Genomic DNA, 116,611 nt, shown 5'->3' on the forward strand with positions numbered 1-116,611 from the left:
TCCATCCTACTTTGTAGGGTTCCTTGGTTTATTGCAACATGTACAGTCAAGACTAACTAAAAGCACGGTGGGACATTTATATGCTGGAAACATTCTTTCATGCAAAACTAGTTTTTCCTTTTTTTCAGTTTACCAACTCCAGTCCTACAGCCAAGACACTCCCACTGCACAGTGACCGTCCGCTGATTTCTAGCACCCTCATCCAACCAAGCCATCCTCTATGGCAAACTTGTCCAACCCATGGCCCACACCTGCAGGCTGCATGCAGCCAGGACAGTTTAGAATGCAGCCCAACACAAATTCGTAAACTTTCTTAAAACATTATGAGGGTTTTTTTTTTTTTTTGCAATTTTTTTTTTAGCTCATCAGCAATTGCTGGTGTTAGTGTATTTTATGTGTGGCCCAAGACAATTCTTCTTCCAATGTGGCCCAGGGAACCCAAAAGATTGGACACACCTGCTCTAGGGTATCTCATGGTTCATTCATTCAAGGACCATCTACCCCGTCCAATAATTTGTTCTTGAAAATGTCATGTAAAGGTTTAGGACTATTGTCATATTTGGGGAAATCACTATTAAATTTCTTTCACGTAAGAATTTTAAGATCTGGCCATGCACAGTGGCTCACACCTGTAATCCCAGCACTTTGGGATGCTGGGGTGGGCAGATCACTTGAGGTCAGGAGTTCGAGACTGGCCAACGTGGTGAAACCCCGGTTCTACTAAAAATACAAAAATTAGCCAGCCATGGTGTTGCACACCTGTAATCCCAGCTACTCAGGAGGCTGAGGCACAAGAATCCTTGAACCCCAAAAGGCGGAAGTCACAATGAGCCGAGATCTCACCACTGCCCTCCAACCTGGGTAACAGAACAAGACTCCATCTCAAAAAAAAAAAAAAAAGTTTTAAGATCTCAGGGCATTTCACATTTTATTGTGCTATGACTAATCAGCAATATTACTTGTTAAATTGATGACATTTATTAATCAGTTCGTTATTGATGTCCTCCTTGTGGTCATGTATTGAGTTTGTAATATCTCCACTGATGCCTATAAATTATGCCAAATTAGCAAGGAAATTAAAGCTTTTCCCAATGTATTTGTAAGATTTACTCTTCATTAGTTGACTCATCCAACAATCTGAGAGCCTCTCCTTTTACTTCTATTCAAATTTATCTCTTCCTCTTCATAAATTACTGCTTTTGATTGATATGAAAAAATTTAGGGATGGTGAAGACAGCTTTTTCTCTGATGGGATTAAAGAAGTGAACTGCACGCTGCACATATTCTATGATTCCTTCATGTTACTACACCTGGGCACTTTGACACAGTGGCTGTTGGGAGCTGATATGGTTTGGCTGTGTCCCTGCCCAAAATCTCATCTTGAATTATAATAATACCCATAGGTCAAGGGCAGGACCAGGTGGAGATAATTGAATCATGGAGGCAGTTTCCCCTATGCTATTCTTATGAGAGCGAGTGAGTTCTCATGAGATCTGATGGTTTTATAAGGGGCTTCTCCTTTTGCTCAGCACTCATTCTGTCTCCTACCAGCCTGTCAAGAAATGCCTTCTGCCATGATTGTAAGTTTCCTAAGGCTGCCCCAGCCATGCAGAACTGTGATTCAACTGTGAGTCAATTACATCTCTTATAAATTACTCAGTCTTAGGTATTTCTTCATAGCAGTGTGAGAATGGACTAATACAGGAGCGTGCATAGAAGCCATTGCTACACTCCAGCAATAACTTAATGCTGCATGGAAGTGACCATGAATCACATGAACATGTCCCATTAAATGCAAACCCAAGTACCCCCAACTGCATTTCTGCTTAACTGGATCCCAAAAATGCCTCTAGTCACTCCGATGTTAGCCAGTAGAAGAATACTCAGGAAGTCTGAGTGGAAAGAGAAATCTTAATCAATTGTAGGTAAAGTATTTTAATTTTGCAAGCTTTACAAAAACATATAACCATGTCAATACATTTCCAGACTGCTTCCCAGGGTCTTGGAAGGGGCCTGAACAAGGGAGGGCTGTATATTGGCTTCCTATTGTCACTGTAACAAATTATCCTAAATTTAATAATTTAAAACAAGAATTATCTTACAGCTCAAGAGGTCAGAAGTCCAAAATCAGTTTCACTGAGCTAAAATCAAAGTGCGGGAAGTGCTTTCCTTCTGCAGATTCTCTGGAGAGTTGGTTGCCATGCCTTCTCCAGCTCCTAGAAGCCACCTACATCCCCTGGCTCATGGCTCCTTTTTCCATCCTTGAAGCTAGCAGTGTAGCATCTTTTCTCCCCTCTGACTTCTGCTTCTGTCCTTGCATTTCCTCTATGATTCTCCTGCCTCCTTATAAGGACCCTTGTGATTATACTGGGCACACTTGGATAATCCAGAATAATCTCCCCATCTCAAGATCTTTCACTTAATCACATTTGCAAAGCCCTTTTTACCATGCAAAGCAACATATTCATAGATTCTGGGGATTAGGATTAGCATGTGGACATCTCTGAGCAACTGTTATCCAGCCTACCACAAGAGCCCTGAAGCTTAAACTTCATTCTCTTCAGGTAAGTCTGCCTCTTCTTACCAAATCTGCGTGGAAGTGACCACGAACCACATGAACATGTCCCATTAAATGCAAACCGAAGTACCCCCAACTGCATTTCTGCTTAGCTGGATCCCCAAAATGCCTCTAGTCACTCCAATGTTAGCCAGAATTACCAAAATCTATTTGGTCCTGAGTTTTGATTGTGAGAGTTCCAATGGCGGGGGAATGCCTAGAATTACAACGGGGATAAATGTCATGAAGGGAAAGAGAAAAGATTCCTTGAGGGCAAACAATATGGGAGTTAATTTAGATAGAAGGGCAACAATGTCTTTAAATAAGTGATATTTAATCTAAGGTGCAAAGCATGAGGAATTAATTATATAATGAACAAGGGAGGTATTCTAGACAGAGGAGATGATATGTGTGGCCTGTGAATGGTGATAGCAGAAAGCTGTCACCTTCTGCGGCAGTATCTCTACCACTGAATCCTTAGCACCACCACAGTGACTGGCACATCAGACGTGTTCAGGAATATTAGCTTAGTAGTTTTCAACCTGGCAGCACGTTACAATCATGCAGCAGCCTAAAAAATACCAGTGCCAGCCGGGCGAGGCATCTCATGCCTGTAATCCCAGCACTTTGTGAGGCCGAGGCGGGCGGATCATGAGATCAGGAGTTCAAGAGCAGCCTGGCCAAGATGGTGAAACCCCATCTCTACTAAAGATACAAACATTAGCTTGGCTAATGTTTTTTTGTTGGTGGGCTCCTGTAATCCCAGCTACTCGGGAGGCTGAGGCAGAGACTTGCTTGAACCTGGGAGCCACAGGTTGCCGTGAGCCAAGATCGCACCATTGCACTCCAGCCTAGGCAACAGGGCGAGACTCTGTCTCAAAAACAAAAACAAACAAACAAAAAAAACAGTGCCTGGACCCTAGCCAAGATCAAGTTAGAATTGTTTGGAAGTACAGCCCAGATATCTACATTTTTAAAAGCTGTTCAGGGGACTCTAATGTGCAGCTAGGATTGAGTTAAGAATCGCTGTATTAGATACAATTGAGTGAATTAATGAATAAGTGAAAGGAAATATTTGCTTTGGGTAGGGTTTTCATTTAGAAAATTTTCTTATTAGGAATAAGAAAGGTTTTGGCTATATTTGTGATATAAGTTCCTATCCAGTCTTAAAAAATGCAGACAGACTTTCAAAAATATTATACTTGAATGCTCATCAAGAGACTGAAAGTGATCTAGCAACTATCCCAATGTAACTAGTTGTCTCTGTAGAAAGGAGAAGTGGTCAGAATGGGGAGGGGTTTGAAAAAAATACACCGCACCTACGAAGTAAGGGGTTTTGAGCTCTACTTTCCTATTCCAGGGTGCATTTGGTTTCTGTAGTACTGATGAATGACCGTGAGAGGGAGACATGCTCCTGACAGGTGTTGCTTCCATGGGTTCCCCCATCTCTTAAGCCCGGCTAGCACGAATCAGGTGTTTTCCACAACACTGTGAGTTCTCAGGCATAACAATGGAATGAGTAAGCTACAGGAGAGGGGACAAGTAGCACATATTTATCTACACCAAAGTTAGGGTCATTTCAGTTCCCCAACAATTTTAAACATTTAAACAACCAGAAAAAAAAAAAAAAAAAGCGAAGTGTTTTGTGTGCCGGACGTATTTGCGAAACTGTTAGGGAAAACATTTGAAGCCTAGGAGAATAATATTTTCCTAGAGCAACTGGTACAACTAAAAAATATTCAAGCAAAACTTTCAGAAAGGGATCTCTTTTGTTAATTGCAGCGTAAACATCTTAGATGTCCTTGAGTTTCTGAAGTTACTAAGATAACAGTTGGACCCTTGGAAAGAAAAAAAAAAAAAAAGATCTCAGCTCCTGGTCATAACATCCACCTGTCATTTCTCTTTCCACTTACCTACACATGCCAGAACCACACAGATTGTCTCACACACACACACACACACGCAGCGAGATAATGTGATGGGATGTACATTTAGGCAAGTTACCTAACATATGGTACTCAGTTTTCTCATCCACAAAATTAGTTGCAAGAGCCTATGTGTATGCTGGATTATTTTTGTTTTATGTCAGTTTGACTAAGTTGGAAACTACATTCCCCAGAATCCTCTCTCCCTGATTAATATTCCCTTCTAAAAATTAAGGAATTGATTGTAAGGAAATACCTTTTGCAAACGTTTAAGCAAATGCTGTGTAAGGCTTGTAAAGGTGGTCAGTGAAATGCTGGTATCAGTCAGGGAAGCAGAACTACTGTGTTATGGGATAACAGATTTAATCCAGGAATTCCACCTTACATGGCAGCAGCAAGGGTGCAGAAAGTGAAGGTTTGGGAGGGATTTTTCAAGGATCAGATAAAAAATCACAAACTAGTCTGATGATTCTGGGAAGCCAAGCATGGCTTGGGTCCCTACTGATGTGGAGCCACTAAGAGGAAGCTGGTGGAATGGTCTGTGGATGCTGTTGCCTCTGTGTAGCTACTGCTTCTGAGAGGCCTCCACCAAGCATCTGGTGGTGGGCCTGGGGTTCTGGTGGTCTGAAGGGCCAGCAGTCAGGAAGAGCTGAATATGGACTGGAGGGTGTCAAAAGCAAGCTGGAGACTGCCAGGCACCTCTGCCTCTGCATGTCACCCTATGTGATTGTAAAAAGACCTTCAGAGGGTATCAGCCATTCCCTTATTGTCTCCCAACTTTCATGCAAAGTCCTCTTTGGGCTAAATCTAAACTGGAACCATATAGGAGAGGGGATTCTGGAAAAATGTAGTTCCCAACTTAGCCAAACTGACAAAACACAAAAATAATCTAACACACATGTAGACTCTTACAACTAATTCTGCAGATGAGAGAACTGAGTACCATGTAAGTTAGGTAACTTGCCTAAATGTACATTGGTAACTAGAGGCAGAAGCAAGCGTAGAGTTCAGATCAGAGGGATCATCTTCCACTGCACTGTCATGCCTCCCATCTTTTGTGGAACTTAAACACTTAAGTGTTTCAAGCAGATAATCATAGAAATATTTTATGCGTCACTTCTGAGTTTCCTCCCTAGGCTAGGAGTCCATGAGTAGTTTCCGTACCATCATTATGCCTAAGTTGGACTATCTTGATTCTGTCATCTCTGGGCACCTGGGTTACAGGGGATTTCTGGTACAAAGTTATGCTTGTGGCCACCAGATCTCAAACTGAGTTGTGAGATACGAATATCAGGCATTTTAAAGTAGTACAGTAGTCCCCTCTTACCTATGGAGGATAAGTTCCAAGACCCCCAGTGGATACCTGAAGCCATAGGTAGTATCAAATACTACATGTACCATGTTTTTTCTTGTACATACATACCTATGATAAAATTTAATTTATAAATTAGGCACAGTAAAAAATTAATGAACAATTATAACAATATACTGTAATAAAAGTTATATGAGTATAATCTCTCTCTCTCTCAGAAGATCTTATTGTAGTGTATTTACCTGTTTTCAGACCACAGTTGACCATTGGTAACTAAAACCATGGAAAGTGAAACTGAAGATGACAGCAGAACACTGTATCTTACTTGGGATTTAGAATATGAGAACTTGGATTCCAAAGTTCCTAAAAATGATACCAAAGAGCACTGCTGAATATCATTGAAAAAGTCAATGAAAACTCCAAAGTGTGTAAGAAGTGATGATGCCCACGTATTTGGTCGTTTATTTTATACTTCAGAACAAGCACCAGAAATTCTGGAAGTCAATAGGCGTCTTAGTCCATTTTGTGTTTCCATAACAGAATACTCAAGACCGGGTAATTTATGAAGAAAAGATACTCTTTTTTTTTTTTTAATACAATTGTGGAGGCTGGGAAGTCCAATATCAAGATGCTGGCCAGCATCTGGGGAGGACCTTCTTTCTGTGTCATCCCATGATGGAAGGCCAGAGGGTGAAAGAGAGACCAAGAGATGAACCTTGAAGACTCAAGCCCTTTTATAAGCAGCATTAATCCATCCATGAGGTGAGGGTGGAGCTCTCATGTCCTATACACCCCCTAGCCCTGCTGCTTTGAGAATTAAGTTTCCAACACATGCTTTTTGAGGAACATATTCAAATCATAGCAAATGGTTTGATAAATTTGCTTAGAAGCAGGCAAGGAAAAGTAACAGAACACTAGAAAAGCTCATGGTCCAGGCTCATCTTACCTTTCCTCCAGTTCCTTTCTGACCCCAGTTTCCTTTCTAATCTTGTAATATTTCAACTCCTTTGAGACCAGGATAGTTCATGGCTTCTTAAGTCTGGGCAAAGGTAAAGTTAAGGGATCATATGGGTCCCATAAGTCTCTGGGATACCCATTCAGTTCAGATAATGAGGAGATTTGAGGATTCCAGCAATCTGTGTTGTTAAAAGATTCACTTCAACCCTAAAATGGAACTTAGCTTACCCCAGAGACTTATACTGAACTGAAATCTTAGGCTTAGAGGGATCTTAACTCTCACATTAGCTCAAAACAAACTCCTGGCAATCATTGAAACAGAAGCAAAGCACATCTCCTTCTCAATCTTGAAACATATGCCAGGAGCTGTATTAGACTTTGCCTCAGATCTGCTCTCCTCGTCTCAAAACACTGACCCTGTGGTTTCATTTCCACCTTTACAAAATTGTGATGCCAATGTCAGGGTAAAGCCTGAGGCTATCCTACTCTGACTTTTGAGGATATAGTCATACTCTGACAACTATTTTCTGCAAATACAACTGAGCAAACATATCTTTTGAACATACACTCCTGCCTGATTCCATTTAGGCTGCCATAATAAAATACCACAGACTAGATAACTTAAAAAGAATAGAAATTGATTTCTCACAGCTCTGGAGGCTGGGAAGTCCAAGATCAAGGCACCAGCAGATTCTGTGTCTGGTGAAGGCTTCTCTCTGCTTCCAAGGTGGTGCCTTCTTGCTGTGTCCTCATGTGGCAGAAGTTGAAAGGGCAAAATGCACTAGGGTGTTCCCATCAACCTCCTTTATAAGAGCACTAATCCATTCATGAGGGAGGGCCCTCTTAACTTAGTCATTTTCCCAAAGGCCCTACCTTTTAGAACCATCACTTTGGAGTTTAAGCTCCAACATATGAAATTTGTAGGGACACATACATTGAAACTATAGCAACTTGTGACCAGCAAGAAAGGAAACTTTTGACATTTTTATAAGAAAAACAAATAGGTAGATAAGTAATACAAATTGCTGTTAGCCTATGCATTTATTTTAAGGCAAACAGAATGAGAAAAGACTCTTAACAATGACTTCAAATTATTTTATTTTATTTTATTACTATTTTTTGAGATGGAGTCTTGCTCTGTTGCCCAGGCTGGAGTGCAGTGGTGCGATCTTGGCTCACTGCAAGCTCTACCTCCCGAGTTCAAGCCATTCTCCTGCCTCAGCCTCCCGAGTAGCTGGGACTACAGGTGCCTGCCACCACGCCCAGCTAATTTTTTCTATTTTTAGTAGAGAAGGGGTTTCACCGTGTTGGTCTCAATCTCCTGACCTCGTGATCCTCCCGCCTCAGCCTCCCAAAGTGCTGGGATTACAGGCGTGAGCCACCATGCCTGGCCTGATTTTTATTTTTCAAAGACCTGAAAACTGAATTTTATATGTTTATCTGGCAGGTCACAAGAGACATTAACAAAATAAATGGAGTTAGTTGCTTTTTGTGTTTTTGTTTTGTTAGTCACCCAACAGGATTTTTTAAGTCCCAGGTAAGAGTTTGCAGTAGGGCAGTAAGGTTTTAGGATTTTTCTACAGTAAATTCACTGGCTAAGATTTCCTCATCCTATCTTCATTGTGAACCCCCAGACTGCATGCCTGTCACCTGTTTTAATTTTGACAAAGAAAAAGGGAAAACAGAGGAAGTTAAAAAAAAGAAGGGGGATTAAAAAAAAATCTATGAATCTATGACACAAACAACCCAGAGTTAATTGCAAAAGAGTAACTAATACTTATATTACATGATTAGTAAAAATCCAGTTACCTGTAAAAATGTTAGGTTTAACCACTATGACTTGTATCCAGTCAATAATTAAAAATAAGCCCTAATTTATAATCTTACTACTTTCTTCCTTAATTTGGTGCTATGCAAGTCATGGTAGTGGAATCGCTTTCTCTTTGTGCATAAGTGGGATACTTTTTGGCAATGTGCCTCTGGAGAGCATGATGTTCCACCAGCTATTGTGAGGCAACACCCAGGTATCAATTCAATAGCTGATTTTGGAACGGAATTTGCCTTCAGGTAGCTGACTTTTACAATATACCTAAGAAGTTTAATAACTGCCATTTCACTTGTTTTACTCAGCATTTTTGTTTTCTGGAAAATCAAATTCTGAACTTCCCCTGATCAGGACCCAAATACAGTAGTAGATTTCCATCTTCTCTTCCTCTGCACACTAGACACCATGACAAAGGGGATCTCCCCAGAAATTCTGCCAGGACCAGTTTCCAGTGAGGATAAGAGCATGCATGCCCACAGCAAAGCCAACTCAGGACCAGTTTCAGCCTGCTGCTCTGAGTGCCTCCGCCCAGACAACTGCTGCAACTCGGAACCCATCAAATATATATGAGCTCATGTGGACAGATGGAAAACCCATTAGGAAGGACAGCGAACTGTGTGTTCCCACATTTCTGGGAAAGAAACCACATTTGGTGCAGGAGCAGTGCAAAATCACTAAGGTCAGCACCTTTAAATCAACAGAACGTCTAACCTCTTTCAAGCTATCACACAAGTAAAGCTATCTGGTTAGCTAAAGACTTAGCCTTACAGAAAAATACATGGGCTAGGGCTAGACCAAAGACCCAAGCCCACCAAGGACATCATGTACTTTTCAGTAGCTGTCTAATTTTTCTTAAAATTGTGATACAAACAACTTACTTCATAAGAATACAACTGTTAGCTATTATAAAGTAACTTATGAGCAAAATATAATTATACCTCAATAAAGTGGGGAGAAAGTACAATTACAAAGCTTAAAAGCCACCTTGTAAGAAATCATTGGTTAGCCATACTTTTTTAAAGTTAACTCAGCATGTCTTTTTTTGTGTAACAGAAAATCGTACTTACTTTTTTGACATTTTTCTTGGACTGTGGGTGACAGGAAGGAGACCACCCTGTGAAGGAGAGAACTCCCGTCTTCCACAGTCCTGTGTCCACACAAGCCACTCCCCTCAGCCTGCCTGATGGGCCACTGAATGCGCACTGCAGGACAAGGGACAGCTAAAACAGCAGCTGAGAAGGTAGACTTGCCTCTATTGCTCAGTTTTCTTTTGTAGTTTTCCTTTGTTTGGTATTTTAGAAACATTTTGCCACTGTTTTACCATCAAAGGTTGGCACCTACTTGTTTTTTCCACAATTAGGATCACCAAGCTCGTCTCAAATTTACTTTGAGGGTAAGCTTAAGATAATTTCTAACTGAAATATTTAATGCAAAATTTGCTTAAATGTCCATATAGGGATGTGTGCAAGCTGTATGCTGACCATATGCTGATGTAGACTGAGACCTAGCTCTGGGGAGGATGTTAGCATATATATATATATATATATATATATATATATATATATATATGTCCCAGGGATTTTAGGAGTTAGAAGCCAGGAACCATGGATGAAAACACATATATATCATAACACCACCGGCCACTGATGGGGACAGTCCTTTAGTCCCTTCATGTTGAGTGTGAACACATATTTGTGAAGGCATGTAAGCCAGCCCTCCATACTTTTATCTCCCGATTCTAGACAACCAATGCTCTAATTAGTTGTTCTACTTCTTTATTACTAAATGATTACTCTAAACTATCAGGCCACCCCCTGGTTTTCAAACACAGATCCCTTACATCAAAAGAATATAGAGGCCAGGCATGGGGGCTCACGCCTGTCATTCCAGCACTTTGGGAGGCAGAGGTAGAAGGATCACTTCAGCCCAGGAGTTTGAGACCAGCCTAGGTAACATAGCAAGACCTTGTCTCTACAGAAAAATAATTTTTAAAAAAGGATATATAATTTAAAAGATACTGCCTTATTACTAGAATCCCATGTAGTAATTAATAATTAGTCCAGTCCATCATAGTGTATGAATGTCTCCCAGAGTAAAGTCACTCAGGTTTGCAGGTTTCCTCTCAATATTGTCAGGTGCCAAAAACAGGAGTGGTCTTGGCAACTGTATAGCCTCACCCTTTCAGGCATCTAGAATAACCGAGCTGAGACATCATGTCATCTTTTGCTCTGAGACTCTTTTGAGGTGTTAATGTAATATTGAATTTCTTTCTATTAATCACCATTTTTTTCTTTACTCTCAGCTACTATTTCTCCTTCTCTCCATTAATACTCAAACTTTTTCACCTTTGGAAGGGACATTAGAATTGCCACTGTGCTGGTTTAGATGGTGGGCAGAAATATTAGTCTAGCAAGTAGCTCCTCCTCAGTCCGCTGCCATTCAGATAGAGTAAGGTTACACAGGTGCAGAACTAGTGAGCTAGTTTTGCCACCAGAGAACATAGCGGCATTCACTCTTGATCCCAATTTCTTAGATGCGGTGAAGGCACAATCCGCCCCCCATTATCCCGTTAGGAATTCAGATACAAACTTTAAAACTGTAGTTACAGCTTCTTGCTTAGAAATCATCCTTGCTTCCAGCACTTGTAGTTGTAGCCCTGGTTCTAGGATCATTGCATCAGATAGAGGAGAGAAAAAAAATTGAGGTTATTTGGGGAAGAAAGAGAAAATTATAGTCATTATACCAGTGTACTCCTCTCTTGGCAAGAATTGCATAGTGCTATCAGCATCCTCCCCAACCCCTCTCCCCCAGATCAACCAAAAAAAATTAAAAACCAGAAAAATCTAGCGGGGACACTCCTTTAGTCCCACCCATGTTGAGTGTGAGCACCTACCTGTGAAGGCGTGTAAGCCAGCCCTGCATACTTTATCTCCCTGTTCTAGACAACCAACATTTTATACTTGTTCTACTTCTCTATTACTAAACTATTACTCTAAGGAGGTATCTCTCTGCTCATCGTTGGATATTATGGCTTATACATTGTTCCTTGGTCTGAAGAAATGACAGTTGTCTGTACAAATCCATGCATGTCTTCAGTTCTTGTTTTTTTTTTTTTTTTTTATGGTGCTCTGAGCATTTTCATCTTCCACTAAGGAAGCAAAGCCCAGTCCAGAGTCAGCATCTAATTCCTGTCAAGACCCATTTGTAGCCCCCCTAGGGCTACCAGCATCAGTCTCACTTGCCAGCTCTGGTCAGGGCCTTCCCACCAGGCAATCTGCCCCACAGCCATCGGCAGTTTCTGTCTCTCTTGCTGACAAACAGGACAGTTCTTCTGTGCCTGCAAGGATGCAAAATGAACATGTTTAGATTCAGCCCATCTCTGTACTCTGCAGTACAGATAATACTCTGCAGTATTCCTATATCCACTCCCTTCAGGGACCCAGGTGGCCACCACAAGGGCAAACACAGAAATAGCTGCTTGTCTATTCCAGTCACCTTCCCAGCCTGGGGAGGAAGTTCTTCTGATGGGCATTGACTTATTCTCCTTTAGCGCACCCCTCAAATATCTATAGGGCTATATCCCATATGGACATTCCTTTAATAGACCAGATTTCCATTGTCCTCTTGCCTGAGTGTATGGCCAGGTCATTGGTCACTGCCCATGAATCAGTAAAAACCCAAACATGGGGGCTTCTACTACTGTTCAGTTCTTCCATTACTGTAAGAAAAACAGCATGGAGTTCAGCCCACTGAGCTGATCTGTTTTTACCTTCTTTGATCAAAGCAGCAGCCTTCCAAACAGGAGGATGTTGTCCATTCACTTTGGAAATGCTTTCTGTAAACAGAGCAGCTCCTTGTTGGTCAATCAAGAGCTGTTCACAGGGCACTGTCCAAATGTCTATAGAAACCAGCAGCACCTCACAGTTTGCGTCAGTCCTGGGGGTAAAGAGGCTCCCTGCTCATAAGTATCTCCTTCTTGCATTCCCCAGGTGGCATGATCCCCTAGAAACCATTTCCATGTTATTGTGGAACTCTTCTGGGCACTGCCACTCCCTGTAGCATGTTTCTCTGCTGTCAGCTCTTCAATCAAACCTGCACATGCTTCCCTCCATAGGTCCAAGGGGGCTCGGTGGGGCCTGACCACAATTTAATCACCTCTGTCCAATAGTTATTCTCATTATGGTTTGTGTGAAATTTCCAAACTCAGTTGTGTTTGCCTATGGGCGAATTGCTTATGCTAGTTATTTTAGGAGTATAAACAGCCGTAAAATCTTATATGACTGTCTAGAAGTGGAAAGAAGTGATGGTGGACATAGACATGGCAGGAGAAAATGTGACTGCCTGGGGACCATTTTTGCAGGGATATGAGGAGTGAATCTGTGGACAAAGGCTGGTAATTGGCAAAGCCATGTCACACCCCTTAGGATTAGCAGTTACTGAAGGATATCAACAGTCACCTACCTGATAAAGCCATGCACCAGCTGACAGCTTCTCCAGTGCTGGGGCAGCTGTGCCGGTGGCAGGGACTGCCGCAGGGTGAGGTCCTCACCTCCCAGAGTGATGAGGGGGTCTCACTCGCCATCTTCTCCCACTCCCTGCAGCTGGGGAGCTCACTCTGGCAGCTGAAGTTCTGACTTTTTACGCAATGATCAAGTGTTTTGATCCAGAAGTGATTTAAACTCCTAAATTCCTAGATAAAACTAGGCCCAGTAATCCCAGAAAAAGGCTAATAGCTCCTTCTTCTCTCACTTAACTAATAAGAAATGTATCATTTTACAAAATAAGTTTAGAATTTTGTTTGAATTTTTGTTTTGTTTATCAGGTGCTACCCTAGTTCCTTTATTCTTCATGTTATAATTATATGCTGTAGAATGCATGTCATCAGTTGTATTTTTCTTCTCATATTCTGACACTGATGATAATCTCAATGTTTGGAAAAAAAACTATTAAATAAAATGCTTCTGTTTTTGTCATCCTCAAAGGATAAACTGCTTTACATATATTGTGGAGATGCTGCATTAGGATATGCATATATTTCTGATCCATCCCACTTCTTAGCTTTATCTCCTAACTACTCCCTTAACCTAAAACTGCGCTAGCACAGAGTAGGTTTACTCATTTTTTCTGCAATGTCACAAGTATTCTCCCATCTGTAACTATCCTTCCCTTTCTGTAGGGTGCCCCCACCTTTGCTCACATGGATCTACTCATTCTTCAAAGTCCCTCTTCCCCTTGGGGCTTTCCTGATGGCCTCGACTTCCTTTGACATGCAGGTCCACACTATGTTGTTGTTGTTGTTGTTGTTTTTTAATAGATATTGGGTCTCATGTTACCCAGGCTGGTCTTGAACTACTGGGCTCAAGTGATCCTCCTGCCTTGGCCTCCCAAAGTGCTGAGATTACAGGAGTGAGCCACTGTGCCCGGCCCACATACCACACTTTTAATACCAACCACATGTTGTCTGGGATTACTCACTCTCTTATATATCAAGTTGAAACATGAAATTGTCAACATAAAACTATTTTTGGCCTACAAGGACAGCAGTTATATACGGTTCAATTTATGTGTCTTCTTATCCCAAATACAATTCTTTGCATTCTTGTTTTCTCTTATAGCCTCTTCCATTGTGTAGGTGTTTGCTATTAAAAAGAGAGAGAGCTTGACTACTCTTAAATTGGCAAAATAGTAGATAAACTTCCATTTTAATCTGAAGAGGATCCTAGTCCATTAATACATTCACTTAGGATGATTTGACATGTTTGTGAGTCTCTGCAAAAACATCCTACTACAGCCTAAGATTTAAAAATAAAAACTTCCAGTACTAGGAGTTACTGCTATAGGCATATGTTTATAAATATTATAGAATTTTTAATATATTCTATATTTCAAAAAGATTATTCATGGAATTTTAATCAACAAATTTTATATTCACTAGAATTATTTTGTATTTATTATATAATTAGGTGTACACCCCAGTTAGAACACTAGAATATTGCACTTTTTCTAATTACACTATACAGATTCCTCTGATCATCTCCTTTATTGTGGTCTTAATTCTATACATAATTACATTAATTACCATGAGAGAAATGAAGCTAGATAAGGAAAAACCTTGTGAGAAAGTATACATAGTTTTAAAGCTAAGAGACTTATAAGGTATCTGATATCAGGTGCAGGGCCTTACTGCTTTCCAAATTAAAACATTCCAAATAGCATGTTGATTATCGAACTGCTTTCAGTACTCTAAGGACAGAATACAATCATAACAATGGTCAAGCAGAGAACGGGGCAGCCTTTTACTTTGACTACATCCATATTGGTAGGCTCAGACTGCTGTGAGGAAACAAATCAGTATTTCATCACCTCCTTGCTCTAAATCTGTGTGGATAGATCAGAGAAACCCAGGTTTCTTTTTCAGTGATTCCACTTCTTAGAGCCATATTTTCCTCCATTGAAGAGTCACATCTTTAGAAATTGACCCAAAATACATTTATGATATTTTATGAGACTTTCATTTATGTAAATCCAGAACACCTAAAAGACTTCATGAAGCCACATAAACATGTATTTTAGAGAAAAAATAGAATGAGCTTCATATGAGTTGATTTGAATTTGCCACTTGTCATTTATGAGACATTAAAAACAAACTCTATACGGTCATGACGAAGTGCAAAAATAAAATAAAAACTAACTCTATAACATGGTTCCTTTTTTTCTAATCTTGAGATTTCCATAGAGTGCTGTGGTATAATATCTTGATGAATACAGTCTATCTTAATGCCAAAACAATGGGAAGAGGTCAAATTTCCTCCATTGATGGTAGGTAGCCCACCTGAATCCCCAAGTTCTTTCACTGTCTTAAGATAGCCTCCAAGGATTTTTAAAATATGAGAGTTTTCTTCAGAGGTCTTCTTCCTTTATGTTCCCAAAAACGCAGTCATCTTTAGCTATCTTAATCTTGCTTTTTCTTGATAGAAAACTAGAATAGTCTTTCTGCTGTGAAGTAAACAGAGAGGTCAGAAATGTAAATGAAAGGAAATCATTTCCATAACAATAACAAAATCACAGAGGTTAAAATAGTACTGAAAGGGCAACAGAAAGATTATATTTGTATAAGCAATGGTTATTTTAAACAGTTTTATTCTGTAGAAGCTTTATTTTGGGGTGACTGTAAAAACATTCGTTAGGGCTGAGAAGAGCGCCGCCTACTGGTTTGATGTGTCCTGAGCATCTTTTGGGGCCCTGTGATGTCACCCAGGTAACATTTAACTCTACCTGTCTTGCCTCTTTCCCCCTTAAAGCCATGCAACTTTCCATTTTTAACTTTGCCCAAAATCTTTAGTGCACATTCCACACAAACACAAACTTTAAAAAAGAGGCTGGGCGGCCGAGCACAGTGGTTCACGCCTGTAATCCCAGCACTTTGGGAGGCCAAGGCAGGCGGCAGGTGGATCACGAGGTCAGGAGATCAAGACCATCTTGGCCAACATGGTGAAATCCCGTCTCTACTAAAATACAAAAAAATTAGCTAGGCGTGGTGGCTGGCGCCTGTGGTCCCAGCTACTCAGAAGGCTGAGGCAGGGGAATTGCTTGAACCCTGGAGGCAGAGGTTTCAGTGAGCCGAGATTGTGCCACTGCACTCCAGCCTGGTGACAGAGTGACACTCCGTCTCAAGAAAAAAAAAAAAAAAAGAGTCCTGGCACAGTGGCTCACTCCTGTAATCCCAGCACTTTGGGAGGCTGAGGCGGTGGATCACTTGAGGCCAGGAGTTCAAGGCTAGCCTGGCCAACATGGTGAAACCCTGTCTCTACCAAAACTACAAAAACTAGCCGGACATGGTGGTGTGCGCCTCTAATCCCACCTACTCAAGAGGCTGAGCTTGAACCTGGGAGGCAGAGGTTGCAGTGAGCCGAGATCACACCACCACACTCCAGCCTGGGCGAGAGAGTGAGACTCTGTCTCACTTAAAAATATATATATATATATTACACTTAACACGTTTTAGAGGTTAGGGTTACCGCAAATCTTTAATGAGTAATTTGCCTTCGGTACTTAAGAAATCTCAAAGACAGGGTTATGGAAAGCGGAAAGTGAAAAAAAGCTGCAGAGCCCCTCAATGGGCAGGTGGGCTACAATTTTTTTTTCTACGAGGGATTTGTTTTGATAGAGGGCCCTCACTCCCGAGTGGTTAAAGCAACAAACTAATTTTATTTGTTAAACAATGAATAAAGACTGCGTGGGTTCAAATACTGGCTCTGATGTTAACTGACTGTGTGACCTTGAGCAAGTGACTTAACCTTTCTGTGTTTCAGTTCTCTATGTGGATAACAACAGTGCTTTGGTTGTTTACTGGGATTAAAAGAGTTATACATAAAAAGTAATTATAGCAGTTCATGGCTCAGGATAAGGTCTATATAAGGGTTTGCAAAATAAATTAAAACTCAGTATAGTTGGACATTAGGTCTCTTTCTGACCTGCTGGTCCTAGTCACAGCATGAGGTAGTTGGCCTGTATTAGAGTTACCACTCATCTGAGAGGACAGCTGAACTGATCACAGTTGTGCTAAGTGTTATCTGTTGTTCTAGGACAGTGGCTCTCAAACTTGAACATGCATCAGGTTTGTCTGGTGGGCGTGTTAAAGAGATTGCTGCGGTCTTCCCCCAGAGCTGCTGATCCAGTAGGTTTGGGGCCTGAGAATTTGAATTTCTAATAAGATCCACGTGATACAGATGCTGTTGGTCCAGGGACCACACACTGAGAACTGGTGTTCTAGGATAATGGTTCCAAGTCTGGTTGTATAATAGGACCACTTGGGGAGCTTTTAAAAATTCCATTGCCCAGGCCCCTCAGACCAATTAATTCCCGATTTCTGAGGGTGGGACTCAAGTATTGGTTTTTTAGAGGTCCCCAGGTGATTCCAATGTGCAGCCAAAGTTGAGAACCACAGCTCCATGCTGTCGGCATGCTGCTAAAATGGGTGCATTAAAATGATGAAGTGATTACCATCTGCATCTTACAGATAAAGAAATGGAAGTGCGGTGCAGTTAGGTTTTGGATCTGCCTAACGACACATAGCCGGTAAGCAGTAGAGTTCCTATCTCCTCTCTCTATCCAACCAGCCAGAAATGCTGTGATTATGAAGGAGAATGCTTTGCATTTATGCTAGTTTATTTTTCCCTGACTGTATTCATTCAAGAAAGGACTTTATATACTTACATATTTATAAATACTGTACATATACACTAAGGATGCTTACATACACACCAGTCTCTGTGAAGGTGCTGGAGCAATAAGAAATCCCATTCAAATGCTACTTAGAAGTCACTTTTCTTTCATTCATCTACACTAGGATTTGGACTTAGAAAGGAAGAGTTAGTAAGAGCACAGTTAGTTAAGGGCACAGTTCCAGGGTCAGACTGCCTGCTTCCTTCCATCATTGATGGCTGTGCAACCTTGGCAAGTCACATAACCTCTCTGTGCCCTAATTTCCTCAACTTATTTACAGGGCTGTGAGGAATGTGTTAATTCACATAAAAGTGCTTAGAATACTGCCTGGCAATAATGAGTGCTCAAAAATGCCATTGATTGTGATTTTTTTCTTTTATTATCTGCACAGCAGACCTAAATGCTCAAAAAAGTATTTTATAAACTTAAAAGTTACTTTATACAGAGTATACTGCAGAAAACCTATGAGGCCAAAATATACTAGATATGTAACATATACAAACTAGAAAGAGAGTTGCCTCCAAAAAAATGCATGGGGTGTACAAAAAAAATCACCAAGGAAATTCTGTGTTTCTCTTGGAAATTTTCTATGTAAAAATTCTTGGTAGTGCTATGGGGTGCTACAATAAAAATACTATATTTTTGTGATGGCCTTCCAATTGGCCCAATCTACATAGAGGAGCTTCTGAGAAACAGAATTCTGACTTATTATTGAAAGTGGGATGACTTTGGTTAAAGAGGAAGAAAGATCAGATTTATCAAAATTATAATATATCAATTACATAATTTTACTCACAGACCTGGCTTTGTTGAATGTGGTATTTTTTACTTTTGCTTTGTTCCGGAACTTCAATCTGCTAAATAGATTAGTGAAATGTCAGTCAGCTCCGCCCAGAGAAGCAAGCACACAAACAATCTATTTAACTAGCACACTTTCCCTTCCACGATAATCCTCTTAACATTCCCAAAGGCTGCCAGTCAACAGGTACACCTGCTTGTCATCTGTGCATTCCTCTTTCGTTTGTCAGGGTCTAAATGTTATAGAAATAAGAGTCCCAAAAAGTTAAGTAAAACTTAATGTTTCACATTAGTGGTTGCCTATGGATTTTGTGATTGAAGAAAGCTTTTAAAAGAACATCACACAAAATGAAACGTCCTTCTAAATCCTGAAATAATTCTTGGGGTTGCAATCCATATGCTGACTCAAAGCCCAGCAGGGCTTTGGTTAATCAAAAGGCACCATTAATCAAACGAAGAATCAAAGCGAAGTTCAAGACACTTGAATATACCTCATGTACATAAGGTAAACTCAATATACCAGCAGGAAACAGATGGTGCAATCTTGGGGTAATTGAGGAGTATGTTAGGAAGGAACCGTTTAACTAGTTAATGGAGGTGTGGGCAGGATTACATTGAATCCATGAAGGGATATTGGGGCCCCCAGGGGCTAGCAATGAGGGGGATTTCCAGAAGATTCCCACCACCTCTAGGCCTGAAGGGGCGAGGGAGCACAGTGGCTGGAACCAGAGAGTAGCTGTAGCTATAAAGAGGAGAGATTGCCTGACGGGAGCTGTAGCCCTCAGTAGAGGGACATTCCAACCACAGAGACCCAGCAGGTTCCAACGTGGAGAAATAAACACCCACTGTCACTTTTCTCCCAGCCTCCAATCTCCTGCTGGGTTTCCCAATGAGTTATCCAGGGATGTCCAATCTTTTGGCTTTCCTGGACCACACTGGAAGAAGAGAATTGTCTTGGTCCCCACGTAACATAGCTAATGAGCTTTTTAAAAATCACAAAAAAACCTCAGTGTTTTAAGAAAGTTTATGAATTTGCATTAGGTCACATTCAGACCTGTCCTGGGCTGCATGCAGCCCACAGGCTGTGAGTTGGACAAGCTTGAGTTATCCCACTGAGGGTAAGGTTGCAGTACACAGTCTCTCAGGGCACAGAGCAGAGTGGGAGTGAATCTGGAAAGGCAGAGAGCCTGGCACACCTAGTAAACACCACCTAGCCAGGTTTTTTGGGGAAAGAGTACTTAGATTCTTCTTAATGGGAAAGAAAAGAACTGCTATTAAACAACTGTGCATTAGGTATGTAACTCAAACAGGGCACAGTATTTATTCACTCTACAATTGTCAACATCTCTGTACTAATTGCCTTTCTCCTCCAACATAGTAGCTCTTTGACCCTGGATTCTCAGGTTTAGCCATCATATGGTACACACAGGCATTCATAAATGACAGAATGAAAGAGTGAATTAATTGTTTATTATTGCTTACTTCTCATGAGAATGTAGACTGAGACATTTCAAAATAAGTAGGCTAAATAACATGTCACTGCAAAAAAGCATTCTTTTACCTATGGTTAACTTTGTTGTAAAATCAATTGCTTTAAGGAGGTATGCATAAGACTTCCTTTAGGTTAGTATTCTTAACGGAAATGTTCACATATTCAAGCCTATTTCAATTATTTTATTTTATTTTGAGACAGAGTCTTGCCGTGTTGCCCATGCTAGAATACAGTGGCACAATCTTGGCTCACTGCAACCTCCACCTCCTGGATTCAAACGATTCTCTTGCCTCAGCTTCCCAAGTAGCTGGGACTACAGGTACGCACCACCATGCCCATCTAATTTTTGTATTTTTGGTAGAGATGGGGTTTCACCATGTTGGCCAGGCTGGTCTCAAACTCCTGACCTCAAGTTATCCACCTGCCTCAGCCTCCCAAAGTGCTGGGATTACAGGTGCAAGTCACTGTGCCCAGCCTCAATATTTTTTTAAAAACTAGTTATTAAGTCTTGGTAAATGAGAAATTAACACTCTGATGTTTTATGTGTTTTGCTACTATTATTATTATTTTACAATGTTACCTTAGAGTTTGTAAAGAGTCTTGCAGCCATGAAATACAGAACTTGGAGGAAAATTCTCAGAATTTTCTCTCTCCTAGTTTCCTTCCCCTCCTGACCCCTATGTCAAAGTAAATAAAATAGAACCACTACAAATGTTAAGCAATTCCTGATATAATCAGCTTCCTTGACTTGTTGCAGTAAGACCTTCAATACTTTATATACTAGGGGGAACTAAAGCTGGGGAAACAAGCAAATCTTTTCTCATAATGCAGTATTCCCACACTTTCTTTTTAACCAATAGAATAGTTTCTGTTAATAACACAATCACTCATTTCTGCACAGTAATTTCCCCCTGATTCTCTAAAACTGTGTCCTCCTGCTATGCTCATACCATTATCCTGACTGCCATGCACAGTTTTTCCATTTTCTATATTGGACTAGCTCTTCAAAAGGCTAACATTCCTCAGATATCAGAGGCCACTGCCCTTGGTGTTTCCCCTCCTCACCATATAATAGAAACATTTTTTAAATTGCCAGTTGCCTTTTAAATAGTTTCACCTTGCCTAAAAGGAAAGAAGAATGGAGGGAAAAATACATCTGGTGATGGTAGTTGAGGATGGAGTGAGAGGTGAAAGGTAATCAGAAATCAGAAAGCCGTCTTGTTCTTTGCCATTTTTGAGGGAAACTAATTTTGAGATCAGATCTACTTTTAAGAAAATCAAAGGGAAAAATATACAAACTAGGTATATATTATTAGAAATATAAATTGTTTCTTGCCAGGCATGGTAGCTCATACCTGTAATCCCAGCACTTCAGGAGGCCAAGACAGGCTGAGCTCAAGCTCAGGAGTTTGACGCTAGCTTGGGCAACATAGTGAGACCCCTGTCTCTACCAAAAATACAAAATTAGCCAGGCATGGTGGTGTGTGACTATAGTACCAGCTACTTAGGAGACTGAGGTGGGGAGGATGGCTTTAACTTGGGAGGCGGAGGTTGCAGTGAGCTGAGATTGCACCCCTGCACTCGAGCCTGGAGACAGAGCCTGTCAGAAAAAAAAAAAAAAAATGTCTTTTTAAGTCAGAAAATTATTCACCAGCATACTCCTGATGTGCATCTCATATATCCAGATTATGGTTCAATATGTAAAATAATAATAATGCACTTTCAGAAATTCCTTAGGAACACATCTATTGCATAAAATACATCAACTTTCATTTCTTGGTGTCTTTTGGAATTCTCTAAACGGCAGAGATTGTTGGTAGTTTACTCCATTATCCATTCTGCCCTTCTTCCTTAGTAATTACACCCAGTTTTATTTGAACAGACAACACACCCTGCTAAAAGACTACATTTACCAGACTCCCTTGCAGCTAGGCGTGGGCCTGTGATGTGACTATCTTCTGGCCAATGGTTGTAGGGGACATTCTGTGTGAGACTTCTGGAACTCCTCCTTGAAGAGAAGAAGTAAGCCCTGCTTCATATTTTCCTCATACTTGCTGCCTAGAATGTGGATGTAATGATGAGTGTTCTGGCAGCCATTTTGAGCATGAGGTGAAGGCCACACACAGAAGATGGCACAACAGAAAGGTTTGTGTTGATATTATGGAGCCACCATCCAGCCCTAGACTGCCTACCTCTGAACTTCTTTTAGATGAGAGAGAAACAAACTTTTATTGTGTCTAAGACACTTGTTTTGTCTTTTATTTTCTATTATATGCAGCAAAACCTAACTCTAACTAATATACTTTATTTTTAAATAAAGCACTCCTTTATAATTCTGCTCTAATTAAGAGCAGCAAATATTAAGGAAATTGATTCAAGCTTTTGTACAGGAGCATAGCTTTAAGAAGAATGTTACACTTTTTTTTTTCCTCTGGTTTATGGTTAATATTGCCTTTAAGGGCCAGGTACAGTGGCTCTTGTCTGTAATCTCAGCACTTTGGGAAGCCGAGGTGGGATGAGCTCAGGAGCTCAAGACCAGCCTGGGAAACATAGAGAGACCTTATCTCTACAAAAAAATAAATAAATAAAAATAAAAAATTAGCTGGGTGTGGTGGCATATGCCAGTGGTCCCAGCTACTTGGGAGGCCGAAGTAAGAGAATCACCTCAGTCTGGGAAGTTGAGGCTGCAGTGAGCCATGATTGCACCACTGCACTCCAGCCCGGGTGACAGAGCGAGGCCCTGTCTTTAAAAAAATTGTATATATATGTGTGTGTGTATATATATACATACATATATATATATATATACACACACATACATATATATATATATATACACACACACATATATATATACACACACATATATAATTTAAGAACTTAATATATTTTTGTTGTGGCTGTATGTTTATATTATTCTTCAGTGCATTTGCTGGACCAAAATTTTAATGATGTCTTCATAAACAGAGCACAAGTTTTATCTTTGAAACATTACCTAAAGCTAACTAAGCTAAGTTAACAATACATTTCTTTTTTCCCTCATTTCTTCTTACTAGGATAAAACTAGCACTATTTAATCTGCTTCTGGGGACCATCTGCCTTGTTTATGGGGCTCATTTGATTACAGTTCTCTTCCCTGCTTCAGATTCTTTAAGATGATCAAAATCTTGAACTCAGAACCTGCCCTGAAAAATACAGACTCTGTGTCCTAGTCCATACAAGCCTTCTACAAGTGCTATGTGTCAGTTTTGACTTGGTGTGTTTCCCTGGAAAACAAGGGAATGTCACCATGGTACATTTATATGGTTTCCTTGAGCCACAGAATGACTTCAATCGACTGTACTTGTGAGGGCGCCCAGAACTCAGGAAGAGTTCAAACACCGAACTGTCTGTTCTCTCTACCTTCCAGGTTCCATTCTACCCAGAGCTTCGTAAATAAAATTCAAGATTAAAATGCAAACTATCCTTACAAAATCCTCTTGGAAACCCAATTTTCAAAATGAAAGGTCTGAACTTTTCATTCCAAGAGCCAAAATAAGTAAAAAAATAAAGAGTTTCCAGAAATAAAACGTGTTAAATATTTAGATAAAGCAATACAAGGGTACTGACTAATGTGCTGATTTTGCTAACCTCAGAGATAAATTAGGGATTTCAACTCATGTGCAAACTTAAGGAACATAGTGTGGTTGTTTTTCTTGAAAACTTTAAATGGATTACTACTTTCTCCATTGTACTGAGTTAACTCTAGCTACTCATTGTACAAGTATTTCCTGAATCAAGTAGCTTACATTTTATTCATCCACATTTGAGAGCACTTCTCCCTTTTAATGAGGCTACTTCAGTTAATTACTTTTTTCTTTCTTCTTTTTTATACCTACAATAATCTCAGCCTAAGAGGGTCCATCCTGCCTGAGAGGTTGGATTTTATTATACGACTGTTTTAAAAAGAGTTTCCTTGATTCTTTTATTGCTTTCATTTACTACTCTCTAGTACATTTTGAATTGTTCGATCAACAAGAGGCAGTGAATTTATTTTCCTTGGAAAAGGTACGTTCAGTTCTAAAAGAAAGAGAAATAATTACAAAACACAACTATTTTCTTAGAAGAAAGCTGGAAAGTAAAGATCAATGTTAACTAAAGATGTTATCCACCCTCTTAGACTAAATTTAAATGAAAACATTAGAAAAGTTTCCCAGCCAGACGCGGTGACTCATGCCTGTAGTCTCAGCACTTTGGGAGGCTGAGATGGGTGAATCACGAGGTCAGGAGATCGAGACCATCCTGGCTAACAAGGTGAAGCCCCGTCTCTACTAAAAAAAAAAATACAAAAAATCAGCCAGGAGTGGTGGAGGGCGCCTGTAGCCCCAGCTACTCAGGAGGCTGAGGCAGGAGAATGGCGTGACCCCTGGAGGCAGAGCTTGCAGTGACCGGAGATTGTGCCACTGCACTCACTCCAGCCTGGGCGACAGAGACTCTGTCTCAAAAAAAAAAAAAGAAAGAAAAAGAGAAAAAGAAAAATTTCCCAATATTTTCTATTATATTTTAAAAAATTAATGTAATATTCTACAAAAGAATTAAGTTTATGAATGTCAACCAGGCATTGGTATTTCTTTCTTTCTTTCTTTTTTATTTTTTTAAGATGGAGTCTCACTCTGTCGCCCAGGCTGGAATGTAATGGTGTCACCTTGGCTCACTGCAACCCCTGCCTTCTGGGATCAAGCAATTCTCCTGCCTCAGCCTCCCCAGTAGCTGGGACTACAGGTGCACACCACCAAGCCCAACTAATTTTGTATATTTAGTGGAGACAGGGGTTCACCATGTTGGCCAGGCTGGTCTCGAACTCCTGACCTCAAGTGATCCCCCCCACTTCGGCCTCCTGAAGTGCTGGGATTACAGGCATGAGCCAGCATGCCTGGCCCCAGGCATTGGTATTTCTAATCATTTAAAAAAAAAAATTGTACTGTCTTGTTTGGGACATACTTGTATCATGATGATGACTAGGCAATTAAAACAGTTTAAAATCTAATATTTACACAGCCTTCTCACCAACCTTTTTGATGAGTTACTAAGCCTTTAATAAATAAATGTACACTAGAACAATAAAGTTTAATTTTATATTGAGAAAAAAAAAGTAGCCTTGAGAGTTTATTTTACTCCTCCCAACTGTTAAAGGCATTTTCATTTGGCACAATGGAATTATCAAGAAGCTATGGATTCTTTCTAGAGACAAACTTACAATAAGATCATCCCCATTGTGTTAAGGACCCCCTCAAGACCCCGACTTGAAGATGTAGCTTCTATAATAAATCTGAAAGCCTCCATGTCAGAGAAGGCTGAAATAAAACAATACAAAGTCGAGGGTTAGAATTCTCAGTAACCCAAAGATGACTTCTCATTGGAAAAATGACTTTAATTCTAAAGACAGGCTTCCTTCTGCCCTGCCATTCTGAGCACTGAGCTACCAGTGGGAAGAGGAGCTCACTTCTGTGGTTTGGAGTCCTCCCTTTAGGACCAGACCTGCTGGCCCAGAGAGCTCATAAGTGTAGACTGGTCTCCAACTGTTGGCTGATGATGGGAACGTAAAGTGAAAAATATACACAGATGAGAGCACTCACCATTTCTGGATTCTTAGCAGCTAGCTTTACCATCTTTTCTGAGATCATCTTTTTCAAGCAGCTACTCAGCAAAAAAGCCTAAGAAATGCAGGAATAAAGAACTCTTGTAACTGAAGAAATCTTCACTCTCTTCCTTCCCTCCTCACACCACAAGGCAGATTTTGAGCTCTGCCCTCCAATAACACACATTCAAGAATTTAGATTTCTTCGTTAACTTCCAGAAGTTTTCTTAAGATCCAGTTAGGAAGTAACTATAAATTTTCTCAATTATGTGGATATATTTACAGCAAATATTTTAAAGAAATGAAAAATGTCCAGGATCTCACTATTAATATTTTTCCTCTTAAAACTCACCCCCTTGCATCCCATGTTTTCTATTATTTTGTAAGTAGATCATGTTTTTTGAGCAACAAACAATAAAAATGAATTATTATTGTTATAATGAGATGAACTGATGATGGTCAATCCTATATTTAATTCTAGACATTGTATACATAATTATTGAGAGACCTCTACTGAGCATAAATAGTAACTGGTTTGTTTGAAAGAACATATTAGCAACTTATTGCTTTTACTAAACTGAAAAAAAAGGTTAGCTGTTTTTCTTCACTTCACTTTCTTCTTTTTCTTTTTCTTTCTTTCTTTTTTTTTTTTTTTTTTTTCTGAGACAGAGTCTTGCTCTGTCACCCAGGCTGGAGTGCTGTGGCTGCGATCTCGGCTCACTGCAGCCCCCGACTCCTGGGTTCAAGCGATTCTCCCACCTCAGCCTGCCACCATGCCCAGCTAATTTTTTTGTATTTTTAGTAGAGACAGGGTTTCACCATGTTGGCCAGGCTGGTCTCGAACTCCTGACCTCAAGTGATCCACCCGCCTCGGCCTCCCAAAGTGCTGGGATTACAGGGGTGAGCCACTGTGTCCGGCCTACTTTCTTATTTTTCTAGTATCTTTAATCACTCATGTTCTAGACTGATGGTCACCTCCACTATCCTTCATGGCTTAATCATCATTGGTGCCAAGACACTCACAGTTGTACATCTTGCTACACAAAAGCTGGGCTTCCTTATTCCAGGCTTTGCACTACTATGAGCAAAATTGAAGGTTCCCTATGATTTTCCCATTTGCTCCTTTCCCACTAATCCTTTTTCTCTCTTGTCCTGCTCTTGATTCTTGGCTTGCTGTTTTCTCCATTGGCCCTACTAAGGTTTGGGAAAACTGTCAATGAATGTTGAGGCTATAAGACCTTAGCACAGTGTTGTGTTCAGGGATGGTCACTGTGTTGGAGGGGAGGATGGAAAGGAGAAGGGAGGAGACAGTGAGAGAAAGCACAGTCTGGGGTGGTAGCCAAGTAGAAAGTTCTTAGAGGGGACAACACGGAAAGCAGAATTAGAGGGAAAATGGGCTACATACAGCTCTCAGTGTCTTGCAAGAGTGTAGAGCATGATAGGAATTAATTTTATTTAAAAGGGGAAAAGAGGGAAGAAGAAGAAAGGACTGACATCAATTTTTAAAAGAATTAACAGATGTGGCATTTGTGCAAACATTTTGACTTCCTAGTTTTGCTAATAACTAGCCCTGTTTATATGTTCATATATGTAACCTATGCAAAACCAGATAATAAAATAAACAACAAAACCCTGAGCAAATGCACCTAGGTAGGATGTTTAATAGTGTCAGACCAATTCCATATTCCTATACAATGTACACAAGTACGTAGGCCAGGACTCTGCTATAAACCGTCAGGTTTGTTAAATATGAAAAGATTGAAAATGAATAAAAAATTTTAAAAAGACAAAGTAATAGGATTGAGTTGTTGTGGTTTTTGGTTTTTTTTTTTTTTTTTGAGACTCAGTCTTGCTCTGTCACCCAGGCTGGACAGGCTGGTGCACAGTGGTGTAATCTTGGCTCACTGCAAACTTCGCCTCCCAGGTTCATGGGATTCTCCTGCCTTAACCTCCCGAGTAGCTGGGATTACAGGTGCCTGCCACCATGCCCGGATAATTTTTGTTCTTTTAGTAGAGATGGTGTTTCACCATATTGACCAGGCTGGTCTCGAGCTCCTGACCTCAAGCAATCTGCCCGCCTTGGCCTCCCAAAGTGCTGGGATTACAGGATGAACCACCGCTTCTGGCCAAGGATTCAGATTTCATTTAAAAGGTCTCAAAAAGATTTGGGCCCAAGCCCTCATTTGTATTTGCAAAGCACACAAGTCACATTTCCAATTTTGCAAAACTAGCCCTTGAGTATGTACAACTATTATATATCCATAAAAATTATAACTTCTTAAAAAGTAGCCCTTGGGTGTACATCAATAAAACTCACACTCCAGGGGAAATAAGACCTTACTAGGAATCCTTTGAAAGAATGTTTATTGCACCTCTTTATGGTGGTTTAAACTCATTTGCTACTGACTAGATTTAAAAATCATAGTAAAATTTAACCATACTTAGCATTCTGAGGTTGGGAGGTAGTTTTACTACCCAAATCTCTCTGTGTCTCTCCAAGTGACTGACAATCTTGCCTCAGCAAACCAGTCTACCATTTCCCTAAAGATGTTTCATATTTAAGGTGAACCTAAGGACCCACTGCTTTAACCTAGAATTTCGGTTTAGTACTTCATGTTTTCAGAGGACTTTGATATAATGACTCAACTATACTAGAAGTAAAGAGTCGAAAGGGGCCTTGGTTTCTGAACCAGAATGTTCCATGGAACTTAGCCTGATCACCAGAGACTCAGGTTGAATATGACATTGATGCAAAGAGTACTTTACTATTTTGATTCCATTTCAGAACATCTACAATTTTGGTTCCGATTTGAAATGACTTAATTTAGTAAAAAGGACTTTTTAATTGGATTTGGTGTTTAGATGTTCTCTTTTTTAGCATTTCTACTCCAATTTTAGTTAAAAACCTATGGTAGACGTGGATAGTTGGCTACCCAACAGCCATTGCCCCTTCTTTCCTAAGAGATCCTGATTTTGTTTGGGACAATAACATGCTCAGCCCCTGGCAATGGTTCATGCTTACTCTAAGCCAATCATAAAGCCTGTTTCTCTTTGCTAGATGCTTGGTTCCCAGACTCCCTTGCAGCTAGGAGTGGTCATAGGATCCAGTTCTGGCCATTGAAACACAACAGGAAGTCTACTGGAGGTTTCTGGGGTAAAACTTTTGCTTTCCAGATAAGAGAGATATGGGTTGAGCATCCCTAATCCAAAAGTCCAAAATGTGAAACTTTTTATGCCACTTACATGATGCCACAAGTGGGAAATTCCATACCTGACCTCCTGTGACTAGTAACAGTCAAAATCCAGGTGTACAGCACAGATTCTGTTACTGTTGTTTCACAGGTTTCACAGCTGATACAGGTATTCTGGTGGTGCTATTGTGCTGATTAGCTACCCTGAACACATAATTCTTCACTGTATTAATGTATGTCATATTTTCTACTGTCGATTATTCACATGGGAATAAGTATAAGAAATGGATTGCTTATCAGTAGCATATAAATTCAGAGTCGGGAATGATGGTGATGCCCAACAACAACCACAGATGGTCCACATGGGTGGCTGAGGTAGTGACGCCTTTGCTTTCTGATGGTTCAATGTCCACAAACTTTGTTCCATGCACAAATTTATTTAAAATATCATATAAAATTACCTTCAGGCTGTGTGTTTAAGGTGTATATGAAATATAATTGAACCATGTTTAAACTTGGGTCCCATCCTCAAGATATCTCATTATATACAGTTATACATCACTTAATGATGATGGGGGTAAGTTCTGAGAAATGCATCATTAGGCAAGTTTGTCATTGTGCAAACAACATAGAGTGTAGTTACATAAACCTAGATCGTAGAGCCTGCTATTATATACCTAAGCTAGATGATAGAGCCTCCCTAGGCTATAAACCTGTGCAGCGTGCTACTGTACTGAATAAATACTGAGGCAATTGTACACAGTGATAAGTATGTGTATCACTTAAACATTGAAAAGGTACTGCAGGAAAAAGGTGAAACATTAAAAAAAAAACATAAAAAAGGTACAGTAAAAATACTATATTATAATCTTATGGGACCACTGCCATATATACACACTGTCATTGACCAAAATGTTATGTACTACATGAATGTATATGCAAATATTTCAAGATAAAAAAAAAATCTGCAGTTGGAAACAATTCTGGTCCTAAGCATTTGGGATAAGGGCTACTCAACCGGTGGCTTTTTATCTGCTTGGAAAAGCTCAAAAGAATAATATCATCTACCTTCAGTATTCTTATTAACTGAGATCATAAAAATCTATATTGCCTAAGTCAGGAGTTGGCAAACAAGGCCAGATCACTATCCGTTTCTATAAATAAAGTTTTATTGGAACATAACCAGACCCACTTGTTTATCTACTGTCTATGGCTGCTTTTAACAGAGTTGAGCAGTTGCAACAGAGACTGTATGGATCTCAAATCCTAAAATATTTACTATCTGGTCCTTTAAGAAAAAGTCTATGGACTCCTGCTCTAAGCCACTGTTGGTTGAATCTTCTATTACTTGGTAACTAAATTCATTTCTAACTGACACAAAGGCCATGGTGACTAGTAAAATAAAACAAAACCTAAAACAAAATAAAAGGTATTACAGTCCAAATGAGAGTACATAGAATACTCTAGTGTCCTGCTCTAGTTGGGTTAGGGTCATGTGCTTCGTCCACCCCAGCAAGCAAGACAGCATTTCAGCACAGAGGGTGTTCAAGGTCTGCCCTGAGAACTCACCTGTTTGGTGTAAATAACAAACCACTGCCAGCAACTATCCTCACTGTATTGAAATCTGAGCTCTAAGTTCTGGTTGAAAGTTCTCTGGGGCCCATCCATATCCAGCAGAGTTCCCTACAAAGGAAAATATTTTATATTCAATGTAAATTTAAATACCCATTAATTGGTCAGATGTAGTGGCTAACACCTGTAATCCCAGCTGAGGCAGGCAGATTGCCTGAGGTCAGGAGTTCGAGACCAGCCTGGCCAACATGGCGAAACCCCATCTCTACTAAAAATACAAAAATTGGCCAGGCATGGTGGCAGGTGCCTGTAATCCCAGCTACTCGGGAGGCTGAGGCAGGAGAATCACTTGAACTAGGGAGGCGGAGTTTGCAGTGAGCGAAGATCACGCCATTGCATTCCAGCCTGGGTGAAAAAAAAAAAAAAAGCTCATTAATGTGTTGGGCAAAATATCAAAATGAGGGAGACTGTCCCTATTTCCAAGAAGGTATCAGTCTATGGAGGAGCCATGAAAGTAAATCACCACAGTTTGATATGTTAATAGTTAAGTGTTAGGAAGGAAACACAGGTCTATGGAAGTAAATAGGAGGGGCACCTAACCCAGGCTAGGAGGGCAAAGGAAGGCTCCCTGGAAGGGCCATCTGAGCAGAGGTAGAAACTACCCAAGTTTGTTGTGGTGGTTTTATTTTGGTGGTGTGTAGGGGAGGTGAGAAGTGATTTTTGAAAGAGGAAATACTATAGTGAGTGCAAATGTCCTGAGGCATATTGGAGACACTGAAAGGGACCATGCGTGTCGCTGCAGCACAGGCTCCAAAGCATGGAGGGTGATATGAGAAGAGGCTTAGGACTAGATCCTGAAAGCCTGGTAGGCAACATCTGTGATTTTTGCTTTGCAACATCCATCATTCTTTTTCCTAGTAATGGAGTCTCAAATACCCTTGGGAAAACCATCCCTCTTCCACTGTTGGCTATCTATGTAGGACTGTCAGGGAATGAAAAGTCAGAGGGCAGCATATGACCCAATTTCAGGCCAACTGGACAAGTAATTCTCTCTGCTTCTCATGTTATTTCAGTCAGAGAGACCCAAATCGTAGGTGCTGATAGAGTTCCTATTTCTTAGAAAGCTTGAGCTCCTTTGGTTCTTAACTTTCTAAAACCTCTGCATCAGTTTTTCCTTTGAATCTGTAGGTTACTCCATATCCTTCCAACACATCCCGTTTTCCACTAGAGTCCAATGTGTTGGTTTCTATTGCTTGCCACCAAAGAGCCTTAACTCTTACAGGTTTTATAAGCTAAGAATCCCTTCCTGCAGATCATATGCAGTACAGAAAAAAGAAATAGGGAAAGAAAAAAGATATTTTTCCCCCAGGGGGCAACAGACATTATCCCAAGGGCGACAGCTTTTCCTTAAGAGGTTTTAGCCAGGTATGGTAGCTCATGCCTGTAATCCCAGCACTTTGGGAGGCTGAGGCAAGAGAATCTCTTGAGCCAGGAGTTCAAAACCAGCCTGGGCACCATAGCAAGACCTTGTCTCCAAAAACAGGAATTATATTTATATTTTAGAAATATTGGTCTGGCAGCATCAGTTAAAACATGAATTGGAGGCTGGGTGCAGCGGTTCATGCCTGTAATTCCAACAATTTCGCAGGCTGAGGCAGGCAGATCACTTGAGGTCAGGAGTTTGAGACCAGCCTGGCCAACATGGTGACACCCCATCTCTACTAAAAACACACCAAAAATTAGCTGGGTGTGGTGGCTGGTGCCTGTAATCCCAGCTACTCAGGAGGCTGAGGCAGGATAATCGCTTGATCCTGGGAGGTGAAGGTTGCAGTGAGCTGAGATAGTACCACTGCACTCCAGCCTGGGCAACAGAGTAAGACTCCATCTCCAAAACAACAACAACAACAACAACAAAAACATGAATTGGAAAACAGCTGTTTTCAGACACTGAACAACAGATAATGCAGCACTGTTAACCCAGAGAGAAGGAAATCCAAATGAAGTGAGCCCGTAAGTATCCCAGCTTACTACCTGAAGGGGTTTCCAGGATATAACACAAAGACAGGGAACCCAAACAGAGCCCAGGGGTCTCAGTGGGTGGAGGAGAAAGGGTAAAAGTTTCAAGAAGTTGAGATTGGAATTTGTGGTGCAGAATACCAAAGACTAGGGCTTTAAACACAGCGAGAGCTCTAGAGAGGTTTTGACAGATCTTTGGCTGAATAATGATCTGTGTGTGTATAGAGTAAACCTACACGAGGCTGGGGAAAGAACATCTGGAAAGCAGTAGGTTGGAAATTGCAGGAGCTCACAAACAAGGATGGAAAGAGTTCATGTTCCCATCAGCCAGAGCAGAGAGACAATAGACAAGATGTCAGGTAGAGTCTTAAGAATGGTAGCTAAGGCATAAAGGGCTAAATTAGCCCTAAAGACTGCTCTGCAACTTCATTAAGGCAGGTGGGCATCTGTAGTCCCAGCTACTCGGGAGGCTGAGGCAGGACAATGGCCTGAATCCGGGAGGCAGAGCTTGCAGTGAGCAGAGATCGCACCACTGCACTCCAGCCTGAGCGACAAGAGCGAGACTCCATCTCAAAAAAATAAATAAATAAAAAATAAAAAAAGAAAAGAAAGTTTAAAAGCAAGCATCAAAAAAGTAAAACTGGCCAGGCATGGGGGCTCATGCCTGTAATCCCAGCACTTTGGGCAGGTGAAGTAGATGACTGCTTGAGGCCAGGAGTTCAAGATCAGCGTGGGAAACATAGCAAGACCCTGTTTCTGCAAAAAATGAAAATTAGCGGGGCATAGGCACATGCTTGTAGTCCCAGCTACTTGGGAGGCTGAGGCAGGAGGATCTCTTGAGCCCACGGGGTTAAGGCTGCAGTAAGCCATAATTGTGCCACTGCACTCCAGCCTGGGTAAGAGAGTGAGACCCTATCTCTTTAAAAAAAAAAAAAAAAAAGTAAAACCAATCCTAAGTAATTTAACTGCACGCCAGAATAACATCTAATATTCTTTAAAGGAATTCAGTAAAATGCGACATTCAACAATGTAAAATTCACAATGTTTAGCATACCACAAAAAATTACCTGGCATGCATAGGAGGAGGAAGATATGATCTGCAAACAGTAGAAAAATCAATCAATGGTGCATACTCAGTGTCAGGTGATAAAAACAAACAAAAAGAAAAAAGTATCGATCAGTAGAAGTAGATCCGGAAATGACAGAGATGATGGAAATAGTAGCAAAAATATTGAAACTGCTATTTAAAGTATGTTCTATACACTCAGGAATTTGGAGAAAAATAGAAGTATGATAAGGAGAGAAATGAAAGATGTAAAAAAGACCTAAACAGAACTTCTAGAGATGAAAAATACAACACTAGAAGTATAAATGCACTGGATGGGATAAATAGCAATGTTAGACATTACAGCAGAAAATAGCAATAATCTTAAAGCTATAGCAATAGAAACAACCCCAAATAAAGCAGAGAGAGAAAAAATACTAAGATAAATAAAATCACAATGGGATACCATGTCACATCTATCTACTAGGTTGGCTATAATAAAAAATTGATAACAAGTACTGGCAAGGAAGGGGAGAAATCAAAACCCTTTACTGCTAGTGGGGATATAAAATGGTGCAGCCACTTTGGAAAGTAGGCTGGCAGTTCCTCAAAAAGTTAAACACAGAATATCATTTGACCCAATGATAATTCTACTCCTAGGTATATACCCAAGAGACATAAAAACATACATCTACACAAAAGCTTGTGCACAAATGTTCATAGCAGCATAAACCATAACAGCCAAAATATAGAAGCAACCCAAAAGTCTATCAATGGACGAATGGGTAGAATATGCTATAACCATAAAGTGGACTATTATTTGGCCATAAAAAATAATAAAGTACTGATGATACATGCTACAAGAATGAACCAGGAAACATGCTAAGTAAAAAGCTAGTCACAAGCATCACATGTCATATGATTCCATTAATATAAAATATCCAGAATAGGCAAATCTGTTCTATAGAGACAGAAAGTAGATTAGTGGTTTTTTAGGGCTGGGGGGACAGGAAGGTGACAACTAAAGGGTATGGGGCTTCTTTTTCAGGTGATAAAGTGTTCTAAAATTGATTGTGGTGATGGCTGCACAACTCTGTGAATATACTAAATACCATACCATTGAATCGTATACTTTATATGGGTGAATTGTATGGTATGTGAATTATATCTCAATAAAGCTGTTACAAAGAAAGACATGTGTGATATTGGTGGGGGAATACACACATAGATCAGCCAAACAGAACAGAGAACCTAGAAACAGACCTATACAAACATGCCCGACTGATTTTTGACAAAGGTGTGAAAATAACTCAATTGAGGACAGACACTCATTTCAACAAATGGTACTGGAGCAACTGGATCTCCAGAAGCAAACAAACAAAGAAACAAAAGGTTGGGGATGGGGGAATAACCATCTTATTTTTATTTTATTTTATTTTACTTTGAGACAGGGTCTTGCTCTGTCTCCCAGATTGGAGTGCAGTGGCGTAATCTCAGCTCACTGCAACCTCCCCCTCCCGGACTCAAGGGATTCTCCTACCTCAGCCTCCCAAGTAGCTGGGATTACAGGTGTACACCACCACAGCCACTCATTTTTGTAGTTTTAGTAGAGACAGGGTTTCTCCATATTGGCCAGGCTGCTCTCAGACTCCTGACCTCAAGCAATCTGCCCGCCTTGGCCCTCCAAAGCACTGGAATTATAGGCATGAGCCACTGCGCCTGGTCTGATAACCTTATCCTAAGTCTCATCCTCCATACAAAAATTAACTGAAAATAGATCATGAACTTACATGTAAAACCCCTAACTGTAAAACTTTAAGGAAAAAAATAGAAAAACTTCAGCATCTATAACAGGATTTATCAAAGAGTTCTTGGACTTGACAGTAAAAGCACAATCCAAAGAAGGAAAACTGATGAATCAGATTTAATCAAAATTAAAAATTTTTGCTCTGCAAAAGACCTTGTTTAAGAGGATGAAAAACTATAGAGTGGGCCAGGTGTGGTGGCTCACACCTGTAATCCCAGAACTTTGGGAGGCCGAGATGAGCAGATTGTTTGAGGTCAGGAGTTTGAGACCAGCCAAGACAACATGGTGAAACCCCAGCTCTACTAAAAATACAAAATATTAGCCAGGCCTGGTGGCGCATGCCTGTATTCCCAGCTACTCGGGAGGCTGAGGCAGGAGAATCCCTTGAACCTGGGAGGCAGAGGCTGCAGTGAGCTGAGATTGCACCACTGCACTCCAGCCTGGGTGACAGAGTGAGACTCTGTCTCAAAACAAAAACAAACAAACAAACAAACAAACAAAAAAACCCGAAACTATAGAGTAAGAGAAAATATTTGGAAACCAGATGGCCAACAAAGAACACGTATCTAGAATCCATAAATAACTCTCAAAACTCAACAGGAAAAGCCAAACAATCCAATTCAAAAATGGGTAAAATATATGAGAAGACATTTTACCAAAGAAGATATACAGATGGCAGATAAACACATGAAGATATTCAGCATCATAACCCATTGGGAAATGCAAACTTAAGTCACAATGAAATACCTTTACACATATATTAGAATGACTACAATAAAAAAAAATAGTGACAACACCAAATGCTGGTGAGAATGCAGAAAACTGGCTCACTTGCACATTCCTGGTGGGAATGTAAAATGATATAGCCACTCTCAAAAACAGTTTGGCAGTTTCTTTAAAAAGTAAACATGCAATTACTATATGACTCAGCAATTGTACTCCTGGGCATTTATTCCAGGAAAATGAAGACTCATGGTCAAACACACACCTGTATGTGAAGGTTTATAGCAGCTCTATTCATAATAGCTAAAAACTAGAAACAACCAGAGGTTCTTCAATGAGTAAATGGTGAAGCAAACTTTGGAACAACCAGACCATGGACTGCAGCTCAACAAGAAAAAGAGACAAACTACTGATACAGTCAGCAACTGGATGGACTTCCAACAAGTTATGCAGAGCAAAAACGAGCCAATCTCTAAGGCAATTGATATTTATAGAATGTTCTACCCAAAATGGAAGGCACATTCTTTTAAGATACATGTGAAACATTTACCAAGATAGATCAGAGCTGGGGCCACAACACATGTTTCTATATGTTTCAAAGGGCTAAGATCATACAAAATATTTTCTCTGACCTCCAGGAGGAAAGAGTGGTATAGGGAGAAGGGTTAGGAAACTGTTCAATCCATCCACACAGGGCATGTTGAGACCAAGCTGTGAGTGCGGAGATAGAGGGAAATTTTTTTTTGTCTTTTTATTTTTTTATTTTTATTTTTTTGAGACAGGGTTTTACTGTTGCCCAGGTTGGAGTGCAGTGGCATAATCTCAGCTCACTGCAGCCTCTACCTCCCGTGCTCAATGGATTCTCCCACCTCAGCCTCCCCAGTAGCTGGGACCACAGGTGCACACCACCATGCCTGGCTTATTTTTGTATTAGTTTGTAGAGATGGGATTTTGCCATGTTGCCCAGGCTGGTAAGGGAGACTTTTGAGGGACAGCAAAGTATAGAATGGATAGGCCTCCATTAGCACTTAAATGTGTAGGGTCAGAGAGAGAGAAAAGTCAGAGATAATTTCAAGATTTCTGGTTTGGCAGTTAGGGTGTGGTAGTGGAAATTCCCTTGACCAAGATAGGGAACACAGGCAGAAGAACCCCATGAAAGGCATAAGGAGGAAAGGACACGTCTGCTTTGGGTAAAGGCTGAGTTTGAGATGTCTGTGAGACATCTGGTTGAAGGCATCCGGAGGTAGGAAAAACTGGGCCTTTGAGAAGGATCTGGGCGATTGGTTTCATAGAATATGTAGAGGAATTATGCTAGAATGCAATGCCAGAAACACCAGCATTTCAGGAATGCTCAGAGGGAGAAGTGGCCCACAAAAGTAGGGGAGAAAGGAGATTTTTGAGAAGGAAGAAATGGTTGACAGTATCGAATGCCACAGAGAGGTCAAGTATGAGCCCAGCTGAAAAATTCCCAGGGATTCCATGGATTTAACAAGTTGGTGTCATGCTCTGATAACTTTTGTCCTCTATTAGTTAACCTCAGCTTCCTGTGTAAAGAGGATAACACCACTTAGCTCACTGGGGTCTTACGGGCTGAATTACATAATAGATGAGACAGTGCAGCACAGTCCCTGGTAAAAAGTGGGCACTCAATAAATCTGATAAGGGTTTCTCTTGCAAGGAGCTGGCAATGCAAGCATGATGCCAAGGTGTTGTAAGAAAAACTCTGCCAGTCGGTGCCAGTCTTGAAGGGTAGAGACCTTGTCAGCACCGAGCCCGTAGTAAGTGCTCAATAAATGATAGCTGTTATTGCCATCTGCTGTTATTACTACAGCCACCCTTCAAGCAGTAGGGAGGCCTGCTGTTGGAAGGTGGAAAGATCGATGTTTCTGATTCCCTGGGTGGGGAACCTGCATCAGACTACAGATAGGTTTTACCACTAGGTGATATTTAATGTGGCTTAGATGTCACTCCGCTCAAGGTACAGATTCAAATGGTAAACCTGTCTCCCTAGTGTCAACGTTGTCATCAAGTGTACTAGGATTTTTAAGTCATGGGCAAAGCAAGGTGCCAAGATACTCACAAGGAAAGTGACCTGCCAGCACTTCACCCTGCTCATCTGGAAAATGACATCCTGGGTCTGGCTGTCAGGCAGGGTGATGCAGCAGCTGATCTCGTTATTGCCGACAGAAAGAACAGCTCCAGAGCCTGGTTCTGGGTAGTCACAGGTACAAGGATCCAGCTGCAGGTATCCATAGTGCTGTACCTCCCGGGCCAGCTCCAAAAACTGCTCCAAAGAGGGTGATGGGCAGGAGGAGAAGCAAGAAGAAGCAAAAGACCACTTGAAACAGATGAAAACCTCATGTCAGAAGCTACTGCCATTCTAGGAGAATACACGGAACTAAGTCACAGTGAAAGCACCTTTTCTTCTTGGTCATACAAATGGAGATAATGCCCTGGTGCTCACCAGAAGCCTGGGGGAAATTCCTGGAGTGTCCTTCCAGGGAAGGGACCATTCCTGCCTCTTTCACCATTGTGTCCCTGCCCCTGTTATGGTGCTTGGTACACAGTGGAAATGAAAATATTCCATGAGTAAATGAAGAATGAAGAAAAGAGTCCATAAAATGGATGAACAGATATGATTCTGTCTCAGCAGATTATAATAGCAAGTAAACAAAAAAGTGTACGTTGGCTTTAAAAAAAAAAAAAAAAAAAAAAAAAAAAAACGAAGTCTCACTCTATCACCCAGGCTGGAGTGCTGCGGTGCGATCTCAGCTCACTGCGACCTCCGACTCCCTGGTTCACACATTTCTCCTGCCTCAGCCTCCCAAGTAGCTGGGATTACAGGCAAGTGCCACTGTGCCCGGCTAATTTTTGTATTTTTAGCGGAGACAGGGTTTCACCATGTTGACCAGGATGGTCTCGACCTCCTGATCTCGGCGTGATCCGCCTGCTTCGGATCCCAAAGTGCTGGGATTACAGACGTGAGCCACTGTGCCTGGCCTAAAATACTGGCTTTTAAAAAGTTAAGCTGAGATCTATGTAGGAAGAAAAGTAGTTCATTTCTACAGGCTGCTTTATATGATGATGTTATTAATTGCCAGAGAAAGAGATTTTAGAAATGGCAATGAGGGCACGAGCTGGTCTGCTTTCTAAATAGAATTCCAGAGAGTCCCCAGTTGCCAAAGGAACACTTTTATGTGACTTTTAAAATTTAACTTTTCCCTCTGTTTCTGAAGTGACATAAGAACTGAGGACAGTTGCAGTCACACCACTGATCAAGGCATCCTGTCTCATTAACATCTGTCCAGGGCTTTTCATTTTATTAATGATTGCATTTAAATAAGCTGGTATGGGTTTGGTGACTTCCACTCTGTTCTTCCAGCTTCCGCCATGGGCCTGGCCTAGTGGTATGTGAGATGTGCATGCAGAGAACAGTTCCCACTTTAGCACATGGCTAAATCAGAAAGAACACTACCCAGTGACAACTTGTGATCCTTTCCTGAAGCAAGGTAACTCACACTTCCTTTACAAAGACTCCAGTGGCATTCTCTGATACAGTGAAACAGGCCGAGACAGAAGCAGTAAGGGACAGCTGACTCCTGATCTCATGCCGGCAGGAGTATTCAAAGCCACTGTCCCATCCAGCCACATGTGCCAGCTCATTGTGCCACTGTCCAGGCTTCAGCTAGGGAGATGCAGTAAGGTGCTGGCCTTTGGTTGGGTCAGTGAGAAACTTCAGAAAGGACAGGCTGTGAGTACATGGTACTTGTGCAGTGACTGGGGACAGGAGCTGAGTCATCTTGCCACAGAGCAGACAGAGAGTAGTGTCATGCTTTTGCTACGACACTTTCTAACTGATATGGTATAAATCTATAATTGTTTATCTTATTGTTTGATAACACTTCTTTAAAATTGTAATAATCTCTTGGCTGCAATGAACTAAAAGAAATGAAAGTGTTTGAAAAGTGAAGCTCTATTTTGCAAAAAAGTTGGTGATCAGTAAGTAACTTATATAAAATACCTGTTGGCATTTGACATTCGATAAACAGGTGTTGTGATATTACTAACTATATGAACACCAGAAGACAGAAAGCTACAAGGATTATCTACTTGAAAATTAGTTAAGATTGTATCTAAAAAAGACAATTTGACATACACAGCTGCAGAAAATATGTTTATATTAATTTATTTTCATTTTGATCAGGTATTGGTAAACTTTTATGTAAAGAACCATCTAGTAAATATTTTCAGCTATACAGACATATGGTCCCTGTTGCAACTACTTACCTCTGCCACTGCAACACAAAAGCAACCTTAGACAATACATGAATGAATGATTGTAACTGTGTGCCAATAAAACTTTATTTACAAAAAACATGGCCCATGGACCACAGCCTTTCTCTGATTTAGATCAAATGAGTCTTCTTTAAGTTAATTTCACTCATTTTCAATTCCAAGTTTTCTTGTACATAAAATATAGTTGTTAATGTGTTTGCTCCATTAGCCGAAGAACTTCACAAACAAATAATGTTGGTTGCATATGAGTACATGCAGATGCTTTGAGAGAAAGTAAATTTCAATAATAATTAAATTTTTTTCATTCAATTTATGTAGTCAAAGCAAAGCTTTTTAAAAATAGCATTATTACAAAAAGTATGGTAAATTCAGATCAAATGTTTATCATAGAAGATAAAATTTATTTTGTGGAAAAACTACAAATACACATTTTGGCAGAGCATGGTAAGAACAACATTCTTACCAAATTAAGAGGTTTATAGGGCAGATACGTACAAAGACTTGCTTGTGGCGTACACAGTTTGTAATTGCATCTAAAGTAACAGCAATATTCTATCTATCAAAACAGAAGCTGCACTTGTCAAAATTTCCAAACTCAGAGAAAAACTGAGCTCCTTTTTTTGTGACAAAGCTGAGGTAGAACACCGGGCTGGCGGGTGGCAGGGGATACTAAATTGTGGCAATATGTGCCTTTCCTTTTTCTTTTTTGCAGTTCATCAATAAAAATCTCAGTGAGCCTTTGAAGAATTATTTTCTGTTACGTATAAACGAGTCCTCTAAATTTTGGTTGTATTTCATTCAAAAATCAGTGTTGCAGTTGTGAACACTGGCAAAGCCAAAAGAATTTTTAAAAAGACAACACAAGGAAACAGAGGCCGTTTCTTCTCTTAAAATGCATCTTGTCTGTCAGACTCACATTCGCTGCTTAGGGGCAGGAGGTATGTGAGTTGGTAACATCTTTACGGAAACTTTAAAAATGAATGTTTAGAAATATATCCTAAGCAATAATAGAACACATACGCATAGAAAGAGGATGTTGGCTGCAGTATTCAGGGACTTCAGCCAGGAACTGTACCAGGTGCTGTGAATACGCAGAGTATGTATAAATTAGACATAGCCCTGGGCCTCATGGCTCTTGCTGCCAAAGTGATTTATAGCAGCAAGAGCTGGAAACAACCCGACTTCCAATAACAGAAAAGTGGTTAGCCAAACGATAATATAACCATAAAATGGAATACTCTGTAGTCACTAAAAATAATGCGGAGGATCTATATTAATTAACTTAGCAGAGGACTCACAATATACCATCTGTATTTTTTTAGAATCTTTAAACAATAAGCTTTTACTAATTCCGTACTCAGAACAATCAATGAAGGTATTCTCATTTTTTTAAAAAGAGCCCCACTTTTAGTGCTTGGTAGGTTTATAAATTACAGAAACAGTTCAATTCTAATATGTTTCTTTAACTCCCTTCCAAGGGATTTCTCTTGGAGCAATATTTGATTCACCTTTGTTTGATTGTCTTCTTTCTGGAAAGCTTCTAATTTCTGCCTCTGCGCCTGTGTGGGTTTGGCCCACTCTTTTTCAATGTCCTGTATTGCCTTAAAATAACAGAAGTTGTAAAATTAGCAGTCTTAACAGAAATTAATCAATCTGACAAAAACATACTCTTTTGTATGAAGGGATATAAAAACAAACCCAAGTGGATATATATTTAGGGATTTAGCATGTTATAAGCCTTATTTTTTAAATTAGTAAGAAAGGATTGTTCAATAGCTTGGGGACAATTGGCAACACTTGGCAAAAAAGAAAATAAAATCAGCTCTTTCCCCACACCACCCAATCAAATAAATTCCAGACAAAGATTTAAATGTATAAGACCATAAAACAATTAGGAAAAAAAAAAAAAGGTAAATATTTTTATCTGACCTTGAGGTAGGTAATGTCTTTTTTAAGATATAAAAACAAAATGTCATAATGAAGAAATAGTCATATATAATTATGTGAAAACATAAAACTTCTGTACATGAAAACCACCAAAAACAAAACTAAGAATCAAATGGAAAACCAAGGAGAACGATTGCATCATATATACCAAACAGTTAATATTTATATAAAGCAATAGGAAAAATGTAAGCATCACCAGCAGGAAAATGGACAACAGCTATGTATTGGCAATTGACAAAAAGGAATTCCAAATAATAAGTATATTTGAATCATAAACATAGATATTGGAAAAAAATATATCGATAAGTCAATTACTGCTATTGTTTATAACAATGAAACATTTTCAACTTGATAGTGGCAAACACATGTATAGTGCTTACAGTGTGTCAGACAATGTTCTAATTGCTTCAGAACAAAAGTCAATCCTTACCGCCATCCTATGACGTAAGTACTGTTATGAAATGCCCCAAAAGAGGTAATTGAGTTTGGGTATAACTAAATAATAGGCTATGCTATCATTAAAAATTACACAGAATATTTAACAACATAGGAAATGTGTGTAATGTACATGAAAAATATCATATTACCAAGTAAGAGTCTAGTAGTAGACCCTAATTTTTATAAAACAACAAAAAATAAATGTAAAACAACAAGAATTCCTCATATGGATACTTACGAGTCAAGGAAATGGATGTGCAAATACATGAAATGTATATGAAATAAATATGCCCAAAGAGTTAATTAATAGTTTATATGTCTGGTTGATTTAAGATTTGGGGTGACATCTACTTTCATTTTTGAACTCTTCCACACTTGCAAACTTTTTATAAGATAAAAACTAATTTTACATTAAAAAAATTAAAGTTGAATATATTATTGGGTCCTGTCTGGTCAGCCTAGGGTAACCACCACCAGCAAGTGTTCCCAAACTCTAAATCCCTAATGGGGTTCTTGGTTGCTTCCTAATCCACTGTAGACTTCAGCAGAACGACACTGGGCTCAAAGGCAGAAATCTCCTGGAAGGCAACAGCCCCCTGTGGAAGCCCGTCAGGATTGTGGTGAAGCAACATGAAACGTGGAAGTAACAAAGCCTATTGTCTCAGCCTACCCTCCCTGAGCTAGGCACCTTTTCCTGTGCTCCTTCCCTCTCCTCTCGGCACCCAGCTCCCTTCCCCTTTTAGCCAGTCTGGCCCCGGGGAAGCCATGGAATCAGCTGTCCACCTCCTCAGCTGCACACACTCGGCCTGTGCTGCTCTGACTTGTCATGACAGAGCAGAACTGGCCATTGTCCCTCAGTTAGGCTGTCAACCCCTAAGGGAAGACACTGCGCCCGTCATCTCAGCGTGCCTTGCCCAGTGTCCTACATACGGCAATGCCCAGCAATTCTTTGCCAATTATCAGGCACTTATTTTCACCTTAGTCTGAACATAAGCCTATCTGTTACATCCCTCAGTGATATTGGCAGGTTATGCTTTATCTCTCAGAGAATAATGAAAAGCTGAATATGCCTTAAATATTGCTTTAGGCTGGGAAAAGGACATGGGTTTAGAGAGGAGAAGAAAAATAACTAATATTTGTTGAAAACTTGCTTTAGATCGATTTTGTTATTGACTTTTTCCCAACTACAGTGGTCCCCCTTATCCTTGGGGGATACTATCCAAGACTCCCAGACAGGATGGACTGGTACTATCATGGATAATATCAAACTCTGTATATACTATGTTTTCTCCTGCATATACACACCTATGATAAAGTTTAATTTATAAATTAGGCACAGTAAGAGATGAACAACAATAACTAATAAGAAAATAGAACAAGTATAACAATATGCCAGCATCACTACTCTTGCACTTTAGGGCCATTATTAAGTAAAACTGGGGCCTTGAACACAAGTGTTGGGATACCAGGATGGTGATAACTGAGATCACTACTGAGTGACTGATGGGTGGATGATGCAGACAAGATGAATAAACTGGACAAAGAGATGATTCATGTTCCGGGCCAGGAAGACATTTCATCACACTACTTAGAATGGCGTGCAATTTAAAACTTATGAATTGTTTATTTCTGAAATTTTTCCACTTAATATTTTCAGACCATGCTTGACCGCAGGTAACTGAAACCACAGAAAGCCAGACCAAGGATAAGGTGGGCCTACTCTATTCTGTGGGGAGGAACAATACCACCATTTTACAGATGAGTAAATTGAGGTTCAGAGAGGTTATGATGTTCAAGATGACCCAGCGAGTAAGTGGCAGGAGTTAGAGCAAACCCAGGTCTGGGCACTACAGCAGGCCCTTCTACCCTTGCCCAAGCCACTGAATTCTTAGCAGGTAGGTAGCTACCTACCCCAAGGCTTTCTCCTTGTCACCAGTTCTTCTTCAAACCAAATCTACAGACCATACGAGAAAGCATGGGTGTAAAGAACTAAACACTGCCTTCTTTCCTGAATTGTACTTGATGGTAGAATCCCGTAAGGTCTGTTAGCACAGGGGAACAGTATCGAAAAGAAGGGATGGCTGTGTAAAGATAAACAGGAGTCACGGCAGTAAGTACTAACCCAAGACATGTCATTCACCATCAGAGTAACTGGATCCTCAGACACAGAGATGCAGATGTCCTATAGCAAAGGTAACGTAACTGTTTTGTTTCATTCCTTTTGAGACAGTTTCACTCCTGTTGCCCAGGCTGGAGTACAATGGTGTAATCTCGGCTCACTGCAACCTCTGCCTCCTGAGTTCAAGTGATTCTCCTGTTTCAGCCTCCCAAGTAGCTGGGATTACAGGCGTGTGCCACCATGCTCAGTTAATTTTTTGTCTTTTTAGTACAGATGGAGTTTCACCATGTTGGTCAGGCTGGTCTGGAACTCCTGACCTCAGATACCTCAGATGATTGGCCTGCCTTGGCCTCCCAAAGTTCTGGGATTACACGCATGAACCACCACACCTGGCCCTTTTTTTTTTTTTTTTTTTAAGACAGTCTTACTCTGTTGCCCAGGCTGGAGTGCAGTGATGTGATCTCAGCTCACTGCAATCTCTGCCTCCTGGGCTCAAGCCATACTCTCGCCCCAGCCTCCCGAGTAGCTGGGAGCTGGGACTACAGGCGTGTGCCACCACACCTGGCTAATTTTTGTATTTTTAGTAGAGACAGGGTTTCACCACATTGGCCAGGCTTGTCTCAAACTCCTTATCTCAGGTGATCTGCCCACCTCTGCCTCCCAAAGTGCTGGGATTACAGGCGTGAGCCACTGTGCCCAGCCTTATATCATTACCTTTGAAAAGAGTTGACCCTGATTATGGGTTCACAAGTCATCACTCAAATGCGATATTATCCGGTGCCTCACTCTGAGTAGATCCAGACAATGAAAGTCGAGTCTAGGCAAGTCTACTCAGTTACATGGTTCCCTGAACACTGGCTGAGAGGGGTTTATGCAGAACTGAACTTAAAAAAATCAAGCATCCTAAAGGTGCTGCAGATAGAAAAAAAGAAAAAATAATAAAATTAAAAAATTAAAAACTCAAGCAAAATCACATAAGCCATGGTCTTCCTGAGCTTCGATCACACATGCTCTAGCATCCTCTGCAGAGGGCACAGTAGCGAGAAATGGAGGTCACATGCCTCTCAAAGGCAGGCACTTGCCACTTGGTTCTGGCTAATGCGTGGTAAAGAAGGGCGAGGGACACATTTGCCTGGACAAGGTCACCAGGGCATGGGGGAGTCAGGAAGCCAAAGGTCAGCCCTCCTCCACTCACCAAGCCATGGGCCCCGACGCAGGGCTAGCCCCACCTGGAGGATGGGGTACTTTTTCTAATTTGTATTACTGTCCAGGCCAGCAATGGCCCTGCTGAAATGCAGGCCCAGAATTGACTGAGCCTTCAAAATTTATACTTACTTACAGTTTTAAATGTAATCTCTCATTTTTAAACTCAGGTTAAAAGAGGAGGAGAAGAAAGGAAACAGGCTGTGGGAATTCAGTTGACTCATTGGCTATCAATGGGCACATCTGCTTTAGAAAATCAAAGCTGTGCCTCTTAATAGTTAATTATGATGGCTCCATTATTTATCAGAACTCAAGAGCTTTTCATGTTAACTTTTTTAAAGGATAACTGCTTCTTAGTCTTTTTTTTTCTTTTTTGACAGAGTCTCATGCTGTCGCCCAAGCAGGAGTACAGTGACGTATTCTTGGCTCACTGCAACCTCTGCCTCCTGGGTTCAAGTGATTCTCCTGCCTCAGCCTCCCGAGTAACTGAGACTACAGGCGTGCACCACCATGCCCAGCTAATTTTTGTATTTTCAGTAGAGACGGGGTTTCACCATGTTGACCAGGCCATTCTTGAACTCCTGACCTCAAAATACCTGCCTTGGCCTCTCAAAGTGCTGGGATTACAAGTGTGAGCCACCACGCCTGGCCACTTCTTAGTCTTTCACATATTCCAGGCACCCAGGACACAGAAGGAATGAGACAGTCTCTGCCCTTGGCCATTCAGAGTCTGGTTGGGAGAAGTTGGAGGAAGGCAGGCATTTTCTTCTGGGGAGAGCCAAGGCAGGCCTCCCAAATGAGGTAGTGATTATGGTCCTGACTCTCCTACTGAACTTGGACCCACCTTTGACTTCTTAGCTCCTCTACCCAGATTCAGGGAACAATGATGATGATGATGACGATGATGATGATAACAGTGATGATAAAGATTATTATGACATCAACGACAATTTTTTGGAGACTTTGCCAGGCAATAAGCTAAGGTTAGAATGACAGTCTATTAAAGTTTGCAGAAAACTTAGAGATGATGTTAGTTCCACCTCCTCTCAACAGGGAGATGTCATGGTTCAGAAGGATGCAGTGGCTGGCCCAGAGTCACTCAGAGAGAGGACCAGTGGCAGAACAAGGGACAGAATTCATTTCTTAAATTGCAATTCAGTGTGCCTCCCATGAAGCCCCCTTCTTTTTTAGCTTTGAGCAGAGGAAGTACCATCATCTGTTTCCCTCTGGTTATAACTCTTTAATGAAGACAAATTTAAAAAGTCACATTATGATGCTCAAAGCTCTGACCTCTCATCATAATGAGAAGCAAAAGACATGCCATAAAGATGACATTTCCCACAGGAACAATATTAGAATTATGTGATGCAATCTCAACCAAGGACGTGGTATCAAACCAGACACAGCTAATAATGTATCATAATAGCAAGGATACAGTAGCAAGGATGGGCCTCAATAAACATTTAGAGTGGAAAATTATGCTCTAACTCATATAACACAAGTACACTGAACGTGATTTTTTTTTTTTTTTTTTTTTGAGACAGGTTCTTTGTATGTTGCCCAGACTGGAGTGTAATGGTGTGATCACATCTCAAGTGACCTCCGCCTTCTGGGCTCAAGCCATCCTCCTACCTCAGCCTCCTGAGTAGCTGGAACCACAGGCACACACCATCACACCTGGCTGACTTTTATATTTTTAGTAGAGATGGGATTTTGCCATAGTGCCCAGGCTGGTCTTGAACTTCTGAGCTCAAGTAATCCACCTGCTTCAGCCTCTCAAAGTGCTGGGATTACAGGTGTGTGCCCCCGTGCCCAGGCTGAACCAGAACATAATTATACATTGATTAATGTATAATATGGAATAAACTCAAAGCTATATTCTAGCCATAAAAATACAATAGTGAACATTAAACATCTAATAAGTGATATTTTGATTTACCCTCTTAGAATTTAGAAGAGCTTTTGGGATCTTGATCTCTAAAAGTCACTTAAGGAGGCATGGGTTAAGTTTCTTTCCCTCTTCTACGCCCTCTGGTAAGCCAGGGTATCAAAATCCACCATTGACCTTTTTCTATACACAAAGTACTACAGAAGGTTTTATTAACGTTCCACTTGAAAAGCTCATTAAAAATAAGAACTTACCCACCATCTCTCTCTCTCTCCTGAGTTTATAAAAGCTATCGAGTGTAGCAGCTTAGAATCACGCTAAATAAAAGCCACCTGCAAATAAGTGTTGTTAAATTTCTTCATCTACATCTTCTATTAATCCAAACCCACTACTCAATCTTTTGTCAGCAAACCTAATGTTTTTCTTCCTGAAAATGTGGATGGTACCAACTGCCTTACAGAGTTGTTATGAAGCTCCAATGACATAATGCACTTAATTAATACGATGCCAGGCCCACCACAGGGCTTAATGCCGACATCATGCCAGGAACAGTTCCAGTTTCTGGGGACGCAGCAGTGAACAAATAAATAGCCACTTTCATGGAGAAATCATTCCAGTAGGGAGAGAGTAAACAAATATACACAACACACACACATACTTACATTGGCAGATGGTAGAAATGCTGCGGAGGAAACAGAACAAGGACATTGGGATTTGGGGTTTAGCCTGAGTGAGACGGAAAGTCTGGGAGGGGTTGGAGCAGGGCAGGGCTGTGACCCACCACCCTGCCTGCTGCCTAAGAATAGACTGTGAGATATTCTCAGGGAACTCACTGAAAGAAGTTTCTAAGCTTTCTTCCCAGAATTGTGGAAGCCAAGCCTGGAAAAGATCAGGTCTCTGAAGATGGCGGTGTGGTGAGTGTGAACACCTGGGGCAGCTGGTGACCTGGGTGTGTATGTTGGGGGCAGCACGGGCTGACCATTCCACGACTTGGCAGAAGCTTCACCACACGAGGCAGGAGAAGAGAACTGAAGCCAAGCTCAAAATTCACTTTATTAGAGGCTGGGGGTAGGAGTAGGTAGGGCCAACTACATAATTTTTAGGGTCTACCCAGTGCAAAATGAAAATGCTGTTCAAAAATTAAAAATTTTGGTTAATGGGCACAACAAAATAGAATGAATAAGACCTAGTATTTGCTAACACAACAGGATGACTACAGTAAAAAAAAAAAAATTAATTGTACATTTAAAAATAACTAAAAGAGTATAATTGGAGTGTTTGTAACGTAAAGGATAAATGCTTGAGGAAATAGATACCTTATTTACCCTGATGGGATTATTACACACTGCATGCCTGCATCAAAATATCTCATGTAACCCATAAACATTATATATACACCTACTATGTACCAATGAAAATTTAATTTTTTTAATAAAAAATAAAAATAAAATGAAGAATTTCAAGATGATAACAGCGATCATTACAGAAGCATGGGTTCTGTGAGCCCGGAGCCCAGCGCAACTGCGCGGGCCACATGCCCTCCCAGGCTGCTTGTTGGCTCAGGGGCGAGAAGGCTATGCTAGACTGAGATTTAGGGATCACGTGTGACTTTAAGTTATCAGGGATAGCCTTTGACTTTAAGTTATCAGGGATAGCCTTTCTAGGCTCATGATGACGGTGCGTCAGCTGCAAATTCAGAGAGGGATTGTTAAAACAGAGATAGAGTTCCTTTTCTCTCTCTAAACTCCTCTACTTTTTACATTTTATTGTTATCGTGGTAAAATATATACAACATAACTTGTCATTTTAACTGTTCACAAAATTCAGAGTCATTATATACATTCACAATGTTGGATAATCGTCACCACTATTTAGAGCTAAAACTTTTTGTCATCCCCCAAAAAAACTTGCACCCATCAAACAACTTCTCCTTCCTCACTCCCCGCAGCCCCTGGTAACCTCTGTTCTACTTTCTGTCTCTATGAATTTGCCTATTTTAGGTATGGAGGTAGAATTATTAACTACCATAGATTTTTTTTCAGTGATTCCAAGCCAACATGGCCTTTGATCTACGGTGCTGTCAGAGCTCTTGGTGACCCTCACCTGCATGTAGAGCAAATCTAAGGCCGCCCTGCAGTCCATCAGCGTGGAGTCGAGGGATGGATCCATATACCTGCAAAATTCAGGAGTGCGAAATTCATTCCTGTGACATGGCTCATGGACACACCTGGCAAGTGCTTTGGAAAGTGGTGGCCCTCTACCCTATGAACCGGGGCCCCCTTTTCTAACAAAACCACACCTCCACTCGCCCAGCTTTCACTCTGCCCCTCCACCTCTTTTGTTTCCTAATTTCTTTACACTGTAAGCTCTTACCTGGAGGGCTCTGAGAGTAAAGAGGCACAAAAAATAAAGCTTTAGGGGAATGGTCTGCATCCCTGTTCATACTCAGCCTCACTCTTGGCCACCAAGCCCTGGAATCCCTTTCTCCACCGCACAATACCTGGCATAGTCGTCTGCCCCATACGGACCCACCCCCATATTCAGCACCCTGCAGCAGGGCCACCCTCATCGGTTGCCTGAGCTGCTCTGGGAGCCTCCTTCCCAGGCTTTCTGTGTCAGCCATGTGCCCTTAACCTCATGCTCCACATTCTAACCAGAGTGGTCTTTCCTGTGAAACTTTTCAGACTCTCATGGTTTCCAGAGTTAGATATTTATTCTGCTCGCTTTCAAGGCTCCTCCCGGGACCACCCCCACTTTCATTTCCAGTTCCATCTCTCACCAACCCCACCACCAATGCTACATTCCAACCATGTTTTCTCTCCTGTCCCCCTGCCTGGAAGACCAAGCCCTCACCAATCTCCTCCCCTGACTGATTGGCCTTTCTTTGCAAGCCTCAAGCAATGCCCCCTCCTCTGGTCCCTACTTCCCAAGGCTGTATTAGCCTGCCCATCCACTGTGCTTCCTCTGCACCCTGAGTTTATTCCAATCGCCGCCCTGATTAAGTTTTCTTGACACCATCTGTGAAGAACCCCAAGGCCAGGGGCCTATCCAGAGTTGCCCCTCTGGATCTTGGTAGAGTGATTTGCAAATCGCAGGGGCTCCGTGTCTGCCTATCAGATCCAGAATCACGAGGAACTGAAATTAATGACTGTAGAAGCACAGTAGTATGTTAAGAAGGGACTGAAACTGTCAGGAAAGGGTACCTATGGCTGATCTCTACCAACCAGAAGGCAGAGGTAAGCAGAGTTGCTACGCTCAGAAGAATAGGGTGATTAGACCAATGGGGTTGGCTTAGACCACGAAAGGGATAAATATGGTGCTTGAAGGTCAACTTCCTTTTGGGGTGGGGAGAAGTAACTGAAGCATCCCTACTTACATTCCAGGTAACTATGCACCCACACATCCCAGAGGCGCCTGTGTGCAGAGAAAAGACCCATCCCAGACTGGGGCTCCCACAGGCCAGCACAGGCACCCTCTGGCCTGGAGGAAGCCATATCATCAACACTGGAGAGATGCACCCAGGCATCTCTCCTTAAGGACAGAACAGTTCTTAAGATGCCACTCAGGCCTCACTGAGGCTTCACCTGCTGGGAATCACTCGGCTTTTGGAGTTAGCCTTCCAGCTCCCACCCAACAAGACTTCCCTCAGGAAAGAGGGCAAGGCACCTGCAGGAGCCTATGCCAGAATCTCCCCTCCAGAGACCTGATCCTTAGCTGTAACAACAGAAGTGGGACCTCCTTTCTTCCCAGTTCCCATCAACAGAGGCAATCTGCCTGAATCTGAGCTGCTGGCTTATAATTTGGGGTAGATGTTTTCTCTTGCATGTATCACCTAGAGTTTACCTGTTTAATAAAGACATAGGCAGTGCCTAATTTCTAATTCAAGCTTCAAGATAAGAAACAGAATTGTCATCTCTCCTTTGATCTCAAGTTTTCAGGAGAGCACATGAGTGAAAATCTAAGCCCCAGGGATTTTTTTTTTTTTACTTCCTATAATCACCATATCATCAATATAACAGTCACAAACATGACCAAACTTACTGAGTATATGGGACTATTCTACATAACCCTTACAATAATCCTATGATGTAGACACTATTTTTATTATTCCCATTTTACAGATAAAGAAACTGAGGCTTAGAGAGCTTGAACAAACTTGGCTAGGTTTATGCAGCTAAGACCTGAGCAAGCCGCGACTTAGATTCACATACTGTAATTCTAGGAACAACTGTGCTCAGCCACTCACTACAGTAAGCAGCTTCCAGAAGAGCTGTTCTCTAAACCATTGAATGGAACCAAGTCCTTCTCCCCTTCTCAGGGTTTCACACCTCAAGAGCTGGACCATTCCTCAAGATACTTCTGAACAGCAGTATACAAATTGCCTCGCTGGGAATATCCTTCCATAATTCAAAGCCACAAACTGGAGCTCTAGAGCAAGGCATCACAAGGTCAAGGGAATTCTTAGATTTCAAAATACTTTTCTTTAAAACCTCTGTACTCAGATAGCAGAATAAACGGACTGGGAGAGAGCGAGCCTAAGGAGCAATCCCCTGTGGCCACAGTAATAAACGCTGGGAGCTGCAGGTTATAGGACTGGGGATGCATAAGGTCCTGCTGCTTGGTGCTATTTTCTATAATATTTTGTTCTCCACAGGCCCCTGTGTTAGTAGAGGAAATGACAGTATTTTCTGCTGAGGGACATTTGTGTCCTATCTATCTAGGAATACAGATGGCCGTGGTACACATCCTTTAGGCCTGTGTAAGCCCAGTACTTAGAGTTCAAATTCACTGCAAACTGGCTGATTCCACCCTTCACCTTCAGGGAATGCCACACTTCTACGGATGAATCGGATCTGATTGTAATCACCAACAAAGTCCCTCCATTAATACAGTCAGTGATGCACTGCAAAGCAAACCCAAGGCCAGCCGTTTCTCACCATTACCTGCTTTGATCCACATCCCCTGGCCCCGCCCCTGGTTTTCAGGTCTTACTTTCTTGTTCGCCTATCAGTAGAGATACAGAAAGATGACTACCCTCCTCATTTTCATACCCCACCCAGCCCCGAGTATTTACCTGAGACTACTGAAAGTCATCCTCAACATCCTATTCTTTAGGACAAATATTCAGAAACTAGTTTATTTCACCCTCTCTCATTTTCATGGCTTTTCTTTTCTTTTTGAGACAGGGTCTTGCACTGCTGCCCAGGTTGGAGTGCAGTGGTGTAATCTTGGTTCACCGCAGCCTCAATCTTCTGGGCTCAAGTGATTCTCCTGCCTCAGCCTCCTGAATAGTTGGGACCATAGATGCACAACACCACAGCTGGCTATTTTTTTTTTTTTTTTTTTTTAGTGGAGATGAGGTCTTGCTGTGTTGCCCAGGCTGATCTTGAACTCCTGGGCTCCAGCAATCCTCTTGCCTTGGTCTCCCAAAGTACTGGGATTATAGGCATAAGACACAGCACCTGGCCTTCATTGCTTTTCTTACAACCTTCTCTAAGTTCTTGGTCTCCAGCTGTCAGGCTGTGAGCAGGATGTGATGGAACTCTGATAAGTCTTGATGGGCAATGGCGAAATGTCCTCAAGCACCTCTGTCATTTTCGGTACCTACTTACCACTTTCGGAGTCCAACCTTACAGTGTTCCACTTCAGAACTTCCAAGACTAGCATAAGGGAGTTCAAAGTCGGCCAATTTTTTCACAACTAGAGAAAGGGGAAAGCCGGTCTTACTGGCTGAAATAGCACAGACAGCTTATATATAGCAGCTTTCAAATGAGAAAATAAAACCTTATTATTGGAAATAATAAAATCACAGTAAGAATATCCTCCGTATTTATATGTAATTTTAACTTTCTGAAGTTCATTCAAAAAATAAATATCATTTGATCCTCAAAAATATCAGCCCCTTGAGTGGGGGATGTTTTACACTGTGATACAGATGAAAAAACAGATCCAGAGACATCCAGCGCCTTTGCAGCTCACCACAGGGCCTAGCAGCCAACCCTCTACACAAGCCCCTTATCTTCCAACACAAAATCACCTCCCCTGGCTTCTTGAGGACATTTACAAACTACTTTGATATAACTGACACCATTTCACACAAAAACCTTGTAATATCTTAAAACATACTATAGAGAAAACAAAAGATATGAGAATCAGATTGTCTTCTTACACTATCTCATTACGCTTTAAAAAAGGTATCTAATAACTCATTGATATCATCCACAAATATTCCTTAACAAGGAAAAGTGATGTTGTGGTGGGGCGTCCTGACCCCCAGAGTCTAGCACTCCATTCACAGGAAAGGGTGCAGGCAGGTGGTCAGTGGTCAGGCCCAGTCTGCAGTAAAGGGGAGGGGCATCAGAATTAGGGCTGGGGGTGCACAAGTGCAGTTACTGGACCACCCAAGGTATGAGTGGTTTGCCTCCACTCTCCCCTAACAAGGACGCAACCTCCCGTTCCCCAAACCCTTAACCCAGTGACTGAGAACAGCAGTAGGGATCATAGCCCGGTGGGTGGCCAGTCCCTCAGCTGTGAGTCCTGCATCAAGCCCCTGCTCACACCTGTCCACCCCATCTCCTAGCTGATTCATTTGTTCCTTCCTTCTTACCAGAGAGCTTGCCCTCCTTGCCAAACTGAATGAGAAAGAGGCCGAAGTAGCCCAAGAGCTCCCGACACAGTCCAATTTTGTGTGATGCCACCTTTAACCAAAAACAAGCAGAAGGGGGAACAGTTAGGTGTGCCCACCATGCATCCTAACTGTGACATGCAGACTTGGAAATGGCCGGTACACAGCAATAAAAAGTGCTGTCATGGGTTAGTGAACACTCAAAGAAAGCTTTTTGGAATCCAAAAACAGTATCCATTTTAGAAAATTTTAAAACACAAAAAATTAGAATAAAGAAAATAAAAATCAGTCCCACCACAGTGGACAGAGGCTGGCCCCAGTTGAGGTTGGTCATCCCATCCCAGATGTGGACAGGATCCCCGATCGTCTTGGTCTTTATTTTCCCCTGGAGGGCAGCAGCCATGCTCCATGAACATCTGTCCTTCTGTGATGTCTGTCCTTGGAGCCTGCACACTAATTTACCTTCCTGTGGGCTGCATTACCAGCTATTTGGAAAAGGATCACTCCCCGCCGCTCGGCTGGCATACAAACATGCACGCACTACTGCCCACCTTTGACACGCCAGGCCTGCTTCACCTTGATGTTTCCTGCGATGGTCAACTGTCATTTACTATGATGTTTGCAAAAAACCTCAGATCCCAGGCACAGGTTGCCTTCCTTCACATTCCTCTTTGACTTTTGTATCAAACAGCTTTCATTTCAACACCAGTGGCTTCATTTTTGCCATCAGCCTATCACGTGTCACCTCACTGCATTGGACATCTACTCATGCTCCCTTAGCAGAAACTTCTACATGACCACAGGCTACCTCCCTCTTTAACACTGGGCTCTCGAGTAATTTCTTTATACTCCTGGTCTTAACTCACTAAATCACCTCTGTAACACTCAAGGAGTCGCCTCCAGGCACTGCCTTCAAGAGCTGCTTTACCCACGGCTCCCAGTTCTCTAGGTGACAGTTGTACAAATACCAGGCTCACAGGGGGCCTTCTCTTGTCAGAGATACATAAATTACCCCCAGGAAGCAGTCTGATTAGGTGGCTGGTATGAGTGGGTGTTCTCAGCATAGCTTGGAAAATAAAGAGCAGCTCAGGAATAGTTTCACCACTTTCAAAGCAATTCCCTTTCCCCTTCTTTCTGTCTCTCTCTTTCCCCCATGCTTTGGGTTGCAAAACGCCCAAAAGCCAAACGCAGTGGGTGAGTGTGTGGTAGGTAACAGCATAGCAAAGACCTCTTTCCCAGAGTAAACCTGACCCAGGTCCACTCAAATTAGATTTCCTTCTTTTCTGTCTAATTTAGGGAAAACAACAAGCTTACATGCCAAGGCAGACAGAGGAAAGGTGTGGAGACAAAAGGAGAATGAAGAAGCCTTTCACATTCATAAAGACATAAATATAAATGCCTTCTTTTGAGAAGAGTGAGCATCAGCAAAAAAATACATAATAATATTTTTCCTCTTAGCAAATGTTAATGATGATTCAAAACACGAACACTATCACTAGCACCACAGTAGTCCTAGATTTTAGCTTGCTGCTGGCCCTTAAAGAGCCCACTGAGGCCTAGCACAGTGGCTCATGCCTGTAATCCCAGCACTTTGGAAGGCCAAGGTGGGTGGATCACCTAAGGTCAGGAGTTGGAAACCAGCCCGGCCAACATGGTAAAACCCGTCTTTACAAAAAAAAAAAAAAAAAAATTAGCTGGGCCTGGTGGCACGTGCTTATAATCCCAGCTACTGGGGAGCTGAGGAAGGAGAATTGCTTGAACCTGGGAGGCGGAGGTTGCAGTGAGCCAAGTTCGCGCCACTGCACTCCAGCCTAGGTGACAAGAGTGAAACTCCATTTCAAAAAAACAAAAAAAAAGAGACCATTGAAAAGTAAAAAGTAGGCTGTGGGTAAGGCAAACCTGGGGAAGCAAAGTGAGAATGGCAGCAAGTGTGCTGGAGAAGATGCAGAAGGTGATTTTTAATTACAAAACTTGAATTACGGTTTTATGCAAGCTAGAGAATTTCCCAGCTCTTGGAAGGAAATTCACACCTGTCGCTGGCCAAGTGATCACTTCACCTGTTACAGAAACTACCACTTCTAGGGTAGAACCTCCAGTTAAACTTATCTGGTCTGATGATGTCAGTGTCTTGGGTCTGAATTTCTCACAAGCCAACATGATTGGAAGAGAGGAAGCACATTTTTCTGATTGCGAATATACCTCATCAAATGTATGCTATTAGTTTCCAGGGAAACGGACAAAATAGATAGTACCACAGAACCCTATTCAGCACTCCCTCCAATATCAATATCAATACCAATACCAATACCAATAATGATCAATAAACACAACTGCCATTGTCTCAGGAACGTGAACTATTTCTATAATTATTTACTTAGACATTGTCTGTAAAGTAACTTACCCAAATTCACACAGTCCTTACACAGCAGCACTGTACAGTTGTGTGTTGCTTAATGACAGGAATACAGTCTGAGAAATGCATCGTTAGGCGATTTTGTTGTTGTGCGAACACCACGAAGTGAACTTACACAAATCTAAATGGCATTGCCTACTATATGCCTAGGCTAGATGGTATGGCCCGCTGTTCCTGGGCTACAAGCCTGTTAGCCCAGGTTTATAGTAGTATAGTAGGCATGTTACTGTACTAAATACTGTAGGCAACTGTAATATTGGTGTATCTAAACATATCTATTGTTATTATTATTATTATTGGAGTTGGAGTCTTGATCTGTGGCCCAGGCTGGAATGCAGTGGCATGATTTCCGCTCACTGCAAGCTCCACCTCCCGGGTTCATGCCATTCTCCTGCCTCAGCCTCCTGAGTAGCTGGGACTACAGGCGCCCACCACCATGCCTGTCTAAATTTTTTTGTATTTTTTAGTAGAGACAGGGTTTCACCATGTTAGCCAGGATGGTCTCGATCTCCTGACCTCATGATCCGCCCGCCTCGGCCTCCCAAAATGCTGGGATTGCAGGCATGAGCCACCGTGCCCGGCCAAAACATATCTAGACATAGAGAAAGTACAGTAAAATATTGTATCATAAACTTATGGGACCATCATTGTATATGCAGTCCAATGTTGACAGAAACATCATTATTATGTGGCACATGACTGTAATTTGAATCCAGGACTCATTCTAAACCCAGAAGATAGAAGACCCCAAACTACCACCACCACCACCTTCAGCTGCAGGCATGTCTAGTTTGGTCAGCAAGCCCAGTGTGTGAAAAAAGAAGTCAATGATGATGTCTTTGGACAAGGGAGGTGCTCTCTCCTGTTCTGAACAATTCCATCCATTTCCAAATTATCTCTGATCCTGCAGCTGCCCCAGACCTACCTGCCTGGCCCTAGACACATGCAGTCTGTGGCTCCGACTCTATCACTGCCTTCCTACTCCTCCTTCATTTATGAGTCAGTCTCCCACTTCTAGATCCTGGGCAATTGAGGTTTTTGTGTTTGGGATACAAACTCCCTCAAGCATCAAGGACCTTTGATACTTTTTAGAAAGACAATGCTGGAAATTGATACAGAAGATTAGCAAGACTGGAAGCAGGGAGATTAGTTTAGGGGCAGCAGTAGAGGTTTAGCTGCGAAACGATAAAGGCTGGAACTAAGGTCGGGATGTAGGATGGAGAGGAGGAAACGGAGAGGCAATGAATATGAGAGAAGCTGGAGATATAGGAATAGGTTAAGTCAAGGCAGGCCGGAAGAGCTAGCAGCCAAAATGGGAGGGCTTCCATTTCTCAGCTCAGAAAGGGTCAGACACCATAACCCAAAAACAAGAACTTTCTGTCCTTTGAAAGGTCCTAGAAACTTTCTGACTCTTCTTCATGTTTATAACTTTATATTTTCTCTTGTGTGTTTCTCTGGCGGATTAGAGCTAAAACCTTCCAGATGAAAAGGGCCTGGGAGCTGACCCCGGGGTGCAGGATGTGGGTGTGAGAAGACGGCCCTCCCTCTGCAGCCCTGCTTAGCAGATGGAAAAGGGGTCTGGGAGGCAGAGCTGCTGAAGAAGGATGAAGCCTTCTGGGTCTTGTCCTGTTAGTCCTCGGAGAGTGGACTACAACTCACGTCTGGGCCCTCTGCACCCAGAATTAGCCCTGACGGAGCAGTGGTTTCAAGAATTTTCCCTATGGGAGAATAGGAACCTTCAAGAACTCCCCTGTCACCCTCTGCCAGGAAGTGTCACCCGCACGCCTAGGTATGACCTGTTTCAGACTCTGCCAAGCCCCACTTTCCTTCCTGCTCCCAATGATGGGACATTCAATAATAAAGCATTTTACATATTTCCAGGCCACATCCCTGGCTAAGTTCCAAGGAAGTGCCAGCAGCCTTCCAAGAGATCTCTGGAAAATTGGTGTCCCCAGGAAGGGTGAAATCAAAGAGGCCCTGGAGGATTGGCTGTGTCTCAGGTTCCTTGGTTGTTCTCCCAGGAAATGCCAGTACCTCTGCAGATAATCATCCACAGAGTAACACAACAGGCCAGAAGCTCCTGGAAGGCAGCCGTATCCCACTCTCCGCTTTCCAAACAGAACTATCCCTAGATTCAGTTCAGGAGCTGGAGTCTAAACAAAGCTTACCTCTAGGACTCTTTCAGCAGTGTCTGATGTTATAATTTCGATGTTAATACTCTCTTCATTGGGCAGAAATATGTCCAGATAAGCTTTCTTGGGGGTGATGTCAAATGTATTCTATAAGCAAAAGAAAAGCAAAATAAATTTCCACACCATTTTTTTTTTTTTTTTTTTTTTGGAGGTGGAGTATCACGCCATTGCCCAGGCTGGAGTGCAGTGGCGTGATCTCAGCTCACTGCAACCTCTGCCTCCTGGGTTCAAGCGATTGTCCTGCATCAGCCTCCTGAGTAGCTGGGATTACAGGCACCCACCACCACATCCAGCTAATTTTTTATATTTTTAGTAGAGATGGGGTTTTACTGTGTTGGACTAGGCTGGTCTCAAACTCAGCGCAATTCTCACTCCCTTGGAAGGAGGAAGGAAGGGCAGGGTCCTTGCCTTCAGCTGAGGCTGCTAATCTTGAAGCAAATGGAGGGAAGCTCTGTGAGAATAAAGTCAACGTAGAGAAGAGCAGGGTTTGGGGTAGGGGTGAGAAGTGGGAGCCAGCCAACTTTCCATGACCTTTTAGTTAAATAAACAAATTTCTCTTTTGTGATTTTGGCCTTGACAATGAAAATCACCTGACTAATTGGAAGTAGTTGAGTTCTACCTTCTCCACTGTAAATGCTTATTTGTAGAATGTTCTTGGCTTTTTTTTACACTTAATTAGTTTAAAGCCAGGTTAGATGGCTACCCAGAAGGTAAGCTCCTTCAGATTAGGATTATGTGGTGAGTTTATCTTGAAGAGTGCCCTGTACAAATAGACACTTAATAATCTTGGTTCCATATTTCTCAAAATAATCCCAGTGAGAAGAGAAAAATTACTAGCATAGTAGTGTCCAAAATGGGGCATTTGCCAGGCGCCATGGCTCACACCTGTAATCCCAGCACTTTGGGAGGCTGAAGTGGGTAGGTCATTTGAGGTCAGGAGTTCGAGACCAGCCTGGCCAACATGGTGAAATCCTGTCTCTACTAAAATACAGAAATTAGCTGGGCGTGGTGGCACACACCTCTAATCTCAGCCACTTGGGAAGCTGAGGCAGGAGAATTGCTTGAACCCAGGAGGGGGAGGTTGCAGTGAGCTGAGATTGCACCCCTGCACTCCAGCCTGGGCAACAGAGCAAGACTCCCTCTTAAAATAAAAAATAAAAAAAAAATACATATATATATATCTCTCTACACACACACACACACATATACATATACACACATACACACATACATATAATAAATTAAATGGGGGCATTTAAAAATAGAGTGTTGATACATGAACTTCCCTCTCTAGCCCACGACTGCATACTTATCCTACAGATATGTAAGAAGAGAATATTAAGGTTAAAGCCTCCAATGTTCTGTTTTGATGTCACAGCACTGGCTTTGGCTGACGTAATCTCCTCTCAGTAGAGAACCTGCACATCAAGGGAGGCAAGAGGTTAAAGAGCCACCCGACCCGCAGCCATTGGCCAGGATGGACAAATCAGTTGGCAACTGCCCTCACTTTCCTTCCTCCTTCTGTCACACCCTACTGGTTTGTATTGCTCTGTTCTCACCTTGCTATAAAGAAATACCTGAGATGCGGTAATTTTTATATAGAAAAGAGGTTTAATTGGCTCACTGTTCTGCAGGCTGTACAGGAAGCGTGATGCTGGCAGCTACTCAGCTTCTGGGAAGGCCTCAGGAAGCTTACAATCATGGTGGAATGCGAAGCGCAAGCAGGCATGAGCAGGAGCAAGGGTGGGTGGAGGTGCCACACACTTTTAAACAACCAGATCTCGTGAGAACTCACTCACTGTCACAAGAACAGCAACAAGGGGATGGTGCTAAACCATTCATGAGAAACCACCCATGATCCAGTCACCTCCTGCCAGGCTCCACCTCCAACACTGGGCACTACAATTCAACATGGGATTTGGGGGAGAACAGAAAACCAAACAGTTGCCCCACCCAGTGGAATTCTGACTCACATTCATCGTCAACCTCATCCACTTTCCCCAGGACTCCAGCCACACTCTCCTCCTCCCTCATTCCCACCAGCTAACCTCACTTCCTATTAGTCACAGAGAAAACAGCAAGATGGGAACTTACTCGACTTCCACTCACCGTCCAGCCTTGGACCCTGCCTGTAGCCTTGCTCTATCTTTCTTTGTCCTACACTCAATTTAAAAGGTGCCCTTCCTCCACCTGATCCCAGACCTTGTGCAGTTCTCCTTCCAGAAGGACTTGGAGCCACTGATTATCAAGGTCCCTCCTGCATACTGCCATCTTCCACTTCTCCTTCTCTACCGGCTCCTACTCACCAGCAAACAACAGAAAGTCAGAGACTTTGGGTAGATCATCTCCAAGGGAAAGAACCTGATGTGCTTGACTATGGGGAAAATTCTGTCTTCAGCACTGCTATATAACGGAAGGAGTTAGTCATATGTTTTGAGACAACTAAGCATATTTTTTTTTCTTTTAAGTGATTCAGTTTTAACTCCAGCTGGTGGGGGTGCTGGGGGTGCGGCGGGGGCAAGGGGAAGGTGTTGACTAAGGACTTAATTTTTTAAAATTAAAGTTGGGAAGAAGGGAAGAATAGAAGAAGTGACATAGGAAAGCTGAAATCCTCACCTCCCTTACAGTCAGTGGATAGGGTCTAAAAATTGAAGAATAATAGCTGGGTGCTATGGCATATACCTATAATCCCAGCTCCTGGGGAAGCTGAGGAGCAAGGATCACTTGAGCCCAGGAGATAGAGTCCTGGGCAACATAGTGAGATCCTGTATCTAGAAAAAATAAAATGAAGAATAAGATATATATATATATATATAATTAACTTCCATATTTTTAAATATCTGAAGAAAAGGCTGTACGATTTGAAAGTCATTGCCTCTGGAGGACAGGGGAGTGTTATAATCCTTTTTAGCACTATTTCACTTTTATTTTTAGATTTTAAACTTTTATTCCATCCATGATATCTATTTCATTTTCCTAACTATAAGCACATTTTGCTTTGGTAAGTAAACAAACATTTCAGAGCAATATAATAAAGAGGAGAATTGATGGCATTAAAAGATCTTTGTGTGATAAGATCAAAGCAACCACAAAACAGATCAAACAAGTTTAGAGTGGAAATCAAAGAACAATTTGGCTCTATTTGTGATATTTGAATTTTACTAGAATGTTTTAATGTATTACTTATAAAATTAATGAAATGTAAAAGCAATACAAAAACCAATTGTGGGGAAAAGTCAACCTGGTAGAACTGGCTTGTATAAAATACAAAACATTAAATAAGCTGCTATCTTTTTTTGTTTGTTTTGAGTCAGGGCCTTGCTGTATTGCCCAGGCTCAAGTACAGTGGGATGATCATAGCCCGCTGTGGCCTCAAAGCTCTGAGCTCAAGCAATCTTCCTGCCTCCGCCTCCAGAGTAGGTGGGGTTATAGACACGTGCCACTACCCCCATCTAAATATCTCTTATTATTATTTTTTTTGTAGAGACAGAGTCTCACTATGTTGCCCAGGCTGGTCTTCAACTCCTGGCCTCAAGTAATTCTCCCCCAAAGTTCTGGGATTACAGGTGTGAGCCATTTGCCATGCGCTTGGCCCAGCTGCCGCACTGATCTATGATGCAGTAGAAATGAAAAAACACAATTCATGCTAGAAAACTAACAAAAACACATTCATTTTAAAGAAACCTCAAAATCTGCCAATACATGGGCTGCCTTAACACGTTTTAAAATATGCGCTTTGTTGCTATTCTGCTCTGAGGCAGAGGAATATTCTTAAGAATGTTTCCCATTTCCCTTGTAGAGAGATGACAGTGGCCCATCATTGCATGTGATGAGGTTTCAGCCCGGTGAATCTGCATATGGATTTTCCTGGATGGGCACCATGGCTGTTAGACATTCCTCTGCCTCAGAGCAGAATAGCAACAAAGCGCACTGATCTCCTTGAAAAATTAAAAGATTTCTCCAGTTGTTAAATTCAACCCAATTGAACTCAAAAAGAGCACATATTTTAAAACGTGTTAAGGCTCTGGGAAGTAACTGTTACCTCTGTCCTGACCTCTCTTTAGAGGCAGACAGAAAACAATGAAAAGGAAAGCATCCTTGAAGAAACTTACAAATAGCCTGAGGTTTTCAGAAGGGCTGCCAAGTGCAGTGAAAATTGAACCTGGTCAGGAAGGAGGGAATTAGAAGTCTCAAAGTGCTGCAGAACTCAAGCAATGCATAAGCTGCCTGAAAGCAGTGAATCACGTGGTGCTCAGCCTGTCTGAGAGCGCTACTCCGGGCCCCATTGGACACCACCTAGTGGCAGGGATGCTGAAGAGACATACAGACACTCCATCTTTGCAAAAGGCAATCTCTCAGCATGGCTGGGGAAAGAAAAGGGACTGGCATTAAGATTTTGCTTTTTAAAACCTATGTCTTGGCCGGGCGTGGTGGCTCACGCCTATAATCCCAGCACTTTAGAAGGCCAAGATGAGTAGATCACCTGAGGTCAGAAGTTCAAGACCAGCCTGACCAACATGGAGAAACCCCATCTCTACTAAAAATACGAAAATTAGCTGGGCGTGGTGGCACGCGCCTGTAGTCCCAGCAACTCGGGAGGCTGAGACAGGGAATCGCTTGAACCCGGGAGGCAGAAGGAGTGACTACCTCACATCTATTAACATTGTGCCAGATGATATGTTTTTAGGGCATCAGTTAATTTAATCCTCAAAGCAACCCCAAGAGACAGGAGCTCTTCTCCCCATTTTACAGATGGGGAAACTGTGGCACAAAAAGCCTAAGTAAATTGACCCAAGTCATATAAATCAAAAGTAGGGTAGCCAAAATTTGAATCGAGGCCATCTCACTACTTAGCCTGAACTCTTAACCCCTAAACCAGGTCAGGGGATGCTGATCTTAGTCAATCAAAATATTAGAAGGCTAGATCATGGTATGAGGAGCTGTGGTTTAAAGCTTTGCTGCTAGACAGTCTACTCAGGCCTTAGGGTAGAGTGTTCATAAGAAAGTGCTCAGAAACAAGAAACAAGAACTGGAAATACAACAGATTCAATGAATTCAACTCAGGCCCCCTCCCCAATACTGTGTCAGCAAACAGCTAGCTCACAACAGCAGCCCCTTTCAAAGTTGATTGATGACCTCAAGATAACTGGCAAGAGACCTATGTAAAAATCCTGCAAGAAAGGAGGAAAGAAACGTGACCAATGAAAGGCAAAAAACATATACCAAAAAAAATGCATCATTAAGCAGATGAAAATGATGGATGGGTTAATAAAAAGAAGGTGTTTCTGAATGAAGACCTCAAAGAATAGATAAAAGCCTCAAGAAATAAGATAACAAAAAGATATAAAAGTGAGCTGGCAAAGTTCATGGAAGAAATGGAAGAGGAAAATAAAGCCATTACAAAAGTGAAAATTGTGTTAGAAAAAGTAAAAAGAGGCACTGAAAAACACAGCTAGAGGTATAAGGCTCTTGTATGAAGTCACAAAGGCAAAATATTGAAGAACTAAAAGCAGGTATAAAACCTTTCAAATTATCAGGAAAATAAGATATACAAAACTGGCTGGGCAGGGTGGCTCATGCCTGTAATCCCAGCCCTTTGGGAGGCTGAGGCAGGAAGATCACAAGGTCAGGAGTTCAAGACCAGCCTGACCAACATGGTAAAAATCCTGTCTCTACTAAAAATACAAAAATTAGCTGGGCGTGGTGGCTCATGCCTTTAATCCCAGCTACTTGGGAGGCTGAGGCAATAGAATCACTTGAACCCGGAAGGTGGAGGTTGCGGTGAGCCAAGATTATGCCACTGCACCCTAGCCTGGGCAACAAGAGTGAAACTCCGTCTGAAAAACAAACAAACAAGGATATATAAGACAAAGCTCAGAAACACTGAATGATCCCATGAATGACGGAAAGCAAAACCCATAATGCACCCCCAAAAGATGACTGAACTAAAGTCAATGTACCATCATATGTGCAGATATAGAACGATCTGCAAGACATAGGTTTTAAACAGCAAGGTCAATTTAAAAAAAATTTTTTTTTCGGGACAGAGTCTTGCTCTGTCACCCAGGCTGGATTGCAGTGGCACGAACTCAGCTCACTGTAACCTCCACCTCCCGGGTTCAAGCAATTCTGTCTCAGCCTCCCAAGTAGCTGGGATTGTAGGCGTGAGCCACCACAACCGGCTGAATTTTTATTTTTGTAGAGACAGGGGTTCACCACATTGGCCAGACTGCTCTCGAACTCCTGACCTCAGCTGATCTGCCCACCTCAGTCTCCCAAAGTGCTGGGATCACAGACGTGAGCCACAGCACCCAGTCGTTAAAAAGCAAGTTCAAAAAGTGTGTTGAGTGTGCGCTTGTTTATAAAATAAAATGTGTGTGTGTGTGTGTGTGTGTGTGTGTATAGTCATGTACTCCTTAATGACATTTTGGTGAACAGCAAACTGCACATATGACAGTGGTCCCATAAGATGATAGTACCATATTTTTACCATGCCTTTTCTATGTCTAGATACAGAAATACCATGGTGTTACAATTGTCTACAGTATGAAGTACTGTAACGTAGTATACAGGTTTGTAGGCTCTACTGTCTAGGTCTGTGTAAGTACACTCCATGGTGTTCACACAACAACAAAATTGCCTAATGATGCATTTGTCAGAAGGAATCCATATTGTTAAGTGACACATGGTTGTGTGTGTGCATGTATGTATATATATGTGCATGTATGTGTATATATGCATGCTTATATATGTGCATGTATGTATAGCAAAAGAGCACTATAAACTATTAGACTATAAACAACAGTTGTCACTGAGGAGGGGAATCATAAGGGAAGAAAAGTTACTTTTCATTGTATACACTTGTGCTATTTGAATTTTACTATCATCACCACTTCCACAACAAACTTTTCAAAGAATAACAAAGTATGTGTATATACAAACCATCAAGCAAATGTGAAAATATGAACCACTACAGAACAGAAGGCTCTAGGGCCATTTCTCAGGTTGAGTGGGCCAGTAAATATCCCAACACATTTGAACCCCTGTCTACATGAGACTTTTTCTGAGAACCCAATAGGATTTTATTTTATAAATGAGTAAATAAATGAATGAAATGTGTTCCAGTTTTTGCAAATCCGATCCTTCCTCCCTCCCCTGGCTAAGGATCCAGTTAACTAGTATCATATTACTGCAGAACATCAATTCTTTCAGAGCTTTTCCAGCCAAGCTCATACATACAGGCATAACAATGTTTCTTTATGTGCCGTTAGAATGAGTGTTGTTCTGAACAAATGTACTTAACAGTTTCAGCCTAGGGAGCAAGTGACCCATGATTCTTTAGATCAACAAAGGAAAGGGAGTTGCTGTATGTCATTCTGTTTATGTTGAATTTTCTCCATGATTCATTTACAATAAAGGTAGAAGTAGAGAATACACAAGGAATAGCCGGCATGGCCTGCTTTCCTGATGTCTTCACTGTGGCCCACTTGGAAATCTCAGCTACAGAAGCAGGGTCAGAGACATGTTACGGGAACCCTTAATGATAAAGGCTGTAGTTCTTGTACTATACTCAAAGGTCCTCTTCTTCATGTCCTGTTTTGAGATGTGTGATTCTTAGGCTACAGAAAAAGGGATCTACTTAATAAAATGAGCCAAAGGTCAAGTGACACACTTCACTTTCCATCTAAAGTCTAAACCTCCAAAAGAACAAAATAGGAACCATCCCCCAATTGACTTGAAATGAATATATTTTCCCAAGTCCAGGCTCTGTGGGGCTGTGGCCAGTGCACACATGTGTGTGTACCTGCACACATGGTTCATGAAGAGTGTCCTGAAGAGGAATGATGGCCCCATTAAAGAAGAGCAAGCTTACCAGCTGTGCCAGTTTTAAAAACTCAACGAAGACATCACTTCTCAACACGTTTGGGTCCATGGTTACTGAAAAATATGGACGGTGAGCCAGGTTAGCATGAGCTGGGCTGGGCCTTGCCTATTAATTGCTGTGTCCTCTAGAGATCGCTCATGCCTTGCCAGTGCTCTGTCTCCTCCCTGAAGTGATGAATGTTGAAACCTTTCAAATACAGGAAAACCCCCAAAGGTTGCCTCCTACAGGCAGCCTTAACAACAGGAACTCATGACACCCATCCAGGGTGACAGTGTTCCCAGGCATCTCACTTTATTTATACACACCCATACTACTCAACATCTATTTTGTTGCCTTACCAGGATGATAATGAAGTTTATATGAAGAATCAGAAAGATCTTAAAACCTACATCTAGACTCCCAGACTAACAAGACACAGGGTAATTTGAAAATGTAACTCAACCAAGAAACATCGATTGAGAGCACCTGTTTGGAGTCTCACCCAGTCGCCCAGGCTGGAGTGTAGTGATGTGATCTTGGCTCACTGCAATGTCTGCCTCCTGGGTTAAGGTGATTCTCTTGCCTCAACCTCCAAAGTAGCTGGGGTTACAGGCACCCGCCACCACGCCTGGCTAATTTTTGTGTTTTTAGTAGAGATGGGGTTTCATCATGTTGGCCAGGCTAGTCTCAAATGCCCAAACTCAGGTGATCTGCCTGACTCAGTCTCCCAAAATTCTGGGATTATAGGTGTGAGCCACAGCGCCCAGCCAAGAGCACCCCTTTGAATGATAGGAGTTCTCAAGATGTTACCAAAAAAAAAAAAAAAAAAAAAACCAATGACAAGGTAGTCAGAGAGATTTAAAATATTTCATTCTTCTATACTTAACAAAAATATTTTCACCCTTAGTTTTAAAGCTCCTGACACAAATAGCCAGGAGATATGGGCAGAGCAGATGGGGCAGACACACCCCCATGAGAACTGCAAACCCACAAAGTATGGCCCAGCCTGGTTCCTCCTGGTTCACCCCCCTTGCCACAGATCCTCTCCTATATCCTGTGTTACATACTTACTAAATGCTGCCAAATTTCTTTCTTCCTTCTGTTTTCATTACTGTTTTCTTTTTTTTTTTTTTTTTTTTGAGACGGAGTCTTGCTCTGTCACCCAGGCTGGAGTGCAATGGCGTGATCTCAGCTCACTGCAACCTCCGCCTCCCAGGTTCAAGCAATTTCCTGCCTCATTCTCTCAAGTTGCCGGGATTACAGGCATGTGCCACCATGCCCGGCCTGTTTTACTAATTTCATTAAACATCCTCTACCAGCATTTTTTATCACTGACTTCATTGCAGGCTGTGCCTTTCCCAAAAGACATCATGTTTTTCAAAATAAACGAAGAGAGAAAGTCCCTGCAACACGAGAAACTATTTATAAAAATCATTCTGTCTTTTCTGAGGGGTAATGCCCAGGGTGGAGGAGGGGAAGCCCTTGCATTATTTTCCGCAATGGGGCATATAGTCAAACTATGAATAGCTATATTGATCAGCATAAGTTATTGGGAATGAGGAAAGCTGCTGAAAAAGGTATTCACCCAACTGGTATTTACTGCATGACTATTAAGTACCAGTACTAGGCTAAAAACTTTGTATATTTTAGCTTATCTAATCTTCATGACAAACTCTGAGGTAAATTATTTCTATTTCATGGACCAAAAAAAACGGAGGCTCAGAAAAGGTAGGTATCTTGCCCAAGGTCACACAGCTGGTAAGGAACTAAAGTGGAATTTGACACTGGGTCTGATTCTAGAACCTGTGCTCTGAGTCATGAGGCGAAGCCGTACTGTCTTCTTACTTGACCTTGTCAAAGAGGGTACACAAGTCATTCTGATAAGAATAAAGACCAGTCCTGGAAAAGCAAAACCTTAAGCAGTGTGAGAACTTGTAAAAAGGCCAGGTATTAAAGGAGCATTTTGCTGAGACATGAGAAAACAAACCAAGGGAGAATGAAAATTCAAAAGATATTACATTTTGAACTTGAACTTTGAAAGAGCTCATTCAGTAGGTCTAAAAAGAAGTATGGTCCCATGACAAAAAAACAAAACAAAACAAAAAAGTTAATGGGAAATAGGTGGCTTCTAGAATTTTTACGTACTATGTTTAAGAAAAAGATGCAGCCATGAAAAATAATGAGATAAATCTATGACTGCTGATGTAGAATGACCTCTAAGATATATATTTTAAGAGAAAAAAGTCAACATACAGGAGAAAATCTTTTTTCTTGAGCTACGAAGGACATTAGTATAATAGTTGGTGATGCTTTATTTATTTATTTTTAGAGACAGGGTCTCCATCTGTCACCCAAGCTGGAGTGCAGTTGCTCAAATCATAGCTCAGGAGGTCGAGACTGCAGTGAGCTGTGACTGCACCACCGCACTCCAGCCTGGGTTACACAGCAAGACAATGACTCTAAAATAAAAATAAAAAGAGACGAGATCTATGTTGCCCAAGTTGGTCTCAAATTCCTGGGCTCAAGTGATCCTCCTGCCTCAGCTTCCCAGAGTGTTGGGATTACAGGTGTGAGCCACCACTCCCAGCCTAAATGTCTCAGCAGTTTTATGTTTGCTGACTTTATTTTTTGAGACAGGCTCTTTCTCTGTTGCCCAGGAGGGACTGCAGTGGCAAGATAAGAGTTTACTGCAGCCTGAAACTCCTGGGCTCAAGCAATCCTCCCATCTCAGCCTTCCAAGTAGGTGCAGGCACGTGCCACTACACCCAGCTAATTTTTGTTTATTTTTTATTTTTTGGTACAGACAGGGTCTTGTTATATTGCCCAGGCTGGCCTTGAACTCCTGGGCTTAAGGGATCCTCCTGCCTTAACCTCCCAAAGTGCTGGAATTGTAGGCATGAGCTACCATGCCTAGCTTAATTGTTGAAGTTTGCATAAGGTCTCTAGATAAATTACTGTATCAATGTTGTTTCCTGGTTTTGATACATTGAACATCATTGTATCAATGTTGTTTCCTGATTTTGATACATTGAACATTATTATATCAATACATAAAGTAGGCCAGGCATGGTGGCTCACCCCTGTAATCCCAGTACTTTGGAAAGCTGAAGTGGGCGGATCATTTGAGGTCAGGAGCTGGAGACCAGCCTGGCCAACATGGTGAAACCCCATCTCTACTAAAAAAATACAAAAATTAGCTGAGCATGGTGGCAAGCACCTGTAATCCCAGCTACTTGAGAGGCTGAGGCAGGAGAATCACTTGAACCTGGTAGGCAGAGGTTGCAGTGAGCCAAGATCATACCACTGCACTCCAGCCTGGGCGACAGAGCGAGACTCTGTCATAAATAAATAAATAAATAAATAAATAAATAAATAAATAAATACTAGCTGGGTGCAGTGGCTCATATCTGTAATTCCAGCACTTTGGGAGGCTGACATGGGAGGATTGCTTAAGGCCAGGAGTTTGAGACCAGCCTGGGCAATATAGTGAGACTCCATCTCTATAAAAAAAATTTTTTTTTAATTGGCCAGGCATGGTGTGTTGCATATATAGTCCCAGATTCTTGGGAAGCTGTGGTGGGAGGATTGCTTGACCCCAGGACATCGAGGCTATAGTGAGCCATGATTGTGCCACTGCACTCCAGCCTGGGCAACAGGGAAAGATCCTGTCTCAAAAAATAAAATAAAATCAGCAAGTATATAACTGCTGAGACATTTAAGTTGGGTGTGGTGGCTTACACCTGTAATCCTAACACTTTAGGAAGCTGAGGCAGGAGGATCACTTGAGCCCAGGAATTTGATATCAGCCTGAGCAACATAGTGAGACCTCATCTATTTTGTTGTTGTTGTTGTTTTTGATCTTTTCTAGAGTCACTGTCTTGCTGTGTCACCCAGGCTGGAGTGCAGTGGAGCAATCATGGCTCACTGCAGCCTCAGCCTCCTGTGCTCAAGCAATCCTCCCACCTCAGCTTCCTGAGTAGCTGGGATTATAGGCACGCACCACCATACCTGACTAATTTTTAAAATTTTGTTTAGAGACAGGTTCTCTCTATGTTGCTCAGGCTGATCTTGAACTCCTGGCCTCAAGTGATCCTCCTGCCTCAGCCTCCCAAAGTGCTGAGATTACAGGTGTGAGAAACCATGCCCAGCCAGACCTCATCTCTTTTAAAAAAAAAAAAAAAAAAAAGTATTTTTAAAGCCAAATACAAAGAACACATATTATATGATCCCTTATATATGAAATGTCCAGAATAGGCAAATCTTTAGAGATAAAAATTACAGTAGTAGTTGCCAGGGCCTGGTGGGGGAGGGAAAGAGGATGTGATTGCCAATGGGTATGAGGTTTCTTTTGGGGGTGATGACAATATTCTAAAATTAGATTATGGTAATGGTCACACAATTACATAAATATATTGTAAAAGAATTGACTTGTGCACTTTAGCAGGTGAATTTTGTGGCATATAACTTACATTGCAATAAATCTGTTTTTTAAAAAACCCTGCAAATACATACCATTTTGCAAATATTGTTCCAGTTGGTTCCTCCTCTCATCAGCCATAGCTGTGGTCATTGCCAAATAGTACTTTGGTGGGAAGGGTGGCAGGCAATTTCCAAAGACCCGCCTTAGCTGAAAGATCCAGGAAACACAGTTAGGCAGGTGACCTACCAGTTCAGGGTTGATGAGATTACTAAAGCCTCCTCTAGGGCAAGTCCCATCCCAGCACTTTATTTCAAGTTAAGCCTTCCTGGTGGCTCAAAGTGGGAAAAGAGGACAATTTGATTTTCTTAAGGAGGAATTTATTTCAGTATATATTCTGGAGATATTACTAGACATATCACAGACCGGCAGCTCCAGTCTAAGTTTCGTAGAGCTGAGATGTATGTTTATCTTTCATTTGTTTTACAAGACTAGCCACTGCTCACATCATACTATATTATCTTGATTCATTCCACAATAGTGTCTGTGATATCAATGACAATGGGAATTAAATTCCTCAACCCTACCTCCACCAAATCTGAACTTGACATATGCTTACAGCTGTGTTACCTAATGCGGTAGCCACCAGCCACCTGTGGTGAATCAGCACCTGAACGTGGCTAGTTTGGATTGAGATGTCTTGTAGGTATAACATGCATTCCAAATTTCAAAGAAGAGAGAATGTAAAATATCTCACTGATAATTTTTATATTGATTACATGTTGAAATGATAATATTTTGGATACATTGAATTAAATAAAATATATTATTAAAATTAATTCCATCTGTTTCCTTTTACTCTTTTTAACGTGCCTATCAGAAAATTTTAAATTACATAGGTGACTCTTCTTCCTTCTTTCTTTCTTTCTTTCTTTCTCTCTCTTTCTTTTCTTTCTTTCTTTCTTTCTTTCTTTCTTTCTTTCTTTCTTTCTTTCTTTCTTTCTTTTCTTTTCTTTTCTTTCTTTTTTTTTTTTGAGATGGAGTTTTACTCTTGTTGCCCAGGTTGGAGTGCAATGGCTCGATCTTGGCTTACTGCAACCTCCGCCTCCCGGATTCGAGCAATTCTGCCTCAGCCTCCTGAGTAGCTGGGATTACAGGCATGTGCCACCAGGCCAGGCTAATTTTGTATTTTTAGTAGATACAGTGTTTCTGCATGTTGGCCAGGCTAATCTTGAATTCTCGACCTTAGGTGATCCGCCCGCCTCTGCCTCCCAAAGTGCTGAGATTACAGGCGTGAGCCCGCCGCACCCAGCCAAGAGACACACGTTATGTTTCTATTGGACCAGTGCTGGTTACAGAATTCCAATAATGCTGACATATGATCCCAAGTAGAAACCAGCCAGGCCCTTCTCTCCCACTTACTCATCTATGACCCATGACCATGGTAGTAATTATTTTTATGGAACCTAAAAAGTGGATGCATAAAAAATTATTTTAAAATTAAGAACGAAAAGTGTGCATCTTTATTCCAGCCCTACACTTGTAGTGGCAGCTTGAAGGTAAGGCACAGAATCATTCTCCTGAAAATAAGACAAAGGAAACCACTCAGAAATCCAATCAGGTTTTAACATGGTACCTCTAGAGCAGGAGGGCTGAAATCTTACTATTACCATACTCAGTGGCTTAAAGAAAATGAAAGATGGAATAAGAAAAATGAGGCTGCAAACAGTAAGAATTTTTAATTCCATGGCCTTTGTCACAAATACAGTAAGTATTTGGCAAATATTTACCTTGCATAGATAGGCCTTAACTTCAAAAAAGTCAAGAATCTGAGGACTTCTCTCCATGCCCACTACCATCACCCTGGTCCAAGCCACTGTCATCTCTTTTCTAGATTATTGCAGTAGACTTCCAACAAGTCTCTCTGCTCCTACCCATGACTCCTTCAGTCTATTCCTAACATAGCATCTAAAGTGATACTTTATTTTAATTTTATTTTATTTTATTGAGACAAATTCATGCTCTGCTGCCCAGGCTGGAGTGCAGTGGCATGATCTTGGCTCACTGCAACCTCCACCTCCTGGGTTCAAGCGATTCTCCTGCCTCAGTCTCCCAAGTAGTTGGGACTACAGGTGTGCACCACCACGCCTGGCTAATTCTTGTATTTTTAGAAGAGATGGGGTTTTGCCATGTTGGCCAGGCTGGTCTCAAACTCCTGACCTCAGGTGATCTGGCTGCCTCGGCCTCCCAAAGTGCTGGGATTACAGGTGTGAGCCACTGCACCCAGCCTAAAGTGATACTTTTAAAATGTAAGTCAGCCAGGTGCAGTAATGTGCACCTGTAGTCCCAGCTACTTGGGAGGCTGAGGCAGGAGGGTTGCTTGAGCCCAGGAGGTCAAGGCTGCGATGCACTATGATAGCCACTGCCCTCCAGCCTGGGCAACAGAGCAAGACTCTATCATCTCTTAAAATAAGAAAAGTCAGTCAGATCATTCCACTGTCTTGCTCAAAATCCTCCTCAACTTCTCATCTCAATCAAGTAAACCCAAAATTCTTACGATGACTCAGAACTGTGCCATCTAATATGATAGGCATTAGCCACCTGTGAGTAAATTTGAACCTAATTAAAATAATATAAAATTTTTAAATTCAATCTTCAGTCTTGCTAGCTACATCTCAAATGCTTAATAGCCACTTGAAATATTGTAATTTGCTATTCAGTTGGGCAAAGCAGATATATAGCATTTCCATCAGCACAAAAGTTGTATTGAAAAACATTGGTCTAACATCTGGAGCGGTTATTAACTGCCTGCCTGTGGGCAAAACATGCTTTTTTTTTTTTTTTTTTTTTTTTTTTTTGAGACCAAGTCTCGCTCTGTCACCCAGGCTGGAGTGCAGTGGCGCAGTCTCAGCTCACTACGTTCTCCCGCCTCAGCCTCCCAAGTAACTGGGACTACAGGCACCCACCACCACACCTGGCTAATTTTTTTTTGTATTTTCAGTAGAGACGGGGTTTCACCATGTTAGCCAGGATGGTCTCGAGCTCCTGACCTCGTGATCTGTCTGCCTTGGCCTCCCAAAATGCTGGGATTACAGGCGTGAGCCACCACACCTGGTCCCCTCGTTCATTTTTTTGGTGGTTGGTTGTTTGATTTTTAGATAACTGGAATTTGGTAACAGCAGTTATTTGTGTGATTTAAAATTTTAAAAATATGTATCTTGAAGAGAATACAGAATATTACAACCACTTTGAAAGACAGTTTGGCAATTTCTTACAAAGCTAAACATAGTCTTACTCTATAATCCAGCAATAAATACCCAACTGATTTGAAAACTGTCCATACAAAATGTTTACGGCAACTTTATTCATAACCCCCAAATGTTTATGGCAACTTTATTCATAATCCCCAAAACTTAAACAACAAAGATGTCCTTCAATCTGTGAATGGATAAGCAAATTGTGATATATCCACACAATGAAATGTTATTCAGAAATAAAATGAAATAAGCTATCAAAACACAAAAGACATGAATGAAACGTAAATAAATATTGCTAAGTGACAGAAGTCAGTCTGGAAAAGCTATATACTATATGATTTCATTTATATGACATTCTGGAAAAGGCAAAAGTACAGAGACTTTATAAAAAGATCAACAGCCACCAAGTTTTGGGGCAGGGAGGTACTGAATAGCTGAAACACATGAAGTTTTTTAGGGCAATAAAATTAGTCTATATGAAACTAGAATTGTGGATGCATGACACTATGCATTAGTCAAAAGTACAACAGAACTTCATGTTTTCTGAAGTTTACAACAGAAGCTTCATGTTTGCAAATATTTTTAGAAATAATTTAGGAGGTTGGGGGAATCTGAGGATGGAATGTAGAATGTGATAAAACTACGTTACAAATGTATGAAACTGGTTCACTGAACGTGGTGAGAAACAAAGTGCTGACCTAAGTCGCTTTAACTGAGTGGAGTCTGTAAACTAAAGGCAAAGAAGCTAACTGTACACAGGCATTGGACTCTGGCTGATAAAGCTGTTTCCCACAGGAGTATAGGTTAACAGCGCTATACTCCTACCTGTGTATACAGAATCAAACAAGTAAATGATAGTGGGAGTCAGGTTTCCAACTGTTGTAGTGGGAGTTTACACATAAGGGAAAAGGGCTAGAATGATCCATGTGGTAATGCACTAGAGTTGAATATATTAGTATGACCACATGTTTAATTTAATATGGATACAGATGATTACATATAGAAATATTTGTTCATATGTCCATATACATGGGTTAGTATACACACATATATTTCCTTGCTCTGTCAGCTGAGAGGACATAGATGCAACAACACTCCAGTAGCAATGAACATATCTAGTGCCCAGATCTTAATTTCCAATACCATTCCACAATAAATGCAACCAAGGATCTATGGAGAAATGGCTGATTTCTAGGACTGAGGCAGGAAATATACAAGATGGGCCTGGAGTATCTTGTAGCTCCAGAAAGTAAGGAAATATTCAAAACAAATGAAAAAAACAAGTCACAAATGGGAGTACCTCAGAGACAAAGGAGCAAAATGAAAGGCTTCCATGGGCCAAGACGGAATCATTTGACCAACCAAGTAGTAGTGAAATATAGCCCAAAGTATAAAGTGAATATCCATGAGTCCTTATAGACTTGTTATTAAATAAATAGGAGCAACTAGACAAATCTCTTGTGCAGAAGAACATCAGATAATTTCTTTTTCTTTCTTTTTTTTGGAGATGGAGTCTTGCTCTTGTTGCCCAGGCCACAGTGCAATGGTGCGACCTCTGCCTCCTGGGTTCAAGCGATTCTCCTGCCTTAGCCTCCCAAGTAGCTGGTATTAAAGGCATGCACCACCACGCCTGGCTAATTTTGTATTTTTAGTAGAGATGGGATTTCTCCATGTTGGTCAGGCTGGTCTTGAACTCCTGACCTCAAGTGATCTGCCCACCTCGGCCTCCTAAAGTGTTGGGATTACAGGCCTGAGCCACCACGCTGGGCCATATCAGATAATTTCTATAGATACTCCTCAAGGAGGGGGAGCATAAATCCCCACTCTCAGTGTGGGCTGCACATAGTGACTTCCTTCCAAAGAGGACGCTATGGAAAGAGAAGACAAAGAGGAACTTTACAGTGGAGAAACCTGACAAATACTACCTCACCCAGGTGAAGAAGATCAACATCAAGAGTGTAAGTCAGATGATAGCAGGTACCCTTGATACGATGTGATTAGAGTGGTACTTTATCTCTGGGGTCTTCATCCCCCCAACCCGTAACCCCCATCTAATCATGTGAAAAATGTAAGACAAATTCCAAGAAGGATATTCTACAAAATATATGACAAGTACTCCTTAAAATTATCAAGGTCATTAAACATAAGGAAAATCTAAGAAACTGTCACAGTCAAGAGGAACTTAAGGAGACCTAACAACTCAATGTAACATGGAACCCTGGCCGGGGTCTTGGAAGAGAAACAGGACATTGGGTAAACACTAAGGACGTCTGAAAAGTTATAGATTGTAGTTAATAAGAACGTATCAATACTGATTTGTTAATTGTAATGAATGTACCATATTAATATAAAACCTTAATAATAGAGGAAACTGTGGATTATATGGAAACCCTCTGTCCTATCTTCTCTGTTAACTAAAACTGTTTCAAAAAATAAAGTTTATTAAAAAAAAAAAAAAACTGATGTTCTGGCTTCTCTTGAAAACTGAGATCTGCAATCAATGGGTTCACACTCAGGCAACTGTCTGGTGAGGGGACCTAAGCCGTTCCCACCACTCTCCACTGTTGTTCACTTGATCCTCATCTCTCATTTAAAGTACTTGCCAGTTGGCTGCGGTGGCTCATGTCTGTAATCCCAGCACTTTGGGAGGCCTAGGCAGGCAGATTGCTTGAGCCCATGAGTTTAAGACCAGCCTAGGTAACATGGCAAGATGTTGTCTCTACTAAAAATACAAAAAATTAAGCCCGGTGTGGTAGCATGTGCCTGTAGTCCCAGCTACTCAGGAGGTTGAGATGGGACAATAACCTTAGCTGGAGACGTCAATGCTAAGGCTACAGTGAGCTGAGATCACACCACTGCACTCCGGCCTGGGCCACAGGAGTGACACTTTGTCTCAAGAAAACAAAACAAAACAAAACAAAACAAAAATTATATATATATATATTATATATTATATATATGTATATATATAAAAACTTGCCTGTAGCCATTTAGGTTTGCAATCTCTCATCTAAACCTAGAATAATTTTTTTTTTTTTGAGACTCCTGTGGCCCAGGCTAGAGTATGATTAAACCTAGTATAAAATATTGTAGTGACAATTCTGTTTCTTTTAAACTCAAGGAAATTTTTCTGCCCTTCCAGAAACTGCCAAAAGGCATCCCAGTTGGAGCGTTATCCCAGGCAGTGCTGCTGAAACAACCTGGGATTGATGCACCCATCTCTGCTAATTCCATTAAATAGAAGCAAAAATTTGACTTCTTGTGTACAATTATTTCTTGGCTAACTGATGAAGTGATCTTGAAAAGGCAATTGTCTTCATTGGCATGTGTTTGTTAATGTCGCAGATGCTCCCGAATCAGTTCTAATCACAGCAGCCTTGAATGAACAGGGCTGCCTGAGTTATCTATCTACAAGGCAGTATCTTGGGGAAGCTCTGAGGCCAAGATCTGGGGAAAAATCAACAAGGATTAAGGTTCTAATACCTATCACAGAGCAGAAACCCTCCCAGCAGGTTTTTACAACCTGAGCTGACTTGTCAAGGAATCTTTCCCCTCCCTTCTCTGATACGGATCTAAGGGGGACAATGAACATAAAAGAAACTGAGTACTTAAATGTGCCAAAAGTTAACAATCAAATCCAAATTCAACGCCACCAAAAGATGACCTATTCTATGGGTCTCGGTGCACAGTTGAGCTATCAAAACCACCAGCGTACTGAGAATTATCTGGTACTACAGTTCAGCCCTATCTGTCTTTCAAAAACCTATTTAAAGAGATCAAAAGGAAAACATACCTCTTCTGCTCTTTTATTATGTGGTGTTTTTGTTTGTTTGGGGTATTGTGGGGTTTTTTTAAGACTGTTATCTGACAAATATTTTCATAAACCCCAGAACAGGCCGGGCATTGGCTCATGCCTGTAATCCCAGCACTTTGGGAGGCTGAGGCGGGCAGATCACCTGAGGTCAGGAGTTCAAGACCAGCCTGGCCAACATGGCAAAACCCCGTCTCTACTAAAAATACAAAAATTAGCCAGGTGTGGTGGCAGGCACCTGTAATCCCAGGTACCCGGGAGGCTGAGGCAGGAGAATCACTTGAACCTGGCAGGGGTGGAGGTTGCAGTGAGCGGAGATCGCACCACTTCACTGCAGCCTAGGTGAAAGAGCAAGACTCCATCTCAAAACAAAACAAAAAACAAAAACAAAAAAAATCCCAGAACAATCTCCTGTACCAACTTCCTCTTCGTACAGCTCTCCCTGTTAACATGAAGAGGACTTTACAGGTCAGTTGAAAATGTCAACTACTTCCCCCACCTTACTGCATCCACACCCCCCCCATACCTATGCCAAAATGGTGATGGCCAGGGACAAGTAGAATTACAGACACAAATGGTGTCTGTTTCTAAGTCAACTCATTCATCCCACCTCTCCAAGTCCCCTTGTAGTTAAAAACCCAAATTCACTAGATAATGGGCCACAGCTCAGAGTCTGGGTGGTGGCATCTAGCCCCTAAGAGCATGGCCTAGAGCTTGCATATTATCCCATTTGTTCCTCAAAACAGTACTACGAGGTAGATAGATCCTCAGCACCACGAACATTGTCAAATTCCACCTTGAGCAGGAGCAACCCCAGACTCAGGGAGATGAAGTGACTTAAAACTAGGACATCCAAGCTAATGACTGGCAGAAGATGGAGTCAGTCTTCTCACTGCTGTCATCACCACCACCATCACCTTTTCCGCCAAATCTCTGCTGAGCAACTACCAAGGCAGAATTCCAGGCTGGGTGTTCCATACCCACAAGCCTTCATTCTGTCCCTTCATTCAAATATTTGCGTTTTGCTTGTAAATAATCAGGGAAGACAAAATATACACACAAAAAGAGGAAGGAACATGACAAGGTTGAAACATGAGGTGGCACAGCAATCAGAGAAAGGCATCTCATGCAGTCAAGGGGGACTTCCTAGAGGAGATGGGACTGAGGTGGGCTTTGAGAAACGATTGCTCCCTTGACAGGTAGACTAAAACCAGGAGTCATCCCCAGTAGAGGAAGTGAGGCAGTCAGAGACAAAGAGTGAGCCAGCCTGATAGGAACAGGAGGTATGGGTAGGGAAAGAGGAGATCAGGTTAGGTCAGAGGGGAAGCAGCCAGGTTGGGTCAGCACTTGGCAGGGAGGACAACTGAACCAGCGCATACAGGCTGCACAGCCCTCCCCTCCTGCTGACGGGTCCTTTGCAAGCTTTCCCAACTTGTCCCCATTGCCATGTCTGATGCTGGCAGAGTACAAAGAAATGGAGTCCCATATCACTGTTCACAGAGCCCCATATCACTTTCACAAGATGGCCTCATCTGTAACTTGGTCGAAATGAGCTGATTTAATGCTTCCCTCACAGATTTCTTTAAATCTATTTGGGCAGGGTGGTGCCGGCAAGAGCAGGAGCATAAATCAAACTGGTTTTGTTTATCTAAAGGCACAGGAAAAGCTTGGGCCAGCCAGTTCACACAGCAGGAAGACAGGCAGCACTGAGCACACAGGGTCAAGCTGCCAGAGCCTGAGGGAGCCTCACTGCAGACAGGGCTGCAGGTGAAGATGACAGGGGGTGCAGGTCACAGCAGAGCCCATGGAAACACACCCACCTCTTCCCAAGGTCCAGTTTTTCCTTTTTGTTTTTGTTTTTGTTTTGAGACGGAGTCTCCCTCTGTTGCCCAGCCTCGAATGCAGTGGTGGTGAGATCTCAGCTTACCGCAATCTGTGCCTCCTGGGTTCAAGCAATTCTCATCCTCCCAAGTAGCTCCCAAGTAGCTGGGATTATAGGCACATGCCACCACACCTGGCTTAATTTTTTGTATTTTAGTAGAGACAGGCTTTTACCATGTTGCCCAGGCTGGTCTCAAACTCTTGAGCTGAAGTGATCCACCCACCTTGGCTTCCCAAAATGCTGGGATTCCAGGTGTGAGCCACTGCTCCTGGCCAACACAGGTCCAGTTTTTATGCATTAGCTCTCCACATACCCTGGCTGAGATGGAGTAGAGGCCACTTCACCTGTGCCAGGTACTGCCCCTCAATCTCGTTATCCAACATGCAAAATATAAGCCCAATTCTTAAAGCCAAAGATCACACATGCTACAGTAATAGTCGTAATTTAACAGAATGCATGGCATATAATAGAAACTTGGTAAATATTTCTTAAGCAAATAATCGGTTAATTCTATAGATGAAAACTATCCTATCAGGATGCAGAACTTCCCAGAAAATAAACTGGAAATAAACTCATATTCCCCAAACACACGCACAGATGGGACTTTCTACTATTTCGTTTTTGACAGTGCTCTGTGTTAAATCAGATTAAGAATTCTGAGCTGTTTCACATCCTCCACTGAATAGAAGAAATAAAAACTAGCTGAGAAGTATCTGGGAGAGGTCACCCAACCCTTCAGTCTCAGACTTCGGGTAGTCAGATAAAATACAGGATGCTCAATTAAATATGTATCAAGTGGTGCATGGGACATACTAAAAAAAATTGTTTGTTGTTGACTTGTAATTTAAATTTAACTGGAGGACTTTGTATTTGAATTTGCTAAATCTAGCGACCCTACTGAGACTCTTCCTGGTTTTTTTTGTTTGTTTGTTTGAAACAGGGTCTCACTCTGTCACCCAGGTTGGAGTGCAGTGGCACAATCTGGGCTCACTGCAACCTCCACCTCCCAGGCTCAAGCAATCCTCCCACTCTAGGCTCCTGAATAGCTGGGATTACAGGAGCACCACCATGCCTAGCTAATTTTTTGTATTTTTGGTAGAGACAGGGTTTTGCCATGTTTCCCAGGCTGGTCTTGAACTCCCGAGCTCAGGCAGTCCACCCACCTTAACCTCCCAAAGTGCTGGGATTGCAGGTGTGAAACACCATACCCAGCCTCAGACTCTTTACCTATAAAATGAGAGTGATGATGATGATTGAACTGCTGACCTCACTGGGGACTTGCTGGAACAAAATCCTGTGTCTGGAGCTCTCATGACAGAGAGTGGATGTTGGAGGCCTGCTGTCAGGGCTGAGTGAAGGGGATTGAGAGCAAAAAGAATATTGGGGCCAAGGGCAAACTTCCCCTTCATCCTCTGAAGCTTCACTGAAAAATCAACTGACAAAAGGCAGATTCATAGGAGAAAAGGCATACAAATTCACTAACATGCGCGGGAGTCTTCCAAAATATAAGAACTCAAAGAAATGACCAGATGGTTGATGGTTTTATACCATCTTGAGATTACAGAAAAAAGCAGGGCTTAGAGCATGGCCAAAAACAGGCTATGGTGGCAAATCAGGTTATGGTGGCAAGACAGGTCATGGTAAGAAGAGGAGAGACCTGGCTAGCAAAGGTGGTCTAGTATACAGAGGAAACCCACAGGCAGCAGCTCTCAGAGAGAATAGTTGGTAAACATTTCTTTCAGACGTTTAAAGGTGTCAGACTCTTCGTGATTATTTCCTGAATCTGAACAAGAGAGGACTTCAGAGAAAGCCTGGCTGCATCAATACAAATTCTCTCTACGGGTACAAATCTCCCCCACAAAATGCAGCTTTTCAGCTATTCTGATATTTCCAGCTCTCTACACAGCCATCTTGAAATATGTCATAATAGTACATTTTGGGATAAAATATTTTGGTTTCCTTCAAGGACAAGGGACTTTTAGAGTGAGGCAAAAAAATTTTTTAACCTGGATCATGGTGGTGGTAATTGTATACATTTACCAAAATTCATTACACTGAACTCATAAAGTTGGGGAATTTTATTTCATTACACGATTCCAAAATATAGTAAAAGTATGTTAGTTTAGGACTTAGTCATTTGACTCATTGTTTTACTAATACGATTTATTTTATCAACTTTAGAAAGAAACCACATTAATGTAATAGGTCAGAGCAGGTTCTGGAAATCAAATCCTGCCTCCAACAGTAACAATATGACTTTGGGAAAATTGTGCCTCAGTTTCTTCATCTGTTAAATTGGACTAATTCTAATGCTAGCCTATAATAAGGCTATTGTAAAAATTAAGCTATTACAGGTAAAGTGTTTGGTACCAAACTCAGCACACAGTAACTACTTGTTATTGTTTCATATTGATTATAAATACCACCAGCCATCTAAGATCTAAATAGTTTCTTTAAAAATGTAGTAGTTTGTATAGAAAGGGGGAAAATGATAAATATTGATATAAGATATATGGAAGTTGGAAACTAGACAAAGAAATTTCCATTTTAGGATTTTGAGAAATCTGGGACAAATAGGAAATATTTATTAAAATCTATTTTATTAAAATCTATTGTATACCCTATTGAGGGCACTAAGCCATGGTAATTCAATATTTATTTAAAGGCCCCCATAGTAAATAACAGACAATTTCTACTTCATATCTTACCAAATAGAAGATCAAGAATAAAAGTTACTCACTCTATGCCTCTGCTTCTGGACCTGCCAGGATTTGGTTCATCTGAGTTTTCCTGAAAATAAGCATTTTCCCAAGTCTGTTGGGTAAGGAGGGCCGGATTCAGGAATGCTTGAAGCCTCTGAGTCCACAAATGTTTGCTGAGCATACATTATGTACCAGGCTCTACGAACAGTTGGCCCCTAATCTTCACAAGCAAACTGTGAGGCTGACACCCATAAGGACCTATTTGCTTATTATTTCTGATGAGAAAATTGAAGGCCAGAGGAGAGGTGAGGCGATCAGCCAGGATGCAGTTGATCAGTCAGAGGCTGTCTTGCTGCCTCCTGCTCTGCTCCCTTCCCTTCCCCACCTCAAGCTGCAGGAAGACGGAGGAGGGTAGGAGAGGATACCCTGCCTCCCCCTGCCAATGCCTAAGACACCCATTATTTCTCTTCCTCTGAGATCCCTGCCTCTGCGGTCCTCACAATTCCCCATGTGTTTCAGTCACAAGTAGCTTCTTATCTTCTGGAGATCTGAATCTATGCCATTCTTCATTCAATCATTTGACAATCGTTCCAAAGGACCTACTGGGTCACAGCACTAGTAACACAAAGAAGACCACTCAAATTAACTAGTAACCACATTACAACTGCTCTTGGTTGACTTCAAAGATACTTAATCTCACCTTGAAAATGGACTTTCCAATGCACTATGATGTGTGAGCAAGAAGGCTTGCTACAGTGACAATTTCAATAGCAGAAAAAACAAACTAAGCTGTCGGTCAACAGAAGATGGTTAAATGAAACATGGCGTATCTAACTCACTAGAAACCCAGAGACTGTCTGAAAAAACTCTCTCTCTCAAAAAAAAAATTAATAGTTGTTGCCTCTGGGCAAGTTTTTTCTGTTTTCTCTATTTTTTTTTTTTTTTTTTTTTTAATAAAGACAAGGTCTCGGCTATGTTGCCCAGGCTAGTCTCAAACTCTGGGACTCAAGTAATCCTCCTGCCTCAGTCTCCCGAAGTATTAGTATTTAAGCATGAGTCAAGGTGCCTGGGCTATACTTTTGTTTTTAATGTTAGGTATGTGCTCTTTATAATCTAAAATCTAAAACAAACAAACAAAAAAAGCACTATTCATGGGAGAGTGGAGGAGGAGGGTAAAGCTTATGTCTAAACTTTCATTTACTTCTCTAAACCATTTTGAAGACTTATAACACCTCCTTATAAGAACAATGAAACCCATTAGAGCAGACTAATAAATCAGTCTGCCTCCCAGAGAAAATACTGTGGAGACAGCAGGGTGAGAAACAATCCTAGCTAGCTTGGTAACTCATGTTCCCTGGTTCCCAGCCTGCCAGTACTTGAAGCCTCATGGCCATTCGAAAACAAAACTAGTGACACACCTTTTTAAAGGGGGCAAACTTAAGAAACTCTTGAGACAAAGGAGATTAAATACCCATGTACAAGACTCCAAAGACTCTAGGCCTTGATCTAGACCCAGTTTGCTCATTTTGGAGGGAGACATTGTCCTGGGGAACAGCGGGCACTGAAATGGGGCTCAGCATAGCCCCAGCGCCCTGCCAGGCCGGGCTAGCGGAGATCACCGGGCTGCGAGGGGCTTGGGAGAATCACCTACGCCCCGTTCCCTCATCTCACAGCTGTAGGCCACCAGGAGCCGCAGCGTGCATTCATCCAACTGTATGCCAAGCAATTCAGTTCATCTTTACCATGACCCTGTTTCACAATAGGAAGCCCGATAGGAAGCCCGAGGCCCTGAAAGGCCCAGTGTCTTGCCAGAGTCAGAGGAACAGAGCGCTTTGGGGACAACTTTCTCCACCTGTCTCAGTGGATGGGCTCGTACCCGCCTCCAACCTGCTCACCTGTTCGTTCCAATCGTGCAGCTGGCTGTAACGCACCCTGCAGAAGAGGAACCCGTCCAGGTACACGGAGTACAGCTGCAAACACAGACACCCCGTCCCGGGTAAGCCGAGGGATAGGTGAGCATTGTCACCGGCCCCCTCCCTGCCCAGCCTGACCCCGGCCCTGGGCGCACCACGTAGCGGCCCCCCAGCGCGTCGGACCGCTGCTGGGACACCGGGATACAGAAATGCATCTTCATGGCTGGGCGGTGGCCTGGGAGCAGCGCTGGAAACCCGACCCGCGGCGGCGGCGCGGTGCGCAGCTCTGAGCTCGGCAGCAGCGGACGCAGCTGGGTCTGCTACGCGACTCAGGGCGAACCCCGGCGCCCGCTCTCCCGGCCCGGGGCATCCACAGGTGGGGCCGGGGCCGGGCCGCGCCGCCTCCCAGTGCCCGCCCCATCCAGCCCCGCCGCTCGGTCCCGGAATAGGTGACGACCGGGGCTGGGGCGCATCCACGGCCACCCCCACCCCGGACATCGGCCACTGTTGGCATTTTCTCCAAGCAGGCCCGCGAGGGGCTTGAAAACAGTTTGAGTTCCATTACCTGCCAACACTGCCTGCAGTGCGCTAATTAAGATTTCTGGAATTACATAGATCTGGTAACTGCCTTATGATTAGCAGGGTTATGTTTGGTCAGTTTTTTGTATTGGCATTTGTTAAATGTAACACAAGACATTCAGCAATATATGCAACCCTGCTTTAGCGTTATTCTTTCAATCTTGCTTTTTCCCCTTAAATACCAGAAGCCCCCCAAAATGGAAATGGCTTGGGTCTCTCTTGATCCTTGAGAAGCCCTCATTTTTAGACAGGTGCATTCACGTGAACACTTGGTTCTCTGGACTACCCAGTGCAAGTTCTTTAAACAGTCTCTCATTTTTAGTTGCTGTGGAAAATAATCTTCCTAATTCTCTTATTTTAGTTAAATGAGACTAGAAATCCTCCCACCTCGCCGTGATCAATGAGCACAGAGATGTTGCAGGCCTCGCCAACCTGTTCTGTAGCAAGCCCTGGGCTAACTCTATTCTTCCCTCTCTCCCTTAATCCACCCATAACTCTTCCAGGTAAACAGAGGACATCCTACCATGGACAAAACAGGCCCAGGGGGAGGAGGAACTTGTCCAAGCTCACAGGGCATTTTTTTCATGGGTCTGAGTCATTTACTGCAGGACTTCATCAGGATCATTGAAAGTTCTTTCAAATGCCAGTCATCTCTGGGTAAGAGCTGCATGTCTGGGAAGGGGAAGTGACGCCTGACAAACACCGGTGCCTCCTGTGTGCTTGCTGTGTGCCAGGACCTGACATACGCTATGTCATTTAATTTTCACAATCACCTTGGGCTAGGAGCGATTGACAGTTCTGGTCTTATAGAAAAGGGAATCGAGACATAGGGCCATTAAGTGAGGGAAGCAATATCATATAGGAGTTAAGAGAATGGCAACAGGAATTCGTGTCCCGGCTTAGTGGCTTCTAGCTGAGAGGTCTTGGGCAAATTAGTGGTCTCTTTTTTTTTTTTTTTTTTTTTTTTTTTGAGACAGAGTTTTGCTCTTGTTGCCCAGGCTGGAGTGCAATGGTGCAATCTCAGCTCACCACAACCTCTCCCTCCCGGGTTCAAGTGATTATCCTGCCTCAGCCTCCTGAGTAGCTGGGATTACAGGCATATGCCACCACACCTGGCTAATTTTGTATTTTTTAATAGAGACAGGGTTTCTCCATGTTGATTAGGCTGGACTCGAACTCCTGACCTCAGGTGATCCACCCACCTCAGCCTCCCAAAGTGCTGAGATTACAGGTGTGAAATTAGTGCACTCTTTAAGCTGCAGTTCCTTCTTATGAAATCATGTTAATAACTCTACTCACTTCAAGGGAATTTTCACTCCATGATAGATGGGCCTCAGGGTATTTCCCCTGCCCATAGGCCATCTCTGATCTGGAAGGCCTCCCTATACGAAGGCCAGGGGCATTCCTGAGTGCCTCTTGGGGCAAAGGCTGATCAGGGCAGCTCCGGAATCTGGTCTGATCTTCAGGGCAAAGCAGAGCATTTTGGTTAGACCCAGAAGTGGCCCCAGCCTTCCTGGAACTTTCTTGCTCCAGTGAATGGCCTGGACTCTGGCTTCACCCCATGGCGATGTCCACACAGGGCCGTTCCCTTCCTTTCACTAAGTGCCCCCCGGGAGTTGAACTGGAACAGGACAGGCCTCTGTGTAAGTCACTGTCCTCTTGCACACCTGACGTCTGCTGTAGCCATTCAGTCATTCAGTCAGTGAACATTATTGAGCTCCTTCTGTGGACTCCACACTACAAGACAATCTTCATTCAGTCAGTGAACATTATTGAGCTCCTTCTGTGGACTCCACACTACAAGACAATCTTCAAACATAACCAAGAGATAAGTATAATAATGGTAGCTTACGCGATTGGAGGCGCTGCTCTGAACACTTTACATGAATGAAGTCATTTAATTCTCACAATTGCCTGAAGTAAGTACTGATGTTATTCTCATTTCACAGATGGGGAAACTGAAGCATAGAGCAATGAAGAAACTTGTTCTGAATTGCAGAATTTGTGAGTGGTAGAGTGGGGATGTGAAGTAAGTGGTCTGCCTCTAGAGCCTGTGCTCTGTGAAGCTGCTTTTCAGGGGTGTCTGGGGAAATCTGTACCATGACTTGACAAGTGCACCCTTCAGAAGTTTTTAATTTTTTTTTTTTTTTTTTTTTTGAGATGGTGTCTTGCTCAGTCACCCACGCTGGCGTGCAGTGGCGCAATCTTGGCTCACTGCAAGCTCTGCCTCCCAGGTTCATGCCATTCTCCTGCCTCAGCCTCCCAAGTAGCTGGAACTACAGGCATCCGCCACCATGCCTGGCTAATTTTTTGTATTTTTAGTAGAGATGGGGTTTCTCCGTGTTAGCCAGGATAGTCTCGATCTCCTGACCTCCTGATCCGTCCACCTTGGCCTCCCAAAGTGTTGGGATTACAGGCGTGAGCCACCGCGCCCAGCCCACAAGTTTTTAATTCCTAATGGAGTTTGAAATAAACGTTTATGGTGTTCAATTTCTGAATCAATTCTATATTGTTTCCAAGGGGTATTTTAATTTACTCTGTGCCTGGCTCAGATTCAGCACTCAATCAAAGCTTAATATTTCTTCATTCAGGGAGTATTCATTGAGTGCTTCTTATGGGCCAGGTGCTGCAGTGAGACTGTTAGACATGGCAGCCTCAGTCCCCTAACCTCATGGAGCCTAAGCTTATTTAAAAAGAGGCAATTTCTATAGTGTGGTCCATAGTGTTATAGAACAAGTACACTATTTCCTACTTTTAAAGCTTTAGGCATTATTTGCATGTTGCCTCTCATCTACTTGGTGTGTAATCTTTTTGGCTCTTTGATATCTGGTACCCACACTGTTTTGGAGGTATGGATAATGAGGTATGGCTCTGTCTTGTTGTGCAACTTTCCACCTCTCCTGAGTCCTTCACACCCTTGGGCCTCTGGGATGGGGAGGGCAGTAGGGTCCACAAGGGAACCAACAAGGTGGATCCTAATGGCTGGTGCTCTACACCTCAGCCAATGTGCATTATGGGTTCCTTTGCTGAATCTTTTCTTATAGCCCAGGTGTTGGGCACATCATCCCAACAGTCAAAACTGTCGCCATATGAAAAAAACGGTCTTGAGCAAACATGGAAGAGATTCCTGGTTGGTGGACACCTATACTGAGCAAACACAGAAAGGGAGAGGAGCTGGAAGGTGGGGTATGCAGAGTTAAGGCTTCACATCCTGTGTATCTTTCTTCATCTGCCCACCTCCTCCTCACTCTCTTGGGGTTCAGACCAGTGAGTCAGAAAGGTAAGGCTGGATGGCTTGGGATGTGTGTCTTTCTCTGTCTTTACCTGTATTGGTCTGTGTTGAGTGTTCTAGGGTCTTTTGGAATTTGAGGAAATATACAAAATTATATGATACATAGGAGAACTACAAAATCACACTAGTGGTTCTAAAATGTCCATGGTTCCTGGAGGATTTTCTGGCCCAGAACATCTAAACTCAGAGACTCACTGTAGTTGGTTGAATAGTGTCCTGATTTAGAAATACGGTCTTGTCAGACGTCATCAAGGTAAGGCTCACGATGAGATCCTACTGGATTAGGGCAGCTCTATATCCAATTAGTGTGTCCTTCTAAGGCACAGAAAAGGAAATACAGAGACACAGAGGTGAAGGCCATGTGAACATGGAGGCAGAGCTGGAGTTCTGCTTCCAGAAGCCAAGGAGCGCCTCAGGCCACCAGAAGCTCAGGAGAACAAGGAAGGAGTCAGCCTAGAGCCTTCAGAGGGAGCATGGCTCTGCCGACACTTTGATTTCAGACTTCCAACCTCCAGAACTACGAGAGAACTCATTTCTGTGGTTGTAAGCCATCCGTTTGAGGCACTTTGTTATGCAGCCATGAGAAAAACCTACACTGATGCTGTGGCCACAGTCAGCCTCATGCCAGAGAACAGAGGGCTGAGCCCCTGGCCATGTGTGCATCTGGGAGGAGAATGGAACAGAGAAAGAGCAGCTCAGAGGAAAGGAGACCTGCAATCTGAGGAACAGTGTCCTGAATGTAGTAACAAGACTGGCTAACCCTACACAGCACTCACTCTGGGCCAGACGTAACTCTGTGTAACATGCACAAACTCATTTAATGCTTACAACAACCATCTGAACTTGGTTGGTTTTGTTTTTGTTTTTGAGTCAGGGTCTTGCTCTGTTGCCCAGGCTGGAGTGGAGTGGCATGATCATGGCTCACTGCAGCCTTGACCTCCCTAGGCTCAGGTAATCCTCCCACCTCAGGCTCCCAAGTAGCTGGGACTACAGGGGTGCACCATCACACCCGGCTAATTTTTTTATTTTTTTGGTAGAGATGGGGTTTTGCCCATGTCACTCAGGCCAGTCTCTAATCCCTTGGTCTCAAGTGCTCCTCCCACCTCAGCCTCCCAAAGTGCTGGGATTACAGATGTGAGCCACTGCCATGGTCTTTGGTGTGATTGTTATCCCTATTTTATAGGAGATGAAACTGAGGTGGAGGGAAATCAATAACTCACCCGAAGTCACACAGTTTGTAAGAGAAGAGTCAAGGTTCAAATCCAGGCTGCCTGGAAAGTCTCCAAAGCCCTCGCTCCTAATCACTCATCCAAACAAAAATAACTTTTCAGTCTGTACTTACTCATGTGAGGAACTCTGGAAAATCCAGAGTCTCCAGATTTGAGGGGTGACATCAGGAAAATACCATTCTATGGAAATGAAACTGCTGGGAATCGAGCTATGGCAGAAGTGACCCCCACCCCAGGGCACCTGGGAATGTGCTGCTGAGAAGCACACGTCCCTTCCAGGGCCTCTGTGCAGGCACCACATTCAATGTGGGAATTGAAAGATGAAAATGGAAAAAGTACAGATGGGGCCGGGTGTGGTGGCTCATGCCTGTAATCCCAGCACTTTGGGAGGCCAAGGCATGGGGATCACTTGAGGTCAGGAGTTCAAGACCAGCCTGGCCAACATGGTGAAACCCTGTCTCTACTAAAAATACAAAAATTAGCCAAGCGTGGTAGTACACATCTGTAAGCCCAGCTGTCAGGGAGGCTGAGGCAGGAAAATCACTTGAACCCAGGAGGTGGAGGTTGCATGAGCTGAGATTGTGCCATTGCACTTCAGCCTGAGCGACAGAGTGAGAATCTGTCTCCAAAAAAAAAAAAAAAAATGAAACAGCAAGTGGGGCCAGCTGCCAGAGTATTGTCTGCCTCACTGCCTAGTAAGAGGAGGCAGACAATACTCAAAAACTGCTAAATACCAGCACCTTGGGGATGGGGCACAGTGACGTCCAGTCAGCCACAACAGCACACAGGAGGGACATTGACCCAGCAGGCACAAAGGAGGAGCGGGGAAGGAAAGGCTTTCTGGAGAAGGTGATGTTTGAGAGAGATTATTCAGGAAGAGTTAACTGGTAAGAGCATTTTAGGAAGGCAACACAGCAAAGACCTGGGGTAATTAAAAGAAACAAAAACAAAAAGCCAGGAGATATGGTTTGGCTGTGTCCCCACCCAAATCTCATCTTGAATTGCAGCTCCCGTAATTCTCACATGTTGTGGGAGGGATCCTGTGGGAGATAACTGAATCATGGGGGTTTACCTCATACTGTTCTCGTGGTAGTGAATACCTCTCACGAGATCAGATAGTTTTATAAGGGGAATCCCCTTTTTGCTTGGCTCATTCTCTCTTGTCTGCCACCATGTAAGAAGTGCCTTTCACCTTCTGCCTTCCGCCATGATTGTGAGGCCTCCCCAGCCACGTGGAACTGCAAGTCCATTAAACCTCTTTTTCTTTATAAATTACCTAGTCTTGAGTATGTCTTTATCAGCAGGAGTTTGTTGTTATGGAGAAGTATAGGTGAGGCCTAAGAAGTGGACAGTGAGGCTGGGGAGGGAGGCAGCCTGATCTTTTGAAGGTTGCAGCTGCTGGGCCAAGAAGCTTGGAGTTTGCCTGTAGATGAAGAAGAGCTACCTATGGAAGAAGGTGTGGACAGCATGTGTTCTAGATGGAGATCACTGTGGCCAGTGTGCAGGGAATGAGGGGGCTGTCGCATAACTAGAGGCAGTCAGACCAGCAAGGAAGTTTTTTGACAGAAAAGATTGTAGAATATGAGTTTTGTAAAGTGCTCCTCAAAAACTGGGTGGGAGGCCTGGGTGGCATCATCTGTGATAACCCCACTTGGATGTTCACAAAGTGCTTTAGTGTATGGAGGGCTCTGAGATGTCTGCAGCAAGGAAACCTGGGACTCTGTTTTACATTGTACCTGTTCACATCGCAGGGGCTAATGTCTCAGGAATGTCTGTCAACAGAAGACAGAGGCCTAGGCTAGGGCGGTGTCCAAAAGGATGGATTTTAAAATATTTAAGAAGCATGCTTGGTCTCTCAAGTCACCCGCTTGTCCCTCTTCCAAGTGTACTTTCCTTCCTTTTTTTCTTTCCTTACTGTTCTTTTCCTTTCCTTACTGTTCTAAAGCTTTTTAAGAAACTTCCACTTCTGCTCTGAAAAATAAATTAAAAAGAAACAGCCAGACACGGTGGCTTACATCTGTAATCCCAGCACTTTGGGAGGTCAAGGCAGGCAGATCACCTGAGGTCAGGAGTTTGAGACCAGCCTAGTCCAACATGGTGAAATCCTGTCTCTACTAAAAATACAAAAATTATCCAGGCGTGGTGGTGGGTGCCTGTAATCCCAGCTACTCGGGAGACCGAGGCAAGAGAATCTCTTAAACCTGGGAGGCAGAGGTTGCAGTGAGCCGAGATAACGCCACTGCACTCCAGCTTGGGCGACAGAGTGAGACTCTGTCTCAAAAACAAACAAACAAATAAAAAATTTAAGATCAAAGCACAAACTGTGTAATTAGCTAGAAATGGCTCCCGTCCTCAAAAAGCCAAAAGATAACCATTTAGGCTTTAATGATTTGTTGACCCTAAACCACTTTGGGATCCTTTCACAATGCATTGCAAAGTTTGGCTACTTGTACTTGATCCACTTTCTGGTGGTTTTCATTTCCTTTCTCTTAGATCCTCTCTTCATGTGTAATAGTTGCTGCCGACAATGATTTCCAGATGTGAGCCTGCTCTGTCCCAGTCCGGCAGTGAGAAGTATGGAAAAACTGAACCAGGCATTGAATTCTGAAGAAATACAGGTGCAAGAGCAAGCATTTGACAGTCATTCACTATACTAATGAAGCTTACACAGAAAGATGGTATGCCTTACAGTAAATTAATATTTTGTTAAAATGTATTGTAAAAAAAAAAAAATGAGGAGGGAAAGTGACACAAGACTTGGATTAATCAGGCATGGCAAGTAAAGAAAAGGGGGAGAGGCTGGGCACGGTGGCTCACACCTGTAATCCCAGCACTTTGGGAGGCCAAAGCAGGCGGATCACCTGAGGTCGAGAGTTCAAGACCAGCCTGACCAAGATGGAGAAATCCCGTCTCTACTAAAAATACAAAATTAGCAGAGTGTGGTGGTGCATGCCTGTAATCCCAGCTACTCAGGAGGCTGAGGCAGGAGAAGTGCTTGAACCCAGGAGGCAGGGGTTGAGATGAGCCAAGATCGCACCATTGCACTCCAGCCTGAGCAACGAGAGCAAAACTCCAACTCAAAAAAAAAAAAAAAAAAAAAAAAGGAAAAGGAAAGAAAGAAAAGGGAGGGAAGGGAGCCCCGAGGCTGCCTCTGGGTTTGGGTGGAACAGGCTTGCTGGCCAAGGGGACCTCATTTGGGGAGGCAGCAGGTGTAGCTGTGGAGTCCAGACTGTGCTTGGATGTGTGGGAAGGAGGTCCAGCTGGAGGGCTTGGGAGCCAATCTGAAGTGGAGGGACAAGATGGGGATTGGGAATACGGGTCAAGATCAGGGTCACGGGGGAGGGTGCAGTCACCTGGCGAAGGCCCAGAGGTGAGGAATGAAGTGGACTCATGGTCTTGAGTCTTAGTCAAAGCCTGCCAGGTATGGCCAAGGCAACCGGAAGACTTCTTTGGGAGCCAAGTGCAATTAGACCCATACTCTAACCAATGCCATTATCCTGTGAGTGTCTGGAAAAGGATGTGAAATATTCAGGGTCCTGAGGAGTAGGTGGACTGCCTAGGAAAAGGCTCCCAATAAGCCAAGGCTGCTCCACGGTCCGTTCACAGGAGGAGGAGGTGCATCTTGTAGATGGGGATTCTAATCCCCAGTATGGGTGCAGGAAAAGTTCAGCAAGCTCTGAACAGCCAGGGTAAAATTTCATTCAAGACCATCCAGTTTTCTCTGCTTCGAACCGATGCTCACCAAACAGCCTCTGATTAGTCATTCGGGTTCCTGAGAATACCAGGAAGGGGGTGGTGCTCTGCAGAGCCCAGACAGGAATATTGTCTCACGGAAAGATGCCCATCCCCGTGGCACCTTAATGAGCAGAGGCTGGCTGGCACACTGGTCTCCTGGGAGCCTGGTCCATATGTCCTTTCTGAGCCTGACCTATCCCCACAGGGGGCTGGGAGCAAGCGCCCACTTTGGCAACTACCCCAAAGGGCAGCACAGCCTTTTTTGTGTGTGTGGAAAGATGAGTGGTTTTAATGAGAATGATACAAGACAGATGACTTTCTCCAAGAAGTGAGATAAAAGTGAACACACGCTATTGCTGTCACGTGGATGTCAATCATGATGATAACATAAATACAAATCTTGACCATCAGAGTTCTAAGGACCACTCAAAGCATTACCCAAAAGCTACAATGGAAAAGAGTTTTCTGCCTCTCAAAGGTGATGAGAATGTTATTGAGGAAAATTTCAGCCAAGGTGTAGAAAAGTCTAAATCATCATCGCTCCTTTCCATAGTATTAGTAAGTACAGCTAACCCTCGGAAGATTTTCTCAGGGCCAAGCACTACCCACTTTTCATATTCTGTACTAACTCACAGTGACCTTGAAAGAGGCGCTATAATACCTATTTTATATTTGAAGAAACAGAAGCACGGTGAGCAGAAGGAGCTTCCCCAGGGACATTCCCCTACTAGACCCTCCCTAGTGGCCTCCCCTGAGCCAGCCCCCAGCTCCTCTGGGACTCTCCGCAGCTCCCCCGCTCCAGGATTCCGGGCCTGGCTTCCTGTCGGGAAGCCTTCAGCACCGCTGGAGGCCAGTTATTTACCTTCTGTCTATCAGCTCTCCTCAGTGAGACCCCAGAAGACCGGAGAGAGCAGGGCCACTTCAGAGATGTGAGGCTCACCCAGCTTGGTCTTCTCTTTGGACTCCGGGGGGATTCTATGGAGAGCAAGGTGGATGTCTGCAGATGGAAGGTGCCGTTCCCATAAAGCTCTGTAAAATACCAGGACACAAGCACTACTACCAGGAACCCCTCAAAACCAAGCGTCTTTCACACAGGCAAGAGAATAAATACCTTACGGCTTTGGTGTCTTGAGGGTCTCATACCTGAGCTTTTTCTGCCCTTCATTCTTGTCAGTTTACGAAATTAACATCTGCTGATGGTTTTCAGTAGTAACACTGGTCACCATCGCTGGGCGCAGTGGCTCACGCCTGTAATCCCAGCATTTTGGGAGGCCGGGGCAGGTGGATCACCTGAGGTCAGGCGTTCAAGACCAGCCTGGCCAACATGGTGAAACCCTGTCTCTACTAAAAATACAAAAAAATTAGCCAGGCATGTTGGCGGGCACCTGTAGTCCTAGCTACTTGGGAGGCTGAGGCAGGAGAATCCCTTGAACCTGGGAGTCAGAGGTTGCAGTAAGCTAAGATCGCCCCACTGCATTCCAGCCCGGGTGACAAAGGTAGACTCCATCTCAAAAAAATAAAAATAAAAATAACAACAACAACAAAGACAACCCTAAAAAAATGGTCCCCACCTGTGATTTATTACCACTGTGAAATATTACAAATACTTTGCATTTTGTTTAGACCTCGGCAGGTCAGCTCAGCCCAGCCTAGACTGACCATGGGAATCATCTGGGAAGCTTTAAAAAAATGCTGATGTCTGGGTCCCAACTTCAGGGATCCTGATTTAATTGGTTTTTGGAGGATAGCCTGGGCATCGGGATGGTAATGCTTCCCAAGTGTGAAAACTACTGGAGAGTGAGCAAAACCCACCATGGTCAGAGTCCCTCACAGCTCTGAAGATTCTGAAGGCTGCAATTTTGGCTCCAGCATGCTGTCTAGGAGATGGAGGCTACTGTTGGAGAAATGCCTCCCTGGGAAGCTGCGTTAGAATCTCATCCAAGCAGCTTGCAGGGACAAAACTGCAGTCTGTGAAACATTGCCTGGGATTTTATTCAAAGTCTTTTTCATTCATTCGTAGAATGGAAGTTTGTTTCTTGTGCTGCTAGGAACCTGTTGAGCGACAGAGAGTGGATGCTCAAATGCTGCTGCAGAGGCATTAGCCAGTATTAAAGAGCATAGTAAACATGCAGTGGGTACGTCCCATGTGTCAGACACTATTCAGGCACTTTACAATATTACTTCACTTGATCCGCACAACAACCCTATGAAATAGGTACTACTGTATGCACTTTACTGACAAGGAAACTGAGATCAGAGAGGTTAAGTATCTTGCCCAAAGTTGCACAGCTGGTAAGTCCCACAGCCAGAATTTGAAACTCAAGTGCCCAGGCTCTTCAGTGACCTGTGAGACACTAGGACCACAGTGGGGCATGGCCAATGTGGACTTTGTGTAAGCACACACGAGATGTTTCCAGGATCACCATACTTTTCAAGAGCTTCTTTGAGATGAGTCAAGGTCTCGGTTAGGGGTGAACCAATGACTGCTGTTTGATCACTCCTGGTGGGACCTACTCTGTGCCCACTGGCTGCTAGGCTTGGGGGAATTCAAATTTTAATACAGCTGCTTCCAACTGCATTGTAAAGGCGGGAAATATGTTGATTTAAGAAGAACTTAGATTCATGTGGGATTCACATATGGATTACAAAGCAGGATCAAGAATTAAGTAAGGGACATAAGAAGGCATGGGGGCTGGCTGGGCACAGTGGCTCATGCCTGTAATCCCAGCACTTTGGGAGGCCGAGGTGGGTGGATCACCTGAGGTCAGGAGTTCAAGACCAGACTGGCCAACATGGTGAAACCCCATCTCTACTAAAAATATAAAAATTAGCCGGGCCTGGTGGTGGGCACCTGTAATCCTAGCTACTCGGGAGGCTGAGGCAGGAGAATCACTTGAACCCGGAAGGCAGAGGTTGCAGGAGCCAAGATAGCTCCACTGCACTCCAGACTCTCCACTCTCCAGCCTGGGCGACAGAGCAAGACTCCATCTCAAAAAAAAAAAAAAAAGGCGTTGGGGAACATCACTGTTCTTTTCATTCAGGGTCAAGGAGCACAGCAGGAGATGCCTGAGGCTGTCCCATGTACAGGTCTCAGAGACAGATATCTAAGATATTCGGTTTGAGGCATTTTAATTATTTTTGCTTGCTTACAGATGGCTATCTTTATTGGTTACAAGTAACGAGAATGTTTCCTGCTTTTCTGAACAAAGGTAGCAACTCCGTAGATATCAGAACTATTTTTTAAGTGTTCTTTTTGTAGAAGCAATATCCATTCATTGTATCAAATTTAGAAAACATAGATAAACCAAAAGAAGAGAGTAAAAAGCTTCCTCAACCCCAAGACAAAGAGTAATTACTATTTGTGTTTTGGTTTGGATCTTTTGGCAAACATTTGGTACAATTTTAGTTTATATCTTTCCAGTCTTTTAAACTCTGGCTTTATAAGTTACCCCCCACCCTCAAAATGAGGTCTTTCAAGACATACGGCTTTAGAGCTTTTTTTTTTTCACTTAATAATCCTTTTCCTTTTTCTCCTTATTCTGCTTTCATAGGTAAAATGAGACAAACTCTTTGATCTACTGACAACTCTGCTGTATCATTTCTCCCATATAATGAAAAAGATGACAATAGAAGGATTAACAACAGATAGAAAAATGATTTAGGAACTACAGGAGGAAAAAAGAATGAAAATATAATTGAGATCACTCTTCGGCTGAAAGTAAATTACGACAGTGGAAATGATTTTGCTTAAATTATATATCAGTTATTATGATTATTACTTACCTTTCTTTGAGCACTTAGCATCTTCCAGAGAACCATTTTACCTAAACTACTTTGTTCAATCTTCACACCTACCCACAGATTAGCTAATGGTATTAGCTGTAATAGTAATAGTAGAATGCCGATTTTCAGATTAAAAAACTAAAGCAGAAAGAGGTCAGCTTGTCTCAGTCACACTGTTTAAAAGTGGCAGGGCCAGAAAGAAATTGAATCCAGGCTCTCTAAGCCTAAACTCTTTGCAGCAATTTTTATTATTTATTTTAAACTTACTTCATTTGAGTTATTAGCCACTAACATATGCTGTTTCCTGTAAACACAATGTTTTACCCATGCCTGCTCTTCAGAGTGATACTAAATAATCGTGTTTTACACAAGAGGTCAAACCAGGTCCTGCAATGTCACTCAGCACTGGGCTCTAACTCAAGTGGCAGGGGTCCCTGACCCAATGGAAGAAGGTTCTGTAGGGATCAAACCTGATGCCCAGAAAGTTCCTCTCTTCAGCCTTCCCCACTAATACTGGCCTCTCCTAGCAGCCTGGCCTGGCCTCTCCTAGCAGCCTGGCCTGGGCCTGTCAAACTCCAGTGTCTTTGCTCTGAATCCCTCCTCTCCACAGACCCCAATGATTAGCCATAGAATGAGATCACAAAGGCATTTACTCTAAAATCATAAATCTGAATAATATTTGTAAAAGGGCTGCTTTGAGAGGTTCTACTCAGTATCGGGTTCTGTTGGCAGACCAAGCCCTGGCAAACACACACTCGCACTAATGCAGCATGGATCACCCCTTTATATTTTCCTCATATCATACAGTTTTTAGGAGCATTTTGATGAACATTCAATCTTCACAACAATCCTACCTACCAGAAAAGCAGGTAGATATTATAAGTTCCATATTACTGACAAAAAACACTAAGGCCCAGAGAGGTTCAGAGGATTAGAAAGTTATATAATCATAAATTCTCATAAATGCAAGAGGATCAAAAAAGTCCATCAAAACCAGGGATAACCGATAAGGCTAGAACTGAGTGTTGACTCTGATTCAGGTAGTGAACACCTGAGGCCCTGTGTTAAAAAGAATAAGGTTGGTGGGAAATAATGATAGCTAATGTCGTTTTTTGGGTTTTTGTTTTGTTTTGTTTTGTTTTAATCTAGATAGGGTCTCACTCTGTCACCCAGGCAGGATTATGGTTCACTGCAGCCTCGACCCCCTGGGCTCATGTCATCCTCTCACCTCGGCCTCCCAAGGAGCTGGGACTATAATATGCACCACCACACACGGCCAATTTTTTAAAAATTTTGTAGAAACAAGGTCTAACTATTTTGCTCAGGCTGGTCTCAAACTCCTGGGCTCTAGAGATCCTCTTGCTTCAGCCTCCCAAAGTGCTGGGATTACAGGTGTGAGCCACTGCATCCAGCCCCTATTTTGTTTTTGTTTTTGTTTGAGACAGAATCTTGCTCTCTTGCCCAGGCTGGAGTGCAGTGGCATGATCTTGGCTCACTGCAACCTCTGCCTTCCAGGTTCAAGCAATTCTTGTGCCTTAGCCTCCGGAGTAGCTGGGATTACAGACGTGCACCACTATGTCCAGCTAATTTTTGTATTTTTAGTAGAGACAGGGTTTTGCCATGTTGGCTGGTCTTGAACTCCTGGCCTCAAGTGATCCACCTGCCTTGGCCTCCAAGAGTGCTAGGATTACAGGCATGAGCCACCGTGCGTGGCCATATTAAATCATTTAACCTCATGACATGTAGTAGGTACTCTTCTGCTCCTCCCTTTATTGATGAGCTAACTGAAGAACTGCATGATTGAGAAAACTGCCCAAGGTTACGCAGCTGTTAAATGACAGAACCAGGATATGAACCCAGACAGTGTGATTCTAGAGCTGGTATTCTCAACTGTCGTGCTAAACTGCTATGATCACTTAGCAACACCTGTCAGGGGCAGGGGGAGAGATGGCACTTGTACCATTGTGGGCAAAAGAGTACCTAGGTGCCAAGGCAAAGGACTGAAGGCACAAACTGTTTCAGTATAATAAAGAAAATAGTTAGAATAAGAATAGTCATAATACAAATTAGATATAGAGATGATGATGAACAATTATCAATCATTAGTATAAACATTATTAATCATTAGTTTTTAATATTACTCTTCATTGTATTACTAATATAACCAAGGAATAACTGGCGGGTAGAGGGTCAGGTGCTGAAGGGACATTGTGAGAAGTGACCTAGAAGGCAAGAGGTGAGCCCTCTGTCACACCAGCATAAGGGCCGCTTGAGGGCTCCTTGGTCAAGTGGTAACACCAGTGCCTGGGAAGGCACTCGTTACTTAGCAGACCGCGAAAGGGAGTCTCCTTTCCTTGAAGGTGTCAGGGTACACTCTGTTCCACCAGCTTCTTGTGGGAGGCTGGATATTATCCAGGCCTGCCCGCAGTCATCCGGAGACCTAAACCCCTCCCTGTGATGTTGTGCTTCAGTGGTCACGCTCCTTGTCCACTTTCATGTTCCTCCCGTACCCCTGGTTCCTCTTTGAAGTTCGTGGTAGATAGCGGTAGAAGAAATAGTGAAAGTCTTAAAGTCCTTGATCTTTCTTATAAGTGCAGAGAAGAAAACGCTGACTTATGCTGCCTTCTCTCTCTGCTTCGGCTACCTAAAAGGGAAGGGCCCCCTATCCTGTAATCACGTGACTTGCTTCACTCTAGAAGAGTATTCACCTTCTAAGAGATTGCACTTAGAAGATTCATCCTCCTTACCCTGCCCGCTTGTCTTGTACGCAATAAATATCAGCGAGCCCAGCCGTTCGGGGCCACTACCGGTCTCCACATCTTGATGGTAGTGGTCCCCCGGGCCCAGCTGCTTTCTCTTTATATCTTTGTTTTGTGTCTTCATTTATTACAATCTCTTGTCTCCGCACACAGGGAGAACACCCGCCAAGCCCCATAGGGCTGGACCCTATATACCATGTATTTGCAGCACCCAAGCTCTTAATAACTGCCATGCTGGGTCGGGCATGGTGGCTCACGCCTGTAATCCCAGCATATTGGGAGATGGAGGCAGGCAGATTACTTGAGGTCAGGAGTTCAAGACCAGATTGGCCAACATGGTGAAACCCCACCTCTACTAAAATACAAAAATTAGCCAGGCGTGTTGGCAGGTGCCTGTAATCCCAGCTACTCAGGAGGCTGAGGCAGGAGAATCACTTGAACCCAGGAGGCAGAGGTTGCAGTGAGCCGAGATTGCACCATTGCACTCCAGCCTAGGCCACAGAATGAGACTCCGTCTCAAAAAAATAAAATAAAAATAAATAACTGCCATCCTTTCTCATCTAAACTGTCCCACCAGATGTTTAAGTCCCCTCTACAATATCTGTTTCAGCTGTTGCTTGAATGGAAATATTTTGAAATAGGAATTTGCTCAGTGTTAGAAATTTTTGTTCCCAAAAATAGAGTATCATAACACACTTGGCCTAATTTAAAAATACATATTTTTGACTTTTGAAAAAATATCAATGCTCTTCTATTAAAAAAAAGAACAAAATAATGCTCTTTGCAGCAACATGGATGTAGCTGGAAGCCATTATCCTAAGCGAATTAATGCAGGAACGGAAAACAAAATACTGCATGTTCTCACTTGTAGATGAGAGGTAAACACTGGGTCCACACAGACGCGAAGGTGGAAACAACAAACACTGGGGCTCCAAAAGGAACGGGGGTTGAAAAACTACCTGTTGGATGCCATGTTTGCTACTTGAGCGACAGGATCATTAGAAGCCCAGACCTCAGCATCATGCAGTGTATTGGCTGCACAGGTACCCCCCAAATCCAAAATAAAAATGAAAAAAGAAATAAACAAAAATCAGGAATCTCTGATTGCCACTGAGCAGTATCTTTGTATTTGAGAGTTAAAAGACAGAGATAGCTCTTTTCTCGACAGTACAACTGGAAATTACCCAACCAAGGCTTTTTTGAATACACAGGGCTTTTGAGGAATGCTTTTTCAGAGTTGTTTTGTTTCTGCTTTTGATTCTTTTTGGCTCCTCTTCCTCAGTTGCGAGGATACCATGTGAATTAAGACGGCGATGTCCCCCAGCTCTGAAGCAGTCAGAGTGGGGCCCTCTGGAAACCCTATCGAGTAAAAGGTCATATAAAGAAGATTTTGTTTCTTCAGCAGAAATGAGAACCACAGCTCCATGGCTGGAGAATAAAGGAAAGGCATTTTCAGCCATGCCAGGGTGCACTATAAATAAGAATGTGCCTGGGTATGTCCAGCCTGCTGAGCTTGTATTACTATTCAACTATCGGACTTTGATTTCGGTTAAGTAAACATGAACTTGGGGACAACCAGCTTTTCTGCATCTCTAGTCAGGGAGTTGTAGGCGCAAGGTTGAGCTGGCGGCTCTGGCAGTGAGCTGGCCAAGCGAGGTGGCCTGGTATTCAGCCAAGAAAGGAGAGAATGAACATATAGTGGATACCTACGGCGGGTCTGGCACTGTGGATGGGCTGTGGGTCCCACAGTAGATGTCTCTGTGCTCGTACAGCCTTACGGGGAAGCCAGACATTCAGCAAGAAAGAACACAAGTGGATTAGATTCCAAGCGTGATCCACTCTAGGAAGGGCAAGCACAGAGCAGTGACTGTGCACAGCAGGTGCAGCTCTGGGGAAGTCAGCCCTGAGTCTGGGCACAGGAAGGCTTACTGGACCAGGGACATTTAATCAATGTCTGAAGCATGAGTTGAGATTAGCTAGATGAAGAGGTCTCGTAGAAGGTGAGAGTGAAGGTGAAACCAGCCCAATTTTCCGACAACCTGAACGCCCATAGAACTGAAGCTTGAGAAACTTGAACATTCACCCAGTGAGATGCACCTGCTGCCTGTTGACCCACTCCCCTTCCTTACCATCCCCCCAACTCCTGTTTTCCTACACATGGTTACAGTGAGACTCTAGAACCCTCATTCAACTACCTGCTGCCTGCTGGCCAATGCCACTTCCTTGCCTGGCTTTAACTGGAAATGCGGGATGTATTTGAGGCTTAGCTCCTATCTCTTTGGCTGATGCTACCTGTAATATAATAAAGCCTTATTTTCTGGCAATACTGCTGTCCCACTGATTGGTTTTCTGTGCAGCGAGCAACAGGACCTAGACCGAATCCCTTTTGTTCAGTAACAAAGGGAGTTTAGTCAGAAAAAAACAGCAAATGTAAGAAAGCTTCAGGCCGGGCGCAGTGGTTCACACCTGCAATCCCAGCACTTTGGGAGGCCAAGGCAGGCGGATCACCTGAGGCCAGGAGTTTGAGACCAGCCTGGCCAACCTGGTGAAACCCCGTCTCTACTAAAAATAAAAAATTAGCTGGGTGTGGTGGCAGGCGCCTATAGTCTGAGCTACTTGGGAGGCTGAGGCAGGAGAATCACTGGAACCCAGGAGGCAGAGGTTAGTTAGCCGAGATGGCACCAGTGCACTCCAGCCTGGGCTACAATAGCAAAACTCCATCTCAAAAAAGAAAGAAAGAAAGAAAGAAAGAAAGAAAGAAAGAAAGAAAGAAAGAAAGAAAGAAAGAAAGAAAGAAAGCAAGCAAGCAAGCAAGCTTCAAGTTCTCTTGGAGACACAGTGACCTGGAGGGAAAGTGCAGGAGGCATGGGGGGTTGCTGAGTGCAAGGGCTCCCACAGGCCATACCAAGGATTCAGTTTTGCTTTACAAATCCTACCTCATATAATCTTACAAACAACACCATGAGGTTGGTATTATCTGCTCAACGGTACTAAAGAGAAAAATCAGGTTCTGAGAAGTGAAGTAACATGCCCAAGTTTCTGTAGCTGGAACTCCCAATCATCACTCATCCTTGTACAACATTTAACCATGTCATCTCACTTTATTTCTATAAGTCCTTTAAAATGTGCCCAATTTAAAGAAGCAGAGGCCAGGTGCGGTGGCTACCACCTGTAATCCCAGCACTTTGGGAGGTCTAGGTGGGTGGATCACTTAAGGCCAGGAGCTGAAGAGGAGCCTGGCCAACATGGTGTACCCCATTTTTACTAAAAATACAAAAATTAGCTGGGTGTGGTGGCACACGCCTGTAGTCCCCATTACTTGGGAGGCTGAGGCAGGAGAATCACTTGAAACTGGGAGGCAGAGGAGGTTGCAGTGAGCTGAGATCGCGCCACTACACTCCAGTCTGGGTGACAGAGTGAGACCCTGTCTCAAAAAAACAAAATAAAGAAGGAGAAACTGAGGCTTAGAAAAGTTTTGCTCAAGATAACATAGCCAGAAAGCATCAGAGCTGAGATTTAAATCCTGCAGTTTTGCCTCCAAAGCTTTCTCTCTCTCTCTGCCTTAGGAGTAGCTTTCAAACTTGAGTGTGAAAAACATACTAAGGAGCTTTTAAAAAGTGCAGGGTCTCTGGCCTTATTCCATTATCTGCTTCAGTATGACCTTGGACAAATCACCCGGCTCTAACCATATCCGCTTTCTGATCTGCAAAACGAGGAGGCAGATCTTCATTCTCCACAGTGGGAGATCAGTGGCTGGTGCCTACTCCAGAAAAGAAGTGACATCACAAGCATGACGTCTGGTGGCATAGAGGGTGATCAGCTAGATGCAGAAAAACGTTGCCTCTTGAGAGGGAGACAATGGAGTGAGCTCATCTACATAAATCTTATAGAACTAGTTGATTCTTTAACCTGTATACAACTACAGTCTTGATAAAAAATTTAAAAATGAAAAATAAAATCAAGTGAGGGGGTGGGACTAGATAACCTCTGTACTTTATCAGAATTTCTAAGATAATCTTAGATCTGAAATTCTAAGATACTGCCTGTTGTGCTAATGCTTTGGGAAGAACTGGTTAACAGCTAAACAACCTGAAAATACTGGAGTTCACCTCCCCCTCCCCACCTTTTTTTTTTTTTTTTTTTTTTTTTTTGAGACAGAGTCTCACTTTGTCACCCAGGCTGGAGTGTAGTGGCGCGATCTCAGCTCACTGCAACCTCTGCCTCCTCCTGGGTTCAAGCGATTCTCCTGCCTCAGCCTCCTGTGTTGCTGGGATTAGAGATGCGCGCCATGATGCCCAACTAATTTTTGTGTTTTTAGTAGATCCTGGTTTTCACTATGTTGACCAGGCTGGTCTTGAACTCCTGACCTCAAGTGATCCACCCTCCTCAGCCTCACCAAAGTGCTGGGATTACAGGCATGAGCCACCACACCTGGCCCATTTTCCTTTTCTTGAAATGTGGTAAGGAGGAAAGGGGAAGACATAGGAGAAACAATGTTTGGGCCCTGACTTAGGCCCAGGTGCTGTGCTAAGCACATTTGTTACCATCTCAGTTAGCTGTTGTGGTTATTATTGTCCCAAGTTTAAAGATCAAGAGAGTCTGAAGTAATTTACCTAAAGAAACACAGCTGATGAGAGTCCGAGCCTGAATTTGAACCACAACTCCAGTTGTTTCTTATGTTGACATTTGATTAAACCCAAAGGCAACATATTACCTCCCCATCCCCGAGCCGAACCCCTTGAAGGCAATTTTGCAGAAGCTGATCCTGCTATGCAGTGTGGCGTTATGATGTAATCTGATCTAATTCTATCTAATTTGATGTGAGGAGAAAACTTAGAAGCTATAGAAGTGAGATGTGAGCTTAGAACTCTTTAGACACTTGTCATAGAAACTCACTAGAAATATCCTTTTTTTTTTTTGTAAAGACAGGGTTTTGCCATGTTGCCCAGGCTGGTCTCGAACTCTTGGACTCAAGTGATCCGCCCACCTCAGCCTCCCACAGTGCTGGGATTACAGGCATGAGCCACCGTGCATGGCTGAGACATCCTGAATAAAAGGGGGAAATGCATTTAGTGCACAGGGATTCTTTTAAGAACTGTAGGACAGGATATATATAGTTGCGTCTTGAGAAGGGATGGATCTTGAAACTGGAAAGTTTCTGAAACTCTCTGTATCTCTTTTCTCTGCACATCTGCTAATCCATTTTCCCTTCCTCCCAAAATAACCTGGAAGAATATAGTCACTGTATAACTCTTGCCCTTCTCCATCCTCGTTTTCATGTTACCTGTAACAGTTCCAGCCTTAGAGAGTGACTCAGTCTGCTAGCGCCCTGGTTTGAAGTTCCTGGGAAAGAGAATTTGATTTGTCCATGCCTGGTCTAATCAGCAGAGAACGTGGCCATCCTACATGAATATGCCTGTGTGCGTGTGTGCGTGTGTGTGTGTGCGTGTGTGTGTGTGCCTGTGTGTGTGCGTGTGTGTGCGCGCGCGCGCGTGTGTGTGTGTGCCTGTGTGTGTGTGTGCGCGCGCGCACGCGCGTGTGGTGTGTGTGTGTGCGCGTGTGTGTGTGTGCGTGTGTGTGTGTGTGCCTGTGTGTGTGTGTGCGTGTGTGTGTGCCTGTGTGTGTGTGTGCGCGCGCGCGTGTGGTGTGTGTGTAGCAGTTCCATGAGAAAAAGAAAAGGTAGGGCCCTGTGCTCACAGGCTTTACTAAGTCTGACCTGCTAGGACACAGCACTCTGGAGTTCACTTCCTCTTTCTATTCCTACTTTACAGGACTAAAAAATAAATTTGTGATAATAATAAAATATCATTAAAGAAGCAAAACAAAAAGGTTAAATTATATGTACAGCGGCCTTTTGAAATAAGTATAAGTCTGATTTAATTTTTGGTTGCATATGTCAGAAACTACACTCAATGTAACTCAAGCAAAAAGAAAATTGAACATTCATGCGAACTGGGAAATACAGATGTGATCTGACATCATGCATACATGAATCTGGGAGCTCAAATAATACCTTCGGGGCTCTGCCTCTCTCTTACCACTTCTCATTTCTGCCTTCCTCTCCATGTTGGTTTCATCTGCTGCTTCTATAGATGGCTGCTTCCATGAAGCTGGGAAAGATGACTACTAGTAACTCTGGTTTGCCGGCAGTTACAGCCACTCATCCCGGAACAGTGCTTCTCCATGTGTGGAAGGGGAGGTCAGTAGCACCCCCTGAAGAGCATTTTGGGGATTTGTGGGGATGGTTTTGGTTGTCACAATGAAGTGGAAAGCTACTGCTTACATTTTATGCTAGACTTGCTGTGAAACGTGGAATAGTCCTACACAAAGAATTATCCTGTGTCCCACACAAATTTATAATGTCCAACTGGACATCTATGTGGGTGGAAAGCCTATTTGTAATTAATTGAGCCTAGACTTAACCCCATTTTATGTATAAAGTATTTCTTGCACAGTTTTAATATATATTGTGTTGTCCATACATACTACCTTGTGTAAAACAAGGGAAAGTTGTATTTTCTTTTGTTTGAAATTTTGCCAAGGGCTGTTCATGATTTCACTGTTTCAGAAACCACATCGCCGATGGCAATGCCACTTATGGTGTTGAAGGTGTCACACAGCACACCTGCATATGGCTTCATCTGCGGCTGTCACACTCACGGTGATTCTACATGTTTGAGCAAGCATCCGACTCTCTCATTGTGTCTTCTGGTGTGGGCATAACCATGCATTTACATATTGATGCATTATTATTCTATTACATGCTATTTTAAAAATGATTTTATTTTATTATAAGCTATTATAATTTCTCTTTTGTACTACAGTTAGAGCATCATATTGATTTTTATTTATTTACTTTTTTTTTTTTTTTGGTATAGACAGGGTCTTTTTTGGTTGCCCAGGCTGGTCTTGAACTCCTGGCTTCAAGCCATTCTCCCACCCACAAAGTGCTGGGATTACAGGTGTGAGCCACTGCACCCTGCCTGAAGTTTTAAATAACATGTACATTATCTATGAATTACCTTTCAGTATATTAAAAGGATAATAAAGTACTTGTTTATAAAAAGGAAGTATTAGATTTTAGAACCACTGTCTTAGAGGAAGAGGACTGTGTATTCCCTCCTAATGAGCATCACCTTGCCAACTTGTAAGGATGAGCCAGATGGTCTAGTGTGGGTCATAGTCCACTCCTGAACCCAAGGGGTGACCAGGAAAGAAAGTGCTCCTGGCTAGCTTGGCTAGTGGGGCACCCTTTGGAAAGGGGTAAGGAGGGAGACAGAATAGGTAGGACCCCAAGATACATAGCCCCTCAAGGTGACATGGAGTAGGGAGGGGCTCCCAAAAGGGAAAATGGGGTGCCGTTATTACATGAAGGCAGAAGGGAAGCTGGACAGGCTAAAGCAACAATTATGCACAAAACAAAACAAAAAAACATAGAAAAAGACTTAGAAACCTAAGAAATGGTAAACTGTTGACAAAACATTCCCTACTATAGCCTGCAGGGCTTACAGAACAAGTCCACAACAAACCAAATTGCTAAGGATGAAGAGAAACAGAAAATGATCATTGAAATGCAAGAAAACTGCAAGAGAGAGCCATGATCCCCTCTAAACAACATCGATGATGCAACAATAACAAAGCTTCCTGCCTAAGATTGGCAGGAATTCCAGCTATGCTGTGCACAGTGGGAGATGGCCATGCCAGAGAGCTGGGCTTGGCAGCCAAGCTCCTCTGTTGAATGTTGAATCAGTCCCCAGGAAATACTAGTGGAGGGCTAATTTTGGTAACCCCTGACTGCATATAAGCAGTTGTACATAATAATGGCACTCCAGGGAATTGAATCCACTCACTTGGAAGAACCAAGCAAAGGATTTGCATTGTTCTCATCAACTGATTGCCCATCTGGACATCCTCCTTGTGGGCTGAACTCTATATTTTTTAATAAAAACAAAGCCTTAGGAGAGCTCCATAAATATCACTTCTTTCAGCTGGGTTGTGCCTGGAACTAGGGAGTGAACAATTGAGCCTAGAATATTGATATTCTAATTTGCTGATGGAGGGGTTGTACGGGTTAATCATTATTTTTTCTTTATTCAATAAACATTTGTACAGCATATTCCATGGCCTGGTACAGGACCGAGTGATACAAAGACTTGAGACTCATAGCTAGTGTGAGATCATGATCCACAAGCAGAAGTGCTGGATGACACCATGGGTTCATTCCCCATTCACTCCACGCCATGCATTGCTGCCCTCTTCTTCTTGGGCCCATCAAGCTGACTCCTGCCTCAGGCCCTTATTTTTGGCTGTTTTCTCATCCCTAGATAGTTTATGAGTCCATTCCTCTCTTCCTTCAGGTCTCTGCATAACTGCCACCTCCACAAAGAGGCCTTCCCTTCCCTAAACACCCAGCTAAAAGAACCCCTCTCACTTCCCCTCCCAGCCCTTATTCTCTTATTCCTGCCTGTTTTATCCCCTAACCTAGTTTGATTTTTCATCAAAATAGTCTCATTAATAAAACTGGAGAAGAAAATATTATCAGTATCTTATGTTAAAATAACGGTTACTTCCTATTAAATATTTTCTATTTAGGCCGGGTGCAGTGGCTCATACCTGTAATCCCAGCATTTCGGGAGGCCGAGGCAGGTGGATCACCTGAGGTCAGGAGTTCGAGACCAGCCTGGCCAACATGGTGAAACCCCGTCTCTACTGAAAATATAAAATCAGGCGGGTGGTACACACCTGTAATCCTAGCTACTCAGGAGGGTGAGGCATGAAAATCACTTGAACCCGGGAGGCAAAGGTTGCAGTGAGCCAAGATCGCACCATAGCACTTCAACCTAGGCAACAAGAGCAAAACTCCATCTCAAAATACATATGTGTGTGTGTGTGTGTGTGTGTGTGTGTGCATGTATTTATCTGAAATTGCTGTGTTTTAAGTACATTAACTTTTTTTTTTCTTTTTTGAGACAGGATCTCACTCTGTCACCCAGGCTGGAATAGAGAGGCACTATCATAACTCATAGATGCCTGGAACTCCTGAGCTCAAGTGGTACTCTGGCCTCCACTTCCCAAGTAGCTGGGACTGCAGGCGCATGCCACCATACGCAGCTAATTAAGGGCATTAACACTAATTCTCTCCCAATAACTTTATGAATTGGTACTGAGCTTGTTCTTATCATCTTTTTTGAAAAAAAATGATAAGCTGGGTGTGGTGGCTCATGCCTCTAATCCCAGCACTTTGGGAGGCCAAGTTGGGAGGATTGCTTGAGGCCAGGAGTTTGAGACCACTCTGGTCAATATAGTGAGATAAAACAGGTGGGAATAAAGTGGGAAAACAAATAAATAAATTCAAAAATTAATAAACTTTACTTTTTAGATCAGTTTCAGGTTCACAACAAAATTGAATGTAAAGTGCAGAGAATTTCCATCCATACACTCCTTGCTGCCCACCCCACAGTCTCCCCTACCAGAGTGGTACTTTCGCTATAATTGATGAGTCTACACTGACACATTATTATCATCCAGAGTCCATCGTTTATATTAGAGCTGACTCTTTTTTTTGAGATGGAGCTTCGCTCTTGTTGTCCAGGCTGGAGTGCTCACTCTTAATGCTGTATATTCATCATCTTCTTTTTACAGATGAGGAGGCCAGGTACGGTAATTCATGCCTGTAATCCCAGCACTTTGGGAGGCCGAGGCAGGTGAATCACAAGGTCAGGAGTTCGAGACCAGCCTGGACAACATGGTGAAACCCCATCTCTACTAAAAATACAAAAAATTAGCTGGGCTCGGTGGCAGGCACCTGTAATTCCAGCTACTCGGGAGGCTGAGGCAGGAGAATCACTTGAACCTGGGAGGCAGAGGTTGCAGTGAGCCAAGATCGTGCCACTGTACTCTAGCTCAGGGGACAGTGCGAGACTCCATCTCAAACAAAACAAAACAAAACAAAAAAACAAACAAATGAGGAAACTGAGGCAAAAGGGGTTAAGTAACTTGCCCAAGGTCACACACAGCCAGGGTTTGGACTCCAGCCAGGTTGAGTCCAGGCTCTGAACCACTAGGCTCTATAGCTGCTCTCTACATTGTCACTTACCTATTGACTTCACTTGACTGCCAACCACCTCCCCTCTAGAATACAGTCTCCAACAGGACAGAGATTTGTCTACTCCACTGCTGTACCTCCAGTATCTTGGGGAGTGGCTGGCACAGAGTTAGCACTCAACAAACCCTAGAGGAATGAATGGATAGAAGCAGGAGGCAGAGAAATCCTAGGCAGACAGGGACGGGTTCCCAGTGGAACCCCACCTTCAAGCTGAGGACAGTTTAAAGCCTAGCCATAAGTCCCAGATAAATTCATGGACTGGATCGAGAACCTTTCTTCCTATTTGGCACACTTACCTCTGATTGATCCCCGCTCTTTACCTATTTTACTTACATATAACTGCCCTTCCCTAATTGGTTTATTACACTGTCATGCCCACTTTTGAGTGGCACTTTTGTTTTAGCCTTTTTTGCAGACCTCACAAGCCAATCAGCATGCACTCCCCAATTCTTAGCCCATAAAAGCCCTGGACCCAGCCACACTGAGAGAGAGACCACCTGACTTCAGGTGGGGGACCACCCTCACGTCCTCTCTCCACTGAGAGCTGTTTTGTCACTCAGTAAAACTCTTCTCTGCCCGCCCTCCTCACCATCCAGTTGTCAGTGTAATCTCATTCTTCTTGGATGTGGGACAAGAGCTTAAGACCCACCAAACACAAATATGAAGAAGTCTGTAACACTATAACCCTTCTGGCCTCTGCTGGCAGAGGGTAGCTGCCCCACATGGCAGGAAGCAGTGGTAGGGCTGGGCTAGTTCCAGAGCCTAGGGCCAGAGTGGAGCAACAGGACTGACAGAGCTGTTAATATGCCCCCATTCATTGGTCCGTGGATGGCAGGAGAAAAGAGCTATTAGCATGCTGTAACGCCCCCCTAGTGCTTCAGGGTCATGGGCATCCCTGTTCGGGTGCCACTGCATTCCCCTTGTCTAGACGTTGGAGTCCACCGCAACATGCCTGGTCGAGTCTCAAGCCCTGCACAGAGCCCACGACTGTGCCAGTGCTTGGAGCAGCCGGCTGGACCACACGCTCACTCACTCACATGTTCCCTCCTGCTGCAGGCTGCGTGTGCAGTTGCAAAGGCTGCAGGATCCACCCCAGAGCGCAAGCCAGGTGTGGTCCAGCAGGCCAAGTGAGTGGGAACATTGCCAACTGTGGCGGTCTCCAGCTGGCAAAGCAGCATTAAAAAATATCCTGCATCATTTCAACATTGGTAAATATTCCTGCCCTGGCCCCTGAGGTACTCCAAGACCCTAAAGAGTTCCCTGAATTGCCACATGATCAGGACTTGGGAAGCTGTGGCCTCACACTTAACAAGAGTAGCACTTTCCACCAATAGATCTCAAAGCTGGCTGCACACTGGCATCACCTGAAAGCTGTTAAAATGCCAATGCCTTGACCTCACCCTAGATCAATCAAATCAGTGTCTCTGGGTGGGACACCAGCCTCAATTTTACAGAGCTCTGTTGTTGATTCCACTGTGCAGCCAAGTTTAAGAACCATGTTCATAGTTGAATCCCATCAAGTGGTAAAGCAACCTGAGTGGAGTTATAAAATATTGTCTCCTCAAATCTGGGGATAAAGTCAACAAAAATTACAAAAGAATTAAGCAGTGAGTATTTGAGCAATTTAAATTTGGGGACTGTTAAACCCCAACCCACCATAACCTTCTGGGAAAGCAAGAAATCCTTTCCTGTAGGCTCAACGTGCTCCTTCTTGTCATTAAAAAAAATCGAACCAAAACAAAAACACCCAAAACTCTGCTTAGATCTCTGTATCTTCAGAACTTGCGTCCTGGTCAAAACTATCTGATTGGTCAGTAATCTTAGCCTAGTCAATAGAAGGTACCCCCTAGTTTGCCTGGAATGTTTCCTTCCCAGGTATGTGACTTTACCCCAGGAAACTCTTAGACTTAATCTTAGAGATAATAAAGTTAAATCCACTGTATCAATGTTTTTGTGTTACATTTAATTAAGTGGTCTATGTAATATTTATCAATAGGCACCTGCAATGATACAATGTTTGTGATGTTTAAGAGGACTTGGCATGGTAGGGTATGCAACACATTAGCCTTGGGAGTCCAGTGTAAAATGTGTAATTGAGTATTCAATTGTAGACTTTAGATTTTAAGTTGAAAAATAAAATAGCATTTTTTCAAGTTTATTAACAATATTGTAATGTTTGAGATAACTGGCAAATCACTGTTGTTACTCATGTAATTCATTAGCTTTCCTATGGTGGCTTAAGTATTTGGGAAGGTTTAGCTTCTTAGTCTAGCATTCGAGGAGCTTAAAGTTAAATATGTTTAATGTGTAAATATAGCTTAACATATTAACATTTACAGGAGTTGAACTGTGTTGTAGAAGGGGGCTACTGTTTGCTTTGGAGACACCCTGGACTCTCTCTCTCTCCCTCACACACTCCATAACTCATCCATTGACAAAGCCTGTTGGCTTTCCTTTAAAATATATCCAGAATTCCACCCCCTTTCACCTTCTCCTACACCCACCCTGGTGTAACTACCATTTTCTCTCACCTGGAGTAATAACATAGACTCCAACTGGTCCCTCTGCTTCTATCCTTTTCCCCTCCTATAAGCCAGGCCATATCACTCCTACCCAGCTTCCAGCAGTTCACATGGGGTAGTAACTCACCCTGCTCCCATCCTTTTCTGACCTCATCTCTTCCTGCTCTCCCTTCCTTGGGGGAAGTCACTCTGGACTCATGGCTGAAGCAAGCACATCCCCACTCTAGGGCCTCTGCACTGGCTGTTCTCTCTGCCTGATGTTCTTTCCCCTGATGGCCACCTGGCTCATCCCTCACTTTCTTCAGGTCTCTGTTAAAATGTCACCTCCTCTGAGATGCCTTTTCTGAACATCCTATGCAAACCCCTCCATGCCCTCCTCCCACCCCTTCACTCCTGCCCCATTTACCCCTGTTATTGTTCTATAGAGCACTTATTGCCATCCAACAGATCATATACTGAACATCAGAGCCATCCAAAAAAGTCACACTGACATGACAATGGGAAATTATATTACATTTAGAATGATGTCAGCATTGTTATATATACATAAAACATACGATCTACATATCATATATATCATATATGTTATATATGATATATATGTGATATATATATGTGATATATAATATATATGTGATATATAATATATATGTGATATATATGTATAATATATGTGATATATATCACACAATCCTCCTACCTAGGCCTCCCAAAGTGCTAGAATTATAGGCATGAGCCACCATGTCCAGCTGTTTTATATTTTAACATTTATTATTCATATGTTTTTAAAAATAGAGAGCAGCACCATGTAAATAAAAACTAACAAAGCTCTTCCAGTTGGTAGGTATCATTCTAAGTACTTGAATCACTTAATTCTCACAACCATGTTAGTTGGTTATTACTACTAGTTCTATTTTTCAGATAAGGAAGTTGAAGCACAAAAAGAAGTGTGTTGCCCAAGCTCACACAACCACAGGTGGCACAACAGGGATGCCAGGCCAGGCCATCTGGCTCCAAGGCCCTTGCTCTTAACCACTAACCATATTCTATTGAAGGCCCCTTCCCTGTGAGAGATAGAGAACAAGTCTAGGCTAGTCTCTGCCACCAGTCAACAGGGTGACCTTGGACAAACTAATTGCTTAACCTCCATCTTATCCGCACAGTGACTCCCTTTCAGCTCTGAGTCTTGATTAATTGACATCAGATAACAATTATCTGAGTTGCTGCAGAAAACTCAGGATAAGAGAAAATTGATTTAGAAGACATGAAGGATCTGGCTCACATGCCTACTTATAATAAAGACCCACTCTCCAGGAAAACTTACATGTGCCTGCAATTTTGTAAACTATTTCAGGTGGTTTATAAATTCCCTACTGCCCCAAGTCCTGGGTTAAGAATCCTTATTATAAACAATAAATTTCAGACCCTGGAAAGAGTTCTAAGGAATATGGGTTCTCAGTCGGGCGCGGTGGATCACGCCTATAATCCCAGCACTTTGGGAGGTGAAGGCAGGTGGATCACGAGGTCAGGAGTTCAAGACCAGACTGGCCAAGATGGTGAAACCCTGTCTCTACTAAAAATACAAAAATTAGCTGGGCGCAGTGGCAGTCACCTGTAATCCCAACTACTGGGGAGGCTGAGGCAGGAGAATCACTTCAACTTGGGGGGCGGAGATTGCAGTGAGCCAAGATCATGCCACTGCACTCCAGCCTGGGCAGCAAAGTGAGACTCTGTCTCAAAAAAAAAAAAAAAAGGTGGGGAGAATCCCTCTTTCTCTGGAAGACTTTTTAAAAATAAAGCTGGCCTTCCTTCCTTCCTTCCTTCCTTCCTTCCTTCCTTGAGAGACAGGGTCATGCTCTGTCACGCAGGATGGAGTGCAGTGGTGTGATCACAGCTCACTGCAGCCTCAACCTCCTGGGCTTAAGCAATCCTCCTGCCTCAGCCTCCTGAGTAGCTGGGATTACAAGCATTCACCACCACGCCTGGCTAATTTTCTTGATTTTTTTTTTGTAGAGATGGGGTCTCACTATGTTGCCTAGGCTGGTCTCTAACTCCTGGGCTTAAACAATTCTCCCCCTTGGCCTCCCAAAGCTGGGATTACAGGCATGAACCACTGCACTGAGCCAAGGCCAGAGGTTTGAAAGGTTCGAAGTTGTCTAGATGTGGTTCAGTTGGAAGAAGGGAGAATAAGGACCCTCAGGGCTTCCCAGACTCCTAGCTGTGCACCTGAGTCACCTGGGGCAGAGATTCTCAACCCCGGCACTATAGACATTTCACAGGATGACTGCTGTGGAGGCTGCCCTGTGCACTGTAGGATGTTTAGCAGCATCCATGGCTGCTATCTGTTTGCTGCCAGGACCACCCCTCCTCCAGGTATGACAACCAAAAATATCTCCATACATTGCCTAATGTCGTCTGGGGGTAAAAAAATCAAGACTGGCTGACAGCCACTGACCTAGGGGAGTACTTTATTTTATTTTTATTTTTTGAGACAGGGTCTCACACTGTCGCCCACACTGGAGTGTAGTGGTATGAACACAGCCCACTGCAGCCTCAGTCTCCTGGGCTCAAGAGATCTTCCTGCCTCAGCTTCCTAGGGTAGCACTTTATTTTATTTTATTTTATTTTATTTTATTTTATTTATTTTGAGACAGAGTCTTGCTCTGTCGCCCATCCTGGAGTGCAGTGGCACCATCTCGGCTCACTGCAACCTCTGCCTCCCAGATTCAAGCAATTATCTTGCCTCAGCCTCCCAAGTAGCTGGAACTACAGGCATGTGCCACCATGCCCAGCTAAGTTTTGTATTTTTAGTAGAGACAGTTTTCACCATGTTAACCAGGCTAGTCTTGAACTCCTGACCTCAGGCGATCTGCTCTCCTCAGCCTCCCAAAGGGCTGGGATTACAGGTGTGAGCCACCGTGCCCAACCAGGGAGCACTTAAAAATAAGCCTTGTTCACACAAAAACTTGTACATGAATAACCATACCAGCATTATTAACAATAGCCAAAAAGTGGAAAGAGCCCAAATGTCCATCAAAAATGTGGATATCCATACAATGGAATATTATTCATCCACAAAAACAATGGAATATTGATACATACTACAACATGAATGAACCTGGAAACATTGTGGAAAGTGAAAGAAGCCAGTCACAAAAGATCACAAAATATTAATATATGACTCAATTTATATGAAATATGCAGGATAGATAAATCTATAGAGACAGGAAGTAGATGAGCTAGGGGCAGTGGTTTACGCCTATCATTCCAGCACTTTGGGAGACTGAGGTAGGCGGATCACCTGAGGTCAGGAGTTTGAGACCAGCTGGCCAGCATGGTGAAACTCTATCTCTACTAAAAATACACCATTCTGCTGCCTCAGCCTCCCCAGCAGCTGGGACTACAGGCGTCCGCCTCCACGCCCGGCTAATTTTTTAGAGATCGCACCATTGCACTCCAGCCTGGGTGACAAGAGTGAAACTCTGTTTCAAAAAAGAAGAAAGGAAGAAAAGAAAGAAAGAAAGAAAGAAAGAAAGAAAGAAAGAAAGAAAGAAAGAAAGAAAGAAAGAAAGAAAGAA

At 42.7% G+C, this 116,611-nt stretch overlaps 1 protein-coding gene across 20 annotated transcripts; it reads right to left on the reverse strand.

Annotated features, from left to right (window-relative positions):
* Nucleotides 1-14,597: 14,597 nt before the first annotated feature.
* SNX31 (sorting nexin 31) lies at nucleotides 14,598-85,432 on the reverse strand. Of its 20 annotated transcripts, none has more exons than XM_077943920.1 (14): nucleotides 85,185-85,432; nucleotides 85,012-85,086; nucleotides 71,560-71,674; nucleotides 67,057-67,121; nucleotides 59,160-59,270; nucleotides 54,561-54,651; nucleotides 53,566-53,653; nucleotides 50,057-50,126; nucleotides 41,867-41,959; nucleotides 38,143-38,346; nucleotides 30,469-30,582; nucleotides 25,707-25,784; nucleotides 18,602-18,655; nucleotides 14,598-15,569 (listed from the first exon to the last, which is right to left on the reverse strand). In XM_077943920.1, exons 1-14 carry the CDS (start codon nucleotides 85,248-85,250, stop codon nucleotides 15,477-15,479), a joined length of 1,317 nt encoding a protein of 438 aa, XP_077800046.1. In that variant the 5' UTR covers nucleotides 85,251-85,432; the 3' UTR covers nucleotides 14,598-15,476. The 20 variants fall into 20 exon arrangements, with proteins under 20 accessions (XP_077800046.1, XP_077800045.1, XP_077800050.1 ...); XM_077943919.1 differs by having other exon boundaries at nucleotides 14,598-15,572; XM_077943924.1 differs by having other exon boundaries at nucleotides 14,598-15,572; nucleotides 18,598-18,655.
* Between the last annotated feature and the right edge of the window lie 31,179 nt (nucleotides 85,433-116,611).

Source organism: Macaca mulatta, chromosome 8 (genome assembly GCF_049350105.2).
Source record: "Macaca mulatta isolate MMU2019108-1 chromosome 8, T2T-MMU8v2.0, whole genome shotgun sequence".
In the NCBI taxonomy this organism is placed as follows: domain Eukaryota; kingdom Metazoa; phylum Chordata; class Mammalia; order Primates; family Cercopithecidae; genus Macaca; species Macaca mulatta.

Coding starts and splice junctions, on each gene's coding strand:
- SNX31 (XM_077943917.1), bottom strand. CDS start 85,250: ATGAAGATGCATTTCTGTATCCCGGTGTCCCAGCAGCGGTCCGACGCG. Junction 67,122..71,559: donor GGAACAATATTTGCAAAATG/GTATGTATTTGC, acceptor CATATTTTTCAG/TAACCATGGACCCAAACGTG. Junction 50,127..53,565: donor AAGGTTGGACTCCGAAAGTG/GTAAGTAGGTAC, acceptor TGAATTTTGCAG/GTATATGGATCCATCCCTCG.